This window comes from Falco peregrinus, chromosome 11 (genome assembly GCF_023634155.1).
Source record: "Falco peregrinus isolate bFalPer1 chromosome 11, bFalPer1.pri, whole genome shotgun sequence".
Taxonomy (NCBI): Eukaryota; Metazoa; Chordata; class Aves; order Falconiformes; family Falconidae; genus Falco; species Falco peregrinus.
The window spans coordinates 4,811,898-4,933,793 of NC_073731.1; the positions used below are offsets into that span (position 1 = coordinate 4,811,898).

The 121,896-nt window shown below is 42.4% G+C and overlaps 2 long non-coding RNA genes across 6 annotated transcripts; both read right to left on the reverse strand.

Moving 5' to 3' along the window:
• Window positions 1-53,045: 53,045 nt before the first annotated feature.
• LOC114012515 (uncharacterized) lies at window positions 53,046-69,930 on the reverse strand. Of its 2 annotated transcripts, none has more exons than XR_003555013.2 (2): window positions 68,639-69,930; window positions 53,046-57,656 (listed from the first exon to the last, which is right to left on the reverse strand). It is a non-coding gene; the product is annotated as an uncharacterized LOC114012515 (long non-coding RNA). The 2 variants fall into 2 exon arrangements; XR_008749203.1 differs by having other exon boundaries at window positions 63,570-69,930.
• Window positions 69,931-69,985: 55 nt separating this feature from the next.
• Window positions 69,986-100,160, reverse strand: LOC114012514 (uncharacterized). Of its 4 annotated transcripts, none has more exons than XR_003555009.1 (5): window positions 99,828-100,160; window positions 85,967-86,186; window positions 80,273-80,459; window positions 77,240-77,447; window positions 69,986-70,117 (listed from the first exon to the last, which is right to left on the reverse strand). It is a non-coding gene; the product is annotated as an uncharacterized LOC114012514 (long non-coding RNA). The 4 variants fall into 4 exon arrangements; XR_003555010.2 differs by lacking the exon at window positions 69,986-70,117 and adding an exon at window positions 78,288-78,482 and having other exon boundaries at window positions 76,945-77,447; XR_003555008.2 differs by lacking the exon at window positions 69,986-70,117 and adding an exon at window positions 94,504-94,647 and having other exon boundaries at window positions 76,945-77,447.
• Window positions 100,161-121,896: the final 21,736 nt, after the last annotated feature.

Here is a 121,896-nt window from a genome sequence, read left to right on the forward strand (position 1 = left end):
TCAGCAGATCTATTCCTTTAAAATTTTAGTATATATCACTTTCCTTTCCTTGTATTTCTAGGACCCTGTATGTCATGCATGTTTGGGCTTTGAAATCCTGGGGAGTTTTATTTTCTTAGGACAATTTCCTCCAAGTCCTTTGCAATGAATCTGGTATGCATCATAGCTGCCATGTGCTAAGCGGCTAAATTGCATTACCAATTGGGGGAATAATTATCAGCCTCAGATTATGGCATTATTAACGCCTTAATACTGATAACTCTTAGCAGTTCACAAGACCATCAAATGTTTTCTTTTTAATACTGTCACAGACTTTTTCAGTGAGCACTGGAGATAACTTGACAGCCCAATAGAGTTTGATGTATGTGTCTGGGGAGGGGGAAGAAAAAAAAAAGCTGAGATTCTCCAGTCAAACCAATGTCTTTAATGGTTTCCCTAGATTAAAATAATCCCTATGGGAAATCCACTATGACAACAGTTCTTATACAGATTTTCCGATTTTCCAGTCACTGCTTCTGTGCCACAACCGTTCTTTGAAACAGTTTATGTTAGCCTCTGAGAATGTGGCCTTTCACTTTTTTTTTTTTTTTTTTTTTTTAATAAAAGAATGTGTTTTAACTCCATTAAGAAGAGTTTGAAACGCTCACTTTTTCCCTTGGGCATTAGCATGCCTGTTAGTCCTGTATCTTCTGAATGTTTGACAACATGAAGAAATGCAGAGGTCAGTTCTGACTCTTATATTGAAGGTCACCCTAGTGTTTACACTTAAGTACAGTATTTATAACGTGGGTGATTTCATACATCAGCCCTGTAGGGGATTGAAGAATTCAGCTGCATGACAGAAGGCCAGGCGGTAACAATGCGAAAACAGCAGTGTTGATTTAAAATCAACATGAGAGAACAGATTTGCAGTCTTGAAATCAGGCATGCGTATTCCTGTTAGATGTAACTGCAGTACAAATCTGGCTCTGAACAGGCTCTCTTCAGAAACAAATCCCAAGGCCAGATTCTTAAAATGGGGAGACTTTTTAAAGAGCCCAGATTAATGCAGCCATTTCTTGTTGGAGGCAAAAGCTGTCATTTTTGATGATGATGGGAATTCAAAGCTACTGGGGAAGCTCCAAACTGCTGGAGGGGAGGGGGGGTTAATCCATGACAGACAGAGAGAGCAAAAGACGAGTATTTCTGTGAGCATCCACTGAGACCTGGGATCATCTGTTTGTGGCATCATTGCACTTAACCTTTGTACCTTTGCTTCAGGTTATGTGGTCAGCCAGAAGGCAGTGAACATGAAGAAGGTCATACTATTATTTGTGTCCCTGCCACTACAATACTGTTGGAACACAGTGACATGGCCACAGGTCATAGATGGTCAAATTAAGAAGCAAGATTAGACTTTTCCTGCTCACTACCAGGTTGCATGGGACTTTTGGCTGTTAGATGGTTGTTTAAGTAGCAGCTTCTCATGTTCCCAGTTTGATTTGGTGGTTACAGCAATCAGGTTGATTCATTTGTGTTCAGGACCTGTGTTTCTGTATAGTAAGTAGCTCTGAAGCACTTTACAGTATTTCTGTGGCGTACGTTGTTATTGTAGCACCCTCCACTGGCTCGTCTACCAGATTTACCTCTCTGAAAGATTAATCCTTAGGTATGTCGTGTGAAAAAGCATCGATTTATTCCCGATTTAGAACTGGTATCACAGGCACCATGCAAATGTTACCGCTATATTGAGGTTTAGCTAGCTAAATGTAATTAAAAATATTGTTAAAAATAGTAATTATTTGAGACCCAAATTCATGATCAAAGGCTACATAGTATGAGATACTTTAGGTACTTTGTAAAAAAAATAGACTAGTTCAATTTGCAGGAGCAGAGAGGTGGTGGTGAGTGGTGCAGCGCTGTGAGGGCTGCCCAGACTGCTGATGGTGCCATGTCATCGCTAACCAGGACTCAAAGGTGTTATGCAAAAAGATATTTTTGCATTTTTTTAGCTTTGTAGATTGTGATTAAGGTCTGCTCCTTGGAAATGTGACTAATGACTGACTTTTAATTGTAGCCTCTATTCTGCTAGTTTTGCATCTTGATGCTGATGTTGGGCACGGTGCTGCCAAGGCTAAACAGCAGCATATAGTCATGACTTTGCAGATCAACCTTCCAGGCAGACTGTGGTCATGTTTTCTATATCAAGCTTGCTCACTGGGCATGTACCCCTCATCCTCCTAATGAGCTTTACACAACAGCCCAGGGCCTCTTTACAATTTGTGCACTGCTAGGAAACAGGTCTGCTGGCAGCCAGGAGCAGAGCTGCCTGGTGACTTCTGCCCCATTGCTGCCCGCCACGCTGGGATGAAGATGAAAATTGGACGGTTACACTTAGTCCTGTGTCACTGCGCTCTTGTAGTCAAAATGCCGCTCTCGGTTAGTGCTTCGCGGCTGGAGTCCTGGTGCTGGTGATGATGGATGTGTGCAATTGAACCACCTTCGAGGGGTTAAGCTGTGGTTTGTTGTAACACTTTGGAAGGAGAAAGTCAAAGTTACCAAAACAGTTTTCAATCAGTGCTGGGCAGGGTCAGCTCTGGGTGTAGGTGACCTTTCTGCTCTGACCACTACCCAGCTTAAAGTTCAACTGTATTGATATAATCGCAGGGGTGTTTACATGATAGGCTATAAAAACAATGTTGCTCAAGCAAATTTTCACACTTCAATTTGTTTCAAGAGTTAGAAAAAAAAATAATCAACATTTCATAAATTCTTTTTTCTCACAGACAGGTCTGCCTGAATGAAACCAGCAGTCCCACAACTTTATTTTAAGCTGCTTTTCCTGTTTCCCACACATTGCAGTCAGCAACCTTTGCCCAGGGCAGGATGACCATTGATTAATATGGAAGATCTGAGTCCTGCCTGTAGTGGTAGGGATGCTCCAGCAAATAGGTTGTTTTTTCCACTTGCAGGCCAAGGAAAAAGGAATTTCTGGAATGATCTGGGTAAAAAATAATTGTTTCTTTTGGCAGTCTCGCTTGGACAGTCCTTGAGCTGTTGTGTGGTGGTTCTATTTACACCAAGAAAATTCAAGCAAACGGGCTGCCCTGGGCTATCAGGATGGCTTAGGTTTCCAACGTATTTTTGCTGCATATCAAAAGTTTGGATTTTTGCCACACAATCATTTTACGAAACCGTGAGTGGAAAGCACTCCAGTTGTGGTCAGTCTGTTTTCTAAGTACTCAAACTACTTTTCCAGGAATGGTCAGTGTAGTCCCCTATCAAATGAAATACCTCTAAATTTGTCCTTTCTTGATCTAATTCTTTACAAACAACTTCCCCTTGTGAACTTTTTTAGTGCTTGCAAAGCTGTTGTATTAATTTAATCCTTGCCACCTTTCATAGCAACGACAAGGCTATATACCGCAACGGTATTAGCAATTTTCATCGGCCTCAGCGTTGCTCAGCAGAGACGCACAAGTCCTGTCATGCAGTTCCTTCAGCATCTCTGTATCACTGCATGCCCATCCAGTTAATGCCTAGTAGTTTGCTGACTCATTCTGGGTTTACGAATTCTGGAGCAAATTTCTTGCAGAGTAATATCCCCAGGGTTGTGAGTGGTCATTGAGAATACTGCATGTCTTCTTCCTTGTAAATCGTGTTGCATCCAGGAGGATGATGGGGACTGAGGAAAATTAGCTTTGATTGACTCACATGAAGCTGAAATAAAAGTGGGGGAAGAGCAGAGCACTCTGAAGAGATCTTCCATCCACTGTAACACAGCTGATGAAACCTGAAATCTACAACTCACTGTGTCTTTTACCATTAGGCACAGACCCGGACTGGTGAAAGGAAAAAGAAAGCCAATTTGTGTTGCTGCTGTAGGATGCAGTAGTGCTGGTTTGGATGTACAGTGGTCCGTGTCCTGGAAACTTCACCTATAGCAAGATTCTGCCCTGTGCTTGTGTACCTCGCACACCCTGTCCCCACTCCTGCTATGGCTTCAGTGCAAGCATGTCAAGCTCGTCCTTGGGAGAAAGTCTTTTGGTTGCCTTCCATGTTGTGCTTGTGCTGTGGGAGTATTTTCACAGCTTTTCAGGCTTTCTTTTTGTTGTTGCTGCTGCTGTATTAAAACTAAAGGCATATTTCCAGCTTGTTTGGGATAAGGCGATTTATGTGGGTTGCCCTAAGCAAGTCCTCCCTCTCTGCTTCTTATCCCAGCCCTGTGTGCTCCTTCATGGCTCCTGGGGCAGTTCAAGGTTTCTGTTTTAATTTCTTGTATGGAGCGGATCAAAATTCTTGTCTGTGACCCCCTGTATGTTGACGATAGGGTGTTACCATGGGCTGAAGGGGGACGAAGTGATTAAAAAAAGAAAACAACCTAGCAGCTATCCTCCTTGGGAAATGTGGAAGAAAATGTTACATTTTTTTTTATTTATTATTTTTGGAGTATGTCAGCAGGCGCTCTATGGTAGCATATATGGAGAGACGATTGTTCCAGGAATCATCTCCAAGTTTTATTTATCAGGGAAATAGCAAAAGGGCTGTTCATGTTGCCCATAAACTGGCTTCTGGTGCTCCAGGCTGATGTTTGTTCATTCTGTTTGCGCCATGGTTAAAACAAAAATGAAAGTCTAAGATGTAAATCAGCTGATCGGTGTCGCTTCCCGTGTTCAGACCTGGGTAGGTGGATGAGAGAGCAGAGCACGGTGCTTTGGACCTGTGCCTGGCTATTCCCAGTTCTGCCATCCACTCCAGCCAGGGATGACCTTAGCTGAGCCATGTTTCTCTGTGCCTCTGTTTCCGTGTGTGTGAAAAATTAGTCATGATCCTGGCTTTTTTTTTTTTTGAAGTATTTTGACCCCTGCTGCTGAAAAGAGCCAGACACTGCTCTTCATAATTTACCCAGGTGCATGGGATAAAAGCAGGCTGCCTTGGAGGAACAGGCTCCCTTCTTTGGGGAGCTCGGTCTTGCTGGAGGTGCATGACTGTCTGAAGTGTTTACATCCTGGACTTCTAAAGTAATATCTGTAGGCCATCACTTTGGGTTGAAAATTGATTTTATTAGGTGAAAATGAAAATGAACTGAAGAAATGAACTGCAAGCCACATTGCTGTGCTTACAAAATGCGTTATCCAGCCTTACGTGCCCGGATGTAATGAATACACGGAGACCACCTACTTGGAACACTCCTCTGATTTTCCAGTTTCTTTAAAGTCTAATAATATTGGCAATACAGGATGAAAGCAATTGTGAAAAGTGAAAAAGTCCTTGTTTGCCTATCCTGTCATCTGGGGTCTGTTTCACTGAAGCTGAAAATGAAGGTAACTTGCCTTAATGCTGTAGGACAGCTTTTAGTCTAATTGAACCATGCATCGGCCAGAACCTAGTATTGAGCCTTCAGTCTCGGGTTAATCCCTTTTATTGGCTTGGGTGCAGGTTATCATCCCTTCTTATCAAACAAGGACCCCTTTCTTCTCGCTCAGGATCAGAACTAAAAGCCAGTTGAGAAAGAAATGACAAATTCAAAGCTTTAAGCCTCCCTGCCCCCCTAAAAAACCCCCCACCCTGTGCATCCACGAGGTGTTCTGCGACACACACACTTCAGCTGCAAGGCTCGGGCGCATTTTTGTTGCTAGGAAGCTCCCTCCCCTTTCAGCTGTGATTTTTGTAGCAGCAGCTTCAAAGTGTGTGGACTTGGTTCAATTGTTTTGCCCAGCATTTGCCGATCAGCATGTCAGATTAAATTTATGGGCAGTTGACTAGTGCTTAATATTTGAACACCTGCTTCAACCTCCTCTTCTGGCACAGCTTTTTGAGCAAAGGTAGGTTAAAGTCACTGATAGCAAGTGTGTAGTGTGGGTCAGTAATATCTTACTTAAGGAAAATAAAGATTGGTTTTGGGAAAAGATAAACAGTTACTTTGTGTGAGGCAGCTGGTCAACTCCAAGATCACAATTGTCCTTTCTGACCTTAAAAGAAATCTGCTTAAACTGGCACGGCCAAAAATCTCCCACATTTGTTAGTGAACAGTTTTACCGCGATTATGGGTCAAATCACCAAAAAGTAAATAAAAATATATGCTCTGCATATTTTAAATACAGGCAAATGTTTTGACATTAAATAATATGAAATCTTCAGCAAAGGTTATCCTATGTATACTTCCAGTTTATCCTATATGGTTTATTGAGAGTCACTTATTCTGACATGGTATTATTCAAATGTGGTATAAAACTACTTAAAAAAATAATCTCACTTTTATTTCTCCATACTCAATGCCTACCTTGGTCGTTTGAAACGATTTCTACAATGAGACTAATACCTTACCCGGTTTTATGATAACGGACAGGAGGAGAAGAGAAGGAGAAATTAGGCTTATTAAAGGTCAGGACAGTCTAGTAGGGGATATAATAAAATAAGATCTTTGTAAAGGCCTGAAATTTTCCTGCATCTGCAGCAGAGTTTCTCGCGTTTTCCTATGACACATCTGGTCTGTGACTTTCAGAAACAGGATACAGAACTAGATGAACCATGGGTCTGATCCTGTTTGGCATTTGTTTCCCCTCGCGCAGTCCAAACTCCAGCAGTCAACAGCAATTTGAGGTGTGTGAGAAAGTGTATGACCCAGCAAAATTTCGATGCCTCTGGAAGAATCTGATCCTTTGTCTGTTTCTGGGATGTTCGGCCAAATTCTTCGCATCATCTGCTGTATTGCCTTCAAGGCGCTTTCCCCGCAGGCACCCTGAAAGAAAAGGTCGCAATGTCTTTAGAAACTTTCTTTCCCTCCATATTGTTCTTTGGTAAAAGCATAGCATGGCTGGGATTGTTTTTTCATACAAAACAGCACAATGCCTGCTGGCCTGGGTATCCAAAATATAGTTTTATTGTTGTGGAAAGGCCTTAATGAGGAAGAAAAAACCCCTATTTAATAAAGTGCATCAAGTGCCCTTGGGAAAAATTAGCACACAATGACTTCTTGTGCCGCCAATTGAAACAGCAGATTGGTTTAGTGATAGGCTTTACAGGAAATATTAAAAAAGCACAGATGGCTCAAGTTTACATGTTTACAGTGGAGCTGGAACAGCAGCTAAAACCTTCCAGTATAGTATAATTTGCTAGAAGGTCACAGACCTCGTGGTTAAGAATGAACCTGAAGACTATTATAAACACACTATTAGAGTTTGTAGAGGTTTAATCCCAGCATTTTTTGTTCTTTTCTGCAATATTAGAAGCAATTGGCTGCAGCATTGGTGAAAAGAGATACTTAAAGCATGGAAAAATGTGACATTCCATTGGCGAATGTGGAGCTGAGCTGTTGCAGGGAGGTGAAAGAGGGTTACGCAACTGGTACTGTTACTATGTAATTAGAAGCTCTTTGGCACTAATCTATGATTGGGCTCACAATGTGGTTCAAAAAAAAAAGTACTGAGAAATGTAACTAGAAACAAGCTGCTTCAGCAACTACAAGAGTGTCTTCTATGCCCCAAAGAGTTGGGATTCACAACTCCATGAGGAAGGCTGGCTGGAGGAAGAGATGCCCAGGGGATCTGCGTTTAAGTCCTGGCGCTGCCACAAGCTTTCTACAGGGCCTAGGTCAATCCAGCTAGGATTTTTTTTCTTATTTAGGTAACTAATGAAACGCTGCTTTATTTTCTATTTTAAGTTTGTTGCATTTCTGGTGGGATCTAGAAATTTGACTGCAGCACATAACAGGGCACTCTGGAGGGATGCTTTGAGCTTCCCGGGCATACTTTTCATCATCTAACTGCCATAAATGTCACTTCTTTTACTCTTTCTCCTTTTTGTTCAGACTGTCAGCTCTTCAGGACAAGAATTGTAATGTCCGAGACTCAGACAGAAAATGGATTTTGAGCACACCTGTTGCAGGCTGTAGTGTAAGGTAGTAAGATGGGGTCACCAAATGGACAGGCGAGCCTCGCTAGAAAGGGACTAACTGCCTTTAGTGACAGGTGTCCTTTACGTAAGTGGTTTGTTCACTGCAGAAATTGGAAGCCTCGGTCAATCAGGCATCTGTTTAACTTCATGACATTTTAATGTGGAACCATGTTCCGCCTCCCCTGCAGTTTGAACTATTTGTTTACTTAAAACAATACCTAACCCATAGAAATAAGACAAGCAGCTAATCTGGCCCAGACACTGAAAGTAAATCTGAAGTAATGAAAAGCTCTAAACAAAAATATAACAAAATCTAGCTCGTGTATTTCCCTTTGCGACCAGTTTTCAAAGCACTATGCAACGCAGTTCAGCATTTTTGTCCCCTTCCAACAGATGGACAGATTGAAGCATGAAGAGGTGAAGTAATTTGCCAGAAGAGCAATAAAGTTTGGACTCAGAAACAGGTTTCTTGATTTCCCAGTCAAATGTTCTGTCCTTTGGACCAGAACCATTGAATGGTTGTGCTCAGTCTAGTCTTTGCATTTTCATGGTGTAGTGGTTCATATGATGCAGATAAATGTCACCGATTCAAACAAGGCATCGTTCCAGTTGCTGTCAGCCCAGGAGCAGCTGGGATTTTTTTGGTTGTTGTTTTTTTTTTTTTCTTGCACATGTACATGCAAATGTGAATGGTGTTATTTTCATTTAACAAGCTCCTGTAATATCACTGGAATCACTTGATAGTTAAGTCATGTTAAATTAAAACTGGCTGCTGCTGCCGCGTCATCACAATCAGCAGTACAATAGGTACATTATTAACTGAGTATTTACTTTGCAGACAATTATCTTCCTCATCAGAAAGTTGGCTTCACCGGGGAATGTTAAAATAGGTGAGCTGAAGCTGGAGTTCTCTGCTAATCTGGTGCTGATCTAGATGGCAATATCTCTATGTGAATTTTACCAAATGAAACCTGCATGACTCACCCTAGAAAAATCTCAACCAATAACATGAGCTCATTAAACACAAATCAATCACCACAGCAACTAAAATGGCAGGGAGTACTTCAAAAAAGAGGAAATTTGGGTGAAAGTGCCCACCATACCCAGCTTTTCAAGCAGAAAAGTGATGCTTTCTGGTGATGGTTAGGAGATAGAGCAGATGGTGAGGATTGCTCTGGGACAGGGCCCATAGCAAGTGTAATGATTTTTCTGGAAGCCCCACATTATGCTCACTGTGCAACCTTTTCCAGCTCCTTGTAGCAGAGCTCATTTCAGGGGCCAGAAGCCTGGTAGCAAGCCTCACAATATAACATCTGGTGGCATTTTAAACCTCTATTCTCCACTGGGATACTGTATCAAGGTCTGAAAATACTGGTGTCCACACACAAGAGAGAGAAGTGGGGTATAACGTGGTTGTCCTCACCTGGGTTAGAAGGAAGGAGTCCAGTTCCAGGGCCCTCAAGCTAAGGTCAAGAGCCAAACGCCCTCTGGTTACTGCAGCAAGGGCAGGCATCTGTGATGATGCTGAGCGCAAAAGGAAGACCTTTGGGTCGAGCTCAGCGCTGCTTTGGCCTCACGCAGCCTTTCTGTGCCTGCCCTCAGCTGGTTCTGGGAATTCTGCCAATCAAAATTCCCTGCTGACTGTGTGAGTAGGTTTTTAAACATCTCAGCCTAATCTAGGGGTGTAGTATGCCACCATTTCGATTAACGACCTTCTGTGAATCTTAAGTTCAGGAGACATTTCAAGTTGAGTATCTTGCAGTTGAATAGTTTTTGTTCTCTGGATGCTCCTTCACCCAGGTGTGATGGTGATGGGATATGCCTGGGAGCGCTGTGAGCTGGAGCCGAGTGCCTTCTGGGTCAGTAGCAGCAGCCCTGATGATTTGTCAATGATGTGCTTTTTGCATTTCCATGAAAACTGAGTTTTAGTTGATCTGTGTGGGATTTACTTAGTTTATATTTATGGATGTATGTGAGAGGAGAAACAGCTCGATGATCTGCTGTGATTCTCCTACTCGCTTCTGACCTGGGGGGAGGAAGATTTAACATGAGGTGCATGCTGTGGTGTCCCATGTGAGACCCCATACCTCACCGAGGTCTCCTGGTGTGTCTGAGAGACCCGTTTCCCAGATAGTTTGAGCTCCGTTGCCAATGGCTGATGTTCACAATACCTCTGAGGTTGGAGAGCTTCCACGCTGGCGAATGCAATCCTAATGGCTGCAAGAGAAGGAATACAGAGAAAGAATTTTTGTGTAAAAATTTGCAGCAGGTAATAGGTCTGCTATTAACTGCCATGGGGTCCAGACTGAATCATGCTGTGGCCCCTATCAAGCTGTTCTGTATTAATATATGTGACAATATCCCAGTTGATTGGATCTTCATTTAGATGACGTGCACAGGCGTATATAGTTTTATACACACACGCTGTCTCTTATGTAAGCCTGTAACCTCTTTTGCCTGGTAGCAGTAGTTTTAGTTTATAGAAAGAAACACAGTGTATCAGACGCTGCCTGTCTCTAGATACGTGTGTTTATATGGGCTGTAGTTCCACATGATGTAAATCAGTGATAGCCGTTAAATTCAGTGATGAATATTAGCTGAGGGTGGACTGTTTCTATTTGCAGCACAAGCCCTGCTGTGTTTTATGTTTTGATAAAAACCTAAAATAAATTATGGGGAGGGGGAAATAGTTAATGCTGTTCAGCATAGAGGCTTCTTAAGCAGAAAATACCAGTGTTAAAAGTTCTTTAATTTCTGAGAAGAAAGTGTAACGGGAACTGCTGGGATTTAGAACTGACCTCAGCAAATTCAAATGAGAAGTAGAATATTGTTAAAACATAATATTAGTTAGAAGGAGGTATAAAAAAAAAACTGTCAAGGGGAGGAGTGGATTCTCCATGTGGAATGGTTTCTTCTTCAAGAATGAATGACTTTTAAAAAAGAAAATCACACAAAAAACACACAACCAAACAACAAACCCAGCCAAAACTAACCAGACACAAAACCCCTCAAACCAGACATCAATTAATGGAATCCAAGTAGAAAAACTGGCCTGTGTTAAACAAGAGATCAGGACTAAATGATCTAAATAATCTTTTCTGGCCTATGAATCTTACTTACTATGTGTTTACATAAATCCTGGCGCAATGAGTTCCTGAGCTTAGCTGTGATGTTGTGGTGTAATAATTATTAATAAGAGAAATACACTGTAATAAATTTGGAAAGTGAAAATTTGTCTCCATGCATAAGAATACAGAACATTTTATTAATTGTAGGTATGAATTCAAAATGAGGTAGGTAGCCAGCTTGAAACCATTTGAGGTCACAAATTCAGAACCAGTCTATTCTCACAAGGATTTAATACAGTTTAAAAAACCCTTCCTTACTTCAAATTGATTTCCTCGAGCTGTCCCCATGTAGACAAGTCTGTGGTCTTGACACTCCTGCTTGTGCCTTTCAGTGTCTCCACACCTAAGCTAATGTTTCCTCATCTCTTTTTGGTGATGATAACCCTGTCCTTTATCTCATAGATGACTGTTATGTTAAATGCAGAATACATTAAATTGGATGCCTCTCAGTTTGGATGAAATTTATTACTTCAGGGCTTAACATTTCATCTTGGCTTATGATTAGGAGGATGAATGCTGATAGAATGTTGTCTTCATTCTTCAGGAATGCCGAAGAGGTAAATACAATGTCTTACTGAGCATGGTTTAGACCACACGAGTTGTTCTTCTTACTCTCTCTCTCTCGCTCGCTCTCTCTCTCTATATATATGTACATTTTTTAGAGAAGGAAATCTACTACTGGAAGCATACTTGTTAAATAAGGGACAGAAACATGGCAGAGGGTCAGTGACACAGGATTGTTAAAAGGTCTAACCAGGCATGACACCATATGGTCTTACACCCTTTGAATCTAATGAAGTTGTTGGCTCCAGCATGGTATTAGTGTGTACAGGCATGTGTTTGATGATTTAAGGTTTTTATATTGGTTTTTAAATTCTCTTTCTGTCATAAACTTCCCATGTGACATGACAGATGTTAATCCTGCCCAAATCCTGTTAAAATTCAGGAGAAATTGCCTGACCCACCTGAGTACTGTTGGCTGTTTTGTACAGGGGAGATGATCTCTCACAGTGTGTCTGCAATGCATGAAAGAACAGGAGTATAAGGAGAGGGACTCTTAAGGTGACCTGCGTACCTCTTGCAGCTCTTAAGGCACGTGACTTGCATTGTCTAAGGAGAGTATCTGACTAAGAATCCATGAGAATAAACATGTCATGTTAGGAAAGGAGAGGGCTTTTGTTTTCCTTTTTGTTCAGCTAAGCCAAGCTCCATACCGTCTTCAGAGAAATCCCTTCAGGAACAGAATTGTTCCAGTGAACGCAAACGGGTGGTGCTGGTGGGCTGTGATACCTATGAACTTCCGAGTGCTTTCTAAAGGAGTTAAGTACCTTCAGCTTTCAGAGGCTGATTCTTTTACTCATGTTTCATACAATGATGTTGGAACATCACCTTAAATACTTGATGATCAGAAAAATGTCATCTGTTGTGCTGGGCCCTGGTTTTTACTGCATTACATTACCTCACTAGATTGTATTTCAATACTTTCTTTAGAAGTCATATTAACTTGCCTCATGAGCCTGAAAAATTCAAGAATAAAAATCCACAAAGACTATTTAATGCAAAGACACCGTCTGTGGCTCAGGAAATTCACAAATGGCAAATTCACAGATGCTGGGAGAGTATTCTGGATAAATATTGCTGCATGCATACTCTAGCTATTTTATTATTCTCTAGGTACCTGCTAGTGGTCGGAGACAGACTCAGGGGTTAGATGGACTTTTGGTGGAACTTGTTACTCTGTTCTTATGTTGAAATCTACTTCAACCTCCACACTGACTTTGAGCCTACACTCATGGTACTCTGTTTTCCCATAAAGGCTTGTATATAGACGGTGATGATAGTGTTACAGTCATTACTGTTACTTTATGATCTCCCCTTGCAGTCCCCACTGAGGTCCGTACCAGGTGCTGTACAAGTCTCTGCAACAACAGGCTTTGAGCCAAAGGGTGAGGTTTTCATCTTCATTTGAAGATTTGAGAGAAGTGCTTGCGCCACTAAATCCCTAAGACACTCATAAATCTCTCTTTCCCAATAGACAAGGCAGATGTTCAGTGGGAAAAGAAAACAAATGAAAACAGGAGTGAAAGGATTTACCCACTGTCACAAAGCAGTTCTTGGCACAGCCAGGCAGGGAATTCAGTTGCTTGTTTTCCCTCCAGCCTTAGCTGGCTGTCCCGTGCAGTGAGCAATTCTTCTATTCCTCCAGCATCCTTTCATGAAAATGCTGTTCTAAAACAACACTATTTAAAAGCTTTGATTCAAATACTTCCTCTTTCCAAGCATCAGGTGATGAATCAGAATAGTAAGCTGTCATTTATATCCCTAAATCCTACATGTTCTGGCAGTTCCAATATGAAAGACAATAGCTTAGGACAAGTAGTTACAGTCATTTCCGTTCTTGACCACTTTCCATCACTTTGGTGATCAGAGATGGTCTCTTTAACCCTGGCTCAGCCTCTGAATGTTCCCTGCTCTTCATAAGTGTTCATTACTGGCTGAAGCTGCTTTGAAGGCATGATTGAGTTAAATCACCTATAAATCCTACTTGACACAGTATCTGTTTCATGGTAGTGAAATATACACTTTACAAAATTTTTCTGAATCATTAGCTGGTGCTGGGAGAGAGGAAGTATTTCAATCAAAGCTTACAAGCATTTTGTCTTACATTAGCTTTTTGACAAGACCCCAAGGGGCCAACTTTTGTCTTCTTAGTGTCAGATACATCACACAGTACTCAGAAGTCAGGATGAAAAAATGGAATAGATGGAATTGGAGACATTCAGTACAGGTAAGCAGTGGCCAGATGTATAGCTCCAGGGACCGTAGTCCATACACGTTGACCATCTATAGTAGAAGTAGACAGACTGTAGTTTTATCAGTAATTTGTAAAGGTTACAAGTGCTCCGTCATTGTGTTCTGATGTAACATACTTCTAAGAAATACACTTCTTATGTATTTTTACTATTACTTATAAATAGTTTGAGCTGTTTGATAGTCTGCTTTGACCTTCTAAACAGCAGCAGGGAATAATTTTTCCCAGGTGATTCTACCATGAAACCAGTAACTTCTCTTGAAAATTGAGCCTATCTTAAAAAGAACAGTGATTTGCAGAGATATAATCAAAGGGTTTGCCAACAAATCACCGTTTCTACGTGTAGGGTTTTTCAGGTCAGGACCTTTATTTTTGAATATTGTATAGTGCTGAGCCCTCTGGTGTTCAGCAAACAAAAAACACGGTGCCGAGTCTTTGTAAGAGTCAGCCAAATTAATCTGCGGTGTAGTAATGGCCTTGAGGCTATTCAGGATGCATCGGGGAGGTACTGTCCCTCTTACAGAGAGGTGAAAAACTAGCCTTCTCTTGTGCCTGGAAGCACCTGGGCGTGCTGCTGCTGTGGAACTCAAACAATAGCTTGGGCACAGGAAAGCTGTGATGAGGGAGAGAAAACAGACCCACTGTTTCCCTTCTCCTAACAATGTTCCTTGTTTGGCATATTTTAAAAGAAATAAATCTTTGAAGAGCGTTGGAGTTGTCACACAGCTGCCATGAGATTGGCCTGAAGTTGCTTCTTAGCTCTGAGTATTTGATCTGCTGTCATTGCTTCGCTCTGAGTGTGAACGGGCAAAACCAATTAACTAGCCTTTTTGGTAAGGTACAGCTAAATAATCTTATCTGATCCTATCTGGGGACAGTTTCCTATGACTGCTTCTTTCTTATGGTGCACAACCAATTTAGGCATGACTGTTAGAGATTAGTATGTACAAGTATCAATATGTTAGCTTACAATGAAGTCTGTACATGCTGCTGCTTATAGACTTGTTTGTGATGGAGATAACTGAAGGTTGAAAGCAGGGAAACAATAGGCAGAGGAATGCTGATGACTGAGAGGAGATGATAAAAACTTACATTAATGTTTCTCACATGCAACTTTATGTTGAGTTTGCAGATTTGGAAGTTTCACTGTTCATAATATTGCACACTTCTGTCAAATGAGGGCAAAAGATTTATCTTAAAAGGCCTGCCTTGTGCAATTGCCGCCAGGAAACCAGAGACCCGGGTCTGTGCTCCCTTCGGTAGTGCAGTGCAACACAGCACAGCGGGGTCTGGTCCCTGAACGGGTTCTGCTGTGCCTATAGCTTCTCCATTTATTTATTAACAACTGTCAGTAAAACCTTTCTCTTCTCAGTGCCACGTTTTAATGTAGTTACTAAGAATTTGGATTACGTGCCAGGCAAGCTGTTGATGTAAGACACCTCTGTGCACCTGTCCACTTAGAAGGCCGATCTTATATCGGTCTTTACTTCAGGAAGTGGCTGTAACTAATAATTCATTGAGTGCTGACAGCCTGGTCTTCTCTGTCCAAAATACCTCCTCCCTATGAAGACTGCATACTGAGTAAGGCAGACAGTGCCCCATAAATCATGATCAAATACAGCCATGCTGCGGTGATTCAATACGTGATTCATTTAAGATTGGAGGGGAGAAGGAGAGATAGGAAAAGATGGGATAAAAGCACTTTCCTGAAGAATGCTAAGTGTAGATCACAGATTATTTTCAATTAGACTTGCTGGCGTGTGGCTTTTGCATGCAGGCAGGAACTGGTCGTCATGTGAACTGTCTGCTTTATTCACAGGAGCAATGCTTAGATGTCCTTCTCAGGAGCTACTTGAAAAGCAGTTCTGTTTATCTGTAAAGGAAAAAAATTATAGATGTTGCTCTGCTTTTCAGCCCTAAGGTTATGTCTATTTTCACCAAGTTCTTGCTAAGCATTTGTTCTTGAATCAAAAGATACTTTCAATTGATGAAAGTAATTAAACAATTTGAAGGTGGTTGTCTGTGTTAGGTCTGTCTTTAAGGATTTTGGTGTCTCTCAGAAATTCTACACTGAAGGTTTCTGATATGTGTCAAAGAACTCTATTTAAACTCAGATTCTGGGGCAGGGTGTGTGTATGTGTAATGACACAGGAAAGGAAGTCTGTCTTTCAGTTTTGCTGTCTGGAGAGGTGTTCAGAAGACTCCGCAGCTTTTGTCAGACTTGCTTTCTTGTGTGAATGACTTAAAAGTTCAAAGAGACTGTTACACAGACCTACGTCTGAGAGACTGGTCTCCCTCAGGAGTATCAACCGTCAGCCTTTGTTGATGACGACTGAGTTATTCTCCCGGGTAGCAGAGGAGAAGTTGCTGGGACCTCTGCGTAGCAGAGGAAAGGCAAGGCTCGCAGACTGACCCCAGGTTGTGTCCTGGTAATATTTTAACCCTGAAAGTGTCCAATTCTGGACAGACATGGAAACAAGGTACAACATTGTCAAAGGCCAGGGGCTGTTCTGCTGTGGCAAGCTTTGTTTTCCTAGAGGGTGGGAGACCTTTGCACGCTGTGCTGGCATAGGCACTGGAGGTAAATAATTTTAAAAGCATCTGCATGATTTAGGAGTCTAGAGGTTCTGACTGCCATACGATAGCCAGTTAAAATTAGGCAGCTGAAGTTATTAGTGCCCACAGGTGTCTGCCCTGCTCCTCTGATGGACATCATTGCCCTGAGACAGTGATGTCTGTCCTGCTTGGGAAGTGTCACCATTTCCAGCCTGGCCTGTTCAAGTTTACCCGCAGCCTGCTTTCTGGGGTTATGTTTATGTGCCAGCCTGACTGTTAATGGTTGTGCTACCTTTGCTGCTCTGCCAGCTTCTAAGCCCCACACACTTCCCCCTGCTTGTCTGTGGGACATAGGTGACGGTCACATAAGCAATGTCTCCACAGCAGTTGTAGGCATGCTAACCATCCAGACTGATGGGCACCACCATCCCGTTTAGCTCCCAGCTGGGCCTGCGCACGCTCTTCCCTCTGCAGTCACCAGGGAGCAAGGGAGCGGGTGGCTGCATCGCCAGGGCTGCAGCTGAGCTGTGGTGGGAGACCCAGGGTCTTGAATCTAGAAACTCCCCTCTGCTTTTTGGCCATGCAGGTGCCGTGCAGGTAAAGTGTTCAGCATGCCAAGCTGGACAAACGGAGCTTGTCCACAGGCTCTGCCAGGGGCCTTCTGCACAGGTGCCGAGAGGGAGTCTGCATCCGTGCCCCAGTTTGGACTGCACTTGAGCTGTCAAAGTGAGTCTTTCTACTACCACGCTTCAGTTAACACCATGGGGTGGTCCCAGACTGCTTTGTGATGAGGCTAAGCCAGAGCATACACACGTAACGTACTCTTAAGTAGTGACCAGAATTCAGTGCATAGGTTAGGTTTAGGGATAGGGTAGGTCTCAACACTGTGGGTTTTTTTCTAGATCCTCTTGTATGGCTTCACGGTATCTGTGGAGGTAAATGTAGCCTTAGGCTGGCCTTAAGGGTGGCTCTCAGGCTGCAGTGTTCCCTAATGCCTAGGGTTCTTTTTAAAATACGGTCTGGTTTCAGACATACTCCAAACCACCGTCACCTGTCAAACTGTGAGAAATCTTCACGAAATTAGAAAGCGAGAAGGAGAAAACCAACAAGAACTTTCAAATTCTGCTTGTTATATCGGGATACAGACCTGAATGACTCAGAGACATGGGATTCACCCCCTCCCCTCTCTTGCACCGCGCGTGTTGTTTCACACCAGCTTATACATGGTGGTTCTGAGATTACCAAACCACAGTGGCAGCACCTGCTCTTGGGCTTGCAGTGATACACAAACAGGTACGTTCCTGCAGGGTAAGGTGATCTCAGCTGGTATCAGGGAGGCAGCCTGGGGAGATTCTTCCTGGGGGGGACTCGGGACTCTTTGTCTCACACAGGACAACGCATCACATCATTGCCTTGATCCCAGGCCTCTGCACCATTTTGGGCTGGTAGGTTCCTCTCTCCTCAAGAGGGCAGCAAGACTTTAGGGAGGGCACCTGTGCCCTGAACCTGCAGCCCGCGCGGGGAACTCGGATGATTTTAGCAAGTCTTTCACAAATAGGTGAACGTCTAGCTGACAGGTCTCAGATCTACATCGGAGTCATCTCTGGGGTCTAGGTAGCTCAGATTATTCTGTCTTTACACCAGGAATCTTATCAAACTTTGGTGTAGCAATATGGGGAGCCCGTGCAAAATGAGCTGGCCAGCTGTGTGCCTGTGGATGGAAATCCCTAACACAACCATATCCAAAGACTTTCAGCAAGGACAGGGCTCCTTTAAACTCAAGGCACTGAGAACCACTCTGAAATGGTTAGTTTTCATCTGTGAGTCACTGGCGCATGTCAGCTTGGGTTTCTCTCCCATTTCCAAAATATTCCTGGTAATGAATTCTAGCAACACACCATACATTGCAGCAAACCAGTGAAAGGTTAGGCCCTGCTTGTATTGTTAACCTGCACATGCAACATGTATCAACATATCCCAAACTGTAAGTAGGAGCCTTGTGAATTCCCAGCACTCAATACACATTTATTCTCACTAGGCTTGGACTTGTGATCTAATTAGGATTTATTAGAAGGCAAATGATCTTCTTAACAGAAAATACAATTCAAACCGATGAGGGTTTTGTATAAACACATGTGCACACACACATGTTTGCATAAGATTCTCTTCCAAGTTCTTGCCCTCTTCTGTATAAGCCAGTATTACTAATTTTTATAGTGAATCAGAGAAAGGAATGGATTATTTTCCCTTTTATTAATCAAAGTTATTTTCAAGCAAAGTGATTTGATCGTCACTGGTTTGGAGCATCATGGTAATGGCAGTTAGAGAAAGAGACATGCTGTCTGCAGCCAATAGTCTCAAGATGTGCTTCATGGACCATTTCTTTGTCTTTCGAAGAACTGTCTGGGTAGTGAGGCTGATGGACCAGCCCGTCCATAGCTCCAAGGACATGAGGTCAGCTGTGTTTTTGAGTGCTCCTGATATTAGTTGTACTTAAATGACTTAAAAAATCATGAGGTATCCCTGGACACCTTTGTGTAGTGAGGCTCCTGTGTGGACAGGAGGTGGGATGGGTTTGGAAACATGCCATGCTCTTAGCTTTCTGCATAACCATTCCTTACTGGTGATGTGGGTATACCTGTCAGCACTCTTTGTGAACCGGAGAGCAGGCAAGCCACCAGCAGTTCAAGTCAGACCATACCCATTGCTTTAACCTGCCCTTCCCATGTACATTTTGCATGTGGGAACAGGAGGACAGATGGTTTGGGATGGGAGAAGGGGCGGATCAGTGAGAAAGGCTGCTAAAATGCATTCTACACAAGAGAAATGCTTCACCTGGGCAAGGAGGATGAAGGAGGGAGCTAGCTATATCTCTGCAAATAAATTAAACAATGCGCAGGAATGTTCCTGGGCTGGGAGCATGACTGCCCACCCTGGTAAACTGTTAGAACAGTCCCTGGTGAGGTTTTGGCATGCGCCAGCCAGTGCTGCCCCGGGTAGTTTTTGAGTATGGCTTGGCAGCAAGTGTGTTCCTGGGACCGTCCCCAGTCGGCTGTTTGCATGCAGCCTCCCTGTTTTGAAGGTTGAGGGTGTTTACTGGCGGAGACTCAGGTCATTCTGTGCCAGCTGGCCTCCATGCCCAGGAATGTTCCCAGGCACACTTAATTTACTTGTATAGATATAACCTAATGCTAACAGTTATCATCTGTCCCTGGATCTCACATCACCGGGCTAAACTAGCATGGTGCTGCTTGTACACCAGCTTTTTTCAGCAGTGCTTTCTGCTGCATGGGGCTTTAAAGCTTATGTTCTGTGCGTTTGAAATCAGGTCAAGGCGTCTTCGCTGAGAACCTGATGCCGACAGCAGCTTCATCTCAGATGTGTTCCTACAGTACAGGCCTCAAGCGATGCTGCTTTTGGGACTACAGCAACGAACCCCCTCTTTATAGTAATTCCTTCCAGTTCATCAGCAGTTTAGGTTGCCATGCTGCGTTCTCTTACTTACCTCTTCTTAAGTTTACTTTGGAATTGTTGCGTTCTAAAGGAGGAATCCCAACCCAAATTAATTGAGGGGACAATTCTCACTGTTTCTATAGGGACAAGATTTTGCTGCAATTTCCTATATCCACCAATTTTCTGTATTACCGGTTATTTTATTTTAGATGTAATTTTTTGTTTTCTTTCTAGTTATTTTATTCTAATATTTCTCAGCTTTCTGAGTCCCATTGTATAATTTCTCTTCCTTCTTTGCTGCGTAGAGTTCTTTTCCTCTCTGCGTGTCCAATCCATTTCATTATGTAAAGTCTTTGACATATTCATCATATAGTTACTGAAACGGTATTTATGAAAGTTAGGGCAGCACAGATCCCAAAAAGTAATAGGTCTAGTGGAAAAATGTAATTTTTGCCTGACAGTGTCTCCTTTTGGATCGACAGCAGTGAGCCATATGTCAGGGTGCCTAGATGTGTATGATTTCTTCATTAATGATCTGGAGGAAAATAGAATATATTTCAGGTTTGGCATATGCTTTCTGTTCAACGACTGAAGAGATTAGTGCTTGCTTCAGTGGTAGGACATCAAATTTATTGTAAGCTGTTAGTCATAGTTGAGAGAGTCATCAGATTTTGATATGTGGGAGCAATGGTGATATTTTGTATGTGCTTTATTAGGTGTCTGTAATTACGCTTTGCTTGTGACCTCTGTCTCTAAGCCAAGGCATACCAGGCATTTTGGTTCATTATAGTATAATTGTAGGATTTCATTGTTTACTTTTGCAACCTGCATAATGGTGTCACCTGCAGATAATGTTGGGGTAGCCACTTTCCACAAATGCAGAGGGAGTGAGTTGGGCTGGGGAATACTTATGCTAAAAGTTATTAACTTTATTCCTTGAGAATAAAAACACCCAAACTTTTTATGGAGCTCTGTCTGAGATGCATCAAAGAGCTGAAGTCAGTGAACTACTTCATATTAAAAAATAAACAGATACATGGCATGGTGGCAGCCCCCTTGGATGCAGAGCTACTGCCTTCTCCTCCTGTAGTCCAAAACTGTCAGAACAGGCTTATTTAGTCCCATATCCTCCCTTTTGATTTATTTTGCATAGATGAAAATAATCACAGAGTCTTTTGTTCACAGAACTGCTCAGCATGATGCAGGTGACTGATACGCACATAATAGACCTGGAGTGATTTTGCAGTAAATAAAGGAGCAAATAGCCCCCCTGAATCATTAATGCTATTATTTATATAGGTGAGAGACTATGGGTTTGAAAGTAAAGCTGCTTCCTGGTTTGTCACTGGGAGCTAAACATCTGAAATGCTTATGGTATTAAAATCTCTGGCTGCTCCATCTGAGCAAGCACAGTTTCACTTGGATCCAAAATGGCAGAACAGATGCACTACCCTTGGTTTAAATTCATATGTTATATTCATGTTATATATTCACATATATACATTTTGATCCAGTTTTGTAATCTGATTTGGTGGATACAACTCTGCAGTAAAGACAGAGGCACTTACAAAGCATACTGTGATGCGCATCTCTCAGATCTTCTTGAGATGCGTTTTATTCTCCTCTGGACCACCAGCTCCACAGCCAAATTAGCCACCTCTCTGAGAAGAAAAGGCCAGTGGCCTGAAGGGAAATTTTATGGTTTAATGAAACAGAAAACAAATATTAAGTTCTTAATGAAAGAAATGAACATGAAAAGCACACAGTAGTCAGTACTTTATGATCCATGAATTCCTTTCTCTTGCCCTGCAGAAAGCACATGTGTTCTGCGGTAGTTGGGCTGATCCTGTGATCCTGTTGGCAAATCTTTCCTTCAGTGTAATGGTGCGGGACAGGGATTTGGGAAGGAAAAGGAACAGAAGTAGATGAGACCTACTGAGACTTCCTTCTCAGCCTTCTGCTATCATGGGCTCTGCACCATAAAATTTCTTCCATAAACTTTTCAAACCTCCATCACCGATTGTCAGATTTCTTTGTCCTCACAGCTCCCCTTGCCATGCTTTTCTAGTGACTCACCTTCTTCTCATTTTTTGCCCAAAGGAATTCACGGCTGTAGATGCTGCTTTGTTCCTGAGCCAAAGTTGTTAGCTTGCGTGGCTCTCCTTTCTGCTGTGCATCCCTCTGACATACATGGCGACAACAGCTACACTCCCTCTGCCTTTCATTGTCACCCATAGCAGCCAAACTCTTCTTGTCATCTGCCATGGGATGGTGCTTTGACTGTGCCAGCAACTTGTCCCTGTCCCAGAATTCCTACTCAGTATCAAGGCTGGAAAACCACGTAAGGTAACACCAATGTTAATGTTGCTTTAGAAACCATCCTCAACAAACTCTGGTGGTGACAGCAAGCACGAGATGGACTATGGTGTCTCATAAATATCAAACCGAACCCATTAGCTTCATATTTCTTTAGATGATTTTTGTTCAGCACTAAAATTTCTGGGGAAACCCTGTCACACAGACACTGTGAAATACATTGCTGCTGCACACCGTGACTTGCATAACACACCATGCTGCTCTCCCAGCCAGTAAGAAGGCTGACCGTGGGGCACACCACTGACACAGGGCTCAGGACGTCACTTGAGTGAAATGGAATGGATGGCTCGTTGCTGTGGTTACTGGTTTCTGTATTTCAGTGGCTTCGGTTTTTCACCACTAAGGTCACCATGCTCTGTTTTCAAGATAATTATGATTCCTTTACCTATTGAGTTTGTAAAGTCTTCAAGGCAGAATCTGCCAAGTTCATCACTGAACACAACAGCATCATGACAACTGAAGGCTTTTAGAGAGAGAACTGTGATGTATTAGTCATTACGGGAGCACTTTCAAAGCAGCAATTTTCTAATTATGTTATGGTCTTGCTACCTAAGTCACATGGTACCCAGGTAGGCTCAAATCAAAGTATTTCGACCTCAGTACTTTTGAGCTAAGCCTTTATTGATGGAAATTTTCATGGAACACATTTTCTCATGGAAATTTAATTTTCTACATTTAAAGCTGCATTTCTTGCAGATGAAATGAGTGAGCTTGTTCATTGTGAAGATAACAATACAGCCAATGAATTGCATATGCCTGGGTAAACTCTAAACACACAAGCCTAACATGGAATATAAATCTAAATGTCTTGCACATGCTATGCAAATTCAAGAGTCTTCAATAGGGCCCTGTTTCACCAAGGAACTGATTCCAGAAAAGTCTGAAAAAACAGTGGAATAACTTTAACATTATTAACCCACATAAAGACTCCTGAATATAGTACAAAATCACTCATGTTGATATTGGCTCCCCCCCGGAAAGAAAAAGAGATCAAAGTTTTTTTTTTTTCCTCCCTGAAAATATTAGCCTTGAGTTTGTTTTCAGATCTTTAATGTAAAATTGCATTTACTTTCTATGTTTTCAAGACTAAGGCGTTATTGTTACTCCAGTTCAGTAGGCTTTTTATAATCAGTTCATATACTCACGTTTATTTAGCTCCTTCTTCTGAATGGTGAGGAGAGGATTTTCCCTACAAAAATGGAGGGTCTTTTCAATGATGGAAATACCTTAAAGAATTGCACCTTTGTGATCATTCATAGATTTGTTTCTAAGGTAAGAGCCCCATAAAACATTCAGAAGTAATTGAATTGATACGCTGACACTGGCTTGAAATAAATTGCTGAATCCTGATGCTTTGTTCATTTTCTGTTTAGCATATTGTATTTTTCAGTGCATTGTAATACTGGGTTACTCAAACAAGATGAGAATGCTCATTTCAACAAGAGCAGGACTAAAATTGGGTTTTTTTGAAGAACGTTGCATATTGGTTTTTAATGTAACAGTTTCAAAATGGTGCCTGTGTATTCCTGTCAAAACAGAAATAATTATACTACTTCTTAATGAGTTATATTTGTTTAATATCTGCAGATGAAAACACAAAGTAACCTTCTTTAAAACATATTGAGTTTCTGCTTTAGATCTTTGTTCACCAGGGACCACACTGACTCTGAGATTTTGTACAGCCTTGAGAGATGTATTGGGGCTGATTAATATACTACCAGTCAGTGTATTGTTAGGCTCCCTAGACCGGCCCTTACATGAGGCGAAGGGACGTGAAAAAACCCTTTTCCATTTCAAATTTTTTAACCAGACTTTCTACCTCCTCCACCTACTAGGCATGAGAATACCTTTATCATTAACTGCTAGTACTGCAAATGTGAGCAAATGCTTTTGGAGCAGCCTGGATCCTGGGTGACTCCAGCAATTCTGTTCAATCTGCTAAGAAATGCTGTAAGTTATCCTGGCTCCCCAGAGTCTTGACAGACAGCTGGAAAACCACTGGATGGTCCATTTTTCCAATAGCTTGAGAACTGAGAGGGAGCAGCTCTGTCCAGCCTCTGGCTGCTTTTTCCTGCCTAGAAGAACCCATATGGCTAACATGGAGGCAATGGAAAGAGCCAGGATGGCTTCTTCCTTTCCTTTGAAATTAGGACCCTTTCCTGCAGTCGTGGCGTTAGAGGGAAGGTCTTGCCAGAGTGAGGAATGTGGCACAAAATGAGTGCCTTACACCAGGACGTCAACTGCTGTTGAGAATATTTATGAACGGGCTTCTTTAATGAAGTGATTTGTTGGTCTGAAGTAAGTGCTTTATCTCATCAAGTCCACAGTACAGGAAATCTAATGTGAAGGTTTGGTCCCAGCAAAGTATGCTTGGCTTGAAGAAAAGAATCACACTTTGGAAAAAAAGAATAATGGAATGTTGAATTAGTAATGGCTTTTGCAGCTTGTTTGCAGTTTGATCTTTCTATGCTGTAAAAATTATTTCAGTATTTAATTTCTAGGGCTTAATTTGTGCCTTTGCTTGGATTGTTTTTTAAAGATTTTCTTCTGCTTGGAAGAGTTTGTTTTCTACAACAGAAGAATATTATTACAATAGATGGTTTGCATTTGGCTGCCAGAAGCCCCAGCTGTTGGTAGGAGGATATTCAGAGCAAGTGTGTAAATAATGTTAAGACTGACAGGCTTCCTTGAACCCCACGAAAACATAGCTCGCCTCTCCTAGGCCTCCCATCCAGGAAAGCAATTATGTTGGTATTACCTTTACTTTTATAGATAAATACTCGTCTGCTTGGCTGGATTGGAGTCATACACCTAGATCTGCACTGTTGCGGGCTGCACCTCACGTAAACATGCTCAAACTATCTTTACATGAAGTCTCTTGGATATTGCTGTTAATACAGATGTGGGAACGTGGAGCTCAGTGTGCGGTACCAAGACCTGGCTAAGCTGCGCTGAGCTCCGCGCTGCGTTAGCCATGCATCTTAGTGGCCAGCCAGCTAGGTAAGGCTATGTTGACAAAAGCTGTAGTCACAGCTTCCAGGTGTGCTTGCTGTGCTTGAGCTAGACAAGGATACTGGTTTGACATTCACTTTTGTACCCTGTTGTGGGGGTAACAGACCTTATTGGGCCCATAGAGGGGTAGAGGAAGAGTTACACCTGCTGAGATGGTGCTGGTAAATGTCTCTGTGCATGTCTCCTGTTTCAGACACCCTTGAATTTCTCCACACTTTAGCTCCTTAGGTTATATACCTAGACTTACGAAAGGGAAGCTGATGTGCATGGAAATGAAAGGATTTGCACAGGGTTGGGAATGGTAGAGCCATAGACTGAGTCCAAGTCTCTTGAAACCATGCCAGTACCTCAACCACAAGGCCACCATTCCTTCGCAGCATATTTTCCTTTGACTGTAGCAGCTTGCAGCTGGCTGGCTTTGTAGAGCAGATCCAAAGCTCACTGAAGTCAGTGGGAGTCCACTTAGTGATTTCCAGCAGGCTTTGGATCAGTCCCATTAGGTGCTTTTTTCCTATATACTAGAAAGAATAGTTCTGTCTTTTAATGCTCCCTTTACCTGTCCCGGTTGTGTGTTAGGGAAGCTGTACAGTTTGAGATTAGGGTTATTTATTTTACCTTGTAAGGACCCCTGGAAACTGTTTCAAAAAACTGGTAGAAACCAAGGTTATTTCTCCCATGTCCCCACTGGAAATTTCTGCTCCCTCAGAGCACAGCTACATAAACAGCTGATTTGGCATTTAGTGCAAGGGAAGGAAAGGGAACGCCTGGCAGGATGGTGGGAATGAGTTATTGGAGGTGGTGGGGGAGGGGCCAGAGCCGTGGAGCAGAGCCACTGCCGGTGGAAGAAGCTGTGCTGGATGTTGAATCCACCGTTTGTGTGGCTGCAGCCTCTTTGAAGAGATGGGAACTATCAGATGTAGGTGGGAAGGAATCTCTTCAACTGCTAGTATAATGTTATAATTAGTGTGATCACTGATCACCCAGTTAGTGTTTAACAGCTGTATGTGAAGGTTTCCTTTAGGTCCCCAGGACCAGTACTATCCACTGCCATCTCCCTAGACTGCAAAAATTGTGGGTGAGAAGTCACAGCTTTTTTTATATTCCCATACTTCCCCATGTGAGCTAGCACCCGTCTTTCTTAATGGACCTTTCTACAGTCATGAAGAATTAGATCCTGTTCTTTATGAAGTCAATGGCTAAGCTACCAGTGCCTTCTGTGGCCTGGTTTCATTAGGTGTCCTCTGTGAGGGAGGGAGGGAGGGAGAAGGCTGAGCAGAGCAGAACACAAAGCTGATGTGCACTAAAACCTACCAAACCTTTAGCTGTATTTCTGTTGACTGTGTTTGGCTTTTGATCTTACCCAAAGACCATTGAAACTGTCATTTAGATGAGGTAGTCTACTGCAACTGGAGTACATTCATTGTCTTTATTTAAAATTTTATACAAGGACTAGAAACTAAAATGCACTCCCACCAGGTCCTCTGCTGATTTGCTGATGCTGCTGAGGACCCCAGAGCCTGGAAGCATCCCAGTTTACATTAGATCTTAGTTAATTGTTGAAGTTGGAGATCTAATTCCTCTGTGGGCCTGGGAGCCCTCTGTAATCAGTGGGATAAAAATAGCTACTTCCAGAAAGCAATTCAGAAATTCAGATGGGCTGCAAGTACCTGGTATTCATGGTCCTGTAGTCATTTCTCCTGACTGCAGGGGGAGTTTAGTGTAGGTAAACTCCTAATTTAAGCAGTTTAGTGAAGTGCCTGAAGTTAGGTGAGATGGATTTGTGGGCTGGTGACTAGTGATTTCTCATGGACCTCACTCAATTTTCATGGAGCTGCTTAACTACAGATATGTTGTTTAATAAGGAAAAGAGAAACCTGTGGGAAAACAAAGAATATCAATAATCACACGTACTTACATCTGGCAATAAAGTTTTGGGGAAAAAAAATCATACAGCAGCTTGTTGCCTTTGAAACTTAATGCTATTAAAATGTTCAACATGAAGTTTCTATTTTTAAAGTAGCAGTTGAAAGAAATGCACAAGATTAATAAGAAGCTAAATTGAAAACACGTTGGTTCATAGGTAATACAGACAAACACTGAGTTAATGGGGAAGCATTCTTGGGGAGAGCTATGCGTGCGCTCCAGCTTGGGCCACTGCTTGTTTGTTTTTTATTTTGTCTTTCTTAAAAAGCAGAAGGGGGTAGAAATACCAGCCTGTTAAATGTTTTATTTCCTTTTTTTAGACTGTTGTTCGGTTGAGTTTATTAAGCTTTCTGAAACAGCAGCCTATGACAAGTTAAGATACTGTCTACCACTTTGATGCATAGGGAGTTGTTAATATAAACCATTCTCCAGCAGAACTGGACAACCAGTTTGCCTGTGGAAAGCCTTACAGACAAACAAGGAGGCATGTAGCAATCATGTGGGAAGTGATGAAAAGAAGATTTGAGTTATCGAGCCATTTACCTGGAAGGGAGAAGCCATCTGACACAGGTGTCCAAGAGAGCTGCAGATCTCCATCTGGATTTGTTGCTGTTGCAACAGATGCAGCTTAGAATAGACAATTCTTATCTAGCTAAAAAGCAAGAGGAGCTGCACCTCCAAGGAAGTGTTTGCAAAAGCAGTGGCAGATAGAAGCTTGTTTCAAGATGACAAGTCTTGTGCTAATAACCATACTTGCCAGCCCAGAGGACTGGATGGACTCTAGTTCTTGGTATTAGATGGAAAAAGGGGAGTTTGAGCAGGAAAGCAGGGTATTGGTAGGTTGGGCCCTGGAGAAAAGCTTTGGTTTCATTGGCACTGTGACCATTTACACTGTCAGGATCTGGCCCACTGACTGCAGTGGAGTTAGGATCATCCATGTCAGCAGCAGAGCTGTCTCATATGGCTTTTATTTTCTCTCAGATTTTATTTTTTTTTTTAAGTCTAAAGGGAACTAGCTGTGTGGTAATAATGGAAGAATGAGCACTGGAGGACCTTGTTAGCAGCCTGAAGGAGAATATGCAGATAGCTGTTTGGTTCATGAATTATTAGCAGAAGCAGTGAACGTTACCAGCAGGCACTACATGGAGCTGCGTATGGAATAACCTGCCATGAATAAACTGCACAGAACATCCAATGTATGTTTACATAAGGGAGATGTCTGAAAAATATTAAAGTAGTAAATGTATTTATGTACATTCATATGTGCATTATTACCTTACACTAATACTCAAATGTGGGCTCTGTATTTCATTATGAGTTTGAATCAAAATGTATCTTTATGGGGTTGAATTAAATGTGGTATTAAGGCCTGATCAACAGCATGCTGAAGGTAGCGGGGTGCTTTCCATTAGCTGTGGTTTATGCCCCAAGATACCTACTGTGTTCAAAAAAATCAGTTAGAGATGGTTTCTGCCTTGCGATGTTGCCATTGACACCACGGTGTCATGAATGGGCAGAGAGGAGCAGACTCGTCCATGTCATGTGGGTGGCAGACATGAGACAAGAACCAAGAATTTGTTGGCACAGAAGGACAAGATAAAGCTGGGCCAATTTCTGCTGTGCCATAGATTGAGGCACTCTCAGTCAACTCCAGCCTTGGCCTCCTACCGTGCCAATAGGACCCCTAGACATTCTTCACAAGACCAAGGTTCTGGCTACTCGTCTGAGGATGTTTGATTTTCAGCTGAACCCTGCATGTCTCATAACAAGCTTTGGGTCTTAGTTTTGTGGTCATGGTTTATGTTTTATGAATCTTAGATGGTGGAGATTGGTAACGGGGACAGAGTCGGTGATGAGAACCTCGCGAAAGGCCATAGATATGTGGGGAAGGATCTGCTAGTGTTTAACAATAAAACACAAAAATCTTTCCAGCTTACTGTTATGATTAGTCTGCTTTTGTATATGATCAAAGTTATATAAGCTATAATATAAGTTATGTAAGTTGCAAAGCTTCAATAACTTAAACTCCGCAGATGTTTGACAGGAACACAGGTACAAGCTGCCCAATGGTAGCGTTGCTAATTAGATCCTTTTTCTCTGGCCAAAGTTGTTCACTATTAAAGAAAAACAAACAAAACCCTGATGATTTTGAATGTTAGAGGAAGAAAACCCCATTTTTTCTCATTGAACAGATGTCTCATTTTCACAGATGCTGACCTATTTACTCAAGCACTTGGGAGTCTCAGACTGGTTGTTTAGGTGTTATGTGTGGTTGGTAGGACTGGTTGGAAACTAGAACTTCTCTATTGAAGTAAAATATGAAGTTTCAAACTGAGTTTGCCTACCCCATCAGGATATCAGGTCTCACTGATTTGGAGTGAGCTGGGTTCTTGCTGTGCAGGGGATATCCTGAGAAGTTTCACTTTGGAATCGTCAAAACGTTTTGATTCTGAAATTTGAAAATATGACATTCGATACTAGTGATTTTACATTATCATATAGTATACTATAACTGTAATACCGAATAAGGTATAACAGTATGCACACGTGGTATATATTAACATTTGTTTTCATGTAATGTATGTATAAGCTGAAACAATGAAATACAGTGATACGGTGAGAATGAAATGTATGAGTCAAGATTAACTCAGAAAGTTAAAACATCTAGCTGAAGTCGGTTTCTGTAAAACAATCTGGTTTCGAAAAAATGGTATTTATTATGTAAAACTACTACATCAAACTGCTCCTAGCTTTCAACCAAGTTTCATTATTATAAGTGAAACCAGTGATGCCCAACAATTTCCATTGTGGCAGCCTCTAATGTTGTTAAACTTTTACCATGCGTGCTGAAATCATACATGCTGAGGTCTGCTTCAGGCTGAATTTCTTTGGAAACGATCGGCAGAAATGCTTCAGCCGTTTCTGAGGCTGAGCACAGGGAAGAATACATTATTCCGCTCATGTTAAAATATGTTACAGCTGTTACAGAGAAGATCCTTAGAAAGGACTGGAAATCAGGACACTGGGGACTCTAGCCTCCCATGTGTCTGCCCCGGTTTGGCCAAGGTGTGAACTTCTGTTGATATGTTCTCTGTGTTAGAGCTCAGCAGCTGAACTCTCTTGGCTCAAGGAGGGTTTGGTGGAACCAGGGACTTGTATCTGTTTTTTTTTTATATCACCTTTACTGCTCAAACACGTAAGCAAGGTTTGGAAGGAACAGTAGCCTCAGGTACCCTGTGTTCTTGATTGATCTCATTAGTTAATTATTCCTTTTTGCTGAGGAAAAAAAGCTGATGTGCAGAAAAGTGAGTTTGTTATGTGGGACATCTGCCGTTCTTTCTGCTCTGCCTTTGACCTCAAGTCCAAGTTTTAACACAGGCATGCCGGCTTGGTGAGATGGTGCTCTCCATGTTGCCAGCGAGGAGCCAGCCGTGCCAGAGATTTAATCAGGTGGTGACACCAAGGACTAGCGGAGATGTTTGTGAACATGGAAAAAGTAGTTCTCCTGGGTCTCCCAGCCAAATGGCTGGCCAGAAGTACGGTTTCAGTTATAAGCAGAGCTAAAGTATGTTTATGTTAATGACAGATCTGCCAGCTGAGGCACAGATACTTTTATGAGACTAGATGTGGTGGGACTACCTGCATATGGCTAATTCATTTGACATAGCTGCTTGCTGAGTTTGGTTAATTAAGACGGATGATGTCTGTTACTGCAAAGCGGCGTTGCCGAGCCCAGGTTTCTGCTAGAAGCTGAAGGCTGCAGGGTTTCTTGGGTGGGAATCACCTCAGAGCGTGGTGCGCAGCCCACGGGGCCATGTTGATTCCCTGCCGGGAGCCTGGCTTCTATGAAAATCTTCAAGATCTGTTTGTGGCTAATTTCGCATTATTTTTGAACGGCCAGGCTGCTGCCCCGTGTCCAGTCGTGGGGGTGTGGGGGCGGGCTGTGCCGTGAGGTGAGGCAGGGGCCGTCCCTGCCTGCCGCAGCTGGTTCCCACTGGTTCCAGCCAGTTTCAGCCAGCTCCAGCAGCCCCACCACAGGGCACTGCTGCATGCAGCATATGCAAGGAATTAACAGAATTAACAACATTTGAGGTAATTTTAATTAATTTCCTCATTTTAAGGGAAATTATCATAATCTCCTGTTTCAGAAAGGTAATAATATTTTGTTTGTTGGTTTGTTTTAGGGTTTTTTTGGTCATTCTTACCTTAGCAGAACTAGTCAGCATCAACAAGAAAATAACTCGTGAGTTCATTTTTCCGAAACCCAATTTCTTCAACTAGACTACCTACTGGGAATCAGAGAGTGAACTCCTTTCTATAATTCAGCCTCCTGAAGGAAGGACGAGCTTAGCTCTCCTGTTTTTTTTAGTCTGGTTCTAAGTTTGAGCGCGTCAGGGCTACCTTTCTGCTTGTGGCTCACATATTGTCCCCAGGGGCCCGCCACTTCTGCGTGGGCTCTGCACGTGGAGTGGAATGTAACCTGGTTGTTCAGGGCAGGCTGCTAATTACAGCTTTAATTTTATTGTGTTTAGGAGGAGACAGATATCCAACATTTTCTTACATGTAACTATGGATCTGAAGAAAAGCATGATAGCAGATAAGGTGTGCTGACAGACAGGATGGCCCCGATGGCAAATTGCCCATCAGGTGAGTAAAACCTGCTATTGATGAGCCCTATGAAAGGATGACTGTTACTATAACGATATATGTAGATAGATATAGCTATGCATACGCATATACTCATTACACACACACATATATATATGTATTTGTTTCTATGTGTTGTTAACAAAGGGAGTTTAGAAAAGAGAAGAAAAGGTGTGTTTTATATTATTCCTGTGTATACACTTGCTTATGTAATACATGTTTCATTTCCTCTGGGGACTTCTTAAAGAAGTTACGAATGTATAAGCAGTGCAACTTAAAAGGAACCAAACTGGAATATAAATAGTTTCTTACAATGCCTACAGTTTTGCAATAAGCCAAAAAAAAACCCAAACACCAAACCAAAAAACTTTGAGGCAACAGAAATGATCTATTATTTTACAAGAAATGAGCTATTATTATACAGTAAGAAAATGAAAGCAGGGTCTACTTTTAGCTGTAAATACTGCAAAAATTATTTTAATTTTGAAAATGGTAAGCTGTGGTTTTGTTAGTTGCAAATTGTTGCAGCTCCATTGCTTTGAAAGGGAAACAGCTGATTTTTATCAGTTGAAAATCTGTCTTTGCATTGTTGATGTTTTATTCAGAATTCTTGGATCACAGTACATTAGAAATCGCTGCGGTAGATTTCCCATAAATATTCAGGTTCTGTGGTACATTATTCCTTGAGTAATCCCATTGATTTCAGAGGTTTAAAAGTACTCAAGAGGACAGATTCCCCTGGAAAGAGGAAAAGCTGATAAGTCTTGAAATATGGTTGCTGGGAGCATTACCACAGCCTGCTTTCCAGCACGGTGATGAACTGAATTGCTGTAGCATCAGCTCTGTTCCTTGTTCCATGCACTATTGCTTGCCAGCCGTGTTGGGTTCCGTACAGCACCTCTTAGAAATTGATAGGAGCCTTTCCACTGACTTCATCAGCCATTGGTGTTTAGGGATCTTGAACTAGATCAAATAGCAGCTATTAATGTAGTCTGGCCTTCTTCCAGCTTTAGTTATTGCCTGTGGTGCTTACACAATCTGTTTGGTATATAATTTTCTCTCATTTTATAAAAGAGAGAGAATGACTCAGAGCCATGCTATGCCACTTGGTATTTTTGTTTGTATATTGTCACTTAACTTTCTAGTCAAAGATGATAAATCCAACAGCCATTTAGTTACTGACCTTCTCTATATGTGTTTATGTATACGAAAGCTGTTGTTAGATCATATGACTGACCAAAATTATGAAACTTCAAAGCCATGTTCATGCTTTCTTGAAGTACTCATTTTTGAAAATTGGAACAGATGTTTGGTGCTGTTGGAAGAAAAATTACAAAACCTAGGACAATGGAAAGGTCTGGCTTTGGTGCTGAGGATGTTTCAGAAATGGAGCTGCTTGAAGTATTTCCAATTTCAAGATGGTATCAACCTTCTTCATTTAAATTTTGGGCAAAAGAAAATAATGATAAAGTAAATAACTGCAAAATATAAGTAGTTTGCACATTTCTGCACTCTGTTAAGAGTTAAAGAGCAGGAACACAGTTGATAAGGAGCCTACCAGTGTCACAGGTATGTGAGTTAGGTATTGCAGATGCTGTGTGTGTTTTCTGCACTACTGTTGGAAGAAGGCAGGAAGACTGCTGTCTGAAGTTTGGAGGCTCTTATCATACTAGGAGCTTGCTCCCATTTCTCTTCATTTCCACCGACAGTTTGTCCTGCTTTCTGCTTTTTTCCCTCTGGTAATTTGAATGAAACAGGTGTTTCACAGAAAGACTGAGTGCTTACAGCTCTAATTGCTGTCTCTCACAAACGGATCTTTTCTACTGTCTGGTGGATTAATCGGGGGTGAGGTGCTTAAAAAAATAAACAGTCAGTGCAAACAGTGGGAAGGAAGGTGGAAGGAGTAAAGCTGCATGTGGTTGATGAGTGAGATGGTGTCATTTAGTCAGCAGAGGTGATAGAGTATGCTATGAGATGCTATGAGAGGAAGGGCTCCTTTTAAGGAAATAGTGTAGTACGCCACTGAGGACTCGTATACCACCAGGTGTGAACTGAACCACAGCGTATCTGTTAGTGGGCAATGAAAAAATACATTGGTTTTGAAGCCTTGGACCTCAGGTGCAGTGAAAGAGAATAGGGGCTCATTGTTAAGGCAAGGTTCAGCACTCCCTTTTGTTCAGTCCCCTGCCCCCCTCCTCCTTTGGCACTACAATAATAATATCTTGTCACTCCTAGACATGCTGGCATAGATCATGTTCACTGATGGATGTTCAGTCAATGAATGCACTAAAATGGTTTGTTTCTGTTGATGTATGTCTTTGTAGGCTCCTCTAATGGGAGTGTAAATAAATGAACCCTTCACCAGTGATTTCTTTCACTGTAGTCCAATTTAACCCCTGAGTGCCTCCCTTCTAGGAATCACTCCAAAAGGTTTACTGCCTTACATTACTACAGCTTTTACCTTTTTCTTGAGTTTAATTTATTCCATTTGCTGTCTGAGTGCGCAAGCAACTTTCTCTATGTGGATGCAAGTAATTTTTTTAAATTGGTATTCAGTAAAACAAGGTTAAGAAATTAAGAGGAGCAGTCAAGAAATGTAAGGGTCTAATGTCCGCTGAGACAAAGAGATTTCTTATGATTTCCCTGGGAACTGTAGAGGTAAATAAGAAGCTCTTGAGATTAATTTCTTTGAAGCTATGTGAGAGACCTGGTTTGTGAATCATAGAACTGGAACATTTTTTAATGTGGTCAGTTCTTACCAGTACATGAATACTACAGCAGTACTTGTCCTGCAGTTACTGGAACTCAAAAACATCTGCAGAAAGTACTTAGAATGAATGTATTTACCTTTAATGATAAACCAAAAAAAGCTTTTATAGAGCAGATAGGCCCTAATGTATTTATTCTGAGGAGATTTTTTTCACTATAAGTGTATGGGAAGCAGAGTTTTGAAAGGACATTAACATAGTTTTCACAGCTCCGTTCTAGATTTTGAAGTGCTTGTACTTGCACAGTTTACCTACACCACTGAAAATGCCATCTTCCATAATAATGCATTTAAGGAACCATTTAATGATCACTGGCCAAGCTGCATTTCTTCAGGTGTCCGCTTAAAGCAGTTTCTTTTCCGGAGAAACTCGTGCAGCAGCAGTAAAGAGCTTCTGGTGACGATGGAAATGAAAGGTGACAAGCCTAATGCTGTCAGTGTAATTTCAATTTTCATTTGGAAAAATTGCAAAAATGATTTCAGTTTCCCCTCCATTTCTATAATCAGACAAATCAGTCAAGTAATAGGATGAACAGCAGAGGTTGAGAATGGTGAAATATCTCAGGGCTACAGAAATGCTCACCAAGTGCAGAGCACTATCAGATATGATCTGTGTAGCTCATAACAAGTTAAATGTGTTGGGACAACATACTGTTGCATCATGTACCTGGAGCAAAGACAATTGAAACAGCCTTCTCCCACTTCAGCCTCTTGTATGTAGGAGATGCAAATGCCACTTTTTACCAGGAGACCAACTATTGAAAGAGATCGTCACTTCCTGAAATGCTTTTGCTAGATCTTGTCTGTTCTGGAGTTTTCGGTGCGAATGTACTCACTGAGGAGAAAATCCTCTTTTTAAAATATGCTATTTGTTTTTCAGCCTAGGCGCTTGCTGGCCCTTCTAATGAAGTGCTATTTAGAAACTGTATTCTAGAATGGAGAAATTTGTACTTCCACCCGCTTCTCCTATATAAGTATTGTAATGGAAATGCAAGAACTTTCTTGAATGGTTGGCTGTGAGGACGCTGGAACAGACCATCCAGTACCTCCATATCATTCCTTCATTATTTATGGTTGCAGTGTAGTAACATGCAGCACCAGATGTGAGTAAGAAGAAGAAGGGCTGCAAAAGAGAACTTCAAATGACTGTGATGAATAGTTGAAAGTGAACAGAGGGGCTTTTAAAACTCTTTAAAAAAAGCCTAATGCTCTGCTTCCCTAAGCAGCAGGCTACTGATGATGGAAAAGTCACAGACATACCTGCAGAGATTTGGGAAGCTCTCATTTCAGTAGGTCTTTATGGCAGCTAAAAAAAATTCCTGTGCTCCTGCCAACTTGATCAGTGAGTCCAACTTGCTTTTCTTCTTTGCACTTTGCTCTGTAAGGACAGCATGCAATGACTTGGGCAGTGCCAACTTCCAAACTCTGTTTATTCTTAGTTAGCTATCCCCACCAAGACCAGGCCATACTTGTGTGTGGTACTTTACCATACTGTGTCAGGATGAGTGTATTGTCACACAGAGGGAAGATTTTTGCTGGGGAAGTAGTCATTTGTCATCAAGACTGTTATCAATGAAGCTGAATTCAAATTTCGTGTGGCATAATCTTCCTGTCCGATGCACCATCAAGGTGTGAAACATAGAGGACTTGAGCAGTGCTGTCTTGAGGACTGCTGTCTCCTGGTTGCAGTTTGATTTCTGAGGGTAGCATAAAATACCAGGCCCTGAAAGCCCTGGATCTTCTTTGCCTTGTTAAAATCAAGTGGTGACATTTTAATTGACAGGCACTACATGTACTTCCCTAATGGCACCCTTGAAATCCAACATTAGTATAAACTATGAACTAAGCACTTTCTATGCTCTTCCTGCATCGCTGTGTTTTATAACAAGCTTTCTGAAATATTCCAGATTCAGGCTAAAAAATGTTGGCTTTTGCAACCATTTAATTTCTTGATTAAATTTTTTTTTCCTTTTTTGGCAACATGTTGAAAAATTCAGCAAAAAATTTTTTGACAGATGCCATGGATTTTTTAAAAGAAGAAGCTTTAAGTGACTCTGTTGTTTGACTACAGCTAAAATTGTTTAAAGTGGAATCAAACAGTAGTCTTTGTGTACTTTGAGCTCTGCAGGAGTATGTCTCTGAGGGGGATGCAGTATGCTGCAAGCAAATGGCGGAGTGCTGTTCCTCCCCATGCCCGCTGACACTGAGCTACTGCTTCATGCTGTCAGTATGTGCCTTCTCCCTCCTGCCACTTCCATTCCCTACCGTGGTGTGTGTGTGTGCACACTCTTCATGGACTGAGTAGATGCACTGTGGGTGGCTGAATCCTGGAGGTGAGGGTGAACTTCTGTGGAAGTGGGGTCAGTGAGAGTCTGTAGGTACTATGGCATGTAGGCAGCAAAGTGTGTACAACATGGTGGGTACAACTGGCCTGAGCATCAGTGCTGCCTTAACTGATGATTTCCTTGGTTTATGCTGATTACATTAATAGGAAAATGCCCTCAAAGAGCTTTAGCTCTTAAGTTAACACAGTTTTTGTGTGGGTGAACTAATCGGGATAGCAGGCCACACCTCTTCACACAGACATGTAGGAAATGGTAAAGCAAATAAACCCAGTGGTGCCAAAATCAGAGCGATAGCTGATGAAGCCCTGATGGGAAGAACAGCCAAATAGCGTGAATGGAATGTCAGTAAGTATAGAAGTTAAAAATACACATCTCAAACCTTGAGGACACTCTGGGGACTAAGAAGCTATATTGATACTAGACTTCAAAAGATCCAAATAAACAGCAGGATTTTCTCAATGCACAGAAGTACATACTTGTGATGTCAGAGCAATGTTATTTCTGCGCTGCAAATCTCAAGACAAATGCCTAAAAAAACAGTCCAGATAAGTTGCTTCTTATTTAATTTACATTTATAATTGCTTTTATTTTATTTTCATTTATGTTAGAAATTTCGTTTTAGATTCATACTGTGAATCCCAATTTTCTATCTTTCTGGAGATAGCAATGATTTTTTTCGGGGAGACTGCATGGCTTGTATGGTAGTGAGCAGTATTTCAGAGCACTAGAGTTCAGCTTGTGTCTATGCCAGATGATCTTGGACAAGTAAAACAGGAATAAAAACATTGATTTGCTTTGTGAGGTACTTTGAGATCCACAGATGAAAAATACCAGAGAAGAGTGAGGTGTTAACCTAAAGCCAGACTTTTCCTGGATGCTTCTTATTCTGAGTGTTAGGAAGACCAACATGTCCCTTAACCCAGTGCAGACTGCTTCCCAGTTCTCAAATGTTGGGTAGGCTGTGGCTTTGTCTCTTTGTTATAGGCAAATGAGGACTGTAGTTGATATATGCATACAGTGCCTGGATGGAAACGGCTGGAAATAGCTACAATTCTGGTATCTCCATCTCTGTTACTTAACCTGGGCTTCTGTTATAATGAGCAAAGAGGATTTTAGGAGATGATTACAGTGACCTATTTCAGATGTCTGCTTTAGGATGAGATTGCTTTTGTCTTCAAGTACCTGTTCTCTCCAGTGCTCACAAAGGGAGTTTACTGTGACTACCGGGATCCTGCCACAGAGTCTTAACAAAAGCTCCTACTGTGTGTTTCACATTACTGTGTCAGAAAATAGCTGCCCTGGCTGGCCGGCAGTGAGCAGTGGCAGTTGGCTTTCTGCTGGTTAGATGTGGTGAAAAACTAGGGGTTGCTTTTGCACATATATTTTAACTCACTTTGATTTGTCTAAGAGAAAATGGAAAGATAGTAAGGTAGAGAGAAAATTTTTTGTATTGGTGCTCTTGGTCTAATGCCAAAGCTCAGACAGAAGCAAAGGCATGACAAATACAAACCATAAAAGAAAATGGAGTGTACCGATTTTTTAATAGTAGATAGAATCTGTGGAATAATTTTCCATAGTATAAAGTCTTTGAATCAGAGTTGTAGGCTGGATTAATTGATGACTGTATTCTGTGTATAGATCAGATCAGTGATTGTAACAGTACTCTTAGAGGTGAAAACCCCAAGCACTTCTGTAGAGGAAACTGAAGAGCTTGTTGTTCTTATGACAAAGTGTATTTACGATAAATGCCAGCCTCCTGACGGGGGGCCAAATTACATGTGGTTTTGAGAGTTAGATTGGCAACTAGTTGCTGCAGGAAGAATGACCTCAGTCACGACAGTACAGTTCATACATAGATTGACATCAATTAAAACAGCAGCATCAGGATATTGGCAATCTGCACGCTTTCATATAGAAGCTTGATTAACTTTGAGAACATGAAACTCCTATGTTCTACATGTGCTGTTTTGCCCAGCCTAGCTTTCTCAACAGAAATACAGAACATGTAAGAAAATACATAAAAGCATAATAAGGTTTTAAAAAGCTACATTAAAGCAGCATCTAGACTCATCAAAGAACATCAGGGACCACTGTGCATACTGCTGTACAAATAAGTAGTAGCAGGCATCCCCTGCTGTGTGAACATTTAAAAGACACGGAGGGAGCAGCATTCTCTGCTTGTGGATGGCTCTGGCCTTGTCAGTTGTTTCAGTGTGAAAGGGAACAGCCATGTCTAAGGGAGGAGAAGGCCACTTCAGTGCATTTTATCACTTTCAGTTTTAGAGAGCACTGTAGTCCTCAGAGCATGGCAAAAAATGCCCTCTATAACCTGTTTTGTATTTTTAATACATCGAACTGTTTGTACAAGAGTGAAGCTCAGAAATATTGCTGAGCTTTGCCCTATTTGCAAATTCCCTTAGTTAATCTTCTCACCTCTGTGCTTCAGTAGTACTTGAGGGCTATGTAGTGCTCTGTAGCACTGAGTGAGCTTCTGCAGGGGAGCTGCTTTTAGAACTGGATTTGAGCTCTGTTATTGAGAACTCATTGGAGGGCAGTGCACTACAAAGTGGGACTCTTGAAAGCTAGGTGCTGGGAAGAGAGGAAATGCTGCATGAGCAAGAAGTGAGATTATAAATTAGAATTCAGCTCAGCACATTTGGAACCACATAAACAGATTAGGGGTTTGTAAAAGAACGCCCTCAAGGATTCAGAATTACAGCCAAAGTGGAGGGAAAACATAATGCTACAGTACCCTGTGATTTATGCATCAAATAAGATTGAATTAGTCACTAATGTGAAGTGGGTTTGGAAGGATTAATAACCCTTAGCCAGCAATTAATTGTATGATGATCAGCTATAAATCTTTGAGCGAAACAGGAAGTAAGCAAATCTTTTCTCTCTGGAGGTGGGCAATACTCATGCCATTGTTCAAGGGCAGCCCAGTTTGAATTTATTTTTTTTTCTCAGGGGAGACTATGGATTGCTCATGAAAACTTGCCCATTTCCAGTTTGCTCAGAAGATATGTGCTGCCAGATGGGCCTGTCAGGGGATGGGACAACTGTGTGAAACCATTAACTCCCATTTGCCTGGCTTATACAGTTAGCAGTGTACAGTTCACTTCTTGGAATGTGCACATCTGCACAGAGAGGGAATAGAAGTGTGAAAATGCTCCAGGTTGCAAACTCTTAGTTGTTACTTTTCATGCTCTGACTGTTTCAGTCCTGAACGACTTTTAAGCTCATTTTTCCTACTTGTTGTGGTTATTCGAAGTGGAAAACTTTCTGTTAAGGACTAAAAATCCTGTTCTAGTTGACGCTTTGCCCATTTGTATTTGTGCCAAAAACAGTGTGACTTTTGATTTCTTCTGAGCATATGTCAGCTGGTGACCCACCACACCTTCTCTTGTGTGGCCTATATAAACTGATGCCGACTGAAGCTTCAAAGAGTGACTTTTCTCCCTGTAGGACTCTACCTCACACTTATTTCCAATAAACTGCTATCCTCTCAATTTTCCACAAGCAACAGTACAATTGAGCAGTAACCTCAGTGTATGAAAATCTGTGTGGCAGATGAAAGAAACATCATTAGACTAGAGGCAGCTGGAGTGCATTCATGAAGCGTAAAGAGCTCAGCTCCCATAGAATCTCTTTTATGAATGTTTAGAGTTTAAGAGAAAAAAAAGTTTAGCTATTTGATGGCAGTGAAATTCTTGTCAACCCAGGAAAGAGAGCGAGCTGTTTGAGTAAACAAGTTGTGTTCATCCAAAGAGTAAGGAAGGGAAGAGTTACCCTTCCCTGTGAAGAGATCTGGCTGGATTAGCCAGCTGTGAACCCCCTGGGGTATTTCCATCTGGACAGTCAAATTTGTTTAGGTTGTTGAGGGAGAGGTACCAGAAGACGCACTGTCCATAAGACACAGGGAGTCCTCTGGATGGCAGAATAGGCTGCTGCTACGTTATAAAAAGGTATCTTTCATTTGTTGCTCTCTTTATTATTTTAAATGAATGCTTAGCATATTTTTGTTAAATTTACCTGAACTTCTGTAGCTTCGCTGCTACAAACTTACTGCACAAGATGTATTTGATCTGCACAAGGCACCCTGGTGGACTCAAGCACAAGATGCAGTGGACCTACAATCAGCACTTGCTCTAAAGTCCATCCTTAGGAATGTTCAAGGCTTCCCTTCCCTGAGGGTGCACCAAAGAGGTGGTTGTAGTTGCTGTGAAGCCAGATTTGTGGAGTAGGAATGATACCTGCTCTTTTCAGCTTAGCTGAGCAGTCCTAGAGAGCCAAAGCAGTTCCTAAACCAAGTCACATGTGTGTGTCACCACAGCTGTTGCCTGCAGCAGTTGTTCCAGGTGGCTTTTTCCCCTTTTCCACTGTGGGAACATTGCCTGTTTGCTTCTGAGAGGACCTTGGAACAAGCTATCCACAGCTAGAGTATCCACATGAAAATCAAGTGAGAATTGCTTTGGTTTAGGCTTACCTTTTCCGAGTCTGTGTGGAAGTACTTGCAAAGCTGATTGGTAGATCTCTTCAAGATTAGGCTGCTGGCAGTACTTTTGTGAATAATGTTTGTGGAACCAGAACCATAAAAGGCATTAAAATACTCTTCCTAAGTACACTTACCCCTGTGCACATCTATGGAATGTGATTTTGAAATGCCTCAAATTCACACTCATGCAGAATCTGTCCCTGTTCCCTGTGACCTTGATCAGGAGCATTTCTTCTAATGCCTGTTATGCTTCTAGATAAGCAGAGCACCACCCATTGACCCAGACGGGTCATTATCTCTTCCCTTTATCAGGAATCCTTCAGCCAATTAATCACACACTGCTCTGCAATCTTGAGGCTCAATTATGCCTGGACAAGTGTTGCTCAGCTGTTGCTCCTGCTACAGATGTGACATATCCTGAGATTAGCTCCGATTCACAGAAGGTCACTGATTCAGTATCAGGCGCTAAGAAAAGCTGGGCTGTCTGGGAGGGAAGTGACACCATCTTAGAAGCATTTTATCACATAGTAAGTGTAGATGTCTAAAAAATCCTGCTTGCCACCACCACATCACAGCAAGTCCTCTTCACTCACTGTTACCTCTCATCCTGAGACAATTTACCAGTTTTTTCTAGATGGAGATGTCAGCAGACTAATAAACTGTTAGTAGTGCACCGATGACAGACAGTAGCTAGTTCTCCTTTTGGACAGTAGATAGCTTAACTTTGAATCCCTGTAAGAAACCTACTTTTTCCTCTTTTGTGAAGACCCATTTTGTATACGTGAAATAGTTTATGTCTTTGTTTTCATTTTCCTATTGTTACTAGTTGCTTGGAACACTCCATCATGGACATGTTGCGTGTGTGAAATAGTTTGATAGTATTTTTGATTGTTCTAAAAATTCTGCCTTAGTTTTTTTGGTTTTGTTTCAGCAGCGGTGGCTTGGCATAACTTGCCTGGGTTGGACTACATTTTGTGGCTCCCAGAAATACTACGGGGCACCCACTGAAACTATGAGCAAGCTGTACCTAATCTTGGCGGTGTGATTCTGTGTTTGTGAGGATCTTCTTTTGTCACCGTTTTCTTTTTAGTTACACAGAAACACAGGCAAACATTTGGTTGAAATGCTTGCAATTCTGTAAAATGATATTATCCTTTCATAAAAAGGTGGCCTTCCAGCTTCTATAAGCAGACCTTGCTAGAAAAACCCTGAGTTTTGAATCTTTAAATATGGTTCTTACTGTTTATTTTTAAAAAACTTTTTCCTTTTGAACAAGATAAGCAGATGCTGACTATGTAATTGTTTACTATACAAAATTGTTAACTATACAGAATGGCTACCCTTTATCACTTTCAGACTTCAAGTAAATGTTCTTTGGAACCTCTGCAGAATGAAAGCAGCGTTTGCATTGCAGCTGTGGATGGTGTCGCACAGAGTCAGTGGGCAGAAAGGATCTGCTTCTGCACCATACCCCTGGCTGGGGGCTCTTTGCATGCTGGTGTGAACACAGAGATATCCAGCGAAGTTAAGTAGGGTTTGAAGCTGTGTATGAACAATTCGATTTAACTGGGGCTGAAGCAGCTGTAAGCACACAGCGGGGCCGTATGTTAGCTTGCAGGGCTGAGCCTGCCAGTATGAAGAGCTGGAAAGTTGCTGTTTTGAAACACCCAGATATTCTGCACCTCACTTTCTGCAGACAGAGCCACTGCTATTCCTTCTCACACTGGCGTCTAAATTTGGAGTCTTAACTAGTGCTGTTTGTGGGTTAGATATTGTAAAGAAGCATAAGCAAGATAGCTTTTTTTTCTTTTTTTCGTAACGAGTTATTGCTCACTAAACAAGGGAAAAGTGAAATGTTCAGTTGAAAAGTGAAATGTGTTGTCCAGGCTTAAAGCAGCTAAGAAATAGCAGGACACGGGGAAAAACCCAAACTACACTGCCTGCTGTGAGACCATTCAGTGGATATTGGTGAATACATATAAACAGTTGTAATAGTATTATGGCTGGTGTTCTCACATGCCGACTAACATTACTGTTCTATGTTGTCTTTTACAGGTTTAAATAAGGTTTAGAAAAGTTTTAAGCGGGCTCATTTTGAATGGGCTTTTTTGCTCAGATTCTCACATACAAGTTCTAACTGACTGGTAGGTTCAGGTTGTGCATGAGTCCCACCCTGCTAGGACAATGAAAAATGACTCTTCAGAGAGTGTGTTGCAATCTAAGTATATGGCTACACGAGTCTGATGTCATATATTTGTTGCTGGAAAAGTTACATTTATGTCTTGTTATAAAACTTCATTTTCATTTTCAAGATATGGAAAATGGAGACTGGAAACATGACTGTAAAAGGGGTATTTCACTTGAAACTTGTATTCTATTTTATTTCTCAAAATTACAAGGTAATATTTGGGCTTGGCTGCTTGTTCACAGCAAATACTGCAGATGTATCCATTTTTTAGGACACAGTTATTTGAATTAGAATACTTCTGTTATTTTGGCTGTCCAGAAAGTTGCTGGGAAGCAAGCCAAACTGAACTCTTAATGAAAATAAATTGTTGCCTAGTTGAGACATTTTGTCTTAAAAGATGTTCAAGAAGGAATGCTGTAGGTGTTCTGCATGAAAATATTTTGTGCTGTTCAAGCAAAGGAAGAAAGTGCTGCGGTCTGTGATGGTAATAAATACAGAGCTTCCTGACCACACTGCCTGTGGCTGAAGGGTAGCACACAGTGGTGATGGACTAGAGGCTGAGGAACCGAATCGGGACTATGACTTTCAGGTATCCTCCGTCGTGTTGTGCTGTGTGCACTTGCCTTGTGTCGTGGGCTTTCAGTGCAGGGCACGTTCCCAGTGAAGGCCGCAAGTGGTATCTGATGCTGTGTTTCACTGACTGGTCTGTGAGCTGGATGTCACCTTCTGCCATGCTTTCTCAACGCAACAGCCAGACTTAGTTACATGCCTCTTGCTTGCCTTGTAGTGTATATAGTGTGAAATCATTACACAGAGGGGAGCATACAGACTGCTTTTGTTTCTGTAGCTCAGAGGTCTCCAACCTTCCCCTCAGTTTTTAAAAATAATTAAATGGGAAACTTAATTTCAAACATATCTCCAAAAACCCAGATAGAGGTGGTCTCATCCTAAAGATGAAAAAGAGGATTCAGTCTGGAGGGAACTGAAGTTATTTTGGTGTTTTATAGATAACCTTCCAGTTTTCTATCGCTTGCCACTTCATCTCTTGTGGGGTTAGTGCTTGGACTCTGCTACCCTTTTTGCCAGAGTTTCTGCTCTCTGTGCTGATCAACCACAGGAGTGGAAAAGAAGCTGGAAAGATGAGAGGAGCTATAGACTCCTAAAAAAGGCATAGGAATTTGCTAGGGATCCAGGTAGGAGTGGACTGTGCAATTGAGCTGGGCGCAGCTAATTTGCCATGTAGTCCCAATAGGAACCAGGCAGAGCTAAGAATAGAGCAGATATGACAGCTGGCTTCTTAGTATCAAGATGAAGGACATGAAATTTTTCTATCAAATCAAATATTTTTGTTCTTACTGCTGTCCACTAGCCGTTAGCTAATATGGTAAAGACAAGAGCAGCTGGCAGATGAATTAATGAGCAGTGTGTCTGTTATAGTGATCATCTAGTACAGCTGGAGTTGATGAATATTAATGCAAGAGCTCTCTTCTGGGCTTCTTGGTGGAAGGGACATCTATCTGTAAGCAGGAGAAATACTTGGAAACCTCAAGTAATAAAAATTTAAGCCAAGCTTTTACTGCTCTTTGTTTTTCTACCACTTTATTCAAGTTATTTGAAAGGGACCTACCTCTACTATCGCTGAAAAGCACAAGAAATTGTTGTCTGTGTATTCAGGTCTGGGTTAAAATTTGCGACATTTTGTCCAACATTGCAATATTTATAAACAATTCTTAAAAGTTAAAAATAAAAAAGCTCTTTCTCAACTTTGGCCCTAAACATTTGAAATTCTTTGTCTAAGAATTGAAATATTTGGCATATAATCTGAAAGAGATTACATAGTGCTGTTTCTCCAGTGTTGGATCTCCAGTGGTATATCTCTGCTGCTCTGGTGGGGTCTTGGCAAAATGAAGAAACACTGAATGAAGTTTATTTTCTCTATGTTGAGATTGTATCAGATCTGTCTAAAAGCATGCCCTTTTTTTATTTTTAATTTATTATCATGTGTTCTAAAAGGATCACTTCCTGCTTAGAAAAAGTTAAATGTTTTTCTTGTTTTCAATTTATTGCACTAGTTTTAAAATAAAAATTCACTAACAGTCTTGAGCATTATGGTTCATTACTAAAACTAAGTTATTTGCTTTACCATGTCTCAAATTGAAAGCTAAACATCACCAGCCACCGTTTACAGGTAGGGATATGGAAGCAAAGAAGTATCAAGTAAGTTGTCCAGGATCACTCAGCAGTAGACTCGGAAGTAAAACCCATGTTTCTCTGCTTAGTCCAAGAAGCATCACCTGTTTTGGTGAAAATTAACATTTAGCTGAAGTATAAAATATATTGTTAGTGATTGTGTGGATGAGCAGATTAATAACTGTGGTATTGGCCAGGGAAATATTTCTGTTCAGACTCTCATTATCTAACAGGTGTGAGCAGATGTGATTTAGCACAGGGACTTTACTAAGTTACATAAGAACAAAACCAAGAGCCTGACCTTATAGAGAGTTGTGGTGGTAAAACACTACTGTGAGGTGAGATAGGGCCCTGAACGCGGGGTGCTATGGCCAATTAAAGTCACTATGAATGTGTCTGTCAGTTTAAGGAGTATTGAATGCTATAAGTGGTCCTGTAAATATCTATACTGCCTTCTTCCACAAAATCTTCTCATTCTTTGGTCTTGCTTCTTTTTCCTTTTTTCCTCTGAGAAATTATGGATTCTGTTGGTGGTGATTGTAGTCCCAGGTTCCTTAGTTCCAGATGGATGTGGTCAGGATTTTGTGAGATTTGCGATTAAGGTCCCATGAGCAAATGCCAACATGTGTGCAAGCACTGCTGTACGCTTTTCTCCTTCTCTAATTTATTACCTTGCAACATCTGAATACAGAGGAAATTAGAGATTCAGATTTGTACTACTCAAAGAAAAAAAAAAGGGAGAGAAAGAAAAAAGAAAAAGAAAGGGGGAAGGATCCCACCAAAATTGCTTTGTGATTCACTGTGGGGTCGTGACCCCATCCCGCTGAGACTGCTGTTCCAAAGTAGTAACTTGGTAGCTGGAGTTTTTTAAAGTGGTTGTTGATTGGCGTAGCTGTAAGAAAATCACATTTCCCTGAAACTCTTAGGGATACTTTAAATGGGTGGATTATCCAGCTGCCTGATTAGAAGTTTGGGTTATGTAAACACTGAGTGTTTAGATTTAGGCTTTTCAGTTGAAGTCCAGGCAGCTGTTTGCACTTAACTCCATCAAGAAGCCCAGTTAATCAAAGAGCAGGAAGGATTTTTTACCTTCTTAAACCTGTGTCATTATTTCTGCTGTCCAAACTCTTTGGAGTTAGGCTTGTTGCAGTGTAGAACAAGGTATTTTGGATGTTCTGCTGAGGAAATAGGAAAAAAATGGATGGAGTTTTGGTTAGCAATATCTTGTGCCTTGTAGTTTTTTCCCCCTTTGCTGTGACGTATCATTTCTCCAGTCAAAACTGTGTCAAGCCTCTAATCACAACCAGTTTGTGCCTTTAAAGCTATGGATCGTAGTGGTGATCTCTATTGTTATCCAATCTTGTTTAATAGCTTCTTTGTGTATTTGTGTACTTGAGGGATCAGCTTGCTTTCCTAACTTCAGTGGATGAATAGTCTCTGAAATTAAGTTCTTTTCTGTTGGACAGACCTCTGGCAGAGGTCTGCCCACGACCAGGGGTGTGAGACATCTTTCCACACTTAGATCTTTATGTCCGTGTTCTGTATCTGACATAGTAGGAAAAAGTAGATGACTTGTCATGGCCTTGGTCTTGGTGCTTTTACACCGCAAGGGTCCTGTGCCCTGCTCCTTCTCATGGATTTTTATTTTTGGAACAGCTCCAGCAAGTCCCAGGGGGGCACTAATATGCCCCAAGTTGTCTGTATGTTGTGATGTATGGTATGTGCTACATTTGCTCATGGTGTCATCATATGCACGCTCAGAGAGGGACATTGGTAGAGCAGTAGATGGGAAAAAGAGAGGGTACTCTGTGGTGCAGGGAGCTGTCAGTCAGGCTCTGAGGGAACCGGAGGGGACTGGGGAGAGTCCCTAGAGTCACCAGGGTGCAATTTGCTGCAGCTCAGAAGGCTGTTGAAGCCATGGAAGAAGAGACAGAGATAGGGAGTTGCAGTTATAACTCTCATATTAGAGGTTATATGTCCTTTCCTGCCATCTTCTACTTGCCTTGAGTTTTCACTATGAAAAAAATTAGTTGCTGCTGAAGTCAAATTTGACTTTTTAAGTCTTTACTTGGAAGGCTTCTTAGAACAGAAAGTGGATGTAGATCCACTTCAAAGCTTTGGCTTTCTCATGTCATGCTCCTACGCATGTACCGTTTCCAACCATCAGGACCTATGGACCCTGTTTACACCGGATTTATTTTAGGGAATTCTTGACAGTGTGAATAGATAGCGGAGCTGAGTAGCTTAACACTTCAGGATCCAAGCAATGAAAGAGTCTTTGTGTAGCAAAGAAACAGTCTTTCTTCTCCAGAAAAAAAAAAAAAAAGAAAAAAAAAACCTTCTAAAAATTGGTTTTGTTCTTCTGTGTACTGCTTTAACCCCTACCAATCTGGAAATTTCTGGAGAAAAAAAACCAAAACCCAAACAAAACTTTTTGTGAAACAGCTTTTCTCAGTGGTTATCTCTTTACTTTCCACTTCTGGCTGTTGTAATTATATTTCTGCTTTTTAGTTAAAAGTCACCAATATTAATTGCTGGTTTCTATTTATGATGTTTTTCTTTGTTTTCTAAATCTAGAGACATTGAGAGGCAAGCAATGAGCACTTTAACGTGCATCTCTGACAGCACCTGCACTTGTGATTAGCCAAAAATGATTTATGCTTACTTGGTATCAGTGAGATATGCTTCCTTGGATGTATGCTTACAAGTGTACTGTGTGCTACCTAAACAATATATAATACAGTACAAATTTGTAAGGAAGCCAATCAAGTCTAGCTTTAACAAGCAAAGCATATTAAAATATTTTAGTTTTTCTAAAATCATCTTCTCTAAATCTTTGAAATTGACAGCTATTATATAGCTGTGACCATGACAGCATCACCAGTGAACTCTCATGGTGCTTTGTAGTATCACACAAGTGATACTATTTGCATTGAACTGTCCTGAAGCTGTCAAGGGCCCAGCTGTGATCTTTTATGGCCAGAGAGGAAACACCCAGAGAACTGCGGTTTAATAGGGTAGGCGTTTCCCTATCAGTTTACAGGATAATAAATCCAAGACCCATAATTCCAGCCTGAATTACTAATCAGTGTCATACTGTAATTAAAGAAAATATTCTTGAGACTGTTACTGCTAAATATTGATTTGCTTTTAATCTATAAAACAAACTTAATTTATATTTTATAATATACATAGCTTTCCCTGTAATTAGATCTAATACTTAACGATGTTGTTAACTAAAAAAATGTGTGTCAAATTATCTTGAGGAAACCCTAATTGACATAGGGATCATTCTGTCTTCTGCACTATATGGTGCCTGGGGACAAATCTATTCCTGTAAGAACAAGAATAAACCCCACACAAATAATAAGCACATGGAGATACAACAGCCAGCAAAGGACTCTGGTGAAAAATCGGCATGTCTCTGCTGACATTTAATAATGTCATCTAATATTGAGATACCAATCAATATTTGCAGATAATTTAAATGGATCAGATGGTCCTGACAGGAATGTCAGACAGTTGATCTTTTTATGTCTTCTTTCCTTTTGTTTACACTGCTCTGAAGATACACTTTACATGTGCCAACCTCTAAGGTGGCAGTTGGGTATCAGGTTGTGGGCATGTAGACTGAAATATCAAATTTTTGCTATTATTGTTCATAATGCTTATTTTCAGAGAACCACACATCTAGGTAGAATATAACATTGTCACAACCTTTCACATTTTCACATGTATTTATACCTATGCTTTTCTACTTGCCTTTCTTGTTTTGCAAACCTCATATATGAGAAGGAGGAGGCAGTGTTTTAGATACCTCCTCCCAGGTGATCCTGTGCTATTTACCGTTACCAGATGTGAAGGGCTTCGGTGTCCCTTCTGTAAAGAATAGGGTAGTACTTGGAGCTTGTTTTTCTTACAGCATGCCATGCTAGAATAACATTATAACTGCCTGGTCTCCTGGGAAATACTTCCACCTTTTACCTGTGATTAACCCACCAGGCCACTTTATGTCACTATTGCTCCACGTTCAAATGTGGCTGAAGCTGCATCTATTGAGCAGCAGGCCAGGATGCACTTTCTAGTCTGTTACAGACTTTAGAAATCCAGTCTTCCAGGCGTGGGGTCTCAGACTTGGCCTTGAATGGCTCCTTTTGGTAGGAATATCCCTCTCAGTTGTTTACCAGCCAGATGACTCTGATTTCCAAATGCAGGAGATGCCTGGTCACTTGAGTTCCCTGGATAATTATTTCCTTTTAGATTGGGCTCCTTTGTGACTTCAGCTGGAAGTAGATGGGCCAAGGAATGATCTTATCAACATTCTCTTTTTCCTCCAGCTTTTGGGACAGCTGGCTTAGCAGCCACCCAGTTGGGAGAAGTAGCAAGCCAGTCCTCGCTCTCTGCAGTAAGGCTGTGGCCAATAAGTAAATGTCACGGTTGCCAAGATAAGGGTAATAAAATCTCATGCTTGAGGGCATAAGACAATCATTGCAGAAGTCAAGCTGGAATTCCTCCCCAAACATGCTACAGCATTACACAGTTACCTTAGCCAACAGTTCTTGTGAGTTTTCCATAGTGTAGCTTCTCTCTACAAGGAAGGTCCCCTCAGACAGTCTATTCCCCACTTCTGCATGTCAAATCTTCCTTGTAGCTGTTCCAGTGCTTACTTGTGAAAAAGGTTGGAAAAGTTGGGGGGTAGGCAGAACCTCACATTGATGCCAGTTGTGCTGTTGCTGCTTGCTGGTGTCTATTTACCATTGATGTATGTGCTGGGTTTTTTCCTTCCTTTTGGAGACATGTCTACAGTCAAGTAGTTTCTGCAAAACTCCTACTGTTGTGATGCAGCTGCAAAGGTTGGAAATGTGAGTTTAAATCAGCTGCGGTTGTTTTCACCTCCATGTGTTCTAGACTCTGCTTTATATCCAGGCTTTCTGGAAAAGAAACGTGCACTGGAGAGAAAGACTAGAGGTTTAAATCATCAGCTGATATAAATGGGCATCATTCCATTGACCTCAGTGGAATGACACTGGCCTGTGCCAGCCCAAGAGTCTCTGTGGTGAGGAGGGAAACTGGAGAAAAGCAACTGTAAGGCGTATTCATTCATTTGATTTAGTTTGTGAAGTAATGGGAAAATTCTGTTGAGCAACTTGAGTCTGGAAAAGGACTCAAGTGTCTGCAGCCTCAGGTTAGGAGCGTGGGCTCCCTGTGCATGCCCCAGGAGAGGCACGTGCCAGCATGCTGTGTGCTTTGAGCTGGGCAGTAGGGAAGTATGCAAGCCCTGGCCCTCTACAAAATTCCTCCCTGCATGGGCATTCAGAGGCAGGAGCCTTCTCCTGGAAATAAGATGTTTTAGCAGCCTTTTGATAAAAGAAATGGATGTGAAATGGCACTTTTATTTTAGACAGTGCTTTAGTGGTTTGGTACTCACTATTTTGCAAGTCCTGTGGTATCAGGGCAATATCTTTTTATTCACACAATCTGTATGGGAACCTGTGTGTGAGAGATTTCTGGAGACACCTGTAGGTGATTCACTTGTCTGTGAAGGCACATCTGATGCAGCCTTATTCCCAGAGGTGGACATTGCAGGGGGTTTTGTGAGTGTCAGACCCATGTCCCTGGTTACTATGAGCTAGCATATGCCCCAGACTGGCACTATTAAGACACCAGACACTTTGAGGTCTGGTGAATGCTGTGTTTGCACAATGAATCAGATTCATCAGAGAATTACTTAGCAGTGACAGTAAAAGAGAATCTATAATTATGATTCAGTGGGAAAATATACAGCGGTCACTAACCCATGTAACTCTTACTTCTGTTTATGTGGTGTAGCAATGTAGTGTCAGTGTTCTGAGCTCTAATATGAAATATCTACTATATACACTGGGTTTTCCCAGCACTCTTTGTTTAGTAATCTTAAGAGCACAGCTAATGTGAACTTTGGATTTTTCCTTTCTGAAGGGAGAGGTGCTGCCATGCCTCATTTACATGGCAGACTGGAGTGGGAATAGCAATTGCTAGAGTCAAGTATAGGCTCTCAACCCAGAAAAGTTGATCTCTCATTCTTAAATTTTATTGGATTTTAGTAGCTGATTCACCTGTCACATCCATTGGCTTTGCTCTATTTTTGGGATAAATATCTATGTCAATGGTAAAATTGGTTATAATAATTAGACTAAAATAATTAAGATTATGCAGAGATATTGCTTTACCCTCTGAATACTTTGGATGGCTTCTCCTATCTGAACCAGAATCTTCTGCTGCGTTACACCCTTGGAGAGAAGGTGGGCACAGCTATGGCCACCAGGGTCCTGCCGCATCCTGGGAAACAGAGCAGAACCTGCTCCAAATGGGAGAACAGGGACATCAGGCAACTAAAGCAGAACTTCTCTTCAGCCTATGTTTTCAAACAGAAAGGGCTGAAATTTTGGCCAGGGTAGTCCCATCAGAACTGAAAGCCAGCTCAACAGCCAACTGATTTTTTTAAAACCTGCAAAAACTGAGTTCTGTCATCCTTGCTTCTGAGTGATGTTTAGAGATAGCTGGAAAGATTACTTTGAAGTGTGATTTTTGCTTTTTTTTACATTACAAATATTTAATCCTTATATCCTCCAGCATGGAAACACAGGCAGGGGATATACTATGTGTATATGTATTTATAAATATATATTTACACATGGATGTCAAGAGCTCTTGATAAGGTAACTGAAAGGAAAAAAACCTGAATCTTTAACAGACCTCCTTTATGAGAAATGTTAGCCATCCATATCAATAAAAGTAAACCAAACCCAAAATATTTTTAAGTTTCCTTTTCCTCTTAGTAGTTACATTATCTACATTTCAATACTTATACAGTAATTAGAGATAACTTTAGCACTCATTAAGCTGACTTCAATATTGGCAAAAAAGACCCAATGATCTAAAAACAACTCAAAGTAAATTTGAAACAAGTAAGAGCATTCTTGCCATCGTTTGCAAATAATCTCTCAGATTTTAAATAAAATCAATGCTTCCTAATGAATCCAGTTCTTCCTAATGTGCCAGCTTTTTTTCGCCCACTTCTGCGGCATTTATTTGTTCCCTGTGATGTTAAATCATACTGGAAGGTCACACCCCATTGTTGTTTCACATTGAGGGGTTTTACCACTTTGGATGACATAAGGCACAACTTTCAGTCCCTGTGAACCTAGGGGGAATTTAGAGTGACTAAAATTACATACACCTGCATGATGTTTTGCCCTCACAAACCGTTAAAGCACAAAACCCAGTGAGAGACAGTGACACAGTGTAAGAAGTTTTATTTACCACTTAAAGTAGCCATCATTGCAAATAATCCACTCATTTCCTCATTACTTTATTAAGGATTAGTAAAGTAACCTCTGGGGTTTTTTTGTTGGTGTGTTGTGGGTTTTGGTTTTTTGGGGGTTTTTTTTTTCAGTTTGCCAGGTTACTGAGTCCATCTCTAACTATTCCAAAATCAAACTCCACCAGCAGAGCAGACTAGGAAACTTACAGCAGAGCTGCAGTATGCCTGCTACCCCCACTTATAAATAAGAGCATCTGTGCAGCAGTAATTAGGAGCTGTAATGGAATGAGCCACATTGCAAAAGTAGTTTAGCCAGACTAGTGTGGCCCTGCATTTTCTTACAGGCATTACCTGTTTCAGTTAAGTGGCATTCTTCTTATGTTACAAACCTAAGAAGTAAAGGAGGATGCGGATACTACAAGATGCAAAACACTTGAAGCCTCCCAGAGCTAAGGTGACCAGATATTTTCATTATCCAGTTGTTCAACCTGCTTAGTCCTTCCAGTCCATTCTCTTAAGCTGTAGAAAAAGAAACATGGCTCTTTCTTTTAGTAGTTATTTTTCAGTAAATTCACCAACACCAATAAAACCAAGAAAGCTGGTTCTTTGAGTCACTGATTCAGTGTTGTGTCCACCCCCTTTTGCCAAGGTATACAGTGCCATATATTTGCTCTGGGGGAGCCTACTAATAGTAAATAATTCCATACCATCATTTTTCCCATGGCAAAACTAAGAAGATAATCAGCTATTAACAGAGGAGGGGTGGAGAGGGAGGTAGCTCAGGGTGCTCAGAATATAAAGATATGTGTGTTAGTGCAGGGCAAACAGTCAGCTCTTTGCACTGCTTGCTACCTTGCATTTTCAGCGCCAGAGCCTGGCCCTAACCGCTTCCAATTCTGACAGCCAATTTCTGACCTTTCACTCTCTATGATCACTGTTCATTTTGCAAGAAACTTGGTCTCCTTTCTTGTCCAAAAATTTTAAGCAAATACTGTTGTTGTTATGATTACCTCTTCAGTATTGGCTTCTAGGAACCAAGAAAAATCTCACATCACCACTGTGTACAATTACATCATCTCAACATCACAGCTGCCAACTCTTACTATTTGCTGGAGAGTCATTATTTTTGCTTTAAAGAGACGGAGTGACCTCATGAGCTTCTGAAGAAACCCCACAGCTGACTGCTTGCCATACTAACATAATTAAATGGTCATATGGGACTTTGGTTGATTAATACTTCAACACAGAAGCACCTGTGCTCATTGAAAGAGATCATGTCCTCTCCACCAGACCAGCTCCTCTTCTGAATCCTTTTAGAAGTGGTAGGCTAAGAATGGAAAAGAGTAACTGTTGTTCACAGCTAATCTGGAATGTGTTGGGATTTAAGAAAAAAACTATCTGGCATCAGTTCAAGCTTCATTTCAAAGCTGAAACAAATCTAGGTGTAATTGAAAACAAGAGCAGGCATAGAAATTGTGAACCTGATTCTTATTTACACTACACACCCTTTGCACCTCTCTAGCAATGTAAAAGGTCTTGGAGCATGGCTCAGTTATTTTTATACTCTCATGAAGGGCCTGTTTATTGAGTTGGAGTTTAGAAACGTTTATACGAGTGCAGGATTTGCCTTTAGAGCAGTGGAAAGTCAGCACTGTATGACTCTCGGGCACTGTGCTTTAACTTATTTGGGGTATCCAGTTGGACAGTTGAGGGGAAAAACAGGGACTGGACAATGGGTGGGTCAGAGGTTCAATAATGAAATGTGAAGTACCTCATCTGTGGGTCATTTGCGTGAATCAAGGAGACTTTGGTTATTGGCTGGAAGCAATGTGGCCTTTGAAGTCTAGGTAAAAGCAAATGATCCTTGGGCTGTCTCATTGGCCAGATGATCTCATACCAACTGGCAACATTTGACAGACCCACCCTTGTTTGACACTGTAGCTCTCACCGAGCAACCTAATGATGCTACAAGATAATGAAGTATCCTCATGTCCTTATGGGAGAAGACCTGCAGGTCAAGGTGCTTGGCATCCTGGGTGGGACAGCACATGGAAAAGCTTCCATTGCTGTTACCTTTTCTGTGCCCATTCTGAGGACAAGCAGACACGATCAGGCTCCTGGATGACTGAATGCTGCCTATTGAAAGCTCCAAATTGGCTTAACCTTTACTAAGGGAATGGTAGAAAATGGAGAGGCAAAATGAGAAAGTGAAGGAGTGGTCTGGGAGAAACATAGTCATCATGAAGCTAGCAGGAAAATAAGGGCTTGATTATATAGCTCCAAGAGGGCCCTGCCAAATTGCAGTGCAATGGGAAGAACCTGAGCTGGTGGCAGTCATTTCTTAGGGTGTTGACGTGCTGTACAAGGGAGGTGCTTTCTGCACTGGCCTGAGCACGGTGAGCTTTATTCTCCTGGAAATGCTGTGTTGCAGGTTCCCTCAGTTGGCCGCCTCCAACTGACCAGGACCCAAGCAATTCTTTAGTGTGCAGATTACGATAGAATAGAACAGGGATGCATCTACCATACGTTTCTTATTTCATGTTTTACAAGTTGTCGTGGTCTTTCTTAACTCATGAACTCCAGGAGTTACAGGAGAATTTAACTTTCCAGTTTTAAATGATTGTAGAGGAAACCTGGAAAACACAAGACTTTCTAAAGCTCACTCAGAATGAAATAAAAAGACACAAAAGCATCATCTTAAAAAGACCTGAGGACTCTTTGGGGAACATGGGAAAGGAAAAAAGATGGAGTTGTTCAGGTTATTGCCAACACAATGTACTTGGCACTGCTATGCAACATCTAACACAGCAGAGCCTTACTCAAGTGTGTTTTCAGGGAACTTATGATGCATCAATATTTGAGTCTGTGCTGTACAGAGGAGGTCAAATGCAAGAATAAGTTCATACCTTCTGGCCAAGCCAACAATGTTTCCAAGTTCTCCCCCTCCCCTAAAGAGCCAAGCCACTAGCAAATCACGGCTTCAAAAGTATTTGACCAAAACGACATTTTTATGAATCAACATTAAAAACAGACCTCAAGAATTGGACCTAAAATAAAATCATAATCCTGCTGCCCTGAATTTCCTCTCACTCTTGGATGTTGTATTGAATTTTGATATGAAATGTATTTTCCTGAATTGGAATTTGTCCTTAAATTACTTATGAACAATGAACTCTTTCAAGAAAAAGAACTGCTTGCTTATCACAAGAATTAATGCTGTGGTTTTTGTAAGTGAGTTTCCATAGCTTATCAAATCCTTTCATTTTCTTAGTTGGAGAGGAACTGAAAAATGACTGTCAGCTAATTCTCTTCAATTTCGTGATTTTAAATCGGGTAATATTCCACATTTTACCTTGGTAGAAGTGGCTACAGGCCACTATTCATTCTTGTTCTCCTTTTGCAATATCTTTAATCCAGAGAAACTCACTCCCTTTTTTTTCACTCATTTCACAGCCATTTTGACTAAGGAACCATATTAACACCAGTATATGTGCATAAATTCTTTTGCAACCAATTTTGCTCTGCAGGATCCCAGCGTGGTTATTGCATAACTGTGTTTGCCACTGAAGTACTGCCATCTGTGGGTGAATCTGAGTTGTGATTCTTCATGGCAGGGTGTGGGGAAAGGGAAGAGTTTATAATTCACGTTTGATTCCGTGTTAGTGGTAAAAATGTCTCTTTGGTACCATTTCAAAGCTCATTCATGCTTATTTAGGGGTGTCACTTTAGTTATATTGTGGAACTGACATTCCAACCCTTTGAATTTCAGGTTGATGCTGCATTAGTGTTAATAAGCTTAACTCAAGCTATAGATAATAAAAAAGTAGTATAGCAGACTGTACAGGTGAAAGTTGCCAACGGTACCCTTGACTTCTGGCATGCCTTGAAGGTCAGAGCTTGAGGGCCTTTTCCTACTGAAAGGGGATGTTACAGGTGTTCCCAGCGGTGTCTTGCAGAGGACAGAGCCTGAATCTGGGAACCTGTAGGAAAACATTGGATAATTTCTGCAGCAGTGGCAGTGTAAGAAGAGAAATGGTTCCTGATGACTTGATCTTGCCCAATGGCAATCAATAGGACTTTTAATCTTTTCTTTGGTGAGCTTTGGAAGTCCTCCAAAGCACTCATTCCCGAACAACACTACATTTCTGAAGTTAAAACCAGCCCCAGAGCTTAATCACAAAAAACATTTGACCCCACAAGAAATCTGGGAGCGTGGTGTTAAGATATAGATCTGGTCTGCTTGTCACTCATGGCACTGGAGACATATCCCAGTTTGTGGTCCATGTTCACTGCTGAATGTATTGTGAGTGGTTTTCAAAGGCTCCTCCTGTCAAGATTCAGCGAGAAGGGTGAGTGTGAAGTGGGCAGACCTTTGATAGATGGGTGACATCAGTGGATATAACTTGAGGAAGAGCAGTAGTCATGCTGAGTCTTGCTTTTTAAGTTATGTAGTTTTATTTGTGCAGTCAGAGTTTCTGAATGACTGGCAGAATCTGATACAGCGTTGACCATCAAGCAATGAGGATTCACCTCATTTGGAAGATGTCTGTATCTAAAGCCCATCAAATCCTTGGGAGTGTCAGTAACTATAAAAAAAATCAGAATGTGAAGATTAGGCGAGATGCACAATTTGCAGTTCAGATAATCATTTAAGCACAATTCTATTGGCTTCAGGAACTGCAAGCATATACCCAAAGTTAGGTGTTTTCCAGAAAGGTAGTTGTTTCTTCCACTGAGATTAAGAGCTGTAACCTATAGCAACTGCATTGTCATATGTTGGTCATTATTTCTGGGACACTGAGAAATACAGGTTCGTGATCAGAGTCAATATGTATAGTTCCATAAAATAATGTGTTCTTTGGGCTTTCATTCATGCAAAAAAATCTTGTTTTCCCTTAATACTGTTGAAGTATGTGCCTAAATAAGATGTCATTTGTAAAGCTGAAAGCAGATATCTACAAGTATTTACAACAAAAAAAATTTACTTCCTAATTTGTATAAAAGGGAAATCCATTGGAAGAGTACAGAGGATAATGCTCAGATTATTTTTCAAACAATAGACAACTTGCATAATCCCATTATGAACACTATACATTTCACAGTCCATCTGGCAGACAATAAACATTGCGATTCTATGAGCTTGAAATGCTGGGTGTTGTACTGCCAAAAAGTACAGCTCTGCACATATGGCATGGGGTGAGAAAGTAGTCATGGCACATCTCTCCCAAAAATATCCGTTATGTTTGTTCATTTTGCACTTTCTGCAAAACAACTTAATAACTTATTTAAGTGTACTTAATAACTACTAAGCAAACCTATGTGAGTGTTTGGCATTGAGTGCCTGCCACTGAAGTGGCCCAGATCTTGCCATATTGAACGGCCACAAAGGCTGTGTTTGTTGTGTGCAGCCAGGCACTTTACATGGCTGCGCAACAGGTTAATGAGTTTGCTCGTTAGAGTTGTCTGAGCTCTCCTAAAGAGATTTTACTTGGAAGAACCAGTCAGTCTAGGTAAATGCAGAAGCTGGAGTCATCAGAAGATGGCTCCTTAAGTTGTGCAATGCTTTAGTGTCCTTAAAAACATGTGCAGCATCGCTACTAGACCTCGATTTAACCATTGGAAGTCTTGTGTGTCAAATTATCAAACTCTGCCATCTTCCAAGGCACTAAGATTCTTAGTCCCAGTGAGTAAGTAAGAGTCTTTCCTTCTGTTGTCTTTTTCACTGGTCACTTGATTTCTTGGCCACACTGCATGCAAATCTTCACTGTTACCTGTGTGTTCTTATATGTGTTTTTTTTCTTTCTTTGCAAGAGAAAAAATTAGTCTTGCTCTTTGACAAGGTACTGTGTAATCTCTGAGGTCGTCAGTGGAAAAACAACAGTCTTAGATCTCTTGGGTACATGTCCGTAAGTGCCACTGTCCTTCCAGTTCACTCTTGAGTGAGAGGTAGTTGCAGATTTATTATCCCTCATCTGGTTGCCATCACCAAAGAGAAATCTGCTGCCACAAGGCAGCTGGGCATGATGTCTGGTCAGTAAGATCAATACCAGCCTTGGCTTGAACTGCCTGTGACAATTGGTGCTCCCACCTCCTCCTGCATGGTTAGCTCCTGAGCTGTAACCTCCTGGAAGTTCAGCACTAGTTCACATCACTTGAGGATGTGACATAAGTTGAGAAACTGTCCACACCTGCAGTTGCCTTCCCAAAAACATCTGGATCATGTTAGAGGCAGGCTTTGCGGCTAATTTCAATGCTAGAAAGGGAAGGTGTGACCCTTTTCAGGGTCCATTACAGGACAGGGTGTGTCATGTAGTCAGTACTGATACATGTGAGTATCAAGCTTCATTTCAGATATTTCTGGCCTCCTATTACTTATGCCACCAAGTGTCAAGTTCCAACTCCAGTGTGAGCAAAGAGGAAGCATCTGCAAACATGTTATGTCCATACCTTGAAGAGTTAGAAAACCTGGGGCTTAGTTGAAGAGTTCATGAAAGTAGCAGGGAAACTGAGTGTTGTTGTGTTGATGGGATTTTTTTTCCGTGTCTTGACTCATTCAACTCCTGGGGGTGTGTGACAACCAACAGAACCGACAGTGCCAAAAAGAAACACATTTCTACACTCAACTGCCTTTATGTTATGATTTGCATTGCCTGTTGTGGCATCATTGCAGTAAGATCAGATTACTTGGTTTTACCAATTCCATACTTGTACTCAGTGAAAAAAGTAAATTTGAAGTGGATTAAAGCCCCCTGCCTTTTCCTCCCTCCTGATTTCATTCTCTTTAAATATTTATGAGTGCTGCAGCCTCACAATAGCTGAGCCTTCATGTTTTCAGGATTTTCTTCATGTCTTCATCATAGGATTCCCCTGAGGCAGAGAATTACCACTCCATTTTCTAGCTGGAGCACTAAGGCAGAGCCAGGTTCTCCATGACTGATCTCAGGATTACACAGGTACCCTGAGACAGAATTAAAACCCATATTTGCATCTCCTAAGTTCTGTTTCACTCATTGACTTGGGTCTCCTGCAGTGCCCTTCCTTTTGTACCCATCTGGGCAGCGCTAGAAGGGCTTTCCGTAGCAAACAAAAGCTAATGAATCTGGGTAACTAGCTAATGAATCTTGGTAACTGTAAGTGGGTATGTATTTGCTTGAGGTGAAGGAAGAGTTTTCCAAGAGGCTGAAACTGGCAGGCTGATGAAAACAAGCAGAGATTATTTTATAACTAGGAGACTATTTAAATCTTCACTTTAGTGGAGGAGTTTCAAAGGTTTTTCATGAAAGAGTAGGAAGCATGGTTTCCTGCTTCTGTAATTTTGTTGTTCTTTATAGTTGATTAGAAGTTGAAGAGAGATCTGAGAAGCTCGTTGGAGTTTCCTTTTTGTGGAGATCCATAGTTGATTGTTTGCTTGTAGGACATCCATTTGCAGCTGTGTTCTCAGTGATGTTGCTGTTGGAAAGCTGATAAGCTTTTGTCAGATTTAACTTTCTAACAAAATTGAGTGTCACTTTGCAAGCTCTGAAATGTTCAAACTCTTTTATCATGGCACCTTTGATCTACAGCGTGTGCCTTCACTGCACAGTCAGGTTGGGTTTTTAATAGTTTGTTGTACTTCATCTTCTCTCTGTCCCATGCAAAACCCTGCAGTGAGATTAGCACTTCTGTCAGCTGGGACAGACCTTCCTGAGAGCAAGAGTTAGAATATGGGCTTTGGTTTCACATGACTAGAGTAGTCACACTTAGGGTGGAAGGTAAATTATTCCAGGCCAGCTTGTACTTCAGTGCCTTTTTACAGCTCACAACCAGAATCTAAATGGAGAGACCAATCCCCCTGTGACTCCTTGGGTGAGAGCTGTGCAGTGCCATAGAGAGCCATGGGATGCACTCCCTGAAGGCTCAGCAGCCGTTGGGGGATGTAGGATCATTAGGATACACTTGCTTTGTAGGGTGGTTGCTCACATCTAGGCTTAACTAACTCAGGTCCTGCTTGCCAGAGGTAGTGATGATATGCCCTAAGCTCCCATCTTCATCAGAAGTTTAAGTATGTGTTCCCGGAAATGAAAAGTTCTCTCATGTTTGAGTAATAAGTCCGTCTCATTTCAGTAAGTCAATAGGTGGGAAAAACCTTCCATAGATACTTAAATGAAAAATGCTGGAATTTTTACTGTTCAAGATTGGCAGGCAGATGATGTCGTTTATTGCAGTCCTGAGCATTAAAAGCCATGAGCAGCTACCAGAGTCCCCTATTAAACACTGAGGAGTGACAGTGTCCCTCAGATGCCATTGTATCCAAAGGACATTAGTTCTGCCTCTACACAGTTAAAAAACACCTCCCTTTTCCTCAGTATTTGAATTGTTTTGTAGAAACATATGCAAAATGCTGTTTTCTTTAGTTATGCAGATAAATCCTTTTTTTTTTTTTTCCATGTCAAGAGACAGAAAATGAGAATGGCAAATACTGCCTCCCAGGAGCTCCCATGCAAATGTCTTCCCGTTTGATTTAGAGCAAGTTTCATGTACGGAAAGGCAGCTGAGTGCGCAGCTCCTGTTAACTCAGAGCACCCTTTAAAGAAGAATTAAGGGAAGTGGCATTAAAAGACATTCTATAGTCTTGTGACTGGAGAAAAGTAAATTATCTTTCAAAATTGTCCTTCTGATTCAAATCCACTAAAGAAATAGAGTGGTTCTCACTGACATTTTTCTTTGAATCTAGCCCACGTGAACGAGGGCAGCTTTATTGTGCAATAGTGTCCTGGCTTTACAAATCACCTATGCAAAAGCAGTCCTTCTGCTTTGCATCTTCTAAAGGGCTGAAACATCATGTTGCCTAGTCCCAACTAGAAAGGGGAGTCCCACAGGAGCTGCTCGTCATCTGGATGTCCTTGCTCTGCCAGTAGTGGCTAATCTTACTTTGGTTTTTCTCCTGCGATACTCGTCAAGTGTCATCACGGTTTGCAATGATTTCCACAAAAGGAGAACTCCTAGGATCTAGAACAGTGGCTTTCAACCTGCCACCCACATATCCTGGGGAAGAGGCTATCTGAAGCTGATGAAGCTTACAAAACTCCCTCACGAGAAAATCTTCATTCTCAGCTTGCTACTGCCAGAGTTTCATGAGTCACTGTGTCTTGCTGCATCTGCCATTCCTTGTGCATGTAGACTGTAAGCTCTTCAGGGCAGGGACTGTCTTTTGCTGCATGCTTGTGCAGTGCTCTGGTCTTGCCTGGTACCCCTAGGGCCTACCACAGTATAGATCAGTTTAGCTGTAACTGATGGGAATGATTTTTGATGAGGATGCACAAACAACCAGAAGAATCCAGCTGGCTCCTTTATGCACATGTGTGTTCTCCAGCGCTAACAGCAGTAGAAATTAAGCAGTTGAAACTGCAGATGCTTATAAAGACTTTGATTACCCACAGGAAGCACATCTTTTGAATAAATCAGTGTGGTAATTTCTTTTCAGACCGAAAGGGATATTGAAGTCAGGAATAAACTTGCAGTTGTTGGGAATATTCTGTGGATGGGTAAGTGGTGTTGTTTTTGGCAGTAGTTAATTATAGACATCTCAGGATGGTAACTGCAGGATCACTGATAATACTCAGGCAGCATTCCTGCTTATTACTAGCAGGGATTTGGATCACTGCTTTCTTCTCAGAAGGTGATTATTCCAAACAACAGAAGATTTTGAAATATGTCGCTTCAGCACGGTTGTGTTTATCTTAGGAATTAGTGTGTTTGATCGTTCTACCTAAAATAGTAGCAAGTTGCTCAGCAATGTATGGTTTAAGATTGAGTATGCTGTAAGTAATACCTTTTTATAATAAAGTCTTTGAGATTTAGCTGTGGCTGGTAGAAAAATGGGAAAGTGAAGGTAACTCATGACTAAAGCAGTAGATAACTTAAAATGGCCATAGACTTTGGTTGGAAATAGTGCAGTTGGCAGGTACATGTTGTACCTTACAGAGGTTTTCAGCCCTGCCTGAGGTCTGCCTGGCATTAGTTTCAGACTCCAACCATGTCATTATGGTGGGGGATCTGATATGCAAGAACAATGTTTAAAAAACCACCTTACTTCTATTTTCTGAAGTGACTTAGAGATGCAGGTATTTCTGTCTGATTGGCAAGATGTAGTGTCCTATGCAAAGCAGATCAGACATTTTTTTGAGAGGTGTTTTTCCGAAAGAATGAGACGCTTACTTGAAATGAAAATCTTTCGCAGTAATGAGTCAGTTTTAATGTATTGTTTTATGTAATCTTTTTTTTTTTTTTTAAAGAAAACTCAGTTAAATCAGCTATAAACACTACAATTGATTTGGCAAAGACTGAGGAGGAGACGGGAGGGCATTTGCATCTTATTTAGTTGGGCTTGGGACTGGCTTAAGGATTGAGTGTGCTGAAGCATGTTGCTTGAAGAATATAAAAAAAATCAATTCAGGGCAGAGGGAGTTATTCTTCATCTGGTTCTTCTGGTCAGGTACTTTTCAAATGTCTTTACTCACCTGGCAGACTGAGGTTTGATCTCAGATCATGGGTCCTAGTCACGTATTAAAGAGGCAATCCCGTTATGTGTCTTACAACACATGGTTGAAGGCATGAATCCTCTCCATGCCGTTCCTGTTTGTAATGCAGGATGGTACACTTTTTTGGTTTCTAGTTTTGTTTTGGGGAAAAGCATCTGTTTGGTTTGTGTTTTTACATGGCTCATTCGTGGTGCAATGGAGGGGTTTGCATCTGCAGAACAGCACTGACAGCTTGGTACCCAGAATAATTTGATGACCTTTTGCTTCCTTTTTGGCATGTGTACACTTGCAGAAAATTCAGTGTGAAATAAAATGCATCTTACTGCTAAGTATTTGGGTTATTTAGTAAACATTTTTCTACATGTGCCTAAAGGCAAGCCTGAACAATACAGTGCAAAACAGTGCTTTCTTTGTTTCTTATTGAAACTTATTAAGCCTAGCTCTATTCTGGACTTGACCGCTTTTCCGTTTTACTTGATTTAGAAAATCTTAGGAAGGAGTCATGCCACATTATGCACTGTTCTGGTTCTCTGTTTGGAGTGGCTGTAAAGATAGTGTTCCTTATTTGGAGGGATCAGGAACCACAAGGATTTTTTCATGTAGCCACATGGCATGTCAGAGGAGAGCAGGCATCTTCTCCCACAGGTCAGCTAGGGAATCTGGACAAGCCTGTGCTTCGCTATCAAATTTGCTGGCGCCTGGAGTTCAGAGTCCTTCTGTGTGTCCCCCAAAAATGAGACATGCAAATTTACTGGTCCAGTCCTATAATTTATCTTGTGGAGCTCTCCCAGCTCAAGCATCAAAGTGGTTTTGTACTGAAAAAAACATATTTTCCATTTTCATGCCTGGGGACTAACATCTGTTAATGTTCAATGTCAAAGGTACACTTGAAATTCCTACCCCACCTACAGCACCTTCATATTCCACTGGCTATAAACGATTTCTTCTCCTCAGTCTTGCAAAGATTATCACCTTGCCACTCTTAATATACTCTATATACACTCTGCACCAGTTGCTGTTTCTTAAATAGATGGCCTCACTGGTACATGTTAAATTAAACTCCAGGCAATTTTTTTAAAATTTGTTTTTAGTTTTGAATTCTGCTGCTTATGTTTTAGATCTGAAAGAAAGGCCCTTGAGATGTCCTGAAAGCTCATCTGCTTTTTCAAATGATACTGGTTAGCCTAATAAGGGAAATCCCTTACAAACCACATCTTGCCAGTTTAGATGAGAGACAAGCTAGCAGACTTTTTAGTAGTTGTAGGTGCAGAACATACTGGTCCTAAATCTCAGTTTAGTATGATTCTTCTTGGATAGTAGCTGTGGCTTTGTGAAGGCAGCAGGTGTGGGAGGAACGAGGCATGGAAGTGAAAAACCTCGACCTTTTAGGAGAAGGAGGAACGCACTTGTCTGGCTGGAGATTTGTATTTGTGGGCATATGGATATGGGCTGGAAATTTCACCTACTCTTAGCTCTTATTTGAATCGTGTAGGGCTAAGAGGATTCTGCCACAGAGATGGACATGGGTCCAAGTACTGTGGACCAAATGTACATGTTCTAGTGGACCTTTCTCAAATTACTTTTCTGCTTATCACATGACTGTTAGTGACTCATGTATAGCATAAACACTGAGCAAGGAAAAGAATTGTAACTACAGTGAAGGGGGGAAGAAAAAGATTAATAACAAGAAAATGTTAGGTAAAAGACCAGAATATTTCAGTCTGGAAAACCTGCCATAGTACCTGGCTTTAAACTTCATTCTTTAAGTTTCTTTAAACCTGGCTTCTATTTGGACTGATCATCTACGGTCTCCTCCCTTAAAGATGATAGATATATTACATTTGAAATGTAATTCATTTAAGGAGTTTGGCTTAGATGAACACCAAAGAACAAAATCCAGCTCCCATGGAACATTGCAAAGGCATGCAGAGATGTCTTTGTGCATGGTTGGAATACTTTAATATTTTGAACAATCAGTTCTTCAGGGGAAAAAAAAGATCCTTTTCATACAGAATGGGCGCTTTTCAGAAGAATTGTGTTACGAAAAAACCCATTCTCCATCAAAACATCTGTGTTTCATTTCCAGACCACTATTTGTAATGATAGCTAATTTGATTCATATTTTCCTCTTTCTCTTCACAAGTTGTATGTGAAAAGATGGTGATTTTCACATATGGCTTTACATTTCAGCCATGCCTGTCAAACGGTCTTTGCCTATAGATCATTAACTGCCAGTTTGTTGAAAAGATTCAAGATCCAAAATCTAATTGGTGTTGAGTTGCTGAGACATAATATAGAGGGTGGGATTTTCAAAATGACTGGTTGATCTACCTTTACTGCTACTGAAGTCAGAAACAATATCTGGGAAGGGAGATGAAGCTACCTTGGAGACAAAGGTACTGTTTCTGCCAGCAAATATTAAAAGACTGGAGCTGTTCAGAGAAGTAGTAAATAGTAGGGCCTGGTTTTCAAAAGAACTCAACACCAAGCCCACTTCAGAAAAGCAGTGATGAATTCTGCCCTTCCCAAAAAGAATACAGGGTGATGAAGAATAGTTGGGTGTGCTTGGCATATTTGAGAATCTGGGCATTTCACTGATGTGTCAGCCAGGGAGCTGGGCGCATGTGAGAATGTGTCCTCGAGTGTGGATGGGGAGCTGTTTCAAAATCAGTCTTTTGGTGCTTATTGCTAACTGTATTTGCAAGACTAGGATTTTCAAACGGCATCTCTAGAATGCAGAGGCAAAAATTAAATTGAAAAATGGCAGACTGCATTCCTAATTCACTGAGGAATATTTTATGTAAGTGCAGTTTGGAGGTGTAAATATCTGTAAACATCTGACCCTAAGATACCTCTGAAATTTGTACTCTAAATGACTTGGGAGATAGCAAGTGCCACTGAATTTTGGTGAGGGAGATGTAGGCACTTATAGAACAGTATACACAGCTTCCAGAGTTCTTGAGTTATCTTGGGCATGCCCAGACCAACACATCCATGGTGAGAGGGAAGGACAGGACTTTCCTATCCTGCCTTGCATTGCCATAACACAGTAGGTGTCTACCTCTGGATATGACTCTTCCCTCACCTTGCCATTAGTCCCCTCAGAATTAAGGCTATCTCATATAAAGACCAAACAAACAAACCACAAGAAAACCAGAAGAGAGGTGATATGTTTTTCCCTCCCTAAATATTCTTCAAGTCTCAGGGTTGGGTTTTGAAAACGAGCTTCCCACCTCTGGGGAAAGGTTGATCTCTAGGCTATGGAATCATTGTGGATTTCTCTTGGCCCCAGTAAATCTTTCAGTACTTTACACAAAGCAAAGGAACTTCAGCAGGAAGAGTATGGCAAGACCCTTCAGTATGCCTTGCAGCCAGCAACAATGCTGTGTCTTAAAAGTGGGAGACTCCACATTTAAATATTGCTCCAAGTTCAGGTGATGATGGTGTTTGAGGGACAGTGGCAACACTAAGCACGGGGTATGATGAGGCTTATGTGCATTCATTGTGTACCAACCAGACCCAGTGGGCGATCACCCTATTTCTGATTCATCCTGGGGTTTAGGTGGGAGGTGGGCACCACGGAGCTGCTCACTGCTGCCAAGACAGCCCGTGCCTACCCACTGAGAGAGATCTTGGGGACTTTCCCCATGAAAATGAGGTGGCAGCAAAGTCAGGATCTGGGAATGCCAGTCTGACTGGTAGAATTAGGACTGGCTTCAGAAGGGTTTTTTTGCTCTTAACTTCCTCTTGAAAATGGGACTTTGACTCCTAAGTCAGTAAAGAGCTTTTAAAAACATGAGCTTTAGCCCTTTTGAAAATCCCAGCCTTGATCCCTGCCACCAGCAATTTGCATTGGTATCATGTGAATGAAATTAGTCCAATATATTTTCTGGCATTACTTGCTTACTTGGAAAGTCTATCTAGTCCTTGCTGTGTCTGAATTCTTTCTTTCTTGCCTTCAAACCGTCTGGGGCAAATGGGGCTTAATCCTATGCAGACCTTTGGACTTGGGATATTTTCCTTTTTCTTCTCTCTCTCTCTCTCTCTCTCTGCACACCCACCCACTCACCCATCAGACCTGAGACATCTGGCTTGCAGCCAAGGGTGAAGAAAGAGAAATAAGAAGGAGAGAGGAAGAATCTGACTGAAGTGGGAAAACCAAAGAGAACGATGAGCACGGAGTGGCAGAGGACAGAAAATTGGGTGCCATGGAGGTGGAGGAGTAGTGGCAATGTACAGGCAGAAGTTGTGATGGCACAAACATTCCATCCTGGGACTTGCTAGGGGAGAAGGGAAAGCCCAAGTGCAGCCAGTCACAGCTTCTAGTGAGGTCTGATGTATCACTGTGAAGAAATAATTGGATAAAGTGCTACCATCTCTTCTTGCATTTCTGTGAGAAGGCCACAGCGCAGACTTAAAAAGGAGGTAGAAAAAGGAATAGGTGAATGTAGAAAAAAAAGGAAAGGGTATGCTGCTAGGCTGAATGAGGAAAGAGGTAAAAGAGAAGAGAAAAGAGTCACAGCAGCAGAAAGTTCAAATGGAATATGATTTCCTTAATTCTTCAACCTCTCTCATACAGAAGAAAAACCCCAGCATTTGCAGAAAGAACTGATGAAATCACCGATTGGTGTGGCTGAGCACTTTCCTTGCAAAGGGAGCTGTAAGATAGGGACTTCAGATAACTTTTTTAATTTCGCAAATATATTCTATGGTCTTTTGTAGGGGAAGGGGTAGACTTTAAAGGCTGATTCTGGTCTAAAAAGGGAATAGATTGTACTGTAATTAGGGATGGGAAGAAAAGGTAAAGACTTTCCTATAGCCTTTATGATCTCAGTGGTGGGAAAGACTAGGGTTGATGGCTATTTCCATAGCAAAAAAATTGCAAGTATGTTCTTAGTTCAGATTTGCTAACCTGAGCTAGATTATTAAGATTAAATCAGATAAACCCAAAGCAATTTGAGAGCCCTCACTGTTTTTTCTAACCTGAGTTGGCCAGCCCCAATTAAAAGCACATATTTGTAGACTTTCCCTGTGCTCAGCCGCCATACCCGTGTTCTTACTGACTCCAGGAAGCATCTCTGTACAGTCACCATCAGAGGGTTAGGCTTTCAGGGGGCTGCAGGCCCTGACCTCTTGTGCATAGCTGTGCTGGCCCAGGGAGAGATTGCTCGAGTTGCCCAGGATCAGACAGGGAGCCTGGCAGAGACAGGGACTGAGTGGAGGACCCTTGAACTGCAGCCTAGCATGTGGGGTTGAATAAGAAGAACACTTACTATTGGGTTTCTGTTGAGAATACACACAGTTATGAACACTAAATTTCTTCCCCAAGAGCATTCCCCAGTACTGATTTGAAACTTACCATTTCCACAAAGATTCCTGCCAGAAAATTAATTTGTTAAAATATTCGTTGAAAGCAAATATGGAAAGGGGGCTGGCACACAACTGAAGCAAATTAATGTTAAGGATTCAAATGAATATTAAATCTCTTTTGCAATAGTACATTCCTGACTCTAATTATGACTCTGGGTGAGTAGATGACTGTAAAGTCACTCCTGGAAGGTGTACATAGAGCAATCAGTGTGATAACAGCCTTGCAGATCGAAGTGGGTGGATGACTTGAGCAGTATGGTAATGACATATGGAGCCTTCCCTATCTTGGAGACAAATTCCTATCTAACTCAGATCAATAGTAGGGTGAGCATTATTGCTTGTGGAGAAGCTCTGTAACACAGAGACATTCAGAGGCTGTGGTATGTCAGGAGATGCTGGCCACAGCCCTGCCAGGTCCAGGAGCAGTCCAAGGCAGGAAGCCAGGCCTGAGCCATTAGACCCCGTGGGCAGCAGCCTTCTGTTGAGATGCCAGAAGGTGGTGACCACCCATTCAAACAAAATCCAGACTTCTTTTGGTGGCTTTCATTTAAGGCCAGACATCCTTTTAGGTACCTGAAGCAAACACAAGATTTGGGGCTAAAATAAAGAAGTATTTTGAGATGTAATTGCCTGTGGTACACAGGACATCAGCCTGCATCGTCTAAGGGTTTGCAGGCTGTGGAGAAGCCTGCCTGGTAGGGGCTGGCCTGCCTGCATCTATTGCGGTAGAGTTGTGTTGGGTCCCGGGCTCTGGTGCTGTGTCTGCCTAGCAGTCATAGCCAGCTGCATGGTACATGTGGCAATTTGTCAGGAAAACAGCTCTCACCATCTTTTTTTTTTTTTCCCTTGCCTCTTGCTTCTTTGATACTCATATAAATGCCTTTTTATTTTATGATAAGTGGCTTTGGGTTTTTCTTCCTCATGCTATTAATTTTTCTTCAGCCACTTTCACTTTCCCCTCCTTGTTTCCTTTCCCTTCCCTGCCCTACCCTGCACTGCCCTGCCCCGCCCCGCCCCGCCCCGCCCCCACATGTTACGCCAGTAGATGGTGGTATTCAGCAAGTTCTTCGTCACTAGCTGGCAGCCCAGCTCAGGAGAAAGAGCTGTTAACGTGTGCAAGAGTTTGTCTGTGGCTGGGTGACTGTCGCAGTGGTGACCTGCATGAACAAGAAGCACAAGTTCTGCTAAGTTACTCCTTATTTTCCTCCCTGTTAGGCCTGTGAAAGAGCTGTCAGATCGATAAAAACTCCTAAACATCACCAGGGGAATCAATTATTTGTTGTGAGGTATGTGATTCAGGAGAATTTCATGTACACATTTCTGTGAGGTTACTCAAGCAGCTGGCAGAGGCTGATGTTGGTTTTGTATCCTGCTGTCTGACAAAAAAACAGGGCTGGAGATGAGGGAACATATTTCTGAGAAAGATAATCACTGATGAAATAGTTGGTCTTGGGTCTGCATGCCCAGTGCTGGATAACTGAATTATAAAGCCTCAGACCCCTTTAAACTGTCTTGTGTCAGGCACCAAAGAATTTAAATCCACGGTACTTCGGCAAGTGAGTTCTCAGTGAGCCTCACCCCTGCTTAAGGGCAGGATTTGCAGCAAGATACTGACCGAGGGGTTTCCTCTTGTCATGGGTAGAATAACAGGACTACACGTGCTTTGCACCGCATGTGATGCGACCAATGGGGAGCCTTAATCCAATGTAACAGCACACTGCTCTGTAGGCGAAGGTGCAGAAAGCATTCTCTTCCACATCTTCGTTTTGTGTGCTTTATTAATTCGTGTGACATCCATATTCCTCTTTGGAAATGATTTTTATACCAGGACTCTGGTGCTTATTTAAGTCAATTAGAAGGCTGTATAGAAGTTACAGAAATGGGACAGAAATTACGTTAAGGATTAAAGCAAGGATTTTCAAATTTGGTGGTGGGAATAGCATGCAAAATTCCTTCTGAAAGAGGGTGGGCAGCAGTACAAACAGCACATGTACTGTCTAGGTGCTGTCAGTTCTTGTTCTGCTCTGTGATGCTTCCTGAAAAATCCAACCAGTGCTGGCCAAAGTTTTTTTTTAAAAATAAATGCTTTGAGTGTGAAACTCTTCTTGCCTTGCTTTTAACATCTCTCTGTAGTTCTCACATGTTCCGCCTTTGCAGCACTTTCCATCCTATGCCCCTTTTGGGCACGCTTCATTCCTTCTCTGAGTTGGGAATTTGGACTCCCTTCCTATGGAGAGCTCGACACCAGCAGCAGATTTGAAATACATTTGCTTTTTAATATTGAGATTATCATTAGTTAGTGTCTGTGTGTGTCTCTACATAAAAGATATAGCTGTAGATGTGAAAGATATAGCCATATAACCAGAAAATAAGTACTAAAATGTCGAGTTGTGATGCTTTGGTAAGCTTCTGACTGAAAAATTACTGATTCAACTATATGTAAAAAACATGGAGAAATCTGAAGTGGTGTGCTATTTCGGGTGTCTATTTTAAGAGACTTTGCAGGTCTCCGGGATTCAAGAATTACTTAGTACTTACTTTCTATAACAAGTTGTTTTAAACATTTTTACCTGAGAACAAAAACTTTGCTAGTCTGAAGCAAGAGTCACTTGACCTTAGAAACCTTAAACATAAACCTTAGAAAGACCTTGTGTCTCCCTGCAGGGATTGCTGTTTTCAGTGCCCCAACCTGTCACTGAAAATACGCTTATCTCTTTGGAGTAACGTACCTCAGCAAGGTATCTTGTCCCGGAAGTGTCTCGCTTTCAGTTGCAGCACACTATTGTTTCTTGTTCTAGCAAGGAGTGTTTCATAGCCAGTGTGTCTCCTTCCTATTCTTTCTACCCTTTGTCATTCCCTGGGGCTTTACCAGCCCAGTTGATAAACGTTCATCAGCATACTGTAGATTACCTCATCCTAAGATAAGAACTCAATACACAATTACAATTCTATTTCTAAATAACAGTGGGCCAGGCTGTAATGCCTGTACTCTTCCTAAATAGCACCCACTGTTTACTGGTGAAGTGGCTTGAAATCAAAATACCATTCTGTGCGGGTGAGAATATTCAAACTGGGCCCCGTATCAAGTCCAATGGATTTTAATGCAGTATTAACTTTTTCAGTTCTTCCCTTCTTTCACTTTTCTGTAATTTTCATGGATATATATTGTTGTCCCACATCTGAAGTTCTTTTAATATCTGAAAAAAGCACATTCTCCAACATCTCAAGATGATTGATACCCATATACCCATGTCTCCTAAATGTTAGCAGTGTTACTAATGCTGCTTTTGTCTCCACATGTATTAGCAATAGGACTGCTTTAGAGATGTGTTTTCCATGTGGAAAAATGCAATTCAAAAAAACCCTTCCTCTGCTATTTTTGATGTAAGTTTCTTCCAATTACTTTTTTTTTTTTTGTGAGAGTGGTGCAACAAGAAACAAAAGCAAGAACTAATATAAAGTGGAATTTCAACATATGAAATAATGTTTTGGTTTTTAATCAAGGATACTTTCTGATCCACAATCAAATTCTTTAGTTTGGAATTTTTATTGAAATAGAGTTTTCAATGAAAACTCCAAAATTTTGTCAACAGTTGAATTGTGTTAGTTGAAGAAGCCAACATCCTTCAACAGAAAAATCTTGCCCAGTTCTAATCAACAAGGATGGAAAAACTATTGGATCCTGCAGAAGTCCCCTTCAATCAATGAAAAGACATAATCAGCTCTGGGCTTGCTTCTGTTTATGTAACTGTAGCCAACATTGCTGCTGCTCTATCAAATGATCCTGCTGAGAACAAACCTTCCTCAATGTGGGGTTGAAATTGCCAGTGGTGCATTATAGCATTGATGGAGCGGAGCCAGTGTTTTTAGCAGTAATGTCTGCAGACATGAGGTTGATTTCCAGAAAAACATCTCAGAACAACTGAGAAACATTTCACAGATTCTGAATCTAGCTCTCCTTTCGAGGAGAGAGCTATAGGAACCAATAAGTAGGACCTGTTTGCTCACGGAAATGCTGCTCTCCACCCTGCTGGAAGCAGCAAACCCCACTGTGGAAGCATGTGCTGGATGCTGGTCCTCTCCCTTGTTCTCTGCGCTGGGTTCAGAGGGTTTGCTCCTGAGCAAGGGCTTGTTCATGTGAATAGTATGTCACAGACAGGTTTCTAATGAGCTGTTAATTTTAGGATTCCTGGCTAATTGCCAGGTAGACACATGATTGACTTATAATAAGTAAGCTCACTTCAGTCACTGGAACTGTCAACTAGCATTGCTAACCCAAAGCATTAAGGAGTCATGAGTCAAGCCTCTCAAATCATATACCACTGGTTAAAAATGATGAGATTTTGTAAAGAATGCCTTCTGGGGTTTTATTTGGCTGGTGATTATTTGGGTTCATGTTTCTAGATTTAATTTTCTGCAGCTGTGGGAATTAAAGAGTTTTACTATTTTGTTTTTTCTAATAACAGTTGCGATCATCATCCCCTAGATTGTCACACCCATCTCTGCATTCATACGATCTTCATAAAGGTCTTAAAAATAACATGGCAGAGAGGCTTCTGCCTTCTGGTCTCTAAAATTTTACTCCCAAACTTGAGTCTAACTTGCCCTGAAAACTTTACAGACAAGCATCAGGGTTAGTTGGAAGATGCTTGGTTTAGACATTTCCAGGTTATGAGGCCAGCAATTCCTTGTCATTCTACCTTGGTTCACATGGCATGAGATAGAGATTACAATCTAGAGAATTGTATAATCTTGTGAAGATTATATGGTCCAGTGTGAGTATAATTTGTGTTAAGTGTGACAATAAAGCCTGCCATGCATTCTTAAAACGTGTGTCAGAGGTATTTAAAAGACATGTAGATGTGGTACTTAGGGACATGGTTTAGTGGTGGACTTGGCAGTGCTGGGTTAACGGTTGGATTTATGACCTTAAAGGTCTTTTCCCACCTAAACAATTCTGTGATTCTAAGATACTGGCACATTGTGCTCCCAGTGAAGGCAATGAGGGAGAATGGGAATCCTCATGGGGCACATTTAGCATCTTTGTTAGATAATTTGCTGCATATGTACAAATATATATTTTAGATGAGCAACTTTGAGCAATCCGTGTTAAGAAGATATTGGACGTTTTACAATATTCTGTCTTGGAGCCTGTTTCTGTTGAATAGCAAGTGGTGATGCTTGTAGGAGAATGTCCTGTGATATAATAGGCACTGCGATATCCCTCCTAAAATGGATTCTTTGCTTTCCTCACAGGTCTTCCTTTTTCCCATCTTTTACCCGTGTTGGTATTCAGGAAGGTGTTCTACCTGAAAGGCAGTCTTTATAGTAGGGAGGTACTAACGCAGGGCAGAATGGAAAGCCACATCATAATTTTCTCTTTTTGTTGCTGGCTGTTTCAATAAAAGGGATTTTCTTTTCAGAAAGTATCATTATTGGATAGTTTTGAAAAGCTGAATAGTGTTGGGATGAGACGACTCTTCAGTCCCTGCTCTCTCTGTTGTGCACCTCTGCACAAGATGAGGAGCCTACATAAAGCAAACAAAGCTGTGAATGCTCCTTCCATTTTGAAGAAGGCGAGGGAGAAAGTACTTAATTCCTGCTGCCTGTGACTTATTGGTAAAATGCCAGTTTTTGAAGTCCCAGACTTGCTCTGGGAACTTCTCTGGTAACCAAAGATATACAGGTGGTTTCTCTTGTATTCCAGGACTCTCCAGGTGTGTGCAAAGCATAAAACAGGCACTGATGCTGAAGAGATATTCACACCAGCTGTCCTTTCATCTGAGGTTGGTAGGGAACCTCCTTTGAAAAGTTTTTTTACTAGAAGAAAGAAAATCTCTCTCAAGGATCAGTGCCACCACAGAGAAAGGAAATGGCTTATAACACATCTCACATCTCCATCTCTTTCATCCCCTACCAGATGCTCCACTGTACTTCAGCACCCAAAGTATCCTTGAATGCAGCAAGTACTATCTTGTATTAGGCTTCCCTAGATACTGTAACATGCAAGAGGAGCTTTCAAGGGCTTTAGACTGAAGTCAAGATAGTGGTGAGGTGGTGGATTTCATACCCCAAACCCACTGCGCTTGTGTGTAGAAGTCTCTGTTTTGCTAGCAGAAATGAGAACAGTGGCAGATGGACATGCTGGGGTCAAAGCTTTCTACAGGGAAATAAAGACTGCTTTTTCTCAAGGCAGTCCTCTGAAAATGAAATTCCATCGACATGTGTTTCTTTCCCGAAGACAAAACATCAGGTTGTTTCCTAGGTCTTTCTTATTTGGGTTTTTGTTTTCCTTTAGTCAAAAAAAATATTGGTAGGACATTACTGCGTTTAAAAACACAGGAAATGTTTTCATTTCATTAAACCTTTTGGTAGAAAATATTTCTCACTTCTAGTTGTGATCAGGATCTCATCTGCACTTCTCAGGTGTTATCTGTATCTAATCTGAACAGACACAAGGAGATACTTGAAGCCGTCCCATTGGCAGATGTATTTGCAAAGCATTCCCTGGAACAAACTCGGTGCAAGTTGGTGGGGGGGGGAAGGGAGAGTAAAACTTAATTTTAAGCTGTTTGGGAGAGGCACTGTCATTATGTTCTGTATGCATTAAATGCAAACACAGAACAGGTTCAGGTCTGTGGCTGGTGCTCTTAGGTGTGACAGCAGTACAAATGAAATAATATCAAGTAATCTCAGTTGGTCATTAACCCTGCAGTAAATGCCTGTTTCATTTGCCAGGTAGGAGTGCTCAGAGACCTCAGCCAAAATTGGCACCTTATTGTGCTAAGCGCACATAGAGACCTAATTAAAGACAGTCCATTTCAATGAAGTGTTTTTTAGTATAGATGGGCAAGACAGATAAAGGATGGGAGTAGGGAAGCATAATCATCCCCGTTTCACAGGTGGGGAGCTGAGGAACTCTGATCACACAGGGACTCTGCTGTGGGTTTTCTGCACTGTCCTGGAGACAATGCTGTGGGTCTCAAAGTTAGCAGGGTCTTACACTCTAGCCCTGTGCTTCAGCCACAAGACCATCCTTCCTCTGCAGGATGCATCAAGTTTCTTGTTGCTTAAATAGAAAGCAATTTACATTTTCCTTATTCCTCTTTTAAAAAAAGCTCCCTGACCATTTTGGTTTCTCTCATCCTCTCAGAGTGTTAGTCATAATTTAAAATACACACAATGATTAAAATGAGTCTGGTCATGTTCAAGTACATTATTTCAGGGAGGCTACTTGGTATGACTTGCATGAGGACATGAAATGCCAGAAGGACCAGTGCAGTCAACAGCAAACTTCAGTGCCAGAAAGAGTGGGTGGGGTCATGTGCTGCCTGGTTATATTTGACCTCTGTGGGTTGGCACATGAACTGATTTATTGCATCCATGCTATCTTAATTACTAAGGACACAGCTGAGAGCTTTTTGAAATTAAAAGTGACTTATTTTCTTCAATTACTTAAGTGCAGAGGCTCAAGCACATACACAGTTGTATTTTTCTATCAGAATATATGATTCGCATAGCCAGTTACACTTGTTTGTGATTCTTCCAGATGCTGGACTTTGGGTATGTGTAGATGCAGGCACTTGACACTGGCTCATATGGATAAGTTTACGAAGGCTTAGCAAACTTTTCTTTTTCCCACTGCTGGTCCTGCTTACAAAACTGCTTTTCCAGGTCTCAGCTGGAACTGGAAGGCAAAATGTGGAAAGACTCTGAAAGGTTGCTCCGGGTGTTTTTCTAGCCCAGCTGGATGCAGGTATTATTGGAGACCTCATGAGAAGGATTATTCCAAAAAAATTTTCACCCTGGCTTCATGGACTAAGGGATACAAACACGTTTTAATAAGTATCCAAACTTATGCTTGCTTAGCCAAACTCAGACACTGAAGCTTTTTATGCAGCCCTGCTAACATGTACATTGTTGGACCATTTTGAATGTGAACACGAAGCAGTTATGTAGCAGGTCAGCAGGAATTCACAAGTGCTTGGACTTAATTTTTTCATAATTTTAATTTTGAAAATGTGTCTGAATAATCAGGTCAGATGATAGGGAAGCTTTTTTCTCTCAGCTGTAGCCTTGTCTTGACTTTTGCAAATTTAGGCAAAGACTGTGAGAAGTGGCTTGCAATTTGAAGCACTCTGTCTGGGACTTGAGACTTCCTCAAAGGGTCTAGCTTTCAGAGACCCTTCCAGTGTAGTCCCTAAAAACAGGAAAGTCCAAATTGCTCGTACCTTTCTGTTACTTATTATTGCACTTCTGTGTACAGATAAGGTACATACCTGCATCTGTAGATCTGAATTTGCAGATGCTGTAGCTGTGCTAGAGCATGGTTGCAGACTTAGGTACTTACAGCCTTTATTATTATTTCACATTAGTTATGCTCACACATAACTCAGCTGCAGCTGGTGGCATTTTTCTTCACGTCAGATAGAAGTGCAGTGATTTTTCAGTGTCTGGTTCCAGGACCCCTAGCATCCTCTGCAGGATCTGAGACAAGTAAAACACTCAGTAAAGCAAACCTATTAGAAGACATAAAGTCACTCTAAAGATGTTCATATCTCTTCTGCAAGTGAAAACAAATTGTAAACTCTGAACTGGTAAAAGAAAGGTGGTAATTCAGTTTCTGTAAATCTCCATGATAGCTCATTTCATGCTCATTCCAGGATTTAAAATACATAGTGCAAACAGCCGTTTCATACAAAAGTGCATTTCTCTCCCTTTAACAGATCACTTGTTGAGAAAGCAGCTAAAATGAATTCAAGCTACCCCAGTCCCGAGTCTATTTTCTCTTCCAGAGCATGTGGAGGAAAGCGGGAGACTGAAATACCACTGTATTTGTGAGCTGCTAACAAAACTACAGCTGCTTTGGAACAAAACAGGCAGGCTGCAGGCAGGGAGGACCACCTCGGTACAGCCTTCCAGCCCCCTTGCTTCTCCTGCAGCTAGAGCATACTTCTGACAATACAGCATACACAGAGAGAGGAACGGTCCCCTGGTCACCAGTTGTGCAACCATGTTGCAACTGGGAGGTGTGATTGCAGTGCAGATAATCAAATAACAACTAGCTTTAATCTTCACAAGGTTTAGGGCAGGCTTGTCCAGCCTGCCCAGGATGCAGCGTGCATATTCAAGAGCTGAACACTGTGTCTCCACTGCTTATGGTATCCAAAGTAGCTAGGTTGAAGCTGGTCAATGTGTTGCTGTCGTGCCTTTGACTGCAAGGTGGACAAAAGTCATAGCTGCAAATTAAGGTGTTGTAAATTAACTTGAGCAATAGGTAATCTCCATCCAGAATTACTATGGAGATGCTCCCAATTCTGTACAAACCTCAGGTCCCATTGCTCTCATGGCTGTGCAGACAGGCAGCAAAACTAGCACTAGTTCCTGAAGGACTTGCAGTCTGAATGTGCAGGACATCTCTCCATAGAGGCAGAGATGGATCTGGCAGTGGAATGATTTCTTAATGGTCATGCCAGAAGGTCAAAATGATCTGGAAACTCAGACCAAATTGCCAATCCAGACCTATAACAGTAAGAACAAACAGTTTTCCTTAGACCATTCACTGATAGCTAGGATCTGTTTATAGACCTACATTACAAAAGGATATTAAAAACAGAAGACCTGATCATGTAGAAAAGCAGGGAAAGGACAAAACCCATTTGAAACTCAAGACAACAAAGGAGAGAAAATGGAAGTGTTAAGATGTAAATATGGATGCTGTGTACACAGATACTCCTGGAATAGTGAACTGTGTCTGTGATTGTACAGTACCAAAGGAAGAAGAGAAGCATGAGGAACATGAGGCTTTCAGACAGGCCCCTCTAACAAGTCAGAACTAACCCTTGGAGTGAGATTGGAGAGAAATCAGCATTGTAGAAGCTTAGAGAGCCAGTTAGTAAGGAGTTGTGTAATTAAACCTTGAGTCCAATGGCAGCAGAGTCCTGCATGAAATCATGACTCTACTGAAATCAGTGGCAAAAATCCCAGTGATGTCAGTGGTGCAGCTCCTGGCACTTACCCATAGCAACCTCTACTGGTTCTGCTCGCGAGCTGTGGGACTGTACATTGTACTGTAGTCTGCTTGAAAAGCAAAGGCTAGTAATAGCTAAATGAATGTGTGCACTGAAAGCAGTTTTTTCCAGAAATATGGCTTTTTGATTAGGTGTGTTTCTTTTGAAAAGTGTTCTCTTTCTTTGGGAATTGCCAGTGTCACATCAAAAAATTAAACTCTTTGAAAAGCAGTAAGTTATCAGCTGAAGTAGATGACCATCCTGGAAAATGTCATTTGTCTCAAGAACCTGACCCACAGAGTCAAAGGGAAGCCTGATTTCATTTCTGAAGGGACAGCAAAGACACCATCTTGAATCACAATATTAAGGGATTGGCTGGAATAGTACAGTGGTGTTTTACCTCCATGGCAAATTTTTCGGCACAAAAACCCGTTCTGTTTTGTGAGCAGTGCAGAAGACGAACTCGGAGGCCTGCCTGGACAAAACCCTGTTTGTCCAGCTGCTGTACAGGGAAAATTAGCTTCTTCCCGGGATAAGCCAGCATCTTGCCGCCTCTCAGAAGGTGTATTGTCACCTCTCCAAGAGTAACAGCACCCCAGGCTGAGTCCCTGGATGTAGGAATTGGACCCGGGACCGACTGCTGGAGTCAGCAGAGGGGGACAGAGAGCCGCACTAGGAGACAAGCCTTTACAGCTTCCTTAGCAAATGTGTAAGAAATGGCATTTTGTTCCGTGGTTTTGCTGTGACTTATGCACTGGAGTGTTGGTGGTGAGCAAAGACCCGGTATGCTTTGGTAATACAGGTAGAGAATAATAACAGTTCAACAACAGAGCATCGTTAGATAGATCTAACTTAAAATAAAGGCTAGTTTTACAAAGCAAATTCAAAGCCACAACAGGCAAGTCTTTTCATTTTATCTGCTGCTAAAAGGAAGATGCTTAAAGGCCTGTCTCCAAAAGTAAAATATGTGCTCATTTAATTACATCTTTTCTGGCAAAGGGAGAGTGTGTTATTATTATTTATTACTATTATTATTATTGTTAGACATATTAGAAAGATCTATACGCTGTAATATCCTTCATTGCAACCACATTGATTAGCACTGAGAATGTAGTATAATAATAACACGAGGCACATAGGACTCGTTTGGCCTGTCCTGTTTGTTACTTAATTACACATGTATAAAGTAAGAGGCACAGCACCTGTAGAGATTCCCAGCACCTCCTCTTAAGCTGAGGCAGGAGCTACAGTGCATGAGAGCAGTAACAAAATCCTGCAAGCATGTTTACATTTTGAACTTACCAAACCTTCCCAAGTGGAATGCAGGGTCCGGTTTCAGCCAAGGAACTGTTAGCAGTGAGTGAGAGTTAATGGATCAATCTGCTGTCTCTTGTCAGTGCTTTTACTGTTGACTTCTGGAATGTGTTTGATGAAAAGAAAGCAACTTCTTGAGACAGAAGATACAGATGTAGCATGTTAAGGTTGGGACCTACATGAACAGTAAAGCAATGTTATCAGTGTTTCGCTTCCCCAGTGCTGCTTGCCAAAACTGACAACAGAATAGCAGCAAAGCATTTCTTTTTTTAACTACCATAACTGCACATTAACCATTTGCTCTGATTCTTTTTGGAGACACAGTCAGATGTTGTACTGGTGTTGTAAGTGAAAGATGTCAGATATTTAAATGTGAGCATGTTGCACAGCCCCCTGCTGCCTTTCTGTGGCCAGTGGAAACTGCTTTCTGAAAAGCTGAATTAAAATGGAATTTGCAGGATTGTTCAGCTGAACCAAGCTTGCTGGCTCCCTGTGCTTTATGTGCTGCCCACCAGCAGAATGCCGGGGCACTGTGTGAATCTTGCAGGATGCACTCATTCTCCCTGTAGCCCGACAAGGCAGGCTGTTACCCAAATTGCGGTGTAATTTTGAGGCATGCGGGTGGTACCCACCAAGCAGAATGCAGTGCTGTGTGGAGATACCCAGGCTAGCTCTGAGCATGCTGCAGCTGGGAATGCTGTGTGAGAGCTATCCACAATCAGATTATATTCCGCTCTTGGCTCAACAGTAGACCAACACCAGAATATTGCTCTTCTGCTGGAGCCAGGTTGTTAAAAGTTAGCTCTGATGTGCCCACTAGGTACTATGGATACCCTTGTGCTGTGTAGACATAACCACAGAGGCTAAAACCCAGATTCATCGAGGTATTTAGGCTTTTAACTCTCACTGAAATGAACAGGAGTTAAAAGCCTAAATACCTTTGGGGATTTGGGCCTAAGTGGCTTACAGAAAGCCTGTGGCACAGCAGAGACTCAGATATTTTGACTCGGAGGCTAGCGCCTCCAATATGAAATCATTCTTCCTCCCTACATCTGGTAGCAGTTTGCATTCACGTTTCCCAGCTTGGGCCATCAAAAATATGCCCATGGTTAGGACAGGAGGTGAAGAATAATTTAGGTAATTGAAACTACAGCAGGAATGTGGTTCTGTCAGAGAGCTGTTGTCTGACCTGGAATTTAACCAGACAAGTAGGGATTGGGGAAACTGCGCGCCAGCTCTCGCCTTTCAGGTGCACTGAAGGCAGTTAGTTTCTCTGGTAAAAAGGGGATAAATAGTTGAGCTTATGTGCCTGTTGAAAAGGAAGCCATATTGCTGAGAATGAAAGCAGGAGGCATGCCAAACACTTGCCTTGTTATCCACATGACTGTTTATCAGTTATAACTAGAGCTGAGCCAATAATTCTTAATGGGTAATTCATATGATGAATATCTCCCCCTTACACTATGTTTGAATCGTGTATGAACCAGCCATTACTTTCAAATATTTATTTACTAGTCACAATTATTTGTTTAATACTGTGAATAATTCATGGTTTGTGGAATGTTTTCAGGCAGTTCTCTGTAAGTAGCCAATACCCAGGCTATTTTTCATTGGGCACAGAAGTAAATGTCGCCTTTTTCTGATTACACCAGTGTTAACTGAGGATAACTTGAAGTCAAAAGGCTGGATACTTCACTGATGTAATTTGGCATAGCTCCATTTTTTTTAATTGATTTCAAAAGAACAGTGTTAATTCACACCAACTTACTAGATAGTCCTGAAAAGAAGAATTGTATGAAGGAAGAATGACTCCCACACCATATTGTCCCAGGACTGGCTAAATGTACCGCATTTTACAGTCACATCTTTTCATTAAAATTCTCATGTATATACTTTCAGAATTTACCTTTTAAAATATAATTCAATATTAATATCTCAGTTGCTTATTAATGAGTAGCTTTGCCGTAAATTATGCTTGTGTGATTGTACACACAAAGTGACAATTTTTGCAGAAATAGTCCAAACTCAGTTTCCATCTGCAGGGTCGGGGGGATATTGTTTTGAGGACAAATCTGTGGCTTGTGTTGAGGTTAACCTGAAAAACTTCCTTGTTCAGTGTGCAGGACTTTTCAGTTCCAGTATTACTTTTACCATTACAAAATCTTCCCTTATATAAGTCTCACTGACGTCAGTGGAGCTTTGCCACTTGTATTTGCCTTATCAGATTTCCAATCCTTAAAGCTATTTTAGAAGACATTTTAAACTACATTCTGTGTGGTACCCAGCTAATGATGGGAAAACTAGAACAGGGGATTGTGTTGGATTGTGTATCTGTGATTCTTGCACCAGTTGTCCATGGTCTCCAAGCTTTGTATGTCAGAAGGGTTTTGCTGGAATACCTCATGCCTTGTATCTGTCCCTCTCTGGCCCAGTTCCCATCATTACAAGAACAAATTATACGTAGCAATACCACCAAGAGAACCAGGGAGGGGTTAAAGGCTTGGTCCGTAAAAGCAGATTTCTAGCTAGGTCATTTCCATTTCCAGATTTCCAGAGCAACATGTCAGGCTTGCACTCAACGTTGCTGCAAATCTCCCAGCTGCATATCTGTGTTCCTCTTTAGTATTTCTTGTCTAGCTATACAGCAAAAACTTAAATGCTGCCACTCAGATTGCCCCCATAAAATGTGCCTGTGGTCTTGGCTGCAGGATCCTTGTGTTCATAGCAAAGTGATTGTTAACAGCGCTTCATAGGGAGAAGTCTTATGCCTTTCCTTCTCTTTCTTTCTTGTTTTTTGGTACTTCTGCTTCACTGATGATATGGCTCCTAGAAATACAAAATCATTTAAAAATGTCACATTTCAGAAAGAGCTGTTGCCTTTTTTGCTGAAGTAGCCTAACCAATTTGAATGTCAAAGAATCTGCTCAGACTAAGTGTCCAGGTGCATATCATTGCTCACTACACATAATTTACTAATGAGTGGATCCAGACAAACAAAATGAGGATCCAGCATGCCCTCTGGCTGCCTATAAAAATGAGGAAAGATAATGAAGTGGTGTGAATCAGGGCCTTTCTGTAGCAGCGAGGCATGAAAAAACTGGAATACAACAGCTTTTGCTGTTAGGTACCAAATATGATCTCAACAGTTCTGTAACCAACCATGGGGGCAAATCAGTTTCACAAACATTATTAGATTAGCACAGTTGGCTGTTTAGTATTTTTTCATGTCTCAGGTTTCATGTTTCTGGATGTCAACGAAAGTTTCCGTTGTGAAATTTGTATATGTTTGGCTTTTGACTGTGCAAAGGTAAGCATGATTCTCAGAAAGGCACAGCTATTGACCTTTCTTTAATTACAAGCAAATGCAGGGGGTTGATGGATATTGCCATACTGTTGGTCTCTTCTGTTGAGTGAACATTACTGAACTGCCTTCTGAAAAACAGTGGTGTCTTTGTATGCAGGCTGCAGTTCACTAGGAACACACCTGATTACACCAAGCTCTTTTTAAGCAGAGCCCTGCACAGTGTCAAAGGAAAATGTTTTATTGTAAGTGTAGGGAGGAGCAGATGCATAGAAGAAAGGTCAAAGAAGAAGAGAACCAATTGACCTGCTAAAACAGAGAATCTTTAGGGACTTTTAGCAGAAAACCTCTATGTCTTCCAACCACTGTGATGGTGCAATCTTAAATCAGAAGAAAACTGTTGTGACCTGAAAGATATGATACCTTTTTGTATAAAGTCCTTCCAGCTGATTCAAAGGTGGTAGTTCTTCAGCCATGTACTGTCATTACAACTGTTTCCTGGACTGTGATTCAGGGCTCAGTCCTGCAAACACTTGGTTTCCCATTTGTATTTGTATTTGTATTTGTACGAGACTCACTTCCTGAAGCACAGTTCTCAGAGAGAAGACTTGTAAAATTGTCCCTATTGACAGAGGGAGTGATGGAGACGAAGAGCACACACAGACTGCACAGGGGAGCTGGCTGCCCACGTGTCATTGCAGCCACGCAGTGCAGTGCTGTCTGGGGGAACCTGTGTTGTCCAGTGCAGACCTTTGTCAGGGTAGTGTTAGACTGGGCTATTTCAGAAGGGCAAAATAGCCCAAGCATAGTGTCATGCTGACTTGGTTACGCTGCTGTGGCTTTCTCTCTGTAGCAATCTCAGGAGGCGTTTGCTCAGAAATCTCTGAAGCGTTGGCTTGTCGGCAGTGCATGTGTATCCGTGGACACTTGTCCATGCCCAGCAGGGAGATGCCTCTGAGGTGGGGACTGGCATTAGCATTTTGACATAGTGTGCTTCTGAAATGAGTCCTCCAGCTGGCTGCTGCTGCCACTAGACTGCAGCTAGGCTGAGGTAAAGCATGTACAGAATGGAAATACACAGTGTGGATATCGGGTCCCTGGCACCAATTGTTTGTCTCTCTGTGTCCATTCCTTTTGTTCTGCACTACATGCTATTACAGATGTGGTCAGAGGTGCCTCAAGTCCCACCTCAGTAGATTGACCCTTCTTCCCCTCCCCTCAGCTGTGCCATTCAGGCCATTTCCAATATGTATGTAAGACACTGGGAAATCAGATTTACTTCGATAAGACTCTCCATATGCTTACATGCATCTTTACATATGTTTCTGTATGTAGATACCTTGCTGAGTAGGGACTGGTGGCTCAGATCAAGCAGCACAAAACCCAGACCTCTTGTACAGTTGCAAAGCTATGAGGTGTGTAAGGGGCAAAGGGTGAATTTCTTTCTTTCTCCCCCTGCTGTATGGTATCTGATCACATCTCATGATAGTCCCCTTCCCCTTACTTGCACTCATGTAATTACCAAACATTGCTCTTTCGTGCTGCCTCTGGAGACTGACACTGTTGAAGCATGTAGTTAACTCTCCTATTGACCCTCTGGGGGAAAGATAGGAAGAAACACTGAAATTAAACGTAGGTGGGGTAACAATGATAATTATGTTGGATCATAACTTCCACTGATCTAATTAATGCCACCTAAGTTGTGGCTTGTGCAACTGCCTTGATTTATTGGTTATATCCACAGTTTGCAGAATGACGTTTTTGCAGAAGGCCCGTGGCTCTGATACGCAGAGCGATAGAAGTTGTATTTCATGAACATCATGCAGTATAGTTACTGTACGTGTAACAATTTGAAAGGTTTTGCGATGCACTTTAGAGGCACTGTGAATTGGTGATCCAGATAGGATTAATGATGTAGGCTGTACAGCTCAATTAATTTGTTTCCAGCCAGAATCTCTTCATGCTGCTTTTAAAATTGTGTCTTCCTATTGAATCTACTGTAACAAGCTCTAGGTGTTCCCAGCAATAAGTGACAGTAAAAGATGACTCTCGCCTAAGTTCCAGTTCATGTATTTGTTTTATTACTCAGGATATGTCTGGATTTTACAGCTGAGTATGTTAGGAATTTAGCTACAAGTTGAAACCGCTTTATAATGCGTGGCTATAAAGATCAAAGGTTGCAAAACCAACATTGGAGAGCCAGGCCCTGCTCTTCCAAGGCTCATCAATCATTACTTAGTTCTGGCCCATCTCACATAATTTTCTACCATGTGCTGTCATTCGGACAAATGTTTACCCATAGCAGAAGACCAGAGACTCCCACAACTCTTACGCTAAATATTGCCATTGGTTCCCGACAGCACTTGCCTTTTCGTATTTACCTCATATCTCTTTATCCTCCTCAGTTTCTTTCTTTATCTCACAGTTGATAATTTGAGGTATGTGGCTTCTGCTAGTGGCACGCTGGGAGTTCCTTTCTTCCAGGTGGACAAAAATCAAGATCAATATAAGACCAAGATAAAGATCTTCCTTGGTTCCCCCAGATATCCGCTGAAGACCATTACATTTGTACTTGCTGAAGTTCTGCAACACTCTGCCAGCCTGTGAAGCAGAAATAAGGCAGGAGAAACCAAAAATAAAGCTTTATCCAGTGAGTCTGATCATACACTCGTATCAGACAGATTACTGGAGGAAGAGTTGAGGTGAACCAGATACTTTGCACTGCCACCGGCCTGCTCTGCGGCACTGGACGAGTCACTTTATTTTTGGTTTCCCATCTTTGTTTCTCTTTCAGTTGTGAGCCCCTCAGTAAGGGACAGTCTTTTGCATAATGGGGCACCCACAAGTCACCGTCTTAGGAGGCTTCTTGATGCCACTGTAGTAGAAAAAATTATCTTTGTGCAATTCATCATCCCAGCTTTGCCTGGAGAACTGGATCACCTATTATGAGTTTTCTTATGAAAGATACCTTGGTGGGAGATCTAAGAACTGGTAGGTACTGGGATCATTGGCAATTCTGGTTTTTTAGGTCTTCCTAAATGCATTTTTACCCAAGATATTAGTTCTGTGAAAAACTAAACTAAAAACAAAACAGAACAAAAACATATATATATATAAATTTTAAAAAATCATTTTGTCTCAAATAAAATAGTTAAATAAAAATAAGCATATGTATATTAGATCTAGTATTAAAATGTAACAGCTGGTAAACTTTAGGGTTTAGTTTTGCCTACTCTGTTGACAGCATTTTAGAAAGTCAGCACCACAAAATGCATTTTAGTATTTTTGAGACCTGAAAGTTTTCCCTACTTCTGCTCCTGAATGTACTTTTTGTGGAACTCCAAGGAGCAGATTTGGTTTATAGTCAGTTGTCATTTAAGTAACAGGATTAGAAATGAGAATTAATCTGAACAGCTGTTCAAATAACTCAATTGTTTCCTTTCTGAAGTGTTTGTTTCTGTAGATCCAGCTTCATTTTTCTCACCCCGTTCTGCCCATTACTTGTAAGGATTGCTAGGAGGAATAATGATTAATGTAATTTGCTTGTTATTGTGGCTGTCACTGTCATGGCTGGAGGGTCAGATGCATATTTGACAATGAAAATCCAGATTTTCAGAAATCATTGGTGTGTCTAGGTACTTGGTCTTTTCACTGTCTTGTTTTTGGATATGTGAAAGAAGCTGAAAGCATTGAGCCTTAATTTTTTAAGGTGCTTGAGAAAAGAGTTGCAGGCAGAACTGTTTCCTGTTCTACTTCATGCCTTTGAGGGTGCAAGAAAGTTGCATCAAAAGGGAAAACAGCAAAAAACAAAACAGGGAAGCACAGTTGCATTATCATTCTGAAGAAGCATTTTTATGCAAATGCATGTAACAGTTAAAATAAAGCTCATGTTGTGTTGTCTTTGACTTTTGTAACTGTTGGGGTGTGACAGGATTTAAACTTTTCATGGCATGCCAAAAATATTTCTTAACATAAAGTTACTTTGACTAGCTAATGTAATTATGTCCATTACTCACAGAGGTTCCATTTTGTCCTGTACTTTGTCTTATTAATGTATTTAGTGCTAGCGGGAGCTGGGGCCAGTGTTGATACCCGCATTCAGATGTTTCTTGCTGCTGCTGTTCACCCCTGAAGAGCCTGCTGGAGGTTTCGTGGAGGAGGAGGATAGGCATCTGGCTTGCTTGAGGGCTGGGAATGACAGGAGCTCCCGGGGTGGGGTGGATCTGGAGGTAGAGGTAAGATTTGAACTGGTGGCTGCTGCAGAGCTGAGGCAGAGGCTGGGCGAGTCATGCTGGGTGAAACTCCTATGGACCCATGAGCTGTGTCCCCAGTGGAAAGGACCCCTGTGGATAAACTGAATTGCCACTGCCCGGGGCAGCTGGGCTGGCTTGAGTGGCTAGCAGGCTTGTGCTGGTCCTCAGGTGTAAGGTTATGGTGGGGTCTGGGACTGGTACCGGGATAAGCTTATGTTTGGCAGCAGTGGGCTCCTCTGCCTGGATTTCCATCTGAGGCCAGTTGGGACTTGGGTCAGAAATTTTGGCTGTTTCGCTGATTTCATTGAGGATTAGTTTGTATAGCATTGGGTGGGATTTTTAAAGACACTCAACTAAATGTCCTTTAACTTTGAACAGGGAAAAATTATTTCTCCCCATGGGTCCCCAGGCAGGAGCTATTTTCCTGTCCTCTCAGGGCAGACCCCAGATGTCCAAGATACACATCCCCTGTGAGCATAGGACCACGTGGGTGCACCTCTCCCAGCCCTCCTGGACAGGGGCATGGGCAGACACGGATACCTAGAGCCTCAAGTTGATTTAATCTGTACCTGCCTCTGTAACTATGCCTGGCTTCCTCTGACCCAAATTACCTAACTCAGCTGGTATTTCCTTCCTCATATTCCTTCCCTTACATCTATGCATCTCACCTGCTATAGTTTAACTGGCTGCAGTGGGGGAGTTGGGGAAACTGTGCTAATGCTGCACCCACCTCTGCCTTTCTCCCCGCCTGGCTTAGAGAGACACTGTGCAAATGGAATTTTTAACATCAAAAGTTTCAATTACAGCAGGAAATGTCAGGCCGACAGAGTGCGACTGTTCCAGGTTTCCCATAAGGAATACTCCCACCCCTACTATTTACCCATATGGAAAAAACAACCTCCGATGGTATTTTTTTAAGTTCTCAGGTAAACGGAGCTGAATGGTATCATCACATACACGGCAGGCTTTCTACAGGAGATGAAAAAGTGTAAATCACAGCTAAGGGTCCAAAGCCTTTACAGTACCTTTTTCATGAAAGAAAATCCTGGGATACAGGCTAAGTGGGATGGGGGCTGTTTGAGAGGCAGCTTAACCTCCAGCAAGTTAGCAGTCTCAGGGAAAGAGGAACAGGGTGGAAACATTGATCTCAGAGCAGGAGATCATATGGAAAGCAGCATACAGAGTACCCGTACGCATAACACTGGAGAAGGTGGGTTACAGGAGAGCCTTACTGGGATGCTTTCTAGGAGATGCGAGTTGTCAGTGCAATGACCACAAGAGCTGTGCACCTTCAAGAAGAGCCTGGCTTGGTACTTCTTGGTACTGTCTCTAAGGTAGCTGAGACAGGAATAAAGTCTCCTCGTCATCTTCTCTTCTAGACGCTGAACGAATCTAATTCTTTCAACATCTCCTTGGTCATCATGAGCTCCAGCTCCTGATCATTTTGGTTGGTCTCTCCTCAATTCTTCCAGAAAATGTGTCCCAAACATATTTTGCATGTCACTAGGCAGTATCAAGCTCATCTTTTATTGGAAGAAATGTAAGACTTTTACCATGGCCTCAGAGATCTCCAGTGGTCTTAGGTCTTGCTTCATAATACAGAGCCACCGCTGAGGCAGATGATACTTAATTCACTACCACTTCTGCAGGGACTCCCATCATTTGCCTCAAGCAGGAACAGGTTATGCTTTTAATGACAGTGTTCAACCTGTGGGATTGTCTTGGACATACTGGTTCCTGAAATTGTAACTGGGCTTCCAAAAAAGCCTGGAGAACTTCAGTGGTCAAATTAAATCAGTAAATGTGGTAAGGAATTTGGCACTTAAGTCACCTGCCTCTTCAGGATAATTCAATGTATCCCAAAATCAGGCTCAGTCAGCATATTGTCCAGCAGAAGAGTTGTTGCTGTGGAGTTTTTAGAAGTGTTTAAGCTCTCTGGCCTGCTCAGTAAACTGCTTCCTGATGGGAAGTGTCTGTCCTCATGTGTGCTGTATATAGACTGGCACCTATTTATGGGAGGGAGTTTGTGTGTGAGGGCAGCTGGTAATGTCATGGGAAACCTCATTGTGTTTCTCTGCAGAGCGGCACAAGATCATAGCACAATACAATATATTTTGCAGATGTGGTGGTACAGTGCTTCTGGTTAGGGCAAGTGGGAACACAATAATTTAATTTAATAGAAAATGGTGAGGTTTCGAAATGTGTTTTTATTCCATAGGAAGATGAAAGCAAGCCCTCTTGAAATGTTTCATGAAATGAAAATGAAAGGGAGGGAGAACTTTTTAAAAATAGCTATTAGCTAGCTGGTTAAGGAACTCACCTGGGCCGAGGGACCTGTGCATTGAACTTGCTGCCCTCTATCAAACAGAGCTGGAATTTTTACCTACATTCTGTGTGTGAGCTTGGGTGGTAGTGATGAGGGCTCTGTCCTCAGCAAGACTCAGGGACATTTGGGACAGGTTGTATTCACAGTGTTACTTGGGGAGATGGAAAGGGAACAGAGCTATATGTCAGCAAGTGGATCCAGCCGTGGGTTCATCCATGGGCACTATTCTCAGCAACTCAGCTCAGCTCTGGCTCACATGGCACTGGGAGGACCCTCTAATAAACAGAGGAGCAGGATGAAGGACATGAGATAGGGTGGGAGAAATCTTTTTCTCCAAATACAAGTTTAATAGATGTCAAAGGTCATCTTTTTTTTTGAGGCTTATTAGCTATGGAAAAAAATGTTGCACTATTCCCCATGATGTAAATCTGTATAGATTTAAATTGATGGGAGAAATTTGCAACTTGTGTGAACAGGCATAGCTCTGTGAAGTCAGCGGAGTCACACCAAATTGTATCAGCTAAGGATATAACCCATCATTTTTAATGGTATCACTCTTCCATGTAAGAAAAGGCAAGGAAATGGGGGTATATGAGGGAGAAAAGGAAGAAAAAACCATAGTGCAGGATTTACAAAATCTGGGCTATCGCTTTTCTGAGCCTCTGCATGGAAAACATCTGCATGTTACAAAACACTTTGATGTCTACCATACAAACTCTGGGCTCTCCTATCCACTGAATGGTACATTCACAGGGCATTGCTTCTCTGATGTCAGCTGCCCTCGCTGGGAATAGGCAAGCCGAATATTACTCTGAGCAGCTGAACATACACCACCTGCTGATTCCAGTGAGTTCATTTTGCCTGTCTGCAGATATAAAATATTGAGAGGGTCGCAATTATTGTTCCTTTGGAGATATTAAAGTTTAGACGCTGCCTTTAATGACCGATGTATAGTAGTAGAGTGTGATCTTTCTATGGGAAGTTGATGGCTACTACAAGATAAACCTTTTGTGGGTAAAATAAATAATGTCTTTCTCTTAGGAACTAATGCATGGTGTTTGGTTAACCAGTGGTGCTAAATCCAGTGGGAGTATACTTGTAATTATACCAGGGAACCATGTAGCTTTCTAAGTTCAGAAATCTGCTGGGTGAAACGCTGCCTGGTAATGCAGGAGACCAGCAGAGATGTTTGCAAAGGTCCCTGTTGGGGCTTTATGTCTACAGGTAAGAACTTGGCTAACCAGTTCTGCTTCAAGTCTTTGTGCTAGAGCAGCACCGCCTGTGCACATGTGGCGGTCTTCATGTTCATGTTGCTTATTGGATGTGTAAGAACAGCAGCAAATTCCCTGTCCTAGGGCCAGTCATAAAAGGCAGCTTAGAACAAGGCCAGATAGGTGGGCAAGGAGCAAAGGATGCACACAAGGCCAACTGTGTGTGTAAAACAAGTGTGCTTTTAATTTGTCGTAGCAGCTCAGCATCTGACCACTCACTTGGGATGGGATTCCTCTGGCTCTATGTGAATATCTACAGCAGATCTAGAGCTAAATGGTCTTCACAGCCATCAGGGAGTGATACTGATCTAATCCTAAGGGAGGTATCTGCTGTAGGCCGGGTGGTTTACTCCCCAGAAATGCCTAGTCACTCCATGAACTGTGGTGGGAGGTGACTGTGGCTGAGCAGATGTAGATACCAACATTGTTAGGAGTCAGGTGAGAAGAAACCCATCTTTTGCTGCAAGGCGAGTGGTGATCAGGCTGGCTTCTAGGGAAAAACAGCAGGTCAATGAGCGAAGAAGGGTCAGTCAGACAAAGCTGCTTGAAGCCCTGCTGACCTCTCTCCAGCCTAGTCCAGTAAGTAACAGAATTGTGCATTTGGAGAACTGGTCCTGACATACTCAATTACCTTTCACCAGCTGCCAAGCTAGTGCTAGGTGTGATGCTGTTTCTAGGCTGCATTTGGAGGTGGTTGTGTTGGAAAAAGCAAAGACAGTCTCTTGGTATGCCTGGAAGTGGTCAGCATTGGACAATCTGTGAAAAATCATGTTTGCTGATCCCTGCCAAACCCCATGTCTCCAGTGGAGCCAAATTTAGCAATGACATCAGTGGCGATGTGCATTATGTGTCATTGAAGCAACAGAGCTAGCACTATGGACGGACTTGTCCAGAAGGGAGAATGTTCCCTTTTGATCTACTCCACAGCTCCTTTGCCCTCGATGTGTGGATCCATACACCTTGCTTCTTCCACACACTGACATCAGTGGAAACTCCATGTTTAGACAGGTGCAAAATATGTGGTACTTAGATGCATCGCAGTGATAAGGGCTCTGAACTGCTAATTGTGGAGGAAAATTCCCTGTCCTGCTCCTACCCCACTGTTTAATTTTGTGTTACCTAGCAGGAGAGGATGATTCCATGATGTATCTTCTTCTGAGATCATTGAGTTTTCTGTATGGTGAGACTCACCATACCAATATGAGTCATTTAGAGTTCAATTAGTAATTTATGAAACAAATTAGCAAGATATTAAAGGTCTAGTGCAATGACGTGCTTTTGAAGTGATCTGATGAAGGACTTGTAATGCAAACTATTGTATCAGATAGGCTAATAATAAAGCAAACTGGTTCATTCAAAGGAAAACAGTCATTCTGAGGTTACTATCCTTTGCCATAAATACAGCACTGTGCAGTGTCAGTAAGCAAAGGCAAAGGGGGTTTTTATGGGAATGGCAATAGCTTATAGGTTGCAATTAGGGATATATGAGGCAGGGTCACTATTTTCGTGTAACTGTCAAATTCTGCAGAACTCTTAAGGCTGTATCTGAACTGCAGTTGGGCCAGAATACCTCAGTGCAAGTTGCTGTGGCTGGGCTAGCTTTAGATTCCAGATTTTGGGTGCCAGGTGCCCTTATACCATCACACAAAGGAACACCCACACTGGCTGGCAGATATGCCCACTACTCTTTGCAAACCTTCCAGCTCACACTGAGAGCCCTCTTCAGCCTGAGGCTGGAGAAGTGCAATGGAGATACAAGAAGGAAAGAGAAGTGCAGCTGATGCCCCGATGCATTTGGGCAAAGCCTTCCTTCTTCTGGCTTGCCTGACTTAGACATGGGTGCAGTCTAGTGTGCACTTCAGTCCAAGAGAGCCTTCCAAAAAGGTCCTGAGCTCAGCTCTTCCTCAGTGCGATACTGAGACTTTGAGCCCAAGCAGCAGCCAGGCTAGCTAGCAGCCAGACATGTGGACAGAAAGCAGGTAAGTCACAGGGCTGGGCACACTTGAACTGTTTTGAATCCCACTTATTACACACTGATGTAGAAATAACCTTGGATTATATTTTAAAACTGTTTAGCCCTGACCCACATCCCAGTGAAGTCAATGAGATGTTGCCAGTGACTTAAATGGGCTCTGGAACAGGCCTGCGATGTTACTAGTGCCTTCAAATACTTCCTTCACCTGTAGGATGAAAGTCCTTCTCCTGAGTCAATGGGCCTCCTTACTTCTTCCTCCCCTCTCAGTTTCCATGGGCCCCTAGCATGGGAAACTCAGCCTTATTCATCTTTGTATTTCCATGTCTCTGAATCAGGCAGGTTCTGGGTATGTTCCACATAGAAGCCTGTTATCTTTTCAAATGGCAAAAAAGAGGGGATTTTTCCATAGTCACATAGTTTTTCCACAGAAATGTATTCATGAGATTTAAACTTGCCCAAACTATGTTAATGTATGTGGTTGGCTTCTGTGCCAATTTTCATTGTGAATAAGACGCAAAATAAAAGGGCTCTTGTGTCTCCCTTTCCTCCTCCCTGAACCCCTCCCATAATTTTTGAGTTCATAAGCCCATTTTGTATGCGAATCAGATCAGGAGAGGAAAAGCAGGGGGGGTACTTTTCCTTTAAGACTGTGCCTTTGCTTTAAACTACTGATAGACACATGAAAGTTATGACTGAACCAAGAAGAGGTTAATACAATGGGGGTGGATCTTATAGTTGGTGTAAATTGGGATAACTCCATTTGTCCGTAGTGAACCTTGCTCATTTACATCAAAGGAGGACACAGCCTTAGCTCCTTAGAGGCTCTGCTCATTGCTGCATTGTTATTCTAAGGCATTTTCATCTGACAAGAGAAATGGTATCTTTTCTTAATACAGATGTTAGGACTTCAGCTTGACAGCCTCCTTCCACAGCACACAGAAAACATCAGTTGAGTTTAGGCAACTCTGTTAGCCAGATGGCTATGAAACATTCATAATACAGGCTGTAGCTATTATGAGCCATTTCTCTTTGGTGCATGTCCTGACAAGCTGCTGTTATTAAGTTTCAGTGTATTTCTGTTAATGTTACCTACCTATTTTCATTCCTGTATGCTGTCACACGGAGCTGGTTGGCGTGGTCTTGGGAACTGGGCTTCAAGGCTCCTCCCTGTGAAAGCTGCCAGCTCATTTATTTGTTTCTTTCCAGTGGTTCAAGCTGGTGCGTTATTCAGAAACTTCTGAAAGAGCGGGGTTGGGTAAACCTCTGATTCAGTTCATTTGAAAGCACCCTTGAAGTCCTCCTCCACATCTTGCCCTCCTGTGGCTCTGAAATAGGCTTGATGAGGCTAATTGGGAGCCCGTTTCTGAGAAATCATCAGTGCTTCTGCTGGAAATGTCCCTCAGCTTGAAGGTCCCTGTCCCTTCTTGCAGAACTGTGATACTTCTGATTTGGGCCCTGTCTCTCCCTGGTCTTTCTTTCTCATTCTTAGAGGGCAGAAGTGCAGGAGGAGGGGGAGGGCAGACACATGAGTTGTGAGGTGTGAAGGTCAGGTAGCAAGATCACTTGTATTTTATCCTTATCCCAGCATTACTCTGCAGGAGCAGTGGTTGCCAGTCCAAAGTATGTTCTCCTGATGGCTGCTCAGTTTTGCATAGCCCGTTAACTTTGCAAATGGTGGCAAGAACATGGGAATCTCAAGTGAGCTCTGAGTACTCACTGCTTTTGATCCTGCCACTGCTGTGTCCCTGTGTTTAGCCACAGAAAGAGCTGTGATGCAGTAGCCACCCTAGGCTGTTGGCTAGTAGTATAATCCCTCTGGAATGGGTTGCGTTAGCTGAGGTGGTTTGACTGATAGCTGTAGGCTCTCCTCGTCCCACCTGTGCCCTGTAGAAAAGCTGATAATGATGCTGCAGCTACAAAGGAGTCTGCCCACAGCCACCAGCACAGACCTTGACTGTTGTCTGTATGGATGGAGCACACTTCTACATGCCTGTGCCAAAACGGCAGTGACAGCAATGTGCTAAGTAATTACACGCAACTGGAAATACTTGGTATCTAATTGTCATTTCTCACAAGACATTTAGTTTTTGGAGGTAATGTATAGTATGTAAGATGAACAGATGGACTGAGGAAGCTCTTTGTAGAACATACTTTCAGCAAACCAGTTCAGTTGGTTTGTCAGTTTATAGCACTTATATGAACCGCCTGCATACTGAGAGCTGTTTCTTTTTTATATGGCAGTAGTAATGTTAGCATCCAAAAAAGCATAATCTTGAGATTGTCTTTAGAAATCCTGAGATTTTAGTATGTCTCTCTGGGCAAAATTTGCCTTCTGGTTTTTGCTTGAGAGGCACTCAGGTCCTTGCATTCACCAAGGATAAAAACTGGCTTTAAATCAGAGATGTGAAATTTGTTTTAGTGGAAAGTCACTATATGTAGTGCTACTCACTATAAAATTGTAGGACTTGGTCATTCTGGAGAAATGAGGCAATACCTGGTATTTGAAGAAATTATTCACAATACAAGGAGAGCCTTTTGTTCATGTGCAGCCGGATATGTAGCAGGCAGATCTAAATTATACTTTGCAAATGTTTTGTTACAGTGGTGGGTGCAAGACCTTTACAGGAAGGATGCTGCCAAAACAGGAGGGCACCTGCAGGCTCTTTGGCTGGAGTAGCCTCCTGCAGCATCCCCAGAGTTGCTCTGTGACCTGCCCACAAGAGCCAAGGTGCAGTCCCCAAAGGGTATTTTATCCTTTATCCCAGCTTTTGATAGAACCATTTTGATAGCTCTTGGTGGCTTTTATTTCAGCTGCTGATTTTTGGAGAGGAAGAGAGAAGACTAAATGCATGGTAATTGTTCTGTAATGGATAGCCTGAGAAATATCCATCACAGTTGCAGTCTGCTTATGTGGACCCGTGTTCTCCTCTCCCAGCCTGTGAAGAGAAACAAAATTTCTGGCAGGCAACTAGATTATTTCAGAAACTGCCTGCTCTCCTTCCAAGGAGGTGCTTTTTGCCATGATACTAGACTACCCAGTCCTGCATATTTTTTTCCCTTGGCCTTGGCTCTAATCTCCAGTGTTCCTGTCCTTCCATGGGAGGGGGCTTTCTTTCACATCTCACTATTCATTCAAAGGAACCAGTGTCTCAGGCTCTGATGCAGACCCTGAGCTGTGTCCAGGAGAAAGGCCCAGGGGACCCACTCACCCACCCAACTCCAGGTGTTCAGGAGCTATGGCAAGAGTTCAGGTAGTGTGTTTACAGTACATTTTCCAGCTGCAAAGGGAGAAGGGTTTTCTTAGCAGTTTTATGTAAATTGTTGTGGAAATGGAGAGTAATAATGTTCTTGTTTCAAGAACTGTCATGAATGCTTGGGTTTTGAGGCCAACCATTCCGCTCCTGTTATCTCTAGGAATCAAGATGTTTATCTGCCTAAACGATTGCAGTGTGTCTCAGGTATTTGAAGGTGGTTCTTCCTATTTATGGGAAAAAGAAAAAAAATTAAAGAATCAATCTTTGTTTCCCAAACTATCAAAAGCTTGTTAGCCTCAGGCAGATCTTTTTATCTGCAAGCAATAAAGCAGATATGTCCAGATCCTCAGCCAGTATCTATCAGTTTAATGCCCTTGGCCCATTACTTTTTCTCATGCAGTTTCTCTCAAGTGGGATTTAGACTGTTTAAGCATCGCCTTTTCTTCCTGTGTCCAGTTTGAAGCTTAGCGGAACAACCATTAGCCCCAGCTATCAGAGAGCTTGCACCAGATGCCACCACGGTCTCCAGTGCCTACAGAGTCAATGGAGTGGGGTTGTGAGCCTTTTGTCAAGTAGTCAAGCAAGGCAATTTCTGTGAAGGGTCAGTGGAGAAATATGAGCTCAAAAGGTGAAGGAGAAGGTGGTGGAGCTGAGTTCCGGTGACACCAGATATTATGTGTGCCTCTCAGTTCATTGCAAGGCTGATGCAGTTTTATCTGATGTTTAGGCAGAACTTCATCTAAGGCAGCGTGTGCCCTAGGGGGCTGCTGAAGATTTAGGCTTCCCTGCTTCCCAGCTGAATTGACTGGTGCTCTGGCAAAATAGAGTATGCCTCTAGAAAACCTGGTTGCCATATGAAATCAGTAATGTTTTCCTCCCAAAATAAAACCTACAACTGTCACTTGCACTTGGATAGATTAACTAAGGGGCATAGAGTTGGAAATTATAACAATCATAGAGACACAGACTCCTCTGCCAAGATTCACAACAAGAAGAGGATAAGGGCAGTAAAGGAGGCCGGCTCCCACTGTTTTGGGGTTACTGACAGAGCAGGGCCCTCTTTCCCTCATGAGGGAATGGCTGCACTAGCCAGGAGTAGGGATGGCACCAGGCAAGGAGGTAAGGACGGGAGGCCTGAGGGCCATAGGTGCAGCGGGTGCTGGCAGCCCTGCCTGCACTCCCTGGTGCCCAGGAGGAAACCTGCCTGAGTCAGCCCAAATCCCTCTGACAGCTCCCAGCCCCACAGAGTTCGTCTGTCCCACACTGTGTCTCTCCCAGCAGGACCCTGCCTTAATGCCAGGGCAAACTCCTGTATCCACAGGTGATTTCTTTGGGGATGGGGCTATCAAGTCAAAGCAGGTTGGCCCTTCTGGCTGGGAAGGTCAGGTTACTGCAGCTCTCCCCTCACACTTTTTCCTTTTTTTATTTTAAGGGCGTGGTATATTTTGTAAGTTTTATGTTTATCAAGAAGTTGATTGTGTAAATAAAATTGCAGCCTTGTGTGCCAAATAGCTGGGTTATGATTTCCTGGAGCAGAGCCAAGGCGGTGTGTGGGAGCATGCCAGTGCTAATATGTTCACTTTGCTAAGAAATCCGGCATGTGTGAAGCAGCGAGGGAGGACACTCTTCGAGCTGTGGCAGTGGTTAACCCTTCCCTGGCACCATCATCTCCACACCTCTGCTGGGTTTCCCCCAGCAGTGGTTCACAAACAATCTGTGCATTCACCAGCAGAAGGGTCTGAGGTGCTCATGGACTTACCTGGACCCTGGCCAAATCAACATGGGACTTCATGAGGCTCAGGGTCCCTCCCTGATTCTCCTCCTGTGGCGGGAGCCCAGTGTTTTTTTCAGCTTGCATGTGAAAGCTGCATCACACAAACTTCCAAGGGGCCTCGGAAAGAGGACAGGTCAGGCGGGTGCCTGGGGATGCCAGGGTAGGGAAAAGGGCCTTGGGCTAAATGAGAATAAGCCACCGACTTTAATGACTTTATTCCCTGTTTACTACTACATTCTAGCCAAAGTTTACCCTGTTTCTATCCTGCAGAGGCAGTCAGAGTTTCTCTCCAGAGGCTGTTCAAAAAGCAGCTGAATCACTGAATAGTTTGAGAGTATTTTCTGCATGGAATGGTGCTGCAGAAGTGAAGCCTCATGTCACTGAAGGCAATGGGAAGATTACTACCAGGCTTTGAGAGCACCAGAATTATGTTCTGGTTGCTTGTTTTATTATTTTCTGCCTACAAATCATGCAGTCCTTGTCTCAGAGCAGCTCCTATCTCCTTCCACTGATCCATAGGTCATTACATTCTGGAAGTACTTAAAACACATGAATGCAGAAAATGTAACCTCTCACTTTCCACCAAAAAGGAAATCATGAGTCGGCTACTTCTGCAGACAAAGCAAAAGTCCCGAGGATGCATGAAAGGACTTCATTTTGCCAAGCAGCAGGGAGTAGAGTTCGCTGTGTTACAGTAGGGAGGGGGTGGGGAGCCTGTGTGTGCTGGGAATTCTTGCAACTCAGACAAAAATAGTGACTTCCATTATTTACCTGCCTAAGCCGGAAACCTGCTTGCATTTCAGGCATTTATTGTAATTCCTCACATAGCTGGGGATGATAAGCCCTGCTAACTAGTCATTGCATGCTGACTGAAAATGATAGTTAATGTGCACTGTCTACCCAAACAACTTTCTTCTTTAACCCTTTCAAACTTGCTAGATTTGGGGTTTTTTTCCAAATAATGTTGCTGCCGATCAGCCTCACCTCAACCCTCTGTCTTCATAAAATTCAGTTTAGTGGAACTCTTTGATCGCAGTCTAATCTATATGGGAGACTTCTCAGAGCAGTTCACACGTCTAAGATACAATGACAGTTATGGCTCAAATTTCAAAGGAATCAAAGGGAGCCATTTGGCTGACTTCCACTAAATGTCATTGAAATTTGGATGCATAACTCCTATGTGTTCCTTGAATAGGCTGGATACTGTGGTTTGAGCCTATTAATGATTCTGAGCTGTAGCCCATTGCAGTTGGTCGAATGTTTTATTTGTGAGCTATTTTGTATTATCTAGGCCCAAATGCCAAGGAGGCAAACGGGCTTTGCTCTCAGGGGAGCATATGGGAGAGAAAGCACCCACCTAAGATTAGAGTTTAGTCCAGGGGAGCTTACCTTTTCCGTCCGTGCTCATGCATGTATCCATTTCTTCCTGCAGCCATCCCATCTCACTGCAGCCGTCGTGGCTCTGCGGCGTACAGGAGTGTGCTCAGCTATCCCAGGTGCCCTGTCCCACGCGGGCTGTCCTCTCGGCAGCATGTAGCATGTGTTGCCTGGGCTGGTGTGCCCGTGGGCTTTGTATGGCACACTGAGCTCTAAACCTGAGGTCACCGCTGAAATGCCTGATGGAAACATTTACTAATTTCAATTTGTGGGGGAAGAGAGAAAAGAGTTTGCAGTTGGGCTCCTGCCCAAAGCTGTTTGCTCCAGGATGGTGCATCACATGACTCCCAGCAGGCTTTGTTCTGGGGATTTGGCAACGTCAAAGGTACAAGGTGCATATTGATGTTTGGTACCAACGTTATATAAACGCTACTTGCGCAAGCCTAGCAGCTGATTTTACAAGACGTGGAGAAAGACGCATCTTTTTCCAAGGGCAGGATTTAGCTCTAACTGCAATAACATCCCAGCCATGATACAATAACAATACTTAGTAGTTCTTAACATCATCAAAGCGATGTACAAGCAGCAGCTAATTAATCCTCACAACACCCCTGTGAGGCAAGTATTACTATCCCCATTTCACAGATGGAGATGATGTGACTTTGGAAGGTCAAGTGACTTGTCCAGCGCTAAACAGTCTGCAATGGAGCTCATTAGCTTCTGGCTCACAGCCACTGCTCCATGTACTCGCCCAGCCTATTACTGTAGTTTATTATGCAAATCCCCATGGAAATTAGAAGCCCAAAGCAACTCACAGATCTAAACATGGTGCCTTAGATCTAAATGCTGGATCCATTTTGTTTGAAATTGGTTCCGGAGGCCTTCCAGTAATTTCACAGGATTTTGGATAGCAATGGAAAAAGCCAGAGTGACTGTCATGCCTGGAAGACTCCAAGAAAGATGGAGGACATGAAGATGTGTGTTGGTGGCTGTTCAGCTTCACCATTGTTTGCACAGGCTCTGCTGAGGTCACCAAATAGTGCCATGCTAGACAGGGTGTCACTGAGATCAGTAAAATAAGAAAGAAAAGTTCAGCTTCGGTTCCTGCCAGGTATATTGCAAGCAGTGAGTGGAGATGGGTCTGCCTAGTCCCTGGAAGACTCTTTGGCCACAAGGTTAAAGCTGGCTGAAGAGACAACCCAGGAAAGACAGCTCACTGCAGTGAACTGGGGTCTAATTCAGGCATAAGCGTTTTTTTCAGTATTGGCAAGCTTTGCCCAAAAGTTGATGTTGTCCATGCAAACTGGTGCTATTTTGATGATTCAGAAAATATGCCAAGCCCTGTTTGGCTTGCACAACCGTAGTTCTTCTCCAGAAGTTGCCAGGGATTTTGCGTGTGCAAGGAAAGGAAAAGGTATTCACCATGTAACGTTGGAGCAGGACTGGTTCTTGGCTCCATATTTCATGGACTGATAAGTGCACTGCTAGATTTCATGAGGGTGTCATCATGCCACTGAAAGTTATTTACACTAAGACACCCTCCAGGAACTGGGTCACAACTTTTTCTTTCATGAGACTTGGCAGCGATCTCAAGGTTTACTAGAAGCTGAAGAGAGGATGCCGATGTGCAACGCCAAAACCAACTTAGATGCAAAGGGAACTGGGCCCTGTGCCACTGATCAGTGCGTGGCATGTCGGGCTCTGAAGGCGATGGCATGGGACTTCACTGCTTTGCAGCTCCAGCGGTTGCTGCTGGTTGCCTTTTGCACTCTGAACAGGTGTAAATGACTACCCAGAGGCAAAGCACGGCAGAATCAGGGCCAGATCTTCAGCTAGTGTCAATCAATGCCTCGGCTTCAATGGGGCTGCATCAATTTGCCTTAGGAAAGGGTGTAATGTGGGAAACAGAGATAAGGGAACTCATGTTCTAGCACCCTATATCCTATATAATTGCTTAAGTAAGAGCACAGCCCAAAACAGGTTTGCCAGATGCTGGGGTGGTGCAGAATCAGTCCTGTGTTTTACAGGCAGGTTTATACACCCAAATGGAGGAAGCCTATGGCCAGGATGGGCTCACCTCCTGCTCACTTCAGCAGCACAGCTTGGGTACCAGCTCTTGGGAAGGACGTGGTTGTATAGATCTCAGCACAGAGCCCGTATAGGAGGCCTTACCTTCTGGTTGCTGGGCTGTTGTCAGGCCATGCCTCCATATCTCTTCTGCTCCTGTGACCCACAGTAGCTGGAGTGAAGCCAGCGCAGGTCTGCGAGCTGGAGCAACAACCATACCTTTGTTTTGCTGCACAGATGAATAGATAGATAACAGCGAGTTAATGGATGGCAGCCCCTTCCCCCCACAAATGTCAGTCCTATCACTCACCTCCTCCCCCAGCAAAAAGAGGCCTCAGGGACAGAGAAAGAGCGCAAAGATTAAAACTAACCCATTGCTTTGGAACTCTTCAGTGAAAGGGCTGATAAGAGAGGGCTGAGATCAGGAATCAGATTTCAGGGGTAAAGAATAACCAGAAAACGGAAGGATGCCGAAAGGGTTATCAGAAGAGAGCGAGATGGTGAGCACGTCCCAACAGCTTCTCTTTCGAAAAAAAAAAAAAGAGAGGAAAGGTGTTTCTCTTGTAGCAGCTACAGATACAAAGAGCTGTTCAGGCCACTTTGCACCAACCAAGACCCTGGAAAGATGGAAAAGTGTCCCAGAGCTCTGGTGGAGGCTTCTAAGCTGTTAAAGTACTGTTTCCATGCTTGAGATTCCCGGGAGCTGTAAGCCCCACTGTTTCGTGCTCTCGCTGGGAAGCAATCAGCACTGGAAAGACCTGAGGAGTAGACAGGGCTCATGCAACAGGCTCTGGCTCAGGCTGGGCAATGTGGTTTCAATTTAGGTACTCTCCTCTCAAAACCCTCCATAAAAGCAGCCTGCATATAAAAGCCCATGTTCTTACAGCACAGAAGCATTGGGAAGACTGTCCTCACCTCTAGAGAGGAGTAAGTTTCAGCAGCAAAGGCCTCACAAAAGCACTGCAAAGGTAAAGTTCACACGTCTGTAGATCTCATAAAAAAGTTGTTGGAGTTTCTGTGTGATCCAAGCACTGTATTTCCTCTGCTGAGACATGGGCCTGTCACTTAATTCTTTGTGCAGGACAGATTATCAGGAATCAGCAATACAGTTGGAGAGGAGAGAGGCATCAAGGAGCTTTTCTTCTTTTTGGGATGGTGAGGAAGGGGGAGCCCACTTGCTATTTTTCACCCTGGTGGAGATTGCAGGGGGCTATTGGAGGAAGAAGGCAGACAGCTATGGCAAGGTTGCAAGGTTACTGCAGCAAGCACACAGCAGGTTTCTGCCCATTATCTGGGTGATCTGGATGAAGCTATGAAAGAGGCTGAAAACAGGCAAGGAGGATCCTGGGGGCTCGTCCCTCCTGCCTGGCATGGGGTGACCTGGGCTGGTTTCAATTCTGTCTTAAAAAATAAAGCTAAGCCTGAGGAAAGGGAGGAGGAGAGATCTGGCTTTGAGAATTTGTTTTCCTATTCCCAGTGGGTGAGCCTGTCTACTTATTCACTTGGGCACATAGCAGTTAATACAATTTTCTTGATAATAATAGTTTGGGGGCTCTGAAGAGCTAGCAGGTGGGAGCCAGATAAACCAGTTGTGAAGGTAAACACTGACAACTCCTCCAGTGTCCCAAGCCATGTCCAGCAAGGCTGTGGCAGACTTGACTGTGGGGCTGGAAACCCATCTCTCGCTGCTCTTGGGGCCAGACAGCTCCCTTGAGGCAGCATCAGAGCAACATCAGCACTGTCAGCCTCAACGGGTGCCCTTTAGCTGACCACCTGAGTGGTTAATAGGCTACAGTTACAGTGCTTTCCTTCTTTTGAAATGCTGCCTTCAGAGCCCACACCCATCCTGTGGTTCTGCACCTTCAGTGTTGCTGTTTTCAAGTGTCTCTGGGCAGACCCCAAGGCTAGCTGGTGCCATTGCAAGAACAGGGGTTTTAAAAGCCATAGCGGGTACCATGAGGCTTGGGGAAGAGTTGGAATATTAGGTAATTTTCCTGGCAGCGACTCTTAAGAACCATTTTTTAGGCCTGGCTTGCATGAAAAATTGCCTTGATACCACTTTTTTCTTAGGAAATAATTCTGTATTAATTTTTTTACCACTGGTTATAGTGGGACAAGATCTCATCTAAATGCAGTTATTTTGCTGTCAAAGTGACTTCTATCATACAACTTTTCTTTCTAACGAGAGCTGTAGTGCTTTTGCTATTCTAATATACTCAAAGATGCACTGCCTTTGTATGTAGATGAGATGTTAGTGGCAGAGACTTCATTGCAGCATGGTGAGGGTGAGCAGGAAGGTAATTATAGTGTTGCTTTTTATTGTTCTTATGCTGCTGTGGATATTTTCTACCCCAGCTGTGGCTCCCAGCCTGCCCAGTCTTACCTCCCATTGTGGTGTGGATTTTGGATCCCATAGATTCAGGGATGTATGGCAAGATACAACAGAACGGCTTATTTTCCCCTGCACAATGACATTGGAGGTGCAGAGGCAGACTTGTGCTTGCAGATTTTGTCTGTGTGTGAAGCTAGGGGTACTGTCCAGTTTTCTTCTCATAGTGAGTTTTCTAGAAACAAGGAAGGGCCTGACCCTGAAGCTGGAGTCTTAAAGTGGTAGATTTTTAAGGATACTTGAAACCTCAACCTATAGTTCACCCCAAGTCTCATGCGCAGTGTCTGCACCTAATGATAAATCAGATCTGTACTATACAATCAGAAATCATGCAGTAACTTTCAGCTGGGCAAGCATCTTCCCTTTGCAGAATACAACCAGTGTGAGTCAGGCACTTCTCTGAAAGAGCTAGGCCGTTGGTCAGCGTGCTTTTGTTGGGCTCTGTTGGTCTGCTGGTTGTGTGGCAGTGCTGGCTGAGCTTTGGAGGTGGGCTCAGCTGAGTGAGGATCTTCTCTTGACATCAGGGGAACCGTGCTTCTGGAAACCCCAAACTAACAGATCAATTCCTCAAGTCCTTTCAGGTGAGATTTCTGAGCAGGGAAATCAAGGGTAGAAACCCAGACATACAGCAGCTTTTCTTAGGCTATGTGTTATTCCTGCCCAGTGGTTCTTGACAAGTTCTGCAAAATGACTCCATAAAACATGTCCCTGAGGGAGGTGTGAGTATTCTTGCAACCTGGAGAAGCAAAAATCTCTGCAAGCGCTCAGTAGGTCCTACAAGTCATTTCACACCTGACGGAGTACACCAGAAACATTTAGGGAATATGAAAAAAACCCCATCCTTTAGGGTTTGATCCCATGTCCAGCGAAGATACTGTCAGGGATCTTATACCTTGAACAATCCTTATGGTTGCACTTCTAGATCTTCTGTAATTCCTCAGGGAGATAACAAGAGATAATAGCACACATCCCATGAAGTAACTGGTAGGGCTATCAAAGTTCTTGTCTCACCACCTCTATGATGCTGGGTCACAAATGCTTTTGTTATATGCATGTAGAAGAGCTAGCATGTTGAAACCTGTTAGTACTACAATGACATTATTATTATTAATATTACACCTATTAATACCGCTACTGCTATTAATATGTTAATGAGTCATATCAGTAATAGATTAAGAATGAATGTACTGAGATATGTATGAGGTATGAGGTATGTACTGAGGTAATGCATGTTACATTTGATTTCATGTGAAGGTCATTTGCAAATGTCATGCATGCCTCACCATGGGGATGTGCTTCCCTGCTTAGGCACTCTGGTGCTAGAGAAACATTTGGCATTGCTCCTGTTTTCCTAGAAGTTTTCCACAGAATTGTGTTTATAAATTGGTGCTACTTATTTTGCTGTTGGTCTCGTTAATGAAGGACCTAATTCTATATTTTCTGAGGCCCAGAATTTCCCATGAGTTTTGAAAGGAACAAGGAAGACAAGAAAATACAGGGCCAGTCCTCAGATGTGCTCTTTGAGGTAGTAGGTAGGAGACGGTGAAGCATGCCTCTTTCCGACTCCTGCAATTTCAGGGAAAAATCCCAGAGAAGCTCCTTTAGCTCAGTAATATCCATAGTCTACCTACCGTCGCGTGGACAATGCTTCAGCAGCATGCGTTGTGCAAAGTTGTATTCCTCAGTGTCAACAGAACGATATTTGATTTATATTTGTGGGTTTGAAATTTGATGCTGTGATTTAATTTTTGGAGGAACTGTGTTCCCTTCCAGGGGAAATTCTTGTTTAAGAAAGAAAGAAAAAAAGAAAGGAAGGGGGTGGGGGAAGAAAAAAAAAAAGAAAAGAGAAAGAATGATAGAGGTTACGATAGTATTACGTTACCAATTGGATAAACTGACAAAACAGCCTACTGTGACTCGGAGAGTTTAATTTTGTACATTTTGGCAACTTCTTAAAGCAGAAAATGAGAGCAGTACTGTCAACGGGGCTTTTGATATTTCTCGGTGTTTATACTAGAGATGAAAGTGCATTCTGAATTAGGGTGGAAGGCAGCAGGCCAGATTCTGACTTTGGCAACAAGAGGTGATAAACACTGCAGATCTACCCCCCTGTAACAGTGGGTAGGAAATGATTCTCCTGTTGCACAAGATGTTGTGAGATTTCAAGTTTTTTTCCATTCTGCTTGAAAGACACAGGATCTGTAAAGTGTTTGTTTTTCTCTTATTACCTCAACAAACCAGTAGATAGCCAAGTCACTTGCTTGGCATATGGGAGACCCAGCGTCATGTTGCTGCTCCTTCTGCTTCAGTGTTCTGGCCTCTGGCCTGCAGAGTTGGTCTCACTGTTACCAGCAAATATTTTATGACTTACATCCAATATGAAACGACTCCTACAGGAAAGCAACATCCAAGAATGGCCTGTTGTCCAGGGATTAAGATGCCACTCTTGGATTTAGGAGATCCCAGTTCAACTCCCTGATCTGTATTGGGCCTTCAAATGTACGTCTTCTGTGCTCCAGCTGAATGCTGAAACCGTTGGCTGCTCTGGGCAGGTTTGTTTATGTGTGTTTTGACCAGAAGTTTCCTCCTGGACCAGAAAAACCTTTTCCCAGTGGAAGTTTTGCTGAAGCTGATATGTATAAGCAACTAAAAAAATACGTTGGGAGGGGGCAACAAATGATCAGAACTAATTCTCTGAACAATATGCATTAGGATGTACGTTTGCCAGTGTATGAAATCAGTCCCTGTGCCATTGTGTCCTTTTGCTAAGATTTAATGGAAAGAGCTATAAATTGTGGTTATGATTAGCCAGCAAGAAAGGTATCTGTCAGGCAAGTTCTGCCACCCTTACTCATGTGCAGTATTTATTTTCACAAGTTGTCTTGGCTCTTTTGCTGGACTGTCCCTGTAAGGCCACTCTGCCCTGCTCCTCTCTGCCTCCAGTAGTGCTATTAAAGGAAGGAGGGAGTTGTGAATTCCCGCAGTCTGGTAAGGTCCAACTTCCTTCCTTGCTCACAACTAATGAGAAAGGCTTCACCTCTTCTCCAAACCTTCTTGCCTGTTTATTTATAGAGGCCAGTATCCAGACAGTATGGGTAATGCTTCAAACCAGACTTGGACCTGGGACGTAGGCTGGTCCAGCTCAGCTGCACAGTAGAGTTTTTGTTGGGTGGAGGCATCTTAGTGTCCTGCTTGGGACATAATATCTTGCCTCTAAATAAATGGCCTGCCCTGCAGGGTAAGGTGATTCTCAACATGAGTGAGGCTGGTGGAATTGGGCTTATAAAAATATCTGAGCAGTGGAAGAAAATAACTGCTGTTTTCCAAGAAGATGCATTTTTCTATTTTAATCTTTTAAGGCTGTGATAAAATAAATGTTGTCTATGATGTAAAGCTGAAGGGTTGACCAGAACTTCCTTTGTGGTCAAGCTCTTTTTTTATTGATTGATTTTAAGTCCTCTAAATTTGTCAGGCTCAGAAGTGCAGCCGGTGACTTAAGTTATAAGAGAATGTTTGTCTCTTTAAGGAAAAATACAGCGACCCCTCCTCCCCCTTGCCCTTCTCAACCTCGCAAAGAAACCTACACTTGGCCAGAATATTTTTTCTCCCCCAGCGGAAAATGTTGATTAAATATTCAGAAAAAATAGCAATTAAAACCCCCAGACTCCTAATTCCCAAGAATCTTTAATGGGAAACTGCTGAATATGGAATAGTTGCATAATTCTGGCTGAAAATGCATATTAGCATTTTTTTGGTAGAAGCTCAAAACTTTAAGAGAAATGTATTTAAAAGAATAACTTTTCTGTTGATAAAAAGAGGTACTTTTTCAAGCATTTCTGTGCAAGCTGTTCTGCAGTTGAGTTGGCCAAGCAAAGCCATAGCCCTATGGCTGTGCCACTAAAAGGCCTATGAGTGACTTTCCATACTGATTTTTTCTTCCCGAGCCAGAAATTGTTTCAGTTCAGCTTTTTGGTCATTCTTCACACCAGGACAGACATCAAGGTTTGGGCTGGGATCATTTGAATGGTCAAGTCCAGTCTTGTTACATAGTACTGATGCTGCTGGTGTTGTCAACCCCTCAGGGTCTGGCATCAAGCTCTCTCTGCACTTTTGGGGCACATCTTTGCTTAGCTGGTTTTACTGGGGTAAAATTCCTCCTCTTATTACTCCCCACTGGCATACATTGCTTTACTGCTGACTCAGGTTTGTTCTACAAACAGTCGGCAAGTGTTGTGTGTAGAGGTGCAAAATATGAAATCACCAGGTGAGATGACCAGGTTATGGCAAGTCAGTGACCCAAACAGCAAAGCTCAGCTGAGCTCTGTGTACTCAGTCCTCAAATAATACAAAACTACAGATTACAAAATAATGCAAATAACACTGATCTTCTTTCAAAATCCATGCCTACTTATGTAGCTAGCTATTGTATGTAGAAATGTATGGAGTTTAGATATATGAAGTGAATTCCAGGGAAGAGAAAAAAGCAATATGAACATGGAAGGGCTTTGTAAATCCATGTGAACTGCACTGTTTCTCTTCATCCCTGCTCATGCCAGCTGCTTTTCTAGTGCATTCAGTACTCCACGGGTCTCGGGGTTTTCTGTGTTAGGGGTCTGATCCCTCTCCCATCTGACTGGGCTTTGTTCCTGGTGGAAGATTTAGAGGAACTGGATATCGGCAATCTGCAAGACTGGAAAGAGAAAAGGTGGAGCCATGTTTTGATACCAGTTCAGTTTATTTACACCATTTAGGATGTGGACTGCTTTGTTTTCCCTCAAGGAAAAGAGATACAGGGAAGTTAAAGGAGCTGCTGTGTATGATTGCACAGTCAGTCAGCAGCAGAATCAGCCGTGCAGGTTGCCTGTGGGGGTATTTCTTCACGTTGGCTCAGTTTAGCTGTTGTTGAGGTCAGTTTTTCCAGTGATGCCTATTACAGGAGCTGAGGTTGGCCATTCCTCATCCACTTCCAGTTGGCGAGGGGCCCTTATGATGGTGAGGAGTACAGCTCCAGAGTAAACTAGATGCTCACAAGGTACACATGGTAGTTTTCAGTGGCACTCGGGAAAACAGTTAACAGAAGGGGAAGAGATTTCTTTCCACAGACCTTTGTTTTAAAGGGTGTTTCGGGGTGCAAGTTAACCTTTCCTTGGGTCTCTTGCCAGCAGGTGGGAACCTTTTTAACTTGTCCTTTTTCTGAGAAGGGCTGAATCGTCCGCCCTAAAGCATCCCTTAATGCAATTAAAACCAGCAGTACTGCTTCTCCAACACTGGGGCCTCCGATACTGGGAGGGGAAGCGGTGGCTCTTCTTTGAAGTCCCACCTACGTGAACATCAGTGGCAGGACTTCAAAGGGAAGCTGCTATTTCCTGTTGGAGCTCAGCCCTGGTGCTCAGCACTGCTAACAAAGCAGTTGGACTGGTTGTAAAGGCACTGATCCAACAGAGAACTTAAGCACATGCTTAAGTCCCTCAGGACTTAACCGCGTGGTCTGCTGGGTTGGGACTCAGCTCGTCTGGAGACTGGACTGGTGGTCAGGGTTGTCTCCCAGCTCAAATTTTCAAGGGAAAGAGCCATGTTAAAAAGCTTTTCACAAATGGCTTGATGGGAGCTCAAAGCTGGACTCACCATTCATAACTCAGTGACTTGGGGCACCTGTGCAGCAGCAGGAGGTGGAAATACCACAAGCAGCGCTACTGAATTTAGCAAACAACTTGGAGGCAGACAGCAGGCTGCAGTAACTATCAGCAAATGCTTGTAAATCATGAATTCAGAGCTACCTTCAGTCAGCATTGTTGAGTTCACCTCAGAGGAGCTAGCCAGGTGAGGATCTGGCCCAATAAACGGTGTTGTAAAGATGGGAGTCTACTTGCAAACAGGCAAGAAGTGCTAAAGGCACAATCGCTCAGCCCCACCTTTTGCTGAGTAATACTTTATTTTAGTGTTAGTTCCTCTGCTGTCTGTGGAGCTACTTGCAGACTAACGGATGGCAGAATTGGGATATAATTTTCTAGCAAGCATTATTTAGGTAATTCATGTAATTTGTACCAACTTACTCTCTCAGGTTTTTGTCCTCAGGCTACAGACAGACCTTGTGGTCGTGATCTGCAGCTGATACACAGGTACCACACTGCTAGCCCTGTTCTCAGCATCATGTCATCCCCTCTTCAGCAGCCGTGCAGGGTGAGAGCTTGTTCCTCATTACAGCCTACATAAAGCCCCATGGTTGCTTCATGTGTAGCAATAAAAAGATGTCTGGGAGGTGTTTCATGTTGGCAGCATGGGTGTTTGCAATTGAAAAGGCTGCTCTTCTTTGTGGCATAAATGTATTGGATTGAGCATGGTACTTTTGTAGGCTGTGGGAATAAACAGGTCATGGAAGTCTGAGAAACCCCAGTAGTTTCCAGATCCTGCTCCCTGAGGTCCTCCTGTACTTAGGGTAGCACAGCCTGCCAAACCCAACAGTAGACTGGAGTTTTCTCCACCTTGCTGTTCTCCCTATAAGGGAACCCAGTACCTAGTTGCTAATCCCCCATTCCAGAAAAGCAAACTGAGTGTATTTTCTGGAGGTTCTCATCTGGGACAAACTGGAAACATCTTTATTTGGATTATGAAAATACCTGTGAAACTGTTAGGACGCTGGGTTTGGATGTCGCCAGCAGACATATCTGCCCATCCGTTCAGGTTCTCAGAAGAAACTTCTGACATATCTTCACTGCACAGCTGAGCACTGTGTAGTTAGTGCTCACCAAATACTCAGTTCTCTGCTGACCAGCTCTGTTACATGCCTGCAGTCCTGTGGCACTGCCCAGAGAAGGTAAGGCCCCCACACCTCCACTTCTTGGTTCAGGTGTAGGATGCTAGTACAGTGCTAATGTTACTGTTAGCACTGCGTGATATGTCCTTGGCATACTCCTTGTGGGATCAGGCTGGTGTGTCCGCTCTGTGATTTTGTGTGAAGGTCTGGTTTGGGAGTACCCACGCACAAAGAGCAGACATGCTTTTCTTTGGATGGGTGGGTTGGATGGGGCAGTCGCTGACAAACAGCAGTGTGACTCATTGCTCATGCCTGAATGCTCTGCAAGGGTTTTTTTCCTGAAAGTGAGTGTGGTCACTTCACCTGAGAGTGAAGCTGGTGACCTCAGAGACTTGAAAAAGTTCAAACTCAGCTTTTCTGCACCTTGAAAATTCACAAGAAGCGGCTGATGCGATTACTTAGGAAGGAAGCCTTGTGTTGTGACTGAGGCGTGGGACTAGTATGCAAGAAAATTGTTCAGTTCTTGGTGCTGACACAGGTGTCTCAGGTGGCCTCGAAGAGTTCATTTGGTGTCTTTTTTTTCTTTGGTCTCCCACCTGTAAATTAGGCTAATAACTCCTTACCCATCCAGCTATTAGCCAGCAAGTTCTTCAGGTAAGGGGTATATCTCATTGCATGTAGAATAGGTACTAGGTTTAGTCTTGAGCAGGATTCTCCTTTAAAATGAAGAAATGATAGTAATAACCCATTGAGACAGGATGGATTTTTGGAAGGATTTTTTCCACAGGCTCTTTGGATTCAAAGAAGGTGCATTTTGTTAATCTTCATTTGTGTGGTTTCTACCCATGGGTTAGTACTGAAAGGGTTTTATCCGATTCAGGGTGTACATGCAAATATTTCTATTTGAATAATAGTGGAGAATAAATTTAGAAATGTTTAAAGAGGGTATGAATACCTCAATCTGCTAGGTGGAAAAATTACTACTTCTTGTGGGTAACCCAACCTGTTTAAGTTGCTAAAAACATACCTGACTTAAAAAAAAAAAGAAGAAGGAGTAGCTGAAAAGAGAGCTTTTTAAAAAAACAACTCTCTTCAGATTTCTAGTTTTAATATTTCAGTATGCAACAGTATTTTCATAACTGCAGCTTTTTTGGGCAGAGGTGGGGGAAATTAGAATATATTAAAGAACTCTGGAAACCACTTTCTATTTGTAAAACATGTTGTGTGTGTATCATAACACCTACAGTACTTGTAGCTCTGCCAGATTGTGCATCGACTGCCAGAATTTTCCTCGCTAAATGACATTATACTACTTTGTGGGTATTGAAAACAAATATTTTGAGGGGAGGGAGCATTCTCATCCACAAAATGTTGGTCGAGCTTGCAATATTCAGTCATAGCATTTTATATGAATGCTGCTGCATTTCTCAGCTGCTTGCCATAATTCAAAGGATAGGTTTGATGAATGTTTGTGTGCTCTCCAACTGTTCATTGGTATGTATTTTTTGCAATAGAGCAGCCCCTATAGGCTCTGAAGGAGATGAGGGCCGTGGGATGCTGGGCACCATACAAACATGTAATAGAAGACAGTAGTGGAAATTGAAGAATACAGTGGCTATCTTGAGAAGTGCAGCCCCAGAGTAGTTTTTCTTGCACTAGGCGGTGTTGGGAGGGATGTGAGATTGCCCGGTCAGTTAGGTGGAGTAAGGTAGACGGCGCTAGCTTGAGGTATGGTCAGATGAAGCCATGGGGCACTGTGGCAAGGACTGCTGGTATAGTGTCTGGTGTCTGGTACTGGAAACGAAGGAGATGGGAGAGATGCATTGCTGGCTGGGCAGCCACCGTTGCTGCTGAATAGGTTATGCAAAGGGCACAGCCTTGCTATGAGATGCAGATACACTGCAGATATCTCTAACCAGCTGAGGTTACCAATTAAGCCAGGGTCTCCCACACACTTGTGGATTTTGAGGTTGGCACACAGGCATTCCCTTGCCAGCACAAGATGAGCCCTGCCAGATCCTACTGTATAAAAGCCTCCAGAAGAGGAGTGAGGAAAGAGAAAATGGGATTAGAGGCTGCCGAGGTCTCCTCAGTTCAGCTGCTGGAACAGTCTCCACTGTGCTTTTTGCTGCTGCTTACGAAGTAAAGCTGCCTTAAGACTGCTCTAACTTAGGCCCAGGCTTATGGCCCAGCCACAGCCTGGCGCAGAGCTGTGCCTGTGCCAGAGCCTGAGAGGAGCACTGAGCATCACCCAGTGCCCTCCACTGCCCTGATGTCAGCAGCGCATTGCAAGCTGCATTTGCCAAGCACAGAAGCGGAGACATTTGCTGGCATTTTATATTATGTTTCAGTGGCACTCCTGTGTTTGTTTGGCAGAAAAGCCATGATTAAAAAGTAAGCTAATTAGTAGTTGGTTATTAATATCTACTTGCTTTTTAATCATAATAGACAGTTGTGGTCAGTTTTCACAGGTATAAAGAGCTAGTGTCCTGCTAAAAACTGTAGCATGCTTTAATCTACAGCTGAGCAGTTCTCTGTTACTGGAGGCCTGTTGGTGTTTTAGAATTTGCTCTTAGAGATGGATGATTAAAATAGGAAGGAAATGGAAAGATGTTTTGGAGCCAGTTAGGAAAAAATCTTCAGGAATGGACTCTGCTGGTTTGTTGTGTTTTTTTTTTTTACTCTCCTTCTAGAAATGATATTATCTAGGATGGATGGGGTTGCTCCAGAGGCTTCAGGGCACATTAAAGGGTAATAAGAAGGGCATGGGGTGAGAAAAAGGTTCCTGCTGGGTTAAAGAGAGACACATGATCGCTCATCTGGGAGCAGAGAGTCAGGTTTAATAATGTCCTTGCTAAACGCAGTTAATAATTGAGGTCAGGGCCCTGAGTGAGGGTAATAAGGGGATAGTCTCCCATGTGTGGAGTGATGGGGTAAGGATAAGCTGTTCTGAGTACACAAGTGATGCTGATAGCAGGCGTATGGCAGAGCTGGGCTGGGTCACTTGGGACCATGATGGCAGCAGGTAGTTCACAAAGCACTACTTTTTCTGTCTCAGTGTGTGTCTTTTCTATTAAAATGCCTGATAATTGTATCGTTTGCAGGATAGGGTGATAGCATAGAAGCAAGTGTGTTGGCTTAGCACAGTCAAAATGCTAACTGATCAGCCAGCAGAGATCTGATTAAGGCAACAGGCTTATCTGGCTCCATCTTGCTGATGCAGTAATGTACAGCTGGAATTAGGAACTAGAGGGCTATAAATGTTTCCATCAGAAGGATTGGTTTTAGGTGTTTGAGGTTCAATATGCATGCTGTACATCAGAGTCCCTCCCAAAACCCAGTGCAGTCACCTTCAGAGCGGTCTGCTGAAGGCAGGACCAGCTTTTCCTCGTTGTACAGTTGAGAAGTCAAACCGTCAGCTACCTGAGAGACTTGGCTGAAGTTGTACAGGGAATCTCTGTCAATACAGAGTTAGGCTTCTACTGAGTGCTGGTGCTGGCCAGTTCCCGTATGGCGTTTATGCTCACATGGTCTGTCTTGCCACTGACACTGGCGTGTTCTCACAAAAATGCTGGGAAAAGAGTTCATACCTACTACAAGAGACAAAATATGTGATGATCATGTTCAAGACACCCTTTTTTGAGTTACAAATGAAACTGAGCTGTTAAGAGTAGAATAAATGTTACTTTCTCATTACATCTAGCTGTCGTCAGTCTAAGAAGCCCAAACCATCTCTGTATCAAGGACATGGCGAAGAATAGCCTTTATCTGAAAAACACAAACTTATTTAATGTGTTGCTCACTTTGCATGGCCTGTAGTTCATGGCCCTGATCCTGCCATCAGGTACGGGTGGAAGAATGCCCATTGCTTTTGATGGGGCCATGGACTGTGTGCTGCCAGCCTGGTGCTTTTTCTGTGACAGGGTTTGAGCTACAGCTTTCTGGGACAAGGCACGCGTCATTCCTGGCACAGTAGGAGAAAGCGAGTGCAACCCATCACAGTTTCTTCTAGCTCATGGCAAAGTTGGAGGGAGGATGGGAAAAAAAACGCTCTCTGATTACAGCTCGTGTATGTGCTTTGGCAGAGGGAACACAGCGTAATTGTGGGCCAGAATTTTGCTATTAAGTGGGAAATCCTTGAAAACTGTAATTCTGTAGACTTTAGGCATGAGAAAAGCATGTTTCTCAGGTTTGCACTGCGAACTGGGAGGAATGGGAACATGTTGTCCGGGGGTAAGAGAGGCATTGCAGGGCTGTGTAGATTTGAGTTTGGCTCCAGACACTTGCGTGGTTTCTGTTGCAGCATGGCCCCTCAGTGCACTTGATCAGCCAGAGCCTTTATTGCCCTCCCCATTACATAGCAGGGGGGAAACTACTTCTGCCTACTTAAAAGGTCTGGGAAAAGGGTGCCGTCTTCCTAGTCAATACACTGCCTAGCCCAGCATCAATACGTTGCCTAGCACAGGCAGGGTCCTGTGACTTGCAGGGACTTCTGTGCCAGCAATTAATAATAAATCACAAATATCATACAAATTCTCTGACAGACCCTTCCTTCCTTCCACAGGCTTGTATTCAAGGTATGGGGTAAGAAAAACAAAAAAGGAACGAATGCCTTACTAAATGGTCAGATTGCATTAGTTTGGCAGTCTTTGCTCAAAAAAGGCCTGGTAGCACATGAAAAATTAATCAGTACGTGAAGGACTGGAACATTAGCACAAGATCTAGTAGACTGATGAAGGACTGAAAATACTACATGAATAAGTCATTCATAGCTTATCATCCCAGTAATCATTTCCTCAGTGATAACCACTTTTTAGAAAGCATTAAACTGAACATGGTATGAACTTAAAATTTAAGATAAATCCGGGTCACATTTTGGCTGGCTATAAGGTTGAGTGGCAGAGGGGAGATGGCAGGAAATGAGCCATTTCTGTGAGCTCTTTGTGCAGGGGGTGTGCTGGGCAAGTCCCCGGGGTCAGCAGTGGCCAAAGGGGCATCTTTTAAGGGATGCAGCTGTATACAATTCCTCTTGCATCTAAATGCTGCAGTCGTCCTATGTCAGTAAAATGCTTGACATAGCTTGTGGCTAGCTGGACCTTCTGTGTCCCGTCTCCCGAGCATGGGTCCCATTCCAAAAAATAGTATGTGGTCTGCAGAAAAATATTATACCATGAGGCATAATTTAATCTTAATTGCTGTGTTTCCTCACTTTTTAGGCTTGGCTTTGTCACTGCTGTAATGTTCTTTTAATGTTGTTATTGTTTCTTACATACATTAAGTGTTAAACAAATGATGGATGTCCCAGTCTCTCTGATGTTTGGTTGCAACAGCTCAGTTACACATACTGCTAAAATGTTAGCCGAAGGAGACAATTAAGAGTCTGTGTGTACAACTAAGATGGATTTGGGGCTTCTGATCCTCTCTGGCTGGGTGTTGTCTGTCCCCACAGGTATTACCAGCCTGGATTACACTGTTGTACCCCTGCTACAACTTCTGCGTTACTCCACTGTTCCCAGAGGAGAATCCATCCCTGCTAGTGGTGGCGGGTGCTCCCAAAATCACAGAGTCCCAATTGTCCTCCTCATGCGATTCATTTGCCACATGTTTAAAAATGAATGTAGCTATGTGAATAAGAGGAAAAGTTCAGGCAGAGGAATAATTTATAATTCCCAATAATATTGCTTCTAGCTACTGCTCTATAGTGCCAGTTCCTGCCCAATGTGGTTTAAGCAGCTAACAGCTATAAAAGTTTGTTGACCTGAGAGGCTTAGTATCAACCATAGGTACAGTCAAAGTCAATATGGAGGCTGAAAATCCAGTGCTAGTAGCAAAATAGAAGTCAATATTTAGGATGTGAGTCAGGAACTTAAAATAGGAAAGTGAAACAGATGAGGGCTGTAGCTGCAAGAGTGCTGTAGGTGAAATGTTTAGATCCAAGGACCACTGCTGATTACTATCTTCCCCTCTAACAAGGTTGCTCATTCTGCTTCAGAAATTCATTTCCAGTGGCCAGGCCACCTCCCTGACCTATATTCCTCAGACTGCCATTACGTCAGAGCCTGCCTATTTGGGGTTATAAGTGAAATCCTCTGTCTTCTAGGTGAAATCCACAGGTAATTATATGTGGGGCAAATATGGGCTGGGGCACGGAGAGGCCAGGAGAAGAGTTTGGCTTAGCTCTGTTTATACTGGAAAATCCCCTTTCTAAGGCTGTACTGTTAAGTCTTGGAGGGGAGGGGGCACAGGGGAACTCCCCCTGTGCGAGGCGGCAGCTGCCGGGAACAGGGATTTCACAGTGCGGCTCTTCCAGCTAGGCATCAGGTGGAAAATCAGCCAGCCATAAGTTGGAGAGGGGCACGAGGAACTGAGAGTTCTTACCCACAAATGAAAATGATGTGGCCTTATTTACATGACGAGGGATGGGGAGCAATGCCCAAAGCATGCTGATGATGAATTTATATGCCCTTCAGTGTGGTGGTATTTTAATTTATACATCCTTTCCTCAGTTTGGTTGCAGTGGACCAGATTTCCAGCAGATGTGAATCTGTCCAGCTCCATTAAAGTCAGTAGAGCCTCTTCACTCCACTAGGGACTGCATACACATCTTCCGGTATTTAAAGAAATCACCATCTGCCAGGTTGTCCCATTGCACTCCCTTTCAATGGAGAAACTTGGTAGCTGAGAAGGTTTCTCAGGAGTCACACTGACATTATTTTGCTACTGTAAGAGGACCCCATCATACCCTCCTCCAACACATGCGATGGCATTCCTTTGTTTTGGCTTTGATGTCATAACATTGTTTTCACAGACTTGACCTGATCTTGCTGTGACGAGGTCAAGTCCCATTCAATTCAAGAGGAAAGTATTCATACTAGGGTGAAAAACCCTGGTATTAATTAAGCTCCGAGGAATAATTTCAGGCATATGCTGCTGTCTTTATTTCTTGCATGTAAAGCACTTCAGCCAACACAATTGGTTCATGGTGCAATCCTAGCTTTGATTAAAAAACAAACAAGTATGTAGTCTAATAGATGATTGCTGGACAGTAAGGAATCAGATTCAAAATCTGAACTTACTCAGAAGTAACACCAGAAGTAGCAGGGAGATAAGTCTGACAAGTTGTGTTACAGTACAACATGGTTGACTGGGAAAATCTGTTACTGAAGCTATTCTTTTTGTGAAAAGTTAGTTTCAACTGAATTACCAAGTCTCTATATAAATTTGAGCTTTTTATTTCTAAATCCGAATGCCTCAAACCTCAAATATTTAAGCTGAAACAGTTTGATTTTAATACGGTTCTTGTTTCATGCTACCCCATCTGACTATTGTGAACCGCACCAGGTTTTAATTTAATGTAATTGCAGATGCCTATAATTTGCTAGCATTATTGTAATATCAATAGTGTTTGTTATTTTTTATGACCAAGTGCTCAGGCAATATGGCATGTCAGCACATCCTAAAATATATACATTGGGTTATGCAATGCCTGGTAGGTATTTAACTTAGTATTTCAGGTGTAGAAACCGAGGCACATTGCAAGCAATGATTTGCCCATGGTCCCAAATGCAACCTGTTGTAGACTCAGTAGGTAACAGGACCCCAGTCTGAAGGGATATTTCCCTGAACTAGATAAAGTCCGGTCACCTCATACTCCCCTTTGCTGCAGCCTTACTTTGCCTAAGGAAGAAACAAACCGATCTCTGTTTGTCTCACCGTGGGGACCAATATTAGAATGAATATGGCACTTTCAGGCAAGCTTTTTCAGCCGGAGAGTTCTCAGAGATAAGGTATCCGTAGAGATATAGTATCTACATGTAAGGGTAAATGTAGAGGGGTCTTGTAAGGCTGTCAGAAATCCAGGGTTTCTGATTCTCAAGAAACCAAAAGAAACCATTCCTTTTTTAACATCAGGTAAAGCAGCAGCTCTTGGATCTGGCAGCTGCTCAGTTTCCCTTCCGTAGCAATTCTGCTTAGGCTCTGCATTGATGCCTTTCTGCCTCTGAGGGAAAAGTTAATGTACTTGTGGTCCCCTGACTCAACTGCCCTTTGGCTCCTTCCTCCATACCTGCACAGCAACTTGACAGCTTTTTGCCAGGATTGCCACTGGTATTTGAGTGGCAGTGCTATGGGCTGGGTGATGGGAACTCCCAGTGCAGCGTGGAGCTGCAGGGAGCTTCTGCTTTTCCCCTGCTGGGGCACAAGGCAGAGGATGCCCACTGCAGGGTCACATCATCTGCTGCTTCCAGGTACCCCAGCAATACAGGCAGGGCTCTTTCTAAATGCTTACTTTGCCTTTGATAGGGCAAAATTGAATCAAATGCAGGTTATTTCAAATGAAACATTTTGAGGCTTCTTGAACCATCATGTCTGAAGAACTTTATCTCCATAGAGAACCTTTCAAATGGAAGCAGTTTTCATCAGCATACCTCTGTGGTAGTCCCATGGTTTCAGAATAGACAAACCATGAGTGAATTGTAAACAAAACAGCAAACAAGGTTTTGTTTGCAGACCATTGTATAAAGCATTGGGTATGTGTCAAAGTCTTTGAAGATTTTGTTCTAAATAGTTGGGGATTGTGAAATGTTCTTGTTACAACATATAGATTTCCTATCATCTGGACACACATTCAGCAGTACGGATTTTAGAGGGACGGAATGTCCTAAACTGACCTAAAATTGTTTTACTCTGCATAAACATGTCACGATTTTTAAAGAACTTAGCCTCTTTCATGGACAGAAACTTGGACTTTCTCCCCTCAGACAGTACAAATCTTTCCATTGTGAACTCTGATGAGTCAGGAAATATTGGATCTTAAACTTAATCACTCTTGCAAGACTGAATGTTGTGTATTCTGTTGCTCAGAAGGTTGTACTTTTGCAGAGGTGTTACCTATTGAGGAGCAAAGCTTGAATCACTGTCATCTGGGCTTGTGTCTAAAGATATGTCTCCAAGGAGGTCCCAAGGAGGAATATTGACATCTGTTTCCTTATTCTGTTTGCCAAAAAGAGGATGAAAAATATCTTGGCAAGTGGACATGAAGAACTTTGCAAGACTGGTCTAAAAATGAGTTGCAAGATGAAACAACTCCTTTATTGAACCCATGACTGCTCAGAGTAGAAGACAACATTCTTCCCTGCTGTCCCAATACAAAGAAACATGTTCCTGGACATGTTAAAACACCAGCTGTATTTCCCAGATCTTCCTACAAAAATGATAGTGAAAAAGGGAAGAGGAAAAGTTAGAAATTAAAATAAAATATCTCTTGCTAAGAGGCTATTTGACACACAAAGATATAATTTAAGCAAAAGGAAAAGAGCTCTCACACCGTTGCATGCCCCTGGGTAAAGCTGGAAAAAACAAACTGAGGTTCCTGGCCTCACCTGCTGCAGGTACATTTGACCCTTTTGCCCAAGCTGTATTTCATTAGCGTATCTTAAGGAGGATGGGCTGTTAAATGATTCAAGCTGGATAAGATTTGCTGCAATAGAAAATTTGTATGCCTCTATGCCTCTCCAGTTGAAAAAAACATTTGTAAAAATAGATTAGCAAATAATTGTTGCAAACTGGACTGTTAACCTAAGAGCAGAAAATGCCAGGGGATTTGAAACTGCATTTTAATTTGTCATGCTTCTAAATAATTCAGCATACATCTCACAATATATTGAAATTAAAACCTGAAGTATGACATACAGTAAATAATTCAGAATGGCTCTTTCATCAAATGTGAGCTACGTTATTGATACTTCATTTTAGTTCGATAGACATCAATGTCAGCTCCTGCTGGGGATCTCTCAGTTGACTAATTTTGCTTGCGTTGGTACCGGTGAAAACTTCAAGGCCACAAAAAGGATCAGAGGGATGGAACACCTCTGCTATGAAGAAAGTCTGAGAGAATTGGGGTTGTTCAGTCGGGAGAAGAGAAGGCTCTGGGGAGACCTTATTGCAGCCTTTCAATACTTAATTAAGGGGAGTATAAGAAACATGGGGACAGACTTTTTAGTAGGGCCTGTTGCAATAGGACAAGGGGTAATGGTTTTAGCCTAAAAGAGGGTAGATTTAGCCTAGATATAAGGAAGAAATTTTTGACAATGAGGGTGGTGAAACAGTGGCACAGGTTGCCCAAAGAGGTGGTAGATGCCCCATCCCTGGAAACATTCAAGGTCAGGTTGGGCAGGGCTTTGAGAAACCTGCTCTGGTTGAAGGTGTCCCTGCTTATGCCAGGGAATTGTCCTAGATGACCTTTAAATGTCCCTTTGAACGCAATCCGTTCTATGATTCTATGAAACCCTCCTTTAGGCAGCCCGCGCAGTCCGCACACCCCTTCTGCTTAGTACTCATTCAGCTCTCCTAATAAACTGACCGTAAGGAAAGCTTCCAGAAGCCTGAGAAGCAAGGGCAAATTACCTTATCTAAGGGGGTAGCCTTACATGTACTTTAGGAGCAGCCACACTACCTTGAGGATAAGGCTGCAGGTATCGATCAAAACGTATTCATCTCCACTGCCTATCTAAGATGCCCAAGAAGCATGTGTACAGTACGCAGCAGCAACAGAAGTGAGTGCAGGAGCGGTGTGTTATTTGCAGATTGATGTCACGTGCTTTCACATTGGCGAAAACAAATTCATGCGTTACTACAGAACTGTTCTTGTTATTTGAGATTGAAATCTTAACAACCAATTAGTATCTCATTAGGGTTCTATTTACATAGCTAATGAAGATAATTTATGAAGAAAGAAAATATTGGAGACTCCCCAGCACAGTCAATTGATTTTAGCTTTGGTGGAGGAGACAGCCAAGTGCATTTAGAGCTTCCTTTTTACCTGGATAATAGGGCAAACAAAAGGACATTAACCCACCAGCAGAAAACAGCCT